Here is a 144,179-nt window from a genome sequence, read left to right on the forward strand (position 1 = left end):
CATGCATGCGCGTCGGGCAGGCATGTATGAAGACGGGTGCATGTGTATTTCCAAAATACGCGTTGTACAGTCAGTTGACCGAGCCGGGCGCACCCATTGGTTCTGGACTGTCATGGAGACGGATGCGGATTCAAAACTTGTACGAGTTGTGCACTGGAAATTCAGTTGGATACCTACAACGATGTTGCAATTCCTAGGGTTTTATGAAGGTGAAGACTTGAACGATGCGGAAGACGTGTACGAGTCATACATTTCCATGGATTGGCCAGATTCATAGAATGCAACTGTGTTGGACCTATCACTGGGGACACATGGCACAGAGTCTGCCTCTGCAGCACAGATATAAGGCTGGCTGGATACCAGGGAGCTCACTTGCTTGCACTACATGCTACTGGACCACATCCCTGCTACCACTGCTGCTGTCTCTGCATCCTCTGGCTCCTGCTATGGCACGTACTCTGGAGAGGGCCCCAGCCTTCACTGAGGAGGAGAACCAGGCCCTGCTGGATGGGCTCCTTCCACAGTACAGCAAGCTGTATGAGAAACCAGGGGAGCAGGTGTCCACTGCCTTCCTAATTATGCATATTGTCTGACTAGCAGTACTAGCAGTGTGTACACCAGTGGCTAGCATTCTCACTGAGTAACTTCATCCCCCAAAGTGTGTAGGTACATGTAATAAACAGGTGTTCTGCAGCTAAAGTGCATTTGTGCAAGCTTAAACTTCCCAGGCATTGTTAACATGTCAGACATGCAGGTTATTTGTCCTTTTCCATGGGTGCACTACCTGTGTCACTCATTTCCCTTTGTGATGATGACATGCATATCCAAATGTGTGCAGCACAAATATGGGGCATGTGTGTTAATGGACTTTTAACTTTGTCATCCTCACAGGTTGATGCCCACCAGAAGCAGGGGATATGGCTGACCATCGCCCGGGCAGTTCGTTTGGTGGCGGTCTACAAGCGCCGGTTCCGCAACTGCCAGAAGAGGTGGCAGGACCTTCGGGGCAGGACCCGGAGGATCGCAAGAGTCCAGCTGAAGCTGTCACCTCCTCGCAGGAGGGGCGGACATCGGACCCTGACCCCCCACATGCTCCGGATACTGGCGGTGGTCTTCCCGGACCTGGATAGGCAGCTGAAGGCCAGACAGCAGCAAGGAGGGGCTAAGTCCATGCCTAGTCTGTGTACTATGTCTGACATGCTAATTGCAGTCGTTTGGCCTGGTCACACTTCCACATTACGTAGGTCTTGTAGTCCAATAGTCCGGTCCCTCAATTGTATGATGCACCCTCGTCTGTTCCACAGGTGTGGCCCCTACAGTGTGTTACTTGTGTCACTAGGGCACTGTGTCCCTGCAGTCAGCTATGCTTCAGCTTCCGGACAGCATCTGTTCCCGTGACTCTGTTGTGTGTTTCATGGGTAGGTCAATAGTTTACCCAATGCCTGAGATCTGACATGTAATCTGTGTGTGCCCTTGATATGTGTTCCAATTGCTGGTCTGACTGGCCACATGTGGCTGGGGTATTTCAAACAAACCCATGCAGCAGGGGACTCCAATTTCTGGGCCTCAGGAGTATGCATATAAAGTATGTCACACTTGCTTAGCCACCTGACTACTGTCCAGGGCCAAAAACTGTTTCACGTAGACCTGGGCAGTCATGCCTACTCAAGGGCATTCAGAAACAATCTGTAATCCCACGCCTGTGTATCAATTTACAGGTTGTGCTTAGTGACATGGGCCTTCAGGTGTCTGCCTCTATGTCATTGTGGTGTGGCTTCCTGTTACGCGCAACTGGGGTGTTCATGAGTTTGAGGGTCAGCAGGACATCTGAGATGTGACTGGGAGAGACAAGACCTATGTGACATATAGGTGTGTGATCATTTGACAGCGCACAATGGTGTATGCAACTGTGCACTTCAGGCAGCTGGGTTACATGCACAGCAGACTGTGATGTGCTAATGTACAGGGAGTTGTGTTCGCAGAGACTCATATGTCTGATTTGCATGATGTGGGGTCTTCTGGGTCCTGGATATGTTGTTTGCAGGGGATGGGCAAGTGCACTTGTCAGCTGCAGAATTTGCTTTACCCCTGAGCTATGATTGTGACACAGTGTTGTCTGTTGTTGTCTGGATGCCCTGCCCCTGTGACAGGAGACAGTGTTGACTGACGTTCCAGGCATGCCAGTGCCATGGCATTTAACTTGCTATGAGTGATCCTGCATTGTGTTCAACTGTGCTACATGCAACCCAGTGTGGCACTGACTATCAGGACATGAGAACATCATAGTGTGTGTTGCTGGCATGCATCAAAACCATGTGAAATGAGTCTCTGCTCATCCCTTCATCCGGACCCCTGTACTGAGTCAGTGGCAAGAGATGTGCTGTGTGTATAGTGACATACTCCTACATGTTCACTTGCATGTCCAAAAAATGTGTGGGTGGTGCATGTCTGCACATTGGGGTATTAGCATCCAACATGCAACAGCCATATGGGTGCACGTCGAGGAGGGATATGTGTGCCAACGTAGATGGTGAGACAGACAATTGGCTTATTCTAAACAGTGTTGGCACTTTGAACAGTGTTCAGCTGATGATGCCAGGCCTTGCCCTGTGATGTGATGTACTCACTGTGGTGTGTGCAGTCACTGCAGGTGACTGATGTTGTTCTCTTTCTTCCTATTTCTATCCAGATACATCCACGGCCACAGGAGGGAATAGCTCCATGGACCAGGAGGAGCCACAGAGCCTGAGTGGGACAGAAGGAGAGGAGTAGGGGGGACCCAGTGGCACGGAGGGCGAGTGGAGCCACACCGAGGAGTCCTCAGCACCATCCACCCCAGCTGAGGGCCAGAGCAGCTCGGAGGATGACTCCCTTGTGGAGGCGGGTGTCAGCAGCCACCAAACACAATCTAGTGAGGATGTCCCCGCCACCGCCCCCACCACCACCATCACCGCCCTCCCATCGGCTCCCATCCCAGAGGTCCGTGGAGGCTCCTGTGTTCAGGAGCATGTCTCCTTTGTGCCAGACACCACACCCCCTCCCCCTGTGTCCCCTGCTGCCCTGAGTGAGGAATCTGTGGACTCCATGTAGACAGATCCATGTAGGGCAGACATCAATGCTGAGTGTCCTCCATGCACACACCAGTCTGTTGACGCAACTGGTGTCGTTCTTGGAGGGCATTTCATCTGGCATGTCTGCCTTACAGAGGACCAATCAGTCCGTGGCCTCCTCCCTGATGGCAGCAGTGTCCCTCCTCCAACAGTCCCGCACCCCTCCTACCCCTCCATCACCCACGATTCCTAGCACCCTACCGGTCCCAAGCGCACACACACACACCTGCACATTCTCACAAAGCCACAGACACGGGCAACACACAAACACACAAACACACAAACCAAGGTCTAGACGTGCACACAAGCAAGCGCAGGGGACTGATACCACACTCACAAGGGATGGTTTGCAGACACACCTACAGTCATCCACAACCACTCCGCAGTCCTCCGATACCTCTCCCTCCCAGCACCCTTCCCTTGCCTCACCTGCAACCCCATCTCCACAGAAGCTCTTCCTCTGTGACCTTGGCCTCTTCCCCACCAACCCAGCAGATCCAGATGACAAGGGTAAGAGGAAGCCCCCACACACAGAGGGGAGTGCCCCTCACACCCAGACACCCTCCCCCATGTGCAGTCAGACTGAGGCCCCCACCCGCAAGTCCCCCCGGAGCCGGAAGAGCAAGACCCCACCCCCGCCACTCAGCTCCACGACGAAGTCTCCGTCCTCCATCCCCCAGGCCACCACTCCAGAGGTTCCCCAGCCACACCCTGCCCCGGGTTCCCCCACCAACAGATGCACCATCCCCAAAATGCTGAGGCCCTCCCCCCCACCACTTGCTCTTCCACCCCCGGTCAGACGGTTAGTGCCACTGATGTGGGGACCGTGTCCCCCCCTCTGTCCTGCCGACCTCACCTGCACCCCATTCCGCTCCCATGGAGCTAGGCACTGCAGTGGAGTCCACAACCACCCCGTCTGACTTGGGCACTGCAGTGGGGACCCAAACCACTCCATCTGACCTGCCCACTGAAGTTGTGCCGGCACCCACCCCATCTGACTTGTGCCCCACAGTTGTGACTGCACCCACCACTTCAGTCAGCTCCACTGCAAATGCCAGTGACTCTCCTGCATCCACCACCCCTTCACTGCCTCTTTCTGCTGCGCCCTGATCCTGTCCCTGCGGTGCCTGGCCTGCCCCCATGTATGCCCCTCCAAGGGGATGTCCCCTGTCCTTAGCAGTGCAGGCATGCAACGTGTGACAGTTGTCACTTAAGTTAACTCCTTGTCATTTGATAATGGACTGGCCATTGCCTTTGTTTTGAACGGACGTTTAAATTTTCATCTGCTGAATAAAGCTTTTTTCTATATCCTTGTGAATTTGATTTAGCTGTACATTAGGTTGCTGATGTTTACCATGACCTTGCACCTGTAATGCTGGATTTGGATTTGGATTTGGATTTAGATGCGGATTTATAAAGCGCGTAGCTACCCTCGGGCGTCCCAGCGCTGTTTAGTCAGCCTATTGATCCGGCGGGAGGGGAGGAGGAATGGAGAGTTTATGGGAAGAGCCATGTTTTTAGTAACCTCCGAAAGGCAAGTAGGTTGTTTTCTCCTCGGATGGGGAGTGGGAGGGAATTCCACAGTTTTGGAGCATTGTAGGAGAACAGTCGCCCCCCGGAGCGGGCCTTTATTATTCTTGGGACGCTGGCCAGGGAGAGGGAGTCTGACCTGAGTTTTCTGTTAGACTGATGAGGTTTGATGAGGGATCTCAGGATCGGCGGGCCTCTCCCTTGCATAATTCTATGAAAAATGCATAGGGTCTTAAAGGTAATCCTTTCCTTAATAGGGAGCCAGTGTAGGTTTTTGAGGGCCGGTTTGGCGGAGCATCTGGCTGTGGTTCCGGTTAGGATTCTGGCAGCCGCATTTTGGGCGTGTTGAAGTCTGTTAATAACCGATGCCGGACCCCTAGGTAAAGGACGTTACCGTAATCAAGTCTGGAATTCACCAGCCCCTGTATAAGCAATTTCCTGGACTGGAAGGGGATTAAATGGAGGATCTTCCGTGCTGTTTGGATGAGACCGAAACATATGCCTGAGGTTTTTCTAGCCTGGGTTTTAAAATTGAGCTCTTGGTCCAACCAGATCCCAAGGCTCTTGACTTCTGATTTAGGGATAGGAGGTGATCCCATACTGTGTGGCCAGGAGAGGGAAGGAGGGAGTTTGCGAGGGTTTCCCAAGAGGAGGATCTCGGTCTTCTCTCCGTTCAATTTCAGGCGTGATTCGCACATCCAGTGGAAGATGTTCTCCAAACAGGCTGCTAGGTTACCGAGGCTTTTGCTCGATTGGTTAAGAGACACCACCAATTGGGTGTCATCGGCGTACATGACTGTTTTTATGCCGAATGGGGCTATAATGTCCTCCAGGGGGGCCATATATACGTTAAAAAGTGTGGCGCTCAGGGAGGAGCCCTGGGGGACTCCACACTGTAGTGGGAGAGCTCTGGATGTGACTGTGCCATCGGATACCTGAAAGGTTCTGCCTTTGATGAACGATTTGATCCAGGACAGGGCGGTGCCTGAGACTCCAACCAGGCTGAGCCGGTGAATGAGGGTGGTATGATCCACCGTGTCGAACGCGGCACTCAGATCGAGGAGGATCACTGCCACTGATCCTCCTGCGTCTATGATGGTTCTTGCCTCCTCGACCACAGCTAGTAGTGCGGTGTCTGTTCCTTGTCCAGGTCTAAACCCAGTCTGGGATTGACGGAGTAGATTATTGGTTTCCAAGAAGAGTGATAGTTGGTGATTAACAATTCGCTCAGCCACTTTGCTAATGGCCGGGAGGAGAGAAATGGGTCTATAATTGGATAGGTCCGTTGGGTCGAGGTGGGATTTTTTAAGAAGTGCCCTGACTGTAGCTTTCTTCCAGTTTGCTGGAACAGTGCCCAGTGCTAGGGAAGCGTTAATCAGGTCGGTGAGTGGAGGGGCCACAGTGGAAGCGACCAGTTTTAATTTACTCATAGGGGCTGGATCTGATGGAGCCCCGCTCTTCACGGATTGTAAGGTGGTCAGGAAGAGTTCTGTGGTGATCTGAGCGAATGTTTGGAGGCGTGGAGCATCTGCGTGAGGGGGGGGGGGGTAGAGGAAAGTTGGGTGGTGATGGGAGGAGGAAGGGTTTTAGGATATTATTAATTTTTGTTGCAAAGAACTCAACTAGCTGGTTACATCTCATGCCCGATGGGTCTGGTGTGGGTGAGGGGTCTGGGGTTTTAGTAAGGAGGCGCACGATGCGGTAAGTTTCTTTGGCAGAGTTAGCTGCGGCCAATATTTTTTTCTCGAAGAAGGTAGCCTGGGTGTTTTTTATACAGATTTTGTAGTGCTTCATGGCAGTCCTGTAATCATTTTTGCTTTCAGTCGCCCAGTCCTTTCTCCAAAGGCGCTCGAGCTTTTTGCACTTTTTCCTGAGTTGACGTAGTTCTTGAGTGAACCACGGAGATTTAGGAGTTTTCTTCTTGCTGGGGAGGGTTTTAACGGGCAGGATAGCATCAAGGGATTGATTGATCCAGTCGCATAGTTGAGCATCTGCTCTGGAAGGGTCTGGGTCCAGCGCTAGAGTGGTAGAGGCAAGTGTTTGTGCCCATGAGACCGTGTCCAGTTTTTGCCATGGGCGGGATGGTGCTTGGGGAGATAGACTTAGCGGCGTTTCAATTGAATGTTGAAGCTTAAAAGGGATTACAAAATGGTCCAATGGTGAATATTGAGATGTTTATGTGAGGTACTCCATGTGGTCCATGAGATATGTATCCTATTCTGGTCGGTATCCATGCCATCCTTTGCAGCTGGGTGTGTCATGATCAACAATTTGTGGACATCTCTGTGAACATTTCATTTGCATGGTCACATCTGTGGCTTGCACATATGATGTGCTTCCCATTGTCCAATTTGTCTATTTCCCTGACTTTGGGTGCATCGCCAATGGAATTACAGGAGCATCATTGGTGTAGGAGCAAATGGGTCCTCTGTGCAACTTGCTGGACATATGTGTTGAGTATGTACAGATGACTTAAGGGACACTCCCGTACCCAGGCTGTTGTGACCAGAGCCTTCATTGTGTGGTAACTGATGGCTGACTGACCAAGTGTTCTGCTGACATGACTGAGACGTGCTGTGACTATGTTTGCCACAGCTGAGCTTCCACAGGAGATGAGTCCCCTCAAGTAAGTGTGATGTTCCGTGACATAGCCTGGTCCCATGGCGTGTGTTGTGTGAGCATGTGTGTGTGTATCCACATCCCTTTTCATACACAGGCAGTGTTCCCTTGATATGTTCCTGTTGTTTATGCTTGCTGAGTGGTACTGTGTTCATCCCACAACTTTGCCATGGGCTACCAGATGTGTGATTGCATGACACACTACTGTTAATTGGTGTTTCATCATTGGGATTTGTCAGTTCTGAGTGGTGGTGATGTTGTCAGACGCAGGTGGGACACAGTCAGGTGTCCCCAAGGCACTTGTTTGTTCGTAATATCATGTAGTTGTCCCTAGGTGATACCTTTCAGTGATTGAGACATGTGTATGTGTGTGTGGCTGCTCCCACTTGTCCGGTTCAGGGCTGCAATGTTTGCAGGTGTCAGCATGTGTACCTTGTGGTTTGCCTTGGCTTCTGCATTGTCCTGGGACTGTGGCAGGTATTCTGGAGGTTACGTGAGCTTTGACATCATGGCCATGTACCGCATACTGTGCAGTATGTCTGTCATTCACCAGCGTTGTAAACTGTCCTTGTGTGATGATTCTGTGCACCTTAGTTCCTCCCAACATTCCTGTGTTTGTCATGGGTGCGTGTGCAATGTCACCTGTCCATGTGGGCTTCACAGATGCACATTGGTGCAGTTCAGGGTGTGTGGTGTTGAGGGTGGACTGATGTAAATGTTTGCATGGATTGGCCCCTAGCTCCCGTTTGTCCATGGATGATGGGCCATGCTGAGTGATTTGTGTTTGTGTAGATGCGATGTACGTTTGTGGCACAGGACACATGTCTGGGTTTCACAGTTTGTATGACATCTACCTTTGTCATCACAGTGGAGGTGTCATGCATGCTTGTGTCACCCCAATGTCTGGTCCCTGGGGGTAGTGCTGTTGTGTGTCAGTCTCTTGCTGTGTTAGTTTGTGTTCATTCCAGCTTGTGTCACATGTGTCTGTTGTGCTCCCTCTCATCTCACAATGCCTGATTGCCCACTAAGGGGGTCCCAATGATGGTTTACTTTTGTATGGCACTGTGTACACATCTGTGTCACTTTGGTTCAGCCCCCCTCATGTGTTGTGTAGTTGCCTGGGGATACTGAGTCACGCACACATGTTGTGTCAGATGTGCAGTGTGAAGTTGCCTGTTTCTGTTTGTGCATTTGCACCAGTGCATTGTTATTGCTGTTGTGGGCCATTGTCTGGATGTTGGTTTTGTGATTTACCCTGCTGTCCCTGTGAGTCATATCACATCATTCTGCACATTTATCCTGGTTGTTAGGTCCCATTGCTGGCATGGAATGGGAGTTTGTGACCTGACACCTACAGTCTACACAGGTTTTTTTGATTTGTGTGTCTATTTTTGAGATGTATGTATGCTTTTTGATGTTCACTTCTGCTTTTGTGTCATTGTACACTGTATGCATTGTCAGCCCCCATGTGTGGTGCTTGTCTGCACATGGCCGAGAGTATGTTATGTTTTCACAGCACTGTTAGCCTCACCACATCTCTGTGGGTATGGGACACAACCACTACTTTGCCCCAAAAGTGTTTCATGTGTTGGGACCAGGAATCATACATGCTGTTTGGCATTTGCAGCTTTGACCATGATGACACTTACCTTTTGGACACTGTGATGAGGGGGGGTTTAGACCCCATCACCACAATGCTCAACATTTGCTGCAGTTTGGGAGCACACACTTAAATTTTGTTCTACACAGTCAGGGGGTGTTATTTTTACATTGACACAGTGCTATAGTGATGCTTGCCTTGTGTAGGCCACACTCAGTTTTTGGTCACACATGTGATGGTAGTTACATTGTATGTTCGAAGTCATGATCACTGTTGTGGGCATTTGTCACAGACTACACACTGTTGTCATGATGTTAGGGGGCTGTATTTTGCTGACATACTTAATGTTGGTGTATGATGGATGTGTGGCGCATCACCAATCCTATGGGTGTGGGTGGCAGGGGTGATGGGCAACAGGTCCCCTATGAGTGGGGGTGGCAGTTGTGATGGGCAATAGGTCCCCTATGGGTGGGGGTGGCAGGAGTGATGGGCAACAGGTCCCCTATGAGTGGTGGTGGCAGGGGTGATGGGCAACATAAGCCCTATGGGTGGGGGTGGCAGGAGTGATGGGCAACAGGTCCCCTATGGGTGGGGGTGGCAGTAGTGCTGGGCAACAGGTCCCCTACGGGTGGGGGTGGCAGGAGTGATGGGCAAAAGGTCCACTATGAGTGGGGGTGGCAGGGGTGATGGGCAACCGGTCCCCTATGAGTGGGGGTGGCAGGGGTGATGGGCAACATAAGCCCTATGTGTGGTGGTGGCAGGAGTGATGGGCAACAGGTCACCTATGAGTGGGGGTGTCAGTTGTGATAGGCAACAGGTCCCCTATGGGTGGGGGTGGCAGTAGTGATGGGCAATAGGTCACCTATGAGTGGGGGTGGCAGGGGTGATGGGCAACAGGTCCCCTATGGGTGGGGGTGGCAGTAGTGCTGGCCAACAGGTCCCCTATGGGTGGGGGAGGCAGTAGTGATGGGCAACAGGTCCCCTATGAGTGGGGGTGGCAGGGGTGATGGGCAACATAAGCCCTATGTGTGGGGGTGGCAGGAGTGATGGGCAACAGGTCCCCTATGAGTGGGGGTGGCATTTGTGATGGGCAACAGGTCCCCTATGGGTGGGGATGGCAGTAGTGATGGGCAACAGGTCCCCTATGAGTGGGGGTGGCAGGGGTGATGGGTAACATAAGCCCTATGGGTGGGGGTGGCAGTAGTGATGGGCAACAGGTCCCCTATGAGTGAGGGTGGCAGGGGTGATGAGCAACATAAGCCCTATGGGTGGGGGTGGCAGGACTGATGGGCAACAGGTCCCCTATGAGTGGGGGTGGCAGTTGTGATGGGCAACAGGTCCCCTATGGATGGGGGTGGCAGTAGTGATGGGCAACAGGTCCCCTATGAGTGGGGGTGGCAGGGGTGATGGGCAACAGGTCCCCTATGGGTGGGGGTGGCAGTAGTGCTGGGCAACAGGTCCCCTATTGGTGGTGGTGGCAGGAGTGATGGGCAACAGGTCCACTATGAGTGGGGGTGGCAGGGGTGATGGGCACCAGGTCCCGTATGAGTGGGGGTGGCAGGGGTGATGGGCAACATAAGCCCTATGGGTGGGGATGGCAGTAGTGCTGGGCAACAGGTCCCCTATGAGTGGGGGTGGCAGGGGTGATGGGCAACATAAGCCCTATTGGTGGGGGTGGCAGGAGTGATGGACAACAGGTCCCCTATGAGTGGGGGTGGCAGTTGTGATAGGCAACAGGACCCCTATGGGTGGGGGTGGCAGTAGTGATGGGCAACAGGTCCTCTATGAGTGGGGGTGGCAGGGGTGATGGGCAACAGGTCCCCTATGGGTGGGTGTGGCAGTAGTGCTGGGCAACAGGTCCCCCATGGGTGGGTGTGGCAGGAGTGATTGACAAAAGGTCCCCTATGAGTGGGGGTGGCAGGGGTGATGGGCAACATAAGCCCTATGGGTGGGGGTGGCAGGAGTGTTGGGCAACAGGTCCCCTATGAGTGGGGGTGGCAGTTGTGATGGGCAACAGGTCCCCTATGGGTGGGGGTGGCAGTAGTGATAGGCAACAGGTCTCCTATGAGTGGGGGTGGCAGGGTTGATGGGCAACATATGCCTTATGGGTGGGGGTGGCAGAAGTGATGGGAAACAGGTCCCCTATGGGTGGGTGTGGCAGTAGTGCTGGGCAACAGGTCTCCCATGGGTGGGGGTGGCAGGAGTGATTGACAACAGGTCCCCTATGAGTGGGGGTGGCAGGGGTGATATGCAACATAAGCCCTATGGGTGGGGGTGGCAGTAGTGCTGGGCAACAGGTCCCCTATGAGTGGGGGTGGCAGTAGTGATGGGCAACAAGTCCACTATGAGTGGGGGTGGCAGGGGTGATGGGAAACATAAGCCCTATGGGTGGGGGTGGCAGGAGTGTTGGGCAACAGGTCCCCTATGAGTGGGGGTGGCAGTTGTGATGGGCAACAGGTCCCCTATGGGTGGGGGTGGCAGTAGTGATGGGCAACAAGTCCACTATGAGTGGGGGTGGCAGGGGTGATGGGAAACATAAGCCCTATGGGTGGGGGTGGCAGGAGTGTTGGGCAACAGGTCTCCTATGAGTGGGGGTGGCAGTTGTGATGGGCAACAGGTCCCCTATGGGTGGGGGTGGCAGTAGTGATAGGCAACAGGTCCCCTATGAGTGGGGGTGGCAGGGGTGATGGGCAACTTATGCCTTATGGGTGGGGGTGGCAGAAGTGATGGGCAACAGGTCCCCTATGAGTGGGGGTGGCAGTTGTGATGGGCAACAGGTCCCCTATGAGTGGGGGTGGCAGGGGTGATGAGTAACATAAGCCCTATGGGTGGGGGTGGCAGTAGTGATGGGCAACAGGTCCCCTATGAGTGGGGGTGGCAGGGGTGATGAGCAACATAAGCCCTATGGGTGGGGGTGGCAGGACTGATGGGTAACAGGTCCCCTGTGAGTGGGGGTGGCAGTTGTGATGGGCAACAGGTCCCCTATGGATGGGGGTTACAGTCGTGATGGGCAACAGGTCCCCTATGAGTGGGGGTAGCAGGGGTGATGGGCAACAGGTCCCCTATGGGTGGAGGTGGCCTTAGTGCTGGGCAACAGGTCCCCAATGGGTGGTGGTGGTAGGAGCGATGGGCAACAGGTCCATTATGAGTGGGGGTGGCAGGGGTGATGGGCAACAGGTCCCCTATGAGTGGGGGTGGCAGGGGTGATGGGCAACATAAGCCCTATGGGTGGGGGTGGCACTAGTGATGGGCAACAGGTCCCCTATGAGTGGGGGTGGCAGGGGTGATGGGCAACATAAGCCCTATGGGTGGGGGTGGCAGGAGTGATGGCCAACAGGTCCCCTATGAGTGGGGGTGGCAGTTGTGATAGGCAACATAAGCCCTATGAGTGGCGGTGGCTAAAGTGATGGACAACTGGTCCCCTATGAGTGGGGGTGGCAGTTGTGATAGGCAACAGGACCCCTATGGGTGGGGGTGGCAGTAGGGGCAACAGGTCCCCTATGAGTGGGGGTGGCAGGGGTGATGGGCAACAGGTCCCCTATGAGTGGGGGTGGCAGGGGTGATGGGCAACATAAGCCCTATGGGTGGGGGTGGCAGTAGTGATGGGCAACAGGTCCCCTATGAGTGGGGGTGGCAGGGGTGATGGGCAACATAAGCCCTATGGGTGGGGGTGGCAGGAGTGATGGACAACAGGTCCCCTATGAGTGGGGGTGGCAGTTGTGATAGGCAACAGGACCCCTATGGGTCGGGGTGGCAGTAGTGATGGGCAACAGGTCCCCTATGAGTGGGGGTGGCAGGAGTGATGGTCAACCGGTCCACTATGGGTGGGTGTGGCAGTAGTGCTGGGCAACAGGTCCCCTATGAGTGGGGGTGGCACGGGTGATGAGCAACATAAGCCCTATGGGTGGGGTGGTAGTGGTGCTGGCCATACAACCCCTATGGTGGCCTGTTGTTAGTGGCCAGGATGTGGATCCCCTGTGTGTGTGTGCCATTTTGCAGGCACATGTCGTTTGTTTGTGTGGTAGGTATCTGACTTACCGTCTGCGCCGTCCGCGTCTGTTCCTGATTCGGTCATGGATGTAGAGTACTGGTATGACCTGTGCGATGGCATTCATGATGTGTTCGTCTCGTACACGCTGCTTGTTGCTCTGTCTCGTACCCGTTGCAAGCTGGTCCGTCTCGTAGCCGTGGATTGAGTTGTGGCGCGAATCGTAGCTGATATGCTTCTTTTCCGGATACTGTGACGTGCCGTACGTGGCGACCTGTCCGGCACGTTGGAAGTACGCATCATACTTGTCAGGGCGGAAACTGCTATGGATACTGTTTCCGGGCGACTCGGTTCGACGTTAGGAGTTACAGCTTGGATGGAGAATGGAGCTTGTGTCACAGCCTACGTGTCGGTCGGGTTTTTGGCAGTTATGCGCATCGTACTTCATCAACAGGACGGACCGGCTCCGGGTACGGATCGGTCGCACGGTAAGGCTACGGACAGCTTTTGGAGAGCTGTCCGACCCGGATCGGAATCGACCCCTTAATGCAAGCAATTATTTCCACCCACCCTTTCGTTTTGGGGTCAATGTCTCTATTAAATTAATCACCAATTATTTGCTGTTCAATAATGAACTTATATGATATAGATTGTCTATAGTTTTGGAATTCTGATATTATAAGAGCACTGCAACCAATAGTTTTCTCTTTATTTCAATCCAGGTTTTCCATCTATCTTCTATAATAAAATCTATCACCAAGGTGAAACCCTGTGTCTCCCTTTTAGATACAAAGCTTTGTTCAATCAACTCCCTTGGACCCCAGATTTGCCAGACATGTAGCAGCATTAATATAGGGTTATTGAATAGTAACTATAAAAGTCCCTCTGTTTTTTAAGAAACCAATGTAAAGTCTTATAACAAGCTTCTTGTGGGATTTAACCAATCTGACCATCTGTATTATATTATATTCTTTTAAAACTTTTATCATGTGTTTGATGGCAGAAGTTAACTGATGATGGAACACGTATTAGTAAAACCAATAGGTTTGACTGGCCACCTACTTCTTGGATTTGTCAATGTTTGTTTTGTAATTATTTTTGTATAACTTTATTGTTTTAGGCCCTCATCATTATATTTAAAAAAAAAAGGCTCAAAGCAAAACAATTTATGGTCTCAGAACATACATTACCATAGTACTCCCTGGCACTAAAAGGAATAATTTGTGCATGGATGTGCTCTTTGTGAAATAGCAGAATGCTGTCACTCACGGTGAAGTTAACCACTGGGTTACGTGGGCTGACCCACAACCCCATGCAATAGTGGACAGATGTAAAAAGTGAATAAGGCAACATCAGGATCAAGAGGGCTAGCTGGGAGAACAGACTGCTCCTCTGTAGCACATCAGAAAGTACCTCCATTTGAATTCATGGCCTCTTGTAGTGTCCACACATTCCGTATTAACGAAGGAAACCTCAAAGTGTGGGACCAGCAGGCCAATGAACGGTCGTTTCCCTAGACCCTACAGGTTTAATATTATGGCCCCTGGAATGGAGCAAATCACATTTAAAGAGAACCCGTGGGCTATGAATTCTGTTTCCCTTGATGTTCTCCATTTTGTAGGCTGGTAAGATGGTTCGCCAAGCTAGGCGCTAATTGCTGACATCTGCTGTGATATGCATATCATAAGCTCAAATCCCAGCAATGCCAACTCAGCGTTCCATTCTTACAAAGACAGTAAAACAACACCATTAGACTCCATAGTAGTGCAAATCTGTTACAGCAGGGTACAGCCACAGAAAAAGCAAGTACTTATCATTACACATGGTTAAGAAGCCCCTTTGTAGAACCACGGAAAATGTGACGGATGGACGCACAGCCAGCTCTCTAGTATGGGTTTTCAGTTTTTTACAAAAAGCCTTGCGTTCCCCTTTCAAAAATAACAGTTCGGTTCACAGTCTTTACAAACCCCACGCCCCTGGATTATTCGTTCCCATTTATTTCACCTTCGTCTTGTTGTAAGTAATTGTTTTATGTTTTGGGGACATGAACATTTTCTGTGGGAGTGAAGGTATACTTGCTGATGATATCAGTGTCCACCTCTCTTGCAACACTCACAATTGACCTATTCTAAGTTGCTTTTTGGGTAATTTCAAAGCTTTATATATTCTATAGTAAAGCGACTTCAACAGAAAATACTGTATGCCTGCCATTGCAACTAAGATGGTAGCCAGATAAATGCAAGGTTAGAATCACAAAGTTAGATTTTTTTTGTGGTAAAATGTGATCAGTAATGTTAAGGAGTGTGCGGAGGGAGGGGTGATGGTGTGTGTGTGTGTGTGTGTGCGCGTGTGTGACAGCCCCAGTGTGATTTTGAGAAGTGGGCACAAGGGCTGTTCCAAGTTGCTTGTATATCTTCTTATATGCTATGCATAAAGGTTGCGTGACTTGTATCATTGTGTGTTGTGCATCTATTGGAAGGATATCACGTTAGGTTTGTATGAGCCAGCTAGTTGAATATAGTGTGAGGTGTGTTTTAGTCAGCAGAGTTGTGTGTACTGTGATACTTGGGATCGATCAGCTGCTTTGGTGTCAGCGTGGTGGCATATGTACGGTGTTCTGTGACATGCTATACAATAAGCTTGTGAGTAGTGATTGTTAGAACCGGCCTCATGGCCTGGCCATCCCTGACCCCTAGCCACACACCCTGACCCATGCACCTCATTTAGCCCCCGAGTACACGGCCTAGCCGGCCCTTCCTGCCAGAACCCACACACACCCGACCAGGACTTCCCCGTCCGTGCCCTCCATCTTCCCAGCACCACAGGGCCCACGTGCCCCCTTCATGCACCTAGGATGGCCGCCCGGCTCCAGCGCGACCCAGGCCTAGAGGCGCCGCCCCGGCTGGAGGACATCGCGCTCCCATGGAATGAGAGAGGGAGGAGCAGTTTCCATCGCACCTCTGACCTCCCCTTGGGAGATGGGTTTCGATCGGCCCTCCGGCCTCCTGAGGGCTGGCTCCACGCCTGCTGTGTGTCTGGGACTCCTCCCGACCCGGCCCTGAAAGGATCAAAGGACGACATGGCAGGAAACCCCAACAAGTGACCCCCAGGTGATAAGACCCATGCCCACACAGACTCCGGACATCAAAGAGGAGTTGACCTATAACAAGGGGTGCCCTGGGACTATCGGCAGATTCGATTCTGGAACTGTTAGATCTGGGGGTCTCTAGTTGGCAGGGTAGGTACCACTGTCCAAGTAGGGACCCTTGCTTCTAGTCAGGGAAAGGGGGATACACTGTTAAGATAACCCCTGCTCACCCTCTAGGTAGCTTGGCCTGAGCAGTCTAGGCTATCAAAGGCAATGTGTAAAGTATTTGTACCAACACTCACAGTAACACAGTGAAAACACCACAGATTTACTCCACACCAGTTTTAGAAAAATAAGGTATCTTTACAAAAAACTTCACAAGACCAAATACTACAGACAAACCAACATATAATTCAAAAAGGTTACTTTAAAGATAGTTCAGAGTTTGCAGAAAGTACTCCAGGATGTAAAAGTCAGTGTCCTGCACAATGCGACTCTCAACGCACAAAATGCGACACTTTCGTGCCCAACAGTACCTGTAGTTGCGATAAGGTTCCCAAAAGCTATAACAAGGAAGCTTGCAAAGGCGATGCGATACTCCTGAGATCCTGGGGAGGCTTTGCAGCAGCCCTGCTTCACGCAGCAGAGGTGGATGCGCCGGCTCCGATCTGTAAGGGGAGGATGCAATGACTTTGGCCTTCGTTGCGTAGGTTTCTTAGGGGGAAGCTTCACGCACAGGTTCGATGCGACACTCTTCGATGTGGTGCGATGCGTGGCGCAGCGTTGCCTTCCGGCGCCGCAACTCTCGATGCGCCACGGAACGGGACTCTGCGTCGACGCACGCAGCGACTGGAGACTTTCACGCACCGGCAGTGGTGCGGTCCGCAAACTGGTTCTGCGGCGACCCTCGCAATGCCAGGAATCTTCACGCTTCGGGACGATGCTCGACGCACTCGGCGATGCGGGGACCCTGCGTGTTGCGATGGTGCCGCGATGAAATTTTCCAGGCACTCTCGTTCTTGCGACACGCAATCGGATGATGCGTTGGGTACCAGTTGTTTCTTTTCACGCTTCTGCTTCCCAGCTCCCAAAACACAGCAAAACGACCTCCTGAGGCCCCAAGACTGGGCAAGGCAGGTCAGAACTCCCTCAGCAGAGTTCCAGGGGAGCTGGTGGTGAAGTCCTTTTGTTCCTGGGACTTCTTAACAGGGAGCCAGCTCTTCTCAGGCCCTTGGAGATCAGAATCAAAAGAAGGGGACACAGCAAAGTCCTTCCCCTCTCCTTGGCAGCAAAGCAAAACAGCAAGCAGGCAGTCTTCTCCTCTTCAGTCCTTTTCAGCTTTCTCCTTGGCAGAGGTTTCTTCTTAGTTCCAAAGTGATCTAAAGTTTTAGGTGTCTGGGGTCCTCTTCTTATACCCCTCCAAGCCTTTGTCTCTCTTTGTTCCAGTGGGGGGATTCCCCTGCTCAAACCGGTTCCTGGGTGTGCTCTGCTCTGGAGCACCTGGTTTCTTTCAGAGGGAGGGGCAGGGTCGTTAGACGCTCAGCAGGAGGTGGAGCCTTCTTTGTGCCAGCAGAGGCAGAGTCCTCAGCCTGGCCAGCAGGGGGTGGAGCCAGCTTTGTGTTGGCAGGGGCAGCCCTATTCAAACCCAGGGACTACTCCTCCCACCCATCTAAAGCAGATCTCCCTATTCACCCTGCTGGTGACTCATCCAGGCTCCTGGAGCCACCTAGCCCATCACATGACACCCTTCAGCCAACCAGCACACAGGCACACAGGAAGGTTAAACAGGAGAATAGCTACTTTCTAAAAAGTGCTATTCTCACACAGTGAATTTAAAAACCATCTTGCTAAAAAGATGTATAATTAAATTCTGAACACAGAGATACCAAACTTGGATTTTCTATCTTGCCCTTATGGGAAGATAGGCATGTAAACAGCCTTCCCCATTCTATCCTATGGGCAAGATAGCCTCTCAGCAGTGAAAAACGAAAATGGCTGTAATTCACTACCAGGGCATGTTACACACCTCAGTACATGCCCTACCTTTCAGATACACTGCACCCAGCCCAGGGGGGTACCTAGGGCCACCATAAGGATGCCTGACATGTACAGAAAGGGAAGGATAAGGCCTGGTCAGTGGGTACACTGGCCAGGTCGACATGGCAGTCCTGGACTGCACATAGGCACTGCAAGCAGGCCTAAGACATTATTTTAGCGCTACTCCTGTGGGTGGCACAATCAGTGCTGCAGCCCACTAGTAGCATTTGAATCACCAGCCCTGGCACACGCAGTGCACTTTACTAGGGGCTAACAGGTGAAACAAATATACCAATCATGGATAACCAATCAATATAACAATTTACCAAGGGAGCACTTGCACTTTGACACTGATCAGCAGTGGCAAAGTGCCCAAAGCATCTAAACCAGCGAAAACGAAATCCAGCATAGCATCAAAAACACAGGAGGTAGAGGCAAAAAGTCAGGGGTAACCACGCCACAGATGCCAGGTCTAACACGTGTCCCCTCCAGCTGAAAGTGGGGAGAACTACCCACCCTCTTGGGAGTTCTCATCACTAAGGCGGAAAAACCTGGACAGACCATCAGCGTTGGCGTGTTCTGTACCGGGGCGGTGTTCCACCGTAAAGTCCATCCCCTGTAGGGAAATGGACCACCTCAACAGTTTAGGATTCTCACCCCTCATCTGCATCAACCATCTGAGGGGCCTGTGGTCCATCTGAACCCGGAAGTGAGTCCCAAACAAGTAGGGTCTCAGCTTCTTCAGCGCCCAGACCACAGCAAAAGCTTCCCTTTCAATCGCACTCCACCTCTGTTCCCTGGGAAGTAGCCTCCTACTAATGAAAGCTACAGGTTGGTCCAAGTCCTCATCATTTAGTTGTGAGAGCACCGCTCCCACTCCATGCTCAGAAGCGTCTGTCTGCACTATGAATTCCTTGGAGAAGTCAGGCGCCTTGAGTACAGGTGCTGTACACATGGCCTCCTTCAGGGCATCAAAAGCTTCTTGGCAGGCACTGGTCCAAATCACTTTCTTCGGTAACTTCTTGGAAGTTAGTTCTGTCAAGGGAGCAACAATGGTGCCATACCCCTTGACAAAACGGCGATAGTACCCGGTGAGTCCTAAGAAGGCTCTCACCGCTGTCTGGGTTTTGGGGGGTTCCCAAGCCCGGATGGTATCTATCTTGGCTTGTAGGGGCGCCACCTGGCCGCTTCCTACCTGGTGCCCAAATACACCACCGAACCCTGCCCTATCTGGCACTTACTGGCCTTGATAGTGAGGCCTGCACTATGCAGAGCCTTCAACACTGCGCAGAGGTGTTGCAAGTGTTCTTCCCAAGTGGAGCTGAACACAGCAATGTCATCCAGATATGCGGCGCTGAATGGCTCCAGCCCGGACAGTACCTGGTTGACCAGTCTCTGGAATGTGGCAGGGGCGTTCTTCAACCCAAAGGGCATGACACGGAACTGGAAGTGCCCCTCTGGCGTTGAAAACGCAGACCTCTCCTTGGCCCCATCAGTTAAGGCAATCTGCCAGTACCCAGAAGTTAAATCAAACGTACTGAGGTAGTTGGCAGCTCCCAACCGATCCACGAGCTCATCAGCTCTGGGGATGGGGTGTGCGTCAGTCTTCGTGACAGCATTGAGCCCACGGTAGTCCACACAAAACCTAAGTTCTGGAGTGGCACCTGGCGCAGCAGCTTTCGGTACAAGTACCTCTGGGCTAGCCCAGGGGCTGCTGGAGGGCTCAATCACCCCTAGCTCCAACATCTTAGAAACCTCCTTCTTGATGCTGGCCCTGACCTTGTCAGCCACCCGGTAAAACTTCTGTTTCACAGGCATGCTATCTCCCGTGTCCACGTCATGGACACACCAGTTGGTGATACCGGGGGTCAGGGAGAACAGAGATGCAAACTGACCCAACACATGGCGAAAGTCCCTCTGCTGTTCTGGGGTCAGGGTGGGCGAGAGGACCACTCCATCCACTGACCCATCTTGCTCCTTAGCTGCCAGGAGGTCAGGAAGAGGATCGCTATCCTCCTCCATCCCTGCATCTGTAGCAAGTAGCATTGTTATCTCAGACCTCTCAAAATGGGGTTTGAGGCGGTTCACGTGTAGGACCCTCATGGGGTTCCTGGGAGATCGCAAGTTGACCAGGTAGGTCACCTCACTCTTGCGCTCCACCACCTCATATGGCCCAGTCCACTTGTCTTGGAGCGCGCAAGGCTCCACTGGCGCCATCACCCATACCATCTGCCCAGGTTGAAATTCCATCAGAGTGGTATGCTGGTCATACCACCTCTTCATCTCATCCTGGCTGGCTTCCAGGTTCGCCTGAGCGAGGGCCCGGAAGCGCTGTGTCTGGTTGCGGATGGCCAGCACATAGCTGAACACATCCTGGGGGGTTTTCCCAGGGGATTTCTCCCGACCCTCCTTCACCAGACTGAGAGGTCCTCTAACAGGGTGCCCGTACAAAAGCTCAAAGGGACTGAACCCTAGAGACTTTTGTGGTACCTCCCTGTAGGCAAATAATAGGCATGGCAAAAAGACGTCCCACTTCCGTCTCATGGGCTCTGTCAGCCCCATGATCATGCCCTTCAGGGTCCGGTTGAACCTTTCAACCAACCCATTTCCTTGAGGGTGGTAAGGAGTGGTGAACTTATAACTTACCCCACACTCCTCCCACAGAGACTTCATATACCTGGAGATGAAGTTGGTACCCCGGTCAGATACCACCTCTTTGGGGAAACCCACACAGGAAAAGATCCCCATCAACGCACGGCCCACCACCGGGGCTGTGGTTGTCCTGAGAGGGATAGCTTCCGGGTACCGGGTGGCATGATCCACCAGGACCAGGATGAACCTGTTGCCTAATGCGGTTCTGGGGTCCAGTGGCCCCACAATATCTATTCCCACCCGCTCAAAAGGGGTGCTCACTACCGGAAAAGGCTGGAGAGGGCCTTTGCATTTTCCTCCAGCCTTGCCACTTGCCTGGCAAGTCTGGCATGATTTACAAAAGGAAGCGACGTCCGTCTTCATCCCGGGCCAGTAAAAGTGGGTGGCAAGCCTTTGTCGGGTCTTCTCCTGCTCGAGATGTCCTGCAAGCGGCACGTCATGAGCCAGACCCAGTAGGAAGTCTCTGAACCCTGCGGGTACCACCAGGGTACGTGATCCACTGGGCTCAGCAAACCTAGGCTCACTATACAACAAGTCATTCTCCCAGTAGAGAAAGAAGTTCTTCGGATCAGCACCTGCTGCCTGGTCTGCAGCCTGGTGCCGCAGACCTTCAAGAGTAGGGCAAGTCTTCTGCGCACGGCAGAACTCCTCTCTGGAGGGACCACCCTCTTGCTGCCACTGGGTCAGCTCAGGTATGTCTCCCAGCTCAGCTACCTGTTCCCCTGTAGGCTCCAGGGCATCCCCCGTAGGTTCTGCTCCTTCCTGGACCGTGGGAACAGCGGGGGTGGACGCACCACGCCCCTTGCCCTTCCTCTTTCTGGCAGGGACCTGGGCCACTGTTTCAGGCTCCAGGTCTGCTTCACAACCCTGTCTGGCTGCCATGGACCGGGTGGTCACACAGACCCACTCAGGCAAACCCAACATCTCCAAATGAGCCTGGCGTTCCACCTCCTTCCACGGGGAACTCTCCAGGTCATTACCTAGCAGACAGTCTACCGGCATGGATTGACTCACAACAACTCTGAGAGGACCTGAGACCCCCCCCCACTCAAAGGGAACATGTACTACCTTGCAAAGGCGCACACAGTTGTCAGCTGACACTACTGGGTGAAGTACGTCTGGAATGATCAGCTCCTCAGGGACCCACTGACACCTGACCGTAGTCACACTGGCTCCAGTGTCCCTGAGAGCCTCCACCCTCCTCCCATTGATGGTCACCCACTGCCTGTACTTCTTAGTGTTTTCAGGGACAGGGGTTTCCTGGACCATCTCTGTGTCTCCTAAAGAGACAAGGGACATAACTGCTAATCCCTCCAAATCGCTAGAAATTAAATCCCCACCAAAAGCTACACTAGCTATACCCGGGGTTGGAGCACCAGTGGGTGCCTGGGATTTCTTGGGACACACAGGAGCTTTGTGACCCAATTCCTGACAGTGATAACACCTAATGGGACCCTTGTTATCCGACCTGCCCTTAGGGGGCCAGGTTGGTTTGGGTTTTGACTTGGGGGGCTGGGACTGGTTACCCTGGGAACTATTTTGGGGCCCTTGTGAGAACTCCTTTTGGTTACCCTTGTCCCCCCCACTCTTCTGCTGGGGACCCGGCCCACCTTTGGCAATGGTACCCACAATTCCTCTGTGGACCCTGGTACTGGTCCAGCGGTCCGCCTCCTTAGCTAGTTCAATGGGGTCCGTCAATTTGCTATCTAAAAGATGCTGGCGCAGCTCTGGAACACATAGACTACTCAAGTGCTCCCAACTAATTAAATGCAACAACCCCTTATAATCAGTTACCTTGCTGCCCTTCATCCAACCTTCCAGTGCCCGCGAGTACAGATTCACACACTCCATCCAAGTCTCAGACTCTTTCTTCTTGGAATTCCTAAACTGCAGTCTATACTGCTCTGGAGTAAGTCCATACCTGAGACATAGGGCCTCCTTCATATTGGGATAGGTCATGGTACCTGCTAATTCTAAGGGCTCTAGATCACTCCTCCCAGAAGCCTCAAAATGTTTCCACAGGCCCGCCCCCCAATGCTGTTCAGGCACACCATTCATCCTCAATGCAATTTCATACGAGGTGAACCAGGCATAGATATCCTCACTCCTGTTATAATTCTGCACTAAATCTTTGGGGATATATACTTTACCCCCCTGCACCGGCTGTGCGCTGCCACCATTTGAACCGGACTCCATCTGCTTGGCCTTGATGTCCAGCTCCTTCATGCTCAACTCATGAGCCAAAAGCAATTTTCTTTCCTCAAAAGCAAGGGCATTCTTTTTCTCCTCCTTTGCCATTTCCATTTTCATTTTTTCCATTTCATGGTCTCTCACCCTTTGATTCTCCTCCAACTCCTCTGGAGTGAGCCCCCTACTGGAATGGGAGCTGCCAGCCCTTGAGACTGGTCTGCCCACAGGCAGATCTTGGGGAACAAAACCATCCTCTTCATTTGCATCACTTTCCTCTTGGGCCTCCCACCAGGCCTTCAGGACTCCTTGTAGCACATCCTTTCTAGCTCCGCTTTTAAAAGAGCAACCACGGTCTTTGCAGAATTGCTTGAGCTCTATAACTCCGTACGAATACAAATCCGCAATGGAAAACTCCAATTCTGCCTTCTCACATGTTGCCACCTGAGACATGATGCTCTTGAAGAGTTACTCAAAAATAGAAATACAGTATGTGGTTGTCTATTGGTCTGCACTCCTAGTGATGTACACCAATTACTGTGGGTCAAGTACAAATACAAGTTCAATCCTCACCGCTGACCACCAATGTTAGATCTGGGGGTCTCTAGTTGGCAGGGTAGGTACCACTGTCCAAGTAGGGACCCTTGCTTCTAATCAGGGAAAGGGGGATACACTGTTAAGATAACCCCTGCTCACCCTCTAGGTAGCTTGGCCTGAGCAGTCTAGGCTATCAAAGGCAATGTGTAAAGTATTTGTACCAACACTCACAGTAACACAGTGAAAACACCACAGATTTACTCCACACCAGTTTTAGAAAAATAAGGTATCTTTACTAAAAACTTCACAATACCAAATACTACAGACAAACCAACATATAATTCAAAAAGGTTACTTTAAAGATAGTTCAGAGTTTGCAGAAAGTACTCCAGGATGTAAAAGTCAGTGTCCTGCACAATGCGACTCTCAACGCACAAAATGCGACACTTTCGTGCCCAACAGTACCTGTAGTTGCGATAAGGTTCCCAAAAGCTATAACAAGGAAGCTTGCAAAGGCGATGCGATACTCCTGAGATCCTGGGGAGGCTTTGCAGCAGCCCTGCTTCACGCAGCAGAGGTGGATGCGCCGGCTCCGATCTGTAAGGGGAGGATGCGATGACTTTGGCCATCGTTGCGTAGGTTTCTTAGGGGGAAGCTTCACGCACAGGTTCGATGCGACACTCTTTGATGTGGTGCGATACGTGGCGCAGCGTTGCCTTCCGGCGCCGCAACTCTCGATGCACCACGTAACGGGACTCTGCGTCGACGCACGCAGCGACTGGAGACTTTCACGCACCGGCAGTGGTGCGGTCCGCAAACTGGTTCTGCGACGACCCTCGCAATGCCAGGAATCTTCACGCTTCGGGACGATGCTCGACACACTCGGCGATGCGTGTTGCGATGGTGCCGGGATGAAATTTTCCACGCACTCTCGTTCTTGCGACACGCAATCAGATGATGCGTTGGGTACCAGTTGTTTCTTTTCACGCTTCTGCTTCCCAGCTCCCAAAACACAGCAAAACGACCTCCTGAGGCCCCAAGTCCTCTTCTTATACCCCTCCAAGCCTTTGTCTCTCTTTGTTCCAGTGGGGGGATTCCCCTGCTCAAACCGGTTCCTGGGTGTGCTCTGCTCTGGAGCACCTGGTTTCTTTCAGAGGGAGGGGCAGGGTCGTTAGACGCTCAGCAGGAGGTGGAGCCTTCTTTGTGCCAGCAGAGGCAGAGTCCTCAGCCTGGCCAGCAGGGGGTGGAGCCAGCTTTGTGTTGGCAGGGGCAGCCCTATTCAAACCCAGGGACTACTCCTCCCACCCATCTAAAGCAGATCTCCCTATTCACCCTGCTGGTGACTCATCCAGGCTCCTGGAGCCACCTAGCCCATCACATGACACCCTTCAGCCAACCAGCACACAGGCACACAGGAAGGTTAAACAGGAGAATAGCTACTTTCTAAAAAGTGCTATTCTCACACAGTGAATTTAAAAACCATCTTGCTAAAAAGATGTATAATTAAATTCTGAACACAGAGATACCAAACTTGGATTTTCTATCTTGCCCTTATGGGAAGATAGGCATGTAAACAGCCTTCCCCATTCTATCCTATGGGCAAGATAGCCTCTCAGCAGTGAAAAACGAAAATGGCTGTAATTCACTACCAGGGCATGTTACACACCTCAGTACATGCCCTACCTTTCAGATACACTGCACCCAGCCCAGGGGGGTACCTAGGGCCACCATAAGGATGCCTGACATGTACAGAAAGGGAAGGATAAGGCCTGGTCAGTGGGTACACTGGCCAGGTCGACATGGCAGTCCTGGACTGCACATAGGCACTGCAAGCAGGCCTAAGACATTATTTTAGCGCTACTCCTGTGGGTGGCACAATCAGTGCTGCAGCCCACTAGTAGCATTTGAATCACCAGCCCTGGCACACGCAGTGCACTTTACCAGGGGCTAACAGGTGAAACAAATATACCAATCATGGATAACCAATCAATATAACAATTTACCAAGGTAGCACTTGCACTTTGACACTGATCAGCAGTGGCAAAGTGCCCAAAGCATCTAAACCAGCAAAAACGAAATCCAGCATAGCATCAAAAACACAGGGGGTAGAGGCAAAAAGTCAGGGGTAACCACTCCAAAGATGCCAGGTCTAACAGGAACGACGAGAGCCCTGCTGACGTGGTCGCGGCTCCCGTGCAACTTTGGAACACCTGAGCCCTGCTGAGTGACTCGCGGCTCCCCTGAAGATCGTAAAACCTCCGACCTTGTGCTTGAGCCCTGCTGAGTGACTCGCGGCTCCCCTGAAGATCGTAAAACCTCCAACCTTGTGCTTGAGCCCTGCTGAGTGACTCGCGGCTCCCCTGAAGATCGTAAGACCTCCGACCTTGTACTTGAGCCCTGCTGAGTGACTCGCGGCTCCCCTGAAGATCGTAAGACCTCCGACCTTGTGCTTGAGCCCTGCTGAGTGACTCGCGGCTCCCCTGAAGATCGTAAGACCTCCGACCTTGTGCTTGAGCCCTGCTGAGTGACTCGCGGCTCCTAAAGACTCTCTCGTCCGGCTGGACCCCAATGACCACAGCGTATCCCCCAGTTCGAGGATTGTGAGCTGTGCGCCGGGTACGCCCCTGCATTGATCCGGATCCCCACAGACTGTCCCGCTACCCCCTATCCCTACCGAGACTCTTTGAGCCCGTGCTCTCTTTGTACATATCTACCGTGTTGATCATAATTGTCCTACGAAGCTGATTAGATAAAGATCTGTTCCCAAGAACATACAGTGTGGCGTCCCTTTGTCGTGTGGTGCAGTGTGTACGATCCTAGATACGAGACTCTTCCCCTGAGGAGTCCCCCGCCAGTGCCCGGCTACGATACCCCGAGGGTGGGTCTCAGGGAGGTCAGGTAACCTCCCTGTCTCCTCTGAGGTCGCCTTCTAACAGTGATGCTTGCTGTGGTGAGCTTATTTATACCCATTAGTTGCCTTTCTCTTGCTGTCTGCTTACCTCACATCTCTCTCCATCTCCCAATTAGGGGTGGGCGGAATTTGCGTAATCGCGTTACGCAAATCTCCGCGAAACGGTAAAAAATCTCCGCGAACATGCAGAAATTCCGCGAACACGCGGAATTGCTTGTTCGCGATGCTTTTTTCCTGTTCACAATCGCTGTTTGCATGCTCGGGGAGAAATATCTCGCAAACACGCCTTTTGAGAACGCGAACAAGCAAAAAATTTCGCGAAGTCGCGGAAAGCAGAATTTTGGGCAATTTCGCGTTCTCCGCGGACGCGAAATTACCCAAATTCCGCAAATTCCGCGAGCGGAACGGAATTTACCGCCCAGGCCTACTCCCAATCACAAACACTCTAAGCCAAAACATATACCGTCTCTTCAAACATTACCCCTACAGGAAGGCAGTGAATGAAAGGGTCTGATGCTCATTTTTTGAGAAATCATATCAGGCTTTGGGCAAACATTGCCATCATGGGTGAGAACTCATTCTACTCACTCATGGAACTAACTGAATCCCACATACACTGACATCTGATAAGCACTGGCACACATATTGTCCACTCATGGAACTGAGTGACATTGTGTCACACATCTTATTTACAAACACTAGAACCACCAATAATTTATGCATGGGCTGATGGAATAGTACCAGGCCTGACATGTGAAGACATCCGCTGGTTTAGTCCATTGCTTGCAGGCATCAGCCCTATGGAAGTCGATGTTATGGATATGTAGGTAGAGAGTACAAAGCATTTAACAACTACATAGATGAAGAGTTCAGGAATAAATCAACACAGAGATGGCAAACTCCTCACATATACACAGGGCTCTGACCCTGCTGGGTGGACATACTCCAGTTGGATAAATGCAAGATCTCAGGAGTGCCTCCCACCAAAGGTGCACGTTTTTTGGGATAATCTACAATCAACCACTTTGCCACACACAAAAGGTCCAAAAGAACTTCAACACGGCCTAATTCATATTAGTGTACTTAAATAAGATAAATGAGGAAATCGTATGACGATTAAGTATTATTATGTTACTATGTTCTTGCAGAAATGTGGGGAAATATTGTGAACAAAATTGTCCTAAATTTGTTTGACAAACAAAATAAACTCCTCTAGCTGTGTCCCTTGGTAGCATAGTATTAATGGTCGTTGTGGTGGGGCAGACAGTCATACTCTTAAGATGACAGAAAATTGTGGCCCAGCCCGATTAGTGAGTGAGTTATGGAAACAAAACATATCACTTAATAGAATTGAATTGAATTGAATTGAATTGAAGGGGCATTTATAAAGCGCATGGCTACCCTAGAGCATCCCAGCGCTGCAGCAACTCCCAGACCAAGTGGACAAAAATTACGGGAACAAAAAAGTTTTCAAGCGTCTGCGAAACAGAATGTAATTGGATTCAGATCGAATTGTCAATGGTAGGCCATTCTAAAGTTTTGCAGCATTGTAACCAAAACACCGTCCTCCACTACGCATTTGTTTAACAATTGGTACTAAGGCCAGGTGTTTATTTTCTGATCTCAAAGATCTAGTTGTGCAATAAAACTGAATAAGAGATCGGACAACTGGGGGTCCCTTGTTAGAAAGTGCCTTGTGAGCAATGCACAAGGCTTTGAAGTGGATCCTTTGGGGAACCGGCAGCCAGTGGAGTGATGCCAAAGAGGGTTTGGCAGAGATCCTCCTGGCAGAATTGGTAAGAAGTCGTGCTGCGCAGTTCTGAATACCTTGAAGTCTGTTAATGGCGACCACAGGGGCTCCCAGATATAAAACATTCGCGTAGTCCAGGCGTGATAAAATGAGCGCCTGGACCACTGTTCTCCTAACTATAGGGGGGAGAAAATGAAGAATCTTCCTCAACATTCTGAGCACTCCGAAGCAGCTAGCGGCTACCTTATTCGCTTGTTTCTTAAAGTTCAACTCATGGTCAATCCAAACTCCCAAGCTCTTAATTTGTGTTTTAGGAATCGGAGGGAGGCTGAGACAGTTAGGCCAGCAGGGGGCTATTGACGATGGGGGACAATTTCCAAGAAACATAAGTTCCGTCTTGTCCCCATTAAGTTTTAGATAAGTAGCATCCATCCATTTTGATACTTCTTTCAAACACAGCATAAGATTAGGAGCAGACTTATTTTCTTGGCTAAGTGATACTACTAATTGGGTATCATCTGCATACGTAACAATTTGAATTCCATGGGGAATTACCAGTTCGGCAAGGGGACTCATGTACACATTGAAAAGGGTGGGGCTCAGGGACAAGCCCTGAGGCACCCCACAGCCAAGAAGTAATGGTTCAGAAGCGACACTTCCATCGAAGACCACAAATGAGCGGTCCTCAAGGTAGGAGTGTAGCCATTTTAAAGCCAAACCAATGACACCAAGGCTCTCAATTCTTTGAATTAAAAGTTGATGGTTCACGGTATCGAAGGCTGCGCTGAGATCCAGTAGAATTAATGCAGCGCAGCCTCCATTATCCGTGATCCTTCTTAAACTTTCCGTCACAACTAACAGAGCTGTTTCCGTACTTTGTTGGGCTCTAAAGCCCGTCTGAGTTGGATGGAAGCAGTTGTTAGTTTCCAAGAAGGACGAGATCGTAGTGTTAACATACTTCTCTGCCAGTTTGCCAGTACCTGGCAGTAGTGAGATAGGGCGATAATTCGACAGTATCTCAGGGTCCAAATAGTTTTTTTTTAATAAGGCTCTGACCATAGCTTGTTAACTTAATAGAACTGTATTTTTAGATAATTGGAATGGGATCTCCATTGAAGAGGAGGAAGTGGCTAAGAACTAATAAAGCCTGCTGACGATCTTCTGCTCCAAGATTCTGATACATGTCTTTGATTTTCCTTCTATATTTTAGAATATTCTACCCTTAGTAGGTTGCAGGTTCTCATAGCATTATAACCCTTCTGCCTTTGGCTATAACGGTTGTCAAAGGTCCTATCCTGTGTTAATGGAATAGAACCTTTGACAACTGTTATAACCCTCACAAAAGGGCTATAATTCTCAGAATATGGGATCTTTTTCTTCTTTATCTTATTCAGCCCCTTTGTATTGGAATAAGCTTCTGCTCTACTTACGTCGTTGTACAAATCATTTTAAATTTAAGACAGAGCTGTTTGTGGCTTAGTAGTTTTTATTCTGTTTATGATGTGGGCTGCACCGAGATACCCCTCTTGGGGTGATTCTTGCGCTAAACACTGCACACTCCTTTACTTGTTCTCCCACATACTCTATATCGCATGCTCACTCAGTCTTGCAATCACTCTCACTCCCTACTCATTCACATATTTTGTCTTTTCATCAAGTAGAAATGTTTCTGTTTGATTTTAGCATGTCACTTCCCATTTCTACTACCTAAATTCATAGAAGATACAATTGACAATATATCATTCTACTGTCTTTGCATACGCTCTTGTGGCGTATTTATCAAAGAGTTGCACCGCCCTTGCAGCACGCAAGGCAGGCAAGTGCGACTCAACCACTAAATCGGATTTATCAAGCCACCCAAGCCCACAGTGTGTGGCCCAGCGTGGCTTGATAAAAATAGAGTAATGCAGTGCAAATCGCTATGTTGCATTACTTCGCCCCAGGGAAGCGTTCCATGGGTGGAGTGTGCATCTTCCCACGCATCCACCCATGGATTTTGGTGCATTCCCAGATGTACCAATACTGGCAGCCCTAGGAATGTGTGAAAATGCTACTCCTCCCCAGGTGAGGCATGACAGGAGAAATATCTTTATTTCTTCTCGGTTTTTCCTCTCTCTATGTGTGCTGCAGAATGCAGCACACATAGAGGAAAGTGCCTCACAGGATTGTTTTTGTCCAGGAAGGGTCTCGGCAGTGGCACTAGGCAGTCAAACGGTCACTAGCACAAGGAAAGGACAGGAATGTGCTGTAAAATGTTAAATATGGCGCATTCCTGTCCTTTGCCTTTCACATGGTGAAACAAGGTGGTTTGCTTCGCTGCTCTGCCTGAAAGTTTGATATATGTGGCCCTATGTTTTTTGCTAGGAACTACTACGTTTCTATCATTTCCATACCCAGAATAATCTGGCAAAAATGTACAAAGTTTTTTTTTGCGTTGGATTTGTATTACTTTTTTAGCGTAACTCAAATGGCCATTTACATTGTTTTTCAAAAAAGAAAAGTAACACAGCGCATTGCCCTGTCTTGTGTTACTTTGCGTCAGGGAGGTATTTCATGTGTGGTTCAAAGATATTTAGACATGGATTTGTGCCAAAGGCTGGATTAACGAGGGAAAACGTCTTTATTTCTCCTTATTATTTCCTCTTTGCATGTCTGCTGCACTCTGCATCACACCTACAAAGAATAGTTTTTGTGCAGGTAGATTGCCCTTCCTGCGCAAACACTATCCTACCACAATGCAGACACCCTTGCACTATGGTGCAAGGTTGAATGCATTTTAAAAAAATTTGTTTTGCAGATATATATAGCGCGAACTCGACCCGAAGGTATTGGAGTGCTTTACCTAAGCACCAGTTACTTTACACAAGGACACATTCATTTTTAGGTCTCGCCTGACCCAGCGCATGCGCTGGTCTGGCGAGACTTATTGAGAGGGCTCCAAAAAGTGCTACCAGGCCAGCCTAGAGCTACAGTGCATGTGCGCGGGCACGCGCGTCGCGCTTTACCGCGATTACTTTCACTTTCGCGGCCGCACGGCCGCTTGGCATAGCCAATAGGTCTCACTTTTGGGACCTTATAAGTATTTAGTAATGCAACTGTTGCATGGCTAAATACTTATAAGGTCCCAAAGGCGAGACCTATTGGCTATGCCAATGCTTGTTTTGGTAGGCATGGGGAGATTAAGGAATTTGCCCAGATCCACAGGATGTGAAGTTGACCCGAGGCTCGAAACTTGGTTTCCCGCTCCAAGGTCGGCAGTATAACCCTGAACCACATCCTCTCCTCTCCTCTGGCACTATGCAGCACAAAGTGTGCAAGTGGATGGAAAGAGCAGAATTGCACCATTTCTTTGAAGATATGGTGCACTTCTGCTCTCTCCAGATGATGCAACGCAGCACAGAAGCTTTGCTTGCTGCCATGAGCCACTTGTTAGTAAATCTGGCCCTCTATTTCTAGGCATTTTGCAAAACTCAGAGCTTAGGCATTTTTCCCAGTTTGTATTTAACTTAATTTCCTCTGCGGACAAACGTTTCCAAAATACAGAAATAACTGAGTGAGGCGACTCTGAAACAGATGTGACCTTTGGGAAATTAAGTCAGATCATACAAGTTGCAAGGGCAATGAAAAATTGTGATCGATTTGACAAGATTTAATGCTGTTTCCAGGAATTGCTCGTTGTGAATACATCATTGAATAATTTGAAGGTAAGGTAGATGAGCAGCGAAAGACTCCGCGTGGCGCGGGGATCAAATGTTTAATAAATCAGTCGGGCCAACAGTTATGAGACAGAACCTGTTGGGACAGTTTTGTAGGTTCCTCCATTTCGTACTACTCTTTGATTAAAAAGAAAAAAAAAAGAAAACCTCAGGGCCTCTGTATCCTTGCCCAACCTCTCCAATGGAAACTTTAAATTACGAAATCTAGACAATTTTTACTTCACTGGAGGAATTATTAGGACATCCTGTTACAGGGCGCCTATAAACTCACCAACATGGTGTCATAATTCACACAGCCCTCCTGGTAAAATGATCTGATATCCTTTCCAAGCACGGCTCTTCCTGTTTCTATCTGCTGAGGGAGTGATTCATGGTTTGTTTTATGGGTTTAGTTTCTCTGCTCCCTCCTCCCGCTCCCTCTGCAGTCCTTCTCGCCCAAGGAATGGTTGCCTGAGTAAACTTTCTATGGTTTTGCTTTTATGAACAAAATGCAGTTCGACTATATTCTATCTTTGCTATTGCAGGGCTCGTTGCATTGTCAGGTGCCTTCAAGTTGTAGTTTGGTAAATAGTATTGCTACCTTTTTCAGAGAACAATAATTGTCAGGAGTTCACGTTTTCACAGTTTGTGATTCGGGAATCGCCACGAGCTGGAATACTTGAATCAGATTTTGTATAAAATCCCATGTATTTATTTTAACATCATAATGTGGCCTCTGTGTACTTACGAATCTTTTATGAATAATTTAAACAGCTCTAAATATGTGCTTTAAGTATTTTTTTCTTGTAGCCACTTTTTTATGATTACAAGTTTAAAGAGAAGAATAAATGCTTTTGTTTATATTTTAAATATTCCCACCAGCCCTGACATGAAAATACCAGCTTTCAAGTCCTTGTTTGAAGAAGAAATGAAGTCAGGTAATTGTACTTCTGTGATTCTTTACAAGTTGTTCACTCTTTTAAGTTCAAAAGGTTTTTATTGGATAAGTAAAGGTGTCAATACATGAGAAAGAATACAAACATATCTTCAATTAGAGGAGAAAAGTAAAACATGGCAATGAAAATATACAATTAATCAGAGGATAACAGAAGTTTAAGGCTAAGTAACAAAAAGCAGCGCTGGTAATAATGAACGATAAAGTAGCTTATATGAAAAGAGTAGTACAAATGAAAAGCAGTGTCACTCAGGGAGGCTTAGAGACCTCTTGCTGGATGGGTGAAACATGAGAGGAACGTTTAGCACAGGTATCTAGATACAAAGTTACAGGAAGCCATAAATCATGTCGTTTAGCAGCCAAACTAAGGGGGTGCACAAAAGCAGTATCTAGCCTGTGATTGTAACAAACATTGTACCACCATGCTTTAAAAGAAATATTCGTAAAGTTTTTCCAGTTGACGGTGATTTGCTGGAAAGCAACAGCTAACAACAAGTCAACAATTTGCGTATTAAGATCAGTGTCATCCCAACAAGGAGAAAGGCTACCTAAAAAAATATTGACAAAAGAGAAGGGAGATGTAGTGCGGAATATGGCATTGATTTGGACCCAAACTAGTGTCCAGAAATTTTGCGTGAAAGTGCAAGAGAAAAGCATGTGGAAGAGAGTGGCCTTAGGAGCAGAACAGGACCAACAAAGATCCGGTGTAGAAGAGAATCTCTTATTCAACACCTGGGGAGAAAAGAGAAGCCTGTTGTATGTGAAAAAGAGAGTTTGTGTAAGAGAAGCAGCTCTAGATGTCTTGCGAAGTTTGGTCCATAATTTATCCCAAAGGGAGGTGGGCCAAGAAATGGCAAGGTCAGATTCCCACTGTTCCTCAACTTTGGACTTCGGCCTAGGTGTGAGAGTCGTATGAAATGAGTGGTATATTGAGGAGGCTGTAGGGTGAGTGCGCAAGAAGGAATGAAGCTGTGAGGTATGATTTGGAGGATGGGTATGCATGAGGGGGTTAGAGAGAAGAGCATAAGTGGACATGACTGCATTTTTAAGCAAAAGATACTTGCAGGCAAAAGAACGGGGGAGATGGAAGTGTTGGCTGAGAACGGAGAAGGATAAGAAATCAGAATTAGAGAAGAGTTGAGATACCCAGATTAAACCCCTCTGTCTCCAGGTTTTCCAATAAAAGGGCTTGCGATTGATGGTTATACTATTGTTGTGCCAGATAGTGGAATTGAGAAACTCTGCTATAGAGGAAGGGGGGCTTGGAGAGGTGGAAAGAAGCAACTTGGCGGTAAGCTTGTGGATAGGAATGGAGGAAAAGTGAGGCTTACGAGAGAATGAGAGGTATTCAGCACAAGTGAAAGGGGATAAAGAAAGTCGCTCAATGGTAACCCATAAGGGGGACGGCTCAGCAGGGTCCTGCAGCCAATGGGAAGCTTGCCGCAGAAGGAATGCTTTGTGGTAAGCGGGAAAATTCGGGAAATTAACTCCACCTTCGGATTTGGGGAGTTGCAATCTAAGCAGGGACATACGTGCTTTTTTGCCGGACCAAAGAAAGGAAGAGAGAATAGTGTTAATTTTCTTAAAGAACTTAGCAGGGATAGGAATTGGGATGTTGGAGATGGTGTAAAGGACTAACGGGGAGAGCATCATTTTAATCGTATCAAGACGACCCCACCAGGAAAGGTATAATGGGTGCCATCTGGAAGTGAGGTCGGATAATTTCTGGGTGCATTTATTGAGGCACAGCGAGACAGTGTCGGGGAGGGAGGGAGTAATGTGTAGACCTAGATATTTGATGTGTGAGGGGCTCCAAGTAAAATTGGATGCCATAAAGTCCGGTTTAAAAGTGAACTTAGTAAGGGGTAAAATCTCACATTTGTCATTGTTTAGCTTATAACCTGAAATCTGGGAGTAGTCATGAACTTCAGCTAGGAATGCGGGAATAGAAGTTGCGGGATTAGACATGAATAATAGAATATCGTCTGCGTAGGCAGCAAGTTTAATATTCGTGTGGGAGATTTGGAAACCATGTAAGTTGGGATTCTGGCGAAGCTTTGAAAGAAAAGGTTCCAGGGCCAAATTAAAAAGAAAAGGGGAAAGAGGGCATCCCTGACGAACACCCCTACCTAGATTGAAAAAAGAGGAAACTAGACCATTGGCGCAAACCGCCGCTCTAGGACTGGAATAAAGGAAGGAGATAAAGGAGATGAAATGTGGGCCAAATCCAAACCATTTAAGGGCGGAGAAGAGGAAAGTCCACTCCACTCTATCGAACGCTTTTTCTGCGTCTAGGGCAATGGCTGCTAGTGGGTGTTGGAACTGTGGGGATTTGGAGAGGACATTAAACAAAAGTCTGGTGTTATCTGTGATGAAGCGACCTTTAACGAAGCCAGATTGTTCAGGGCCTAGCAGTTCAGGAAGATAAGGGTCTAATCGAATGGCGAGAGATTTGGCATACAGTTTATAATCAATGTTGACCAAAGAAATTGGTCTGTAATTTTTACAATGCTGGGTGTCTTTGCCTACTTTGGGTATAATACAAATGTGGGCGTCTGAGAATGTACCTGAGGAAGAACCATTTAATATGAAGGAATCAATAAGGGAGTGGAGTCTGGGTAACAACAATTTGGAGAAATGCAGATAAAATTCAACTGTGAATCCGTCTGGCCCAGGGGCCTTATCCTTCTTGAGTGACTGAAGTGCTTTGAGTAATTCATCACCGGATATTGGTGATTCAAGGGCAGATAAATCAACAGGGAAATTGGAAGGTGGTTGGATGGTGGCAAAGAAAGTAGCAAGAGACTGAGCAGTGGGGTGCGTCTCAGAAGAATAGAGTTTGGAATAAAACTGGGAGAATTGCTCTAAAATGTCAACATCTGTATGCTTTAAAACAGAATTAGCATCATAGATAGATTCAATATTCAGTTTGTTTTGTTTAACTTTTAAATAGTTGGCTAAGATCTTCCCCGCCTTGTTTTTACCACCATAGAATTTTGAGCTGGATTTCAACAAATACAATGAAGCATCCTCAGTGGATTGTTTGTTAAACTGCATCTTAGCAGCAATGAGGGCGGTCAGATTTTCTTGCGAATGGGATGTATAGAATGAATGCTCTAACTTTTTAATCGTACAAAGGAGGTCACTGGTGCGTTTACGAGCAATCTTGCGTTTGGTAGCCACAAAGCTGATAATAAAACCTCTAGCTGCTGCTTTATAGGCGTCCCAAACAACGTGGTTAGGCACAGTGGGTGTGTCATTAATGGTGAAAAATTCTGTGGTGAAATCTACAAAGGAGGCGGAGAATTTGGGGTCGAGGAGTAAAGTGTTGTTAAAGCGCCATCTCTTTGGTCCAGTGGATTTGGGTAAAATGTCAATGTTTATCAAAACGGGGGCATGGTCAGAAAATAAGATGGGGCCTATATCAGCGTGGGTTAGGGATTGGGACAAATGGTGGGAAAGGAAAATATAGTCAATACGCGACTGGGAATGGTGAGTCGGGGAGTAGAAGGTGAATTCTTTAGAGGTAGGATTGCAGAGACGCCAAGCATCAATGAGTTTATGTTGGGATATCGCTTGAGCGAAAAGCTTGTGAGATTTATTAGGGACAAAAGGTACCTTGGAGTTTCTGTCTAAAAAAGGGTCAAAGGGAAGGTTACAATCACCAGCTAAAATAAAATTATCATCAATATATTCAGTGATACGGGAGGCCATTGCACGCCAAAAAATCTGATCACCACCAGTAGGGGCGTAGATATTAAGAAGGGAGAGAGGGGCGCCCTTTGAGGAGAGTTTGACGTACAACCATCTACCTTCAGGATCTGATTCAGAAGTCAGGAGCAAATGAGCAAAAGATTTACGAACTAATACAGCCACACCGTTTCTCTTACCATCACCCGGAGATGAGAATACAGCACCCACCCAACCTCTCTTAAGTTTAGCAGCCTCAACGTCAGACAAATGGGTTTCTTGTAAAAAGGCAATGTCTACATTCAATTTGGCTAAATGAGAGAGGATTTTTTGTCTCTTGATAGGAGAATGCAGACCTTTAACATTCCAGGAAACAATTCGAACTGACATTAAGGATTAATCAAAAAGTGGATCAATTGGAAGGTAGGACAGCAAGGAAATGTCTCGCAGCGAGTAAGGGCACAAGAGAAAAAGAGAGTAAGGTGAGAACTAACGTGATGGAACAGGGGTAGAAGAAAAAGTGAGAGAGGAACCAGGGAAGCCATAGAAATAGGAAAGAGCCAAGAAAATAGAAAGAATGATAAGAAGATACAGTAATTCTTAAAGATAGTGATGAGTAAGGTCCGAGGGAGAATCAAATAGGTAAAGGGAGATGAATACAAGCAAGAGAGCCAATATACAATGGGGAGAAGAAAGAATGGCGAAAGAGAAGTGGAGAAGAACCATGGAAGAGGTAATGACACCAATAAATCTGAAAACAACGAGGGGAAAGGTAAGATAAGAAAACATAGAACGTAAAAAAACATGATAAATAAGGAATGAAGAGTACTTACGAGGGGTAGCATGGGAAAAATACAATCAGGAACTGGGAACAAACGGAAACACATGTGGAGATGAGGGGAGGGAGGTAGGGCCAACTGGGAGAGGCAGGGCAATCGGGATGAGGGAGACGTCCAACCAGAGATAACACAACGGAACGCAAAACAATGATCTGTGAAGGAAGAAAAAGAACATGGTTAGAAACTCGAACACAACGAAGATAAGAAAGAAACATGTGACCAACTGAGGAACTAAAACAACACTATCAGACGATAAAATGAGAAATATAATCTTAACTAGAAGTCATACAATCTGAAGAACCTGCAAAAATGAAGGCATTAAAGCAGAACAAATTAGAGGATCAAATTGCAACTACAAAAACAAGTCATGGTGGGTGGGACGAGGGACCGGCTGTCTCCATGTCATGTTGACCACAAGAGTTCAGGAAGCTTCGAAGGCGCGCTGGATCCTCATATGTCGTAGTCTTGTTATTATGAGTGACCTTAAATAGACAAGGATGAAAAAGCCCATATCTGGCACCAATGGAGCGAAGGTCAGGTCTCATATCAAGGAAGGCCTTACGGCGGTTTGCAGTGGTCCTGGCATAATCCTGCGCAAAAAACAGAGTGGAGCCTGACCATGTGAGGCGAGGGGAGGCTTTGGCGGCTAAGAGGACTTTCAACAAGTCTGTGTACTCTAGAAAGTACATTATTACACCTCTAGGCTTCGTTGACGTGGAAGGAGAGGAGGAAGCTCGACCAAGCCTGTGGGCACGTTGGATATTTAGTGAGGTGTCTTCAGGTAGGTGAAGAAGCTTCGGGAGAAAGGACTTGAAAAAGCTGATGGGATCATTTCCCTCACAACCCTCCACCAAGCCGTAAATACGGAGATTGTTGCGCCTGTTGCGATTTTCAAGGTCCTCCACCTGCTTCTGAAGAGAGGAAATCTGCGTGTGCATGTGGGAGACCTTGGTCACAGAGTCCTGGAGAGAGGAGACATCACGCTCCACCGACGATACTCTCTCATCCATCGAAGCCCAATTGTCAGTGAGAATCTGCAACTTAGCATTAGTCTCTTCCATGTAAGGGCGCAAGGCCCGTATCTCTTCGAGAAGTAACTCCATAGAGATGGGCGAAGAGGACTTAGGAGGCGAAGGGGGGTCCTTTTTTAACCTCTTAGAGTTCGCTTTTGCTGAGGGTTGTGAAGGGGTGTCCGCAGTCGACGTCATCTCAGTTGAAGCTTCAGAATGGGCTAGTGCCGTGAATAACTTTGAATTTTTAATGAAATTACGCTTTTGAACTCTGCTGGAGCAATCCGCCATCAGCACGCCTATGGAGCGCGAGGTCTTAAGATATCCTATTGCCCGACTCAAAAAGGATCAGAAAGCAGATTGATACAGACACATGCCAGGCCGAAAAATTGGACTCATAGGTGTTGGAGAGTGGAGTCCTAAAGATGTCCGCCCTTCATGAGGAGAGATGAGAATTCCAGTCGAAACATGCAAGATGATCTCAACGTTCGACTAAAAAAGCTCCAAAGGACAAATTAATGTAGAGGCGTGCCAGACAAAAAACTGTAGACGTAAGTATCAAAGACTAAAGTCATAAAATGGCCGCCGTGCATGAGGAGAGCCAAAAATTCCAGTCAGAACCATGAAAAAGGCCACCCTTACATAAGAAAAATAAAGAAAAGTCACCTTAGAATAATGATCCGCCACATTTGTGCCTCAAAGGATGCTGGGGTCATTTGAGTGCGAACGAGGCATCCAGGAATCCCATGCGCGCTAGGACGCGCTGCTGAAGCGTTCGCGGGCAAAAATGAACAAAATGGCGGTCGCGGCCGTTGACAAGCCGCGACCGGAGGTAAAATGGGCTGTAAAGTCCAAAATAGCTGTGCCTTAGGAACGAAAGGGGAATGAAAGTGAGCCTGGCATCTTCCGGTGTAAGGGGCTTCCCTCCGTTACTGGAAACAGGTGCGCGAACCGCCGGTATCCTCCGGTTCGGACGGAGCCGTCACCCGAACGCCGCCATCTCCTACGGGCGCCTAGCCACGCCCCCCCAAGTTGTTCACTCTCTTCCACTTGTTTCTCTACTTCTGGGGAAGCTTATATCCACCTGTGCTGTCGCTACACAACCCCTTTCTAAAGTACCCTGCCCCTTCACAAACTTCCTGCCGGCTGATTGAGCAGGAAGTGGTCACCATCCTCCTGGCTATGGACCTGGGAGGACTCTGTGTTGTAGGGCCTGACTGTCCCTATGCCACGAGATCTCCTATCCTCCTTAAAGATAAACAAGATATATCTGATGTGACAAAATGTCCCTTTTTTGTCAGAAGGATGACACAAAATCTCCCCCACTTGAGGACAAAGACCTTCAGTGTCTTTCATGCGCCTGGTCTTTCCAACATAGGGGCATATCAACAAGGGATTTATCTCTGCTTTTTTGGCTTTAAAAGCCAAAAAAGCAGAGATAAAACTAGCACCCTATCAACAACAGGGTGCTAACACGCAAATTTGCATGTTAGCACCCTTTTACTCTACGCTTCCCCTTGCATCTCTAATGAGATGCAAAGGGGGCGTTCCAGAGTAAAATAATAGGAGAAATGTCGCTAAGCGACATTTCTCCTATTATCAAGAATGTCGCTAACCCTGTTAGAGACAAAAAAAGCAGCGCTAACCGCGGTTAACGCTGCTTTTTTACGTCTGCTAATTTTCAGACTTAGCCATGATATCCTATGGAAGGAGGATATCATGGCTAAGTTTTCCTGTCCCTATCAACAAGGTACGTGTGATTATCGCTGGGTTTCCAGCGATAATCACACGTTAGCCTGTTAGCGTGTAGATTTTTATCTCTATTGAGATAAGCGTTGCTAATAGCACGCTATCTCAGCGATAAAAATTCACGCTAGCCGGCGATAATTATCCTCACGCTAAGAGCGCTGAGCGATAATTATCGCCGGTTGTTGTTGATATGCCCCTTGGTGTACTTGAGTCAGTCGAGTTGCTCTTTTTGATGGGGATCATGTGATGTCAATGTTTCTGTGAGGCTCAACCTGAGGTGGCTCTTTGCAGTCTGTAGGTGGTGGTTGAATTGAGTAATCAGAATATAGTGTGCTGTTTTGTAACTGTTTTGTAACCCTGTCCTAATAAAATAGCCTTTTATGCCATATGGTGGTATGGCGTGTGATTATTTAACGATGAAGGGACCCAGGGAGTTTCGTAAAGATCAGGCCAGGGCAGGGGATAGATAGGGTTTAGGGGAAGAGGCGAGTGTTAGGCATAGTATAAAAGGAGTCAGGAGAGGCGGGTCTAGCCGACTCCTGAGCACCACTGGGTGATAGGAGAATAAAGCAGTACCTCCCACCCAACCTACATAAGTTGGAGAATTAGTGGGAGGACTGCATTGCGCAGCGAATGCCCTCATAGGATAGGTACCAGGGATGTAGGTGGCATTTGGGAGGGTGGGGAGTCACATGCAGGCGTATCCACCCCTCGGGGGGGAGGAAGGGAGCACAAGTGAAGGAAGGCGGTGTGTAGAATTCTTGGAATAGGAAAAAGAGGTTTAATTGGAGGATGTTAGGTAGGGGAAGTGAGAGAGAGATTGGGGTAAGGAAGGAGGTCAGTGAGTGAAAGTAGAAAGAATGAAGCAAGGTATTGGGCATGGGGTGAAAGTTTGGCGGGAAGTGTTCAGTGAAGAATGGAATGGTGTATTAGAGATGTTTTGATGTCATGTTAATGTGTTAAAGTTTGATTAACTGTTTTGCAACCCTGTTCTAATAAAATGGCCTTCTATGCTATATGGCGGTATGGTGTGTGATTATTTCACAATACCTTCTAGCAGATGAGGGACAAAAAAAGCATTTCTCGCAGAAAAACAATATTGACTAATCTGAGGAGTCAACAGAAACATTGCCAAAGTATACTGAAAATGTTTAGATAAGAGTAAAACAGTTTTTAAAATGGCATGAAAAAGCGGCAGGCAAGATGAAAGTGTCCCAATTACAAACAGAACAGTAAATCGGGGAAAAAAACCTTTCTTGATAAATACTTACCATATAGCGCTGGGTTGAATATTGCACAATTGTGCTTTTTTTTACATCCGCCCGCTGAATCTTTATTCACAGGTGAAGAAAGCAATCATATACAGCGAATAATACATGTGGAATTTTTACTGGGTGCGATATTCACCACGTGTTAAATATTGAATGCAGTATAAAAAGTGACTGTGCAGTCCACCAGGAAATCGTCATTTGTAGTGTGTCAGAGTCCTGCCCGCCCCTGTTCTCCTTCCATTAAATCTATACCAGTCAGAAACAAACAGCTACAAAGCCAAACCGCAGGCCAAAGAACACTTATATAAGTGGAGATCCACAGAAGCAAGGGGGTAGCCATATTGTGTGCTAGAACCAACCCCACACTCTGCTCACAGGATTCTTTGCTGTTCTTCCAGAACATCCTGGCTGATGCTTGCCTGCACACTGCAAACTTTGTGAATGTGTGAGTTTTGAGTGGATGTGGCGTTACGGCCTGCACTGCGACTTTGGAACATCCTGTGATTTTGGGCAAATCACTTCATCTCCCCGTGCTTCAAGACATATATGATTGTAACTGGTGCTCATGTAAAGGGCTCAAATATCTTCAGGTACCTGTCAATAAATTGCTCAAACTGTCCGTAATTTCTGCCCGATTTCCGTTATTGTTATGACAACGGACAGCATTTGTCTGCAATTTTACACTGGTTCTTTTTTCAGCTATCTGGAATATTATGGGCTGGCAGCTACGTGATGTAATTTGTGCTTCAAAACAAATGGGGGCTTGGGGGTGGCATTCAAAGAATGTCCACCCCGGGCAGCTTCGGGTGTGTGGTTTCGCCCAGGACCGAGCACGTGCAGGCAGGGCGCCTGCTTTAGAACGTGGCGTTTTCAAACGCCGCTTTCTAATTAATGCCAGTTGGGGGTCCAGGAGGCAGGTGGCGCGCTCGTTTTGTGCTGCCCCTATGGTTTTATTTGCGCTCTGGCAGGCTTTTAACAGGCTTTTACAATGGCTGAAGCAGGGAGGCGCTTAGAGTGTTGTGCCAAGCAGGGAGGGATGATTTATTGGCCCCTGGTGTTTTGAATCAAGCTTGGACTGGGTTAACCCTTAAGAGGAGGGCTTCCTCTGAAGGTGTGTCTGCTGCAGTTATTGCCTGCACATTGTCAGACAGCTCTCCTGAAGTGGTTCCTGAAGAAAAAATTAAACCTTTGAATAAATTATCAAGGGAGACTCCCCTGCTTACTTCCTTACAGCATTCAGCTCCTCCTGTTGTGGTGAAAGGCAGGGGGGGGGGCTCTCACACGCTCAGTGAGGGGTAGAGGGGCTAGGAAAACTGCTTTTCATGAAATTAAATGAATGAAATGAAAAGACTATTTATAGAGCGCGGTAGCTACCCTAAGGTGTCCTAGCGACCAAGCATGTAGGTGGAGGGCTAAGGGTTTAAACTGGTCTATTGAAAAGCAGGGTTTTTCGTTGCTTACGGAACCGCAGAAGGTTGGGCTCAGAACGAAGAGAGAGGGGAATGGAGTTCCATAGGATGACCGCGTTATAGGAGAAGGAGCGGCCTCCACGCCTGGTTTTCTTAATCCTGGGTACCGTGGCGAGGAAGGAGGAGGCTGACCTAAGCTGTCTGGTGGGTTTGTAGGGGGTAATAAGTGAGTGGTTAATATCCGCCCCGGTTTTCCAAAAGGCTCGATGGGCAATACATAGGGCCTTGAAGTCGATCCTCTCCATGACTGGGAGCCAATGGAGGTTCCTTAGGCCGGGTTTGACGGAGAGCCTCCGGGGTTTCAGGAGCAGGGTTCGTGCGGCGCAGTTTTGAAGAGTTTGGAGCTTGCGCAGGGTGGCTTGGGGGGGCCCTAGATAGAGAACATTCCCGAAATCCAGCCGAGACAGAATGAGACCCTGAACCATTATCTGTCGTGGTTGGGGTGGCAGTAGGGGGAGAATCTTACGGAGTAGACCAAAGCAGGTGGCGGACAGTTTGACTGCTTGATGATTAAAATTAAGGGACTTGTCCAGCCAGATACCAAGGCTCTTTATTTTGTCCTTAGGGGTGGGGGCAGGTCCGAGAGAGGTCGGCCATGATAGAGTGATGGGAAGCGGAGAGGGATTGCCTAAGAGCATCAATTCGGTTTTGTCTCCGTTGAGTTTGAGACATGATGAGGTCATCCATTTGGTCACCTCCACGAGGCAGTTCCTCAGGCTGTTTTGTGGGGTGGAGGATTGATTGGGAGCCCCCACTAGCTGAGTATCATCGGCGTAGGTGACGATTTTTATTCCAAAAGGGCGGACAATCTCAGCTAGGGGGCTCATGTATATATGAAACAGTGTAGGGCTTAAGGAGGAGCCCTGTGGCACTCCACAGTCGAGGGGTTTAACCGGGGAGGTAAAATCTCCCTCGAAGACCTGGAAGTAGCGGTCAGAGAGAAAGGATTTGTGCCAGTCCAGTGCAATCCCTGAGACTCCTAAATTGGCGAGCCGAAGTAAAAGGAAATTATGGCTTACAGTGTCGAAGGCCGCGCTTAGGTCGAGAAGGATGATTGCCGCGCATCCTTCCTGGTCCAAGATATTTTTGGCTTCCTCCGTTACTGCGACTAGGGCGGTTTCGGTCCCATGCATGGGCCGGAAACCAGTCTGGAAAGGGTCGAGTAGGTGGTTGGGTTCAAGGAATTTTGCCAGAATGGTATTGGCGTATTTTTCCAGAATTTTGCTCTTAAAGGGATATCCAAGATGTCTGAAGTTTTTGACACTGTTTATAATGAGGTGTTGGCGCCATCTAGTGGCGATGTTCAGTTATGCGATTCTGGCAATGTTATGAAGAAATTTTCTGGAAAACTGTCTGTGAGATGTGATATTCCTATCTTTAATACACACATTTTATTATCAACAGTTGAGAATTCCGTTTCTTGTGACCGGCCTCTTTCTCCTGTCATGTCTTCCGAGACCAGTAATTTATCAGCGAATGGTCCAAGTTTACCAAATGTTCCCATTGCAAGGGTTGAAGAGAATATTGCTCCTGTTGTGTCTTCTGATTTGACTGCTTTGGCTTTTCCTGTTAGGGAATTAAATAAGGCTGTTTGTTCTACATCTGCTGTTGGCGGAGCAGACGTTAGCTGCTTTAGGTCAGCGAGTGATGGGGGGAACATAAAGGCAGTCTTGCAGTGCCTGAACCTCACTTGTCTGCAAGTAGTGGCGGCTTGCAGGCCAACCCTGCGTCCAGATTGCAGAAGGGCATCAGGTGCAGCGAGTTTCCAGCGTCTTGCTCACCTTTTCACGCGGTGCCTGGTAATTTTCAAGGACCCCACCTGTCTGCAAGTAGTAGCGGCTTGCAGGCTGACACTTCTACAATGCTGCAAAAGGGCAGCAGGTGCAGCGGACAGCCAAGGAGTACGTTTCAAGCGTCTAGCTCGCCCTTTTCCATGCAGGATAAAGCTGTTGAAGAGATTTTTCCACATTCCTTACCTGATTATAGGCTCTCACAGTTTAAAAAAGCAGTGAACTGGAGGGTTTTCGATGGTGGTGTTGGGGATGGGGTTAGGCCTTCAGGTAGTGGTGTCACGCAGAGCTCTTATGATATTGATGATGACGACTTATCAGAACTGGAAGAGGGTGAGATCCCTAATCAAGAGAACCTTTCTGACTGTTTACCTTCCAAACAGGGGGGGCTTGTTAATCAGATTTCTCGAGCTGATCTTTTACAGACTCAAGAATCCGAAAGGAGTTGGAAGCGGCTATAGCGTTTTTCCAAGGCCTCGGAAGGAATACATACAAGGAAGCGCGCAGCTTTGGACAAGCCCCTTCAAACAGGTGGGCAAATTGGTGATGGTTGTTCTTTATTTAATGTTAAAAAACGTAAAGCAATCACAGTTCCTGAGTCAATCACAGGTGGTAAGGTCTGTTGTCATTGTGAATTTGCAAGTTTGCAGGAGCAGGTATCCCCTAAAACAGATACGGTTATAGATAAGGTGCCTGGCTCATTTTCTCAGGAAGAAAAGGATGCGAAAGAAAAAACTAAAGGTTTAAAGAGGTTGCCTTATATGGGGTTGTCCATGCCCTTTGGTTCACATTTAAGTAAGCATACTAAAGATAAGATTTGGAGGGGGAATTTGTAGATGTTTTTAAACTACTACATAGAGAGGTTCAATCTAAAGAAGGTTCCAAGGAGGAGGCATGGGAGATAGCGAGGAGACCCAGGGTTCCCACTAACATTGATTCCTGGACCTCAACCTATCTGATTTTTGCAAGCGTTTACTGTGAAAAGTTTCCGGACCGTTCGGTCTCACTTTTAAAATATGTGGATACTATTAGAAAGGCTCAGGCAGAATTTGGAGGCTTTGCATGGTTACACTATAACGAGGAGTTCCCAGCTTGTTTAGTGTTAGTTCCCGAAAAACCCTGAGGCGAGGTAGATAACAAGTTGTGGGTCCAGTGGATGTATCCCCAGAGGCCTCCTCCTGCATAGCATACCACCAGCGGATTGGCTGTTACCCCCGGCCCTTTCTTAATAGACCCACTTCGGGAGGGGTGGGGTCATGGGCTAGGAACACAGCTTATGCCACGGGTGCATGCTGGAATTTCAAGAGGGGCTTCTGTCAGAAGGATCCATGCAAATATAGGCACGAATGTTCAAAATGTGGCGGTAAGCATGCCGTGTTACAATGTTTTAGCGAACAAACCTCCAGCTTTTATACAGGTCAGGGCAGAGGAAGAGGCACCCCTGTCCAGCCTCCTTTCAAAGGCGGTTACGCCAATTGATATTCCCAACTTATGTAAGTGGCTTACATTTTACCCTCTCAGGGAGAAAGCTTTAAAATTGGAGTGAGGGTTTAAAGAAGGTTTCAAACTCTGTTATCAGGGTCCTAGGCAACATAGGTATGCGCAAAATTTAAATTCTGCAAAGCAATTCCCACAAGTTATTGCTAACAAGTTATACTCTGAAATTGCGGAAGGTAGGATAGCTGGCCCCTTCTTTTCTTGGCCCCTTCCCAATCTTATTGTTTCTCCTTTAGGAGTGGTTCCCAAGAAGACGCAGGGAGAATTTCGTATGATTCAACATCTTTCTTGGCCTCAAGGACTATCGGTAAACGATTTCATAGCCAAAGAGGATACTGTAGTGCAGTTTGCCTCAGTGGGTATAGCTCTAGATTTAGTTCAAAAGGCCGGCTCAGTAGCGGAGTTGGCAAAGTGTGATATAAAATCAGCTTTTAGGTTGCTTCCGGTACATCCCCAAGACTTCGAGTTACTGGGCATTCATTTTCAAGGACATTTCTTTGTTGACAAAGTGTTACCTATGGGATGCGCAGTCTCCTGTCAACTGTTTGAAGATTTGAGTTCTTTTTTTACAATGGCTGTTCTCATTCAGGTAAGGCTACATGCAAGTGTCGCATTATTTGGATGATTTTCTTTTTGTTGGTAAAAAGGGCTCACGTTTATGTGGTAAGGCCCTCCAATTTTTCCAAACTGTGATGCAGGAATTAGGTGTTTCGTTGGCGATAGAGAAAACAGAGGGACCAGAGACTTGTCTAATATTTCTAGGCATTGAAATTGCTACCGAAAAAATGGAAGCTAGGTTACCAAAGGTCAAAGTGCAAGAAATCGTGCAGTTACTAAATTATGCTAAGGCAGCACGAAAACGGACTCTATTTGAAATGCAACGGTTGTTTGGACATTTGAATTTTGCCTGCAGAGTAGTAAAAGCTGGGAGGTCGTTTTGCAGGAGATTGGGTTTTGCCATGGCTGGCGTGTCACTACCACATCACAGAGTCAGAGTATCTCTTCACTTGAGAGCGGATTTTGAGGTCTGGTTGATTTTCCTGGACAGTTTTAATGGTGTTCCTATTAGGTCCGTGGACGAACAATTTGTGTGGTCTTTACAGATATTTTCTGTTGCTTCAGGATCTAACAGTTTTGGACTTTTCTGGGATGGAAAATGGTGTGCTGAACCATGGCCTCCGCACTGGGTCATTGAGAAGCGCAGTATCGCATTTTTTGATTTTTTTTCCTTAATAGTAGCTTTGTCAGTCTGGGGTAAGTTCCTAGCTAACAAACCTGTGCTTTTCCATGTTGATAACAGGACCGTGGTTGATCTGGTCAGTGAGCAAGGGATAAACACCTGCTTCAGTTATTGCAGAAGTTCATGCTGAGTTGCTTAATGTTGAATATAACTTTTAGAGTGAAGCATATTCCTGGTATGGACAATAATATAGCAGATGTGTTATGTCGTTCCCAGTGGCAGAGATTCTGTGGTTTGGCACCCGCAGCAGATGCAGAAAAGACTCCAATACCTCAGCAGCTATGGCTGCTAGCGGATTGATGATTAGGATGTTGTTGGAGCACTCTCTGGCTATCAGCATTCGCTTAGCTTACAGTAGGGCATGGGGGGAATTTCTACAGTCAGGTCCGACTTGTCGTAACAATGATCATACAGGCTCTTTACTACGTAATGATGACATTCTGCGTTTTGTGCTGAGCAACATTGATAAGGGCATAGCGGCTGCCACCATTGCAGGAAAACTATCAGGAATATCTTTTTACGGAAAATGTTTATGGGGTTATGACCCGTCTTTGGGAGAGTTGGGTAGAAGAATTTTGTTAGGTTGGTCCAAGGTAAAGAAATGTGGGACAATACTGCGCAAGCCTATATATTTTAATTTGTTGGAAGGTAGTATAAAAACGTTGCCCACACTTTGCTATTCCAAGTTTGAAGTTGCGCTCTTTACACTTTGCATGTTATGGTTATTTTTTGGTGCCTTTAGAGTATCTGAACTTTTAGGAAAGCCATTTATTCAGGGTCTCAGATATTCAAATGTATCTACATCATCAGATTCACTAAGAATTCATTTAGAGTCATCCAAAACAGATCAAAGAGGTAAAGGGGCTACTGTGGTATTGCGGAAACTTAGCGGTCCGCTATGCCCATGGTTCGCCTGGTTGAAATTTCAAGAATTTCCTCATTATCCTAAGAGCAACTGCATTTTTCAACACCAGGATGGCTCTGAGCTGACTGCTTCTCAGCTTTTGGCGGTACTGAGGAAATCTTTGTTGGCATAGGGCTAAAACCGTTAGATTTTGGTACACATTCGTTTCGCATTGGAGCTGCTTCGGATGCCGCCATGAGGGGTTTCATTGGTCATCTAATTGTTGTTTGAAATATGTTAGAAATTTTAATGATTGTTAAACATCCATTTCGCTTTTGCTAATATGTATCTCTTTCTAGGTCCCCACATACCTTCATCACCATCCATGGCACATGTATGGATTGTAGGACACTCTTTCATCAGATGGGCAGCCAAACAAGCAGACAGCAGCCACTATGGTGCAAATTTAGGTTTTAGTTTTGAAGACACGGACATTTTATGGTTTGGTAAGAGTGGGATGAAGTGGGGTCAACTGTTACCCAGTTTAAATGAGTTGGCTTCCTCAAAGCCTTTACCCAAGGTGTTATTAATTCTATTGGGCGAAAATGATTTATTACAGTTGTCTGGCCTGAGGCTCCTTCTGGAGGTTAAAGCTGACTTAGCCAAAATAGTGCTTTCTTGGCCCAATACGAAAATTGTTTTTACTGCACTTGTACCAAGGCGGGTCTGGAGGGGCGCCGAGAAGTTTTCTGCCATCGACAGAGCCCAGCGTAAATTTAACAGAGAACTACGCCAGTTCTGCCTCATCAATGACATTTCATGGTTGGCACATGATGACATCAGTAAAGATGACTTTCAATTTTTCAGATCGGATGGGGTACATTTAACTTTCATTCCAAATGAATTGTACATTGTAAATATCAAAAATAAGTTATCTTATATTTTGGGACTGCGTCCATGGGGTTGCAGGTTTGCATAAGCGGCTTTCCTTCTTGTTTGGGGGACATATATGATATTAAAGAATTTCTGGTTATTTCCTACAATGATGATTCTATGATTTTTGGGGAAGTGCTGTAGCACGATATCTGATTATCATTCATTTCCAAACATTTAAACAAAAAAACAAAAAACAAAGGTGCGGACGGGGGGGGACAGGAAAAACACCTTTACAGGGTTTTTTTCTGGTGGCAGATTGGGACGGGATTAAGGCAGGTAGGAAGGGTTGGGGCAGGCAGAATAGCTTAGGACAGAAGGAAACAGAGATAAGGGGTTGGGGTAGAGGTTCCAGGTGGGGGAGAATTGAGGATCTATGTGGGGGAAAAATTCATGGGGGAAATCTCTTGGGGGATCGATATGGGGGAAAATTCATTGGGGGATCGATATGGGGGAAATTTCATTGGAGGATTGGTTTGGGGATTTTTCTTGGGGGACCATGGAGGGGTGGCGGGGATGGGGGATTTTTCATTGAAAGTCATTGATTGCATTATGATTATGTTTGATTTGTTGCTAAATAAAAGCGACCTTTTAACCCCCATCGGTCTGCGATGTGATTCATTGCCCGATATCAGAATGTGCTTCCAGAGCTGTGTCAAAGGTTTTTGAGGACTGAATGGACGAGAGGTCTTTTTAACACAACATAAAAACATTTTAAACATTTGGAAAAATCTAGCCTTTTGTTTGTACCGCTTTTCCCGGCATTTATTTTTATGGTTTTCCAATTTATTTTCTGCTCTCTTTTCCTCTCATGTAATTTGGCACTAAGATTTTTACGTACATAGATTTTCTTTTAATTTGAGCATGTTGATGTTTTAATTATTATTGTTTGCGGTAGACAGGTGCCCGGATTGATGAATGGATAGAGGAATAGAGGTATAGATAGATGGAATGATGGATTGTGGGCGTGAACGGAGAGAGTGCAAAGGGAGGATGGGATGGCTGAAGAGATAGTTGCATCGGTTGGGAGGATGGCTGGATGGCTGGATCGATTGATGTTGGTGAATGAATGGGGCAATAGATAAATGAATGGACCTGGGTGCTTGCGTGGATGGATGGGTACTTGGATGAATGGATCATGTTAAATGGATGGATCTTGGTGGATGGATGTGAATAATTGATGGGTAGATGGGCAGATGGATGGATCTTTATGGGTACAAGGATGGATGGACGGGTGATTGGATAATGGATGGATAGGTGCTTCAATGTATAATCTGTATAAATGGATAGATCTTGGTTTGTGGCTGGATTGGATGGATGGGCAGATGGGTGGAAGGATGGGTCTTGGTGGGTGCATGTATATGGATATACGGAAGGATGGATTGATGGGTGATTGGATGGATAGATCCGGGTGGATGACTGGATCTTGCTTGGATGAATAGATGGATGGGTAAATGGATAGATCTTGGATGGAGTGACAGACAGATAGCTGGACCAATGGATCTTGGTGGCTGCCAGGTTGAATGTACAGAAGGATGAATGGATTGGTGCTTAGACGTGCTGCAGCTTGTTGTATTATACAGAAGGTGAGGGCTTCTGGCTTGGACATTGTTATAAAGAAGCTGATGAAATGCGTATAAATAGCAGTAATGTCTGTGAGCAGCACCAAAAATAGTCTCAATGCCCTAGAGGCTGTCATTAATACACACAAACATGATCACTTGGTTCCTCATGATACAATCCAAGTGAGCAGCTGTCAATGATAAGGTAAAACTACAAGGCTACCACATTGTTAATGGGGGTTCTCGCCTAATTTGGCACAGTCAGTAAAAGCCACTTTCCTTCCCTGTAAAATGCTCTTGTACCCAACTCTCCATATAGGAAGGTAAACTTGATCTAAGGCCCTGTTGGCATTTCATGGCCAGAAAAGATGTTCTAAGAATCTGAAATTAGCAAAGAAGAAGTGAAAGACTTCGATAGACTGCATCATGCTAAAAATATCAGGTCCGGATTTAGAATTTCATTCTGACAGCCAGTGTTGCTCTCTTGAACATACAGCCCATGTAGATCTGTTGAATGCCTTCCTAGGGTAGGGTGTCCACATGTCAGCTAATTACACAAAATGTCTGCAAATTGAAGCTAATGCCCATTTTCTGTTATCTAACAAAGGATAGAACTTGACCATTTTTACCCAGTGTTCCATTTTCTAGTGAGCCAGTGAGAGTCACAAGATGTTAAGCAGCATTCTTATAGACTGTCTATAATTGATACTATACCGGACAACATTTGTCTATATTTTTAATGCTGCTTTTTGACGGCAAGTCATGTGGCATACTGCATTCTACAGTTGCCACCATTGACTGTGGCCACAGTATGTATGCTGACCTTGGACTGGCTGATACATCAGCCAGCCAATCATAGCTCTCTCAACACATCCTGGTCTCTGCTCAGTGGCTCTATAAGTGCACACTAATCATTACTCACTGGCTTCCAAGACTAGTTTTGGCCTATTAATGGCCTCTTTTCCTTGGTTGCACTTACATTTTTTTAATCTTTTATCTTCTAAGGAGCCAACTGACCTATGAGGCGACAACTGCATCTGGGCCCCAACCTAGTCCTACCCTGGCCAGATCAGCTGGCAAGTGACATGACTGACTCTGCCATACCTCCACAAGCACCAACACCAATGGCAAGAGTTTGTCAGGGTGTGCCACTCATTCAGATACTTTGGGTCATATGTAGGTGGGCTAATACCGGTCGGTAACGGCAGAAAATTGGTAAATTTCCAGTTATCGACCGGTATTTAGCCCTTTGCGATGTAGGAGGTTGGATTTAATGATTCGGTAATTTACCGATTCGTTATTTTAAGGAATCGGTAAATTACCGAATCCTTAAATCCTATGTAGGAAGCACTCAAGTGAGTGCATTTTTAGTTTAAGGATTGGTTATTTACCACCAACTACAAGTTGGTGGTAAATACCGAATACCTTTCCAAAAGCAATGTTGTGCTTTGTTAAAAGTGCCATGTGGCAGACATACATGCCCTTAGGCATGTATGTCAATGTGACACCCCAATGTGACACCCTGCCACCCTTGAATATGCTCCCCCTATTACCGATTCGGTATTTACCAAATCGGTAATAGTGAATGGCTCCCATTCATACCTATGGCCCATAGGAATGAATGGGAAGGTATTCCTTATTACCGATTCGGTAAATACCGAATCGGTAATAACGAATATTAACGAATCGGTAAAATTTACCGATAGTTTACCTACATTCTATTTACCGATTCTTAAATACCGAACCGGTAAAATTCGGTATTTAGGAATCGGTAAATAGAAATAACCTACATATGGCCCCTAGTCTTTTCACTTTCTGCCTTGTCTGCTGAGACCTTGCTCCAGTTGCTGGAAATGCCAGGTGCTTCAGAATTCCACCAAGTGGGTAATATGTGCGGCACAGTGAGGAGAGAATATATAGCATCCATTTTTCATGACATGGACTGGCTGCCAGTTGAGGGTCCATTTTAAGGCACTGACACTGATGCAAATATTGTCTATGGTTCAGCACCTGCTTGCTCATGAATAGACTAAAGATTTATAATACTACCTCAGGCAGTTAAAGTGACAGTTAAAAGCGATGATAATGATCTGCAGCTGGTGATAATAATTGTGTATCTACACCGACGAGATAAGGCTAAGGGGGGTAGCTTGCTGGTAGAGGAGATGAAAATGCAGCAATCAGAGGCGCAATCATCCAACCTTATAATAACTTTTATATTTATGTTTATTCAGTTCCAAAAGCATGGTAACATACAGAAAAATACACGCCTCGGAGGCATCAATCAGCAAGAAAACAACCCCCCCCCACCGCCGGCAAAGCAGATATAGTACAATAGTAGTTTGGTGAACCCAAAACAGAGCAGACATTCATGAGTGGCAAAGCATTAACACAGTCGAGAGGTGGAGTCCTAATCCAAGTGATGCAATGTCCAAGTATGAGGTAGCACATTTACAATTCAATCAATCAATAAAATACTTTATTTCGATTGAGTTTACAATCATAAAAAGTACATTTAAAGGATTACAACATTATAAAAATCAGTTTGCTCATTGGCTGCTTAAAAAGTGACGCATTTACAATTCAATTATTACAGGTCAGGATTAATCAGTAGATATACAGTTAGCGGGGTTCAGAAGTCCTTCAGGCGTGAAGCCACAGGTAGCTCCTCCGCATAAATCTCCAACTGGTCTCTATAGTAGAGTAGATCATGGATCCATTTTTTACCGTGGGAGTGGTTTTCGCCCCCCAGCATTGTGCTACAGCTCTTATAGCCAACAGAGTTGTGACCGCGACCAACCGTAATTTGCAGGGCTTTAAACACTGAACACTCCCAAGCAGGCAAACCTCTGGTACACAGCGCACAGGTTCCAGCACAACATCAGTAAGTATAGTCGTCACCTGGACCAAAATGCAAATATTGCTGCACACCGCCATGCCAGATGTAGAAAATCAGCATCTGCCTGCCCGCACCTCATGCAGCCCGCTGTCTCACACAACCCAAACCTACAAAGTTTCAGTGGGTTATAATATAACTGATGAATATACTTAAAATTAATTATCCGAAGGTTGTAGTTCGCAGTGAGACGGCCTGTTAACACACAGCAAACCTTCCATTGCTCAAGCGAGAGCGTAGATCCCAGAGCGGCATCCCATCCGAGATAAGAGGGGTGTTCACCCGGCTCCCGCACCCGCAGAGAGGCATTATATAGTTTGGTAATCAAACCTTTTCTCTCTGCTCCTGCTAGCACCGCCCGCAGCGCTAGCCGAGTTGTAGGTTTCCTCGGGAAATCTGGGTAGATAGCTCTAAATGCCTGCCTCACTCTGACATACACAAAACCCAGTATAAAGCCATAGTTCCGATCCCCTTGTACATCCTGTAGGGACCTAAACTGGCCGTGTTTATACAGATCACCCATAAGGCTGATCCCGACTGCCGCCAATTCCCTCAGCGCGGGCTTTTCCCTCACCGCCGAAAAATCAGGATGCGCAGCCAGTGGTAGCGTCGGGGCATATAGATAGGAAAGCTGAGATCTTTTGGCTAGAGTACTCCAGGCCCAAGCAGTACATTGTACAGGATGGATTTCAGTCCTGGGGCCACCCATACCCCCTTCGAGTCGCTGCCTGCAGTGGCATAGGAAGGACAGCATCTGCATCGATAGCAGTGTGAGGTAGAAACCGCTGTGGAAAGTGCCAGTAGTGTGCGAACTGCGCTTGAGCGCACAGATAGTACAACCACAGATCAGGAGCCTTAAAGCTTCCACGATCAAATGGCTGCACCAGAGTATCCCAACTGCATCTTGGTTTCTTACCTCCCCACACGAAAGTAAGTAATGTCGACTGAAGTGTCTTGAACAACATTATATTCAGCTTAATCAGAATATTAACAAAAAGATAAAGCAATTTGGGTAATATAGTTATTTTGATCACCGTAATGCGGTCTGCGAGCGAGAGATGTTCACGCGCCCATCGCTCTGCCTGCTCAGTGATCGCGTGGTCTCTGTGCAACCATACCCCCAAATATCTTACTGGATCCTGGTTCCACATCAGCGGAAAGTCAAGTGCAATCTCCCACGTGCCAGCCGTCAGTGGGAATACCTGTGACTTTGAGCAATTGATCCCTAAGCCGGAAAACCTCTCGAATTTGACGTACTCCCGAAGCAGCTCAGGCAGATAAGTAGCTGGCTCACGAACATACAGGAGCATGTCATCAGCATATAGAGAGACCCCAAGTCGTCTCTGCCGAAATCGCAAAGCAGCCGCCGCATGTCGCTGCCGCAGCTTACAAGCCAGAGGCTCCAGCACAAGCGAAAAGAGCATAGGAGACAAGGGGCACCCCTGACACGTGCCCCTCTTTATAGGGAAAGCCGCAGACACCCACCCATTTACACGCACCCGAGCTACTGAATCCGCATAGAGAACGTTAATCCATTGAAGAAAGAATTGGGGAAGGCCCATCCTGGTCAAGACCGTAAACATACATTCCCATTGGAGGGAATCAAAGGCCTTTACTGCGTCGAGCAGCACAGCCACTGCCTGAAAGTCTGGATCAAAATAATGAAGCGTGGAGAACACTGTTCATAAGTTGTGTGCTGTGGATCTAGCGGCCACAAAACCAGACTGGTCGGGGAGTACCAAGAGGGGAACCAGCGGTTGAAGTCTATTAGCTCTCATCTTTGCCAATATCTTGGCATCTATATTAATAATTGAGAGAGGCCTATAGGAATCGCACCTGTTGGCAGTCTTGTCGGGCTTTAAAAGGGTCACCAACAGAGCTTCTTTGAGGGTGGGCTGGAGTCTCTCCTCCTCGTATGCCTCCGCATATACCTCTAGAAGCCGAGGGGCGAGATCATCCGCATAAGCTTTATAAAACTGGCTGGGGAGCCCGTCAAGGCCAGCGGCCTTACATGTAGGAAGTGACATTATCGCTAATTTGACATTTTCAACATTAAAGGGCTGTGTGATATATTTCCTATGACCCTGCGAAAGCCACCCCAGTGCAACATCATCCAGATATGAGTGTATCTCCTCTGAGGGCACGAGCCCCTGTTTGCATAAAGCTTGGTGTAAAAGTTGAGGACAATTTCACTAATCTCAGGCGTTGTGTTCGGTGATGCACTCCAGGCTACGTGGTGCCGCCAGCTTTTGGGCTAACGAACGGCCAGGGTGTTTTCCCTCTCCGTAGTAATGATCCATATTACGTCTAGATAGGTGAAGTAATTCTTGGTCAACAGTCTCATTTTGTTCTGTGACAAGATCTCTAATTTCAGCTAACGCAGTAGGGGAGGGGTGCTTCTCATAGGCACGCTCAAGAGTGAAGATGTCAGTTGCTAATTTTTTTATTCTGCGTCAGATGTCCCGCAGCACCCCTGCTTGTGCGCCTAAACATGTACCGCTAATGGTCACCTTGAATGCCTCCCACAGCACTCCGGCACTCTCAACAGAACCCTGGTTCTCCCGGAAAAAATTACGAATGGCCTCCCCAATAGTCTGCCTGAAGTTAGGAACCGTTAGCGAAGCCTGCTGCAAGCGCCATGCAAATGGAGGCAGGTCGCATGTAGGTACCTGTAGCTCCAGGACCACAGGCATGTGATCGGAAAGCGTGCGAGCCATATGACTTACCTTCATCCACCAATGTACACACAACCTCAGAAACCAGCCAATAGTCTATACGAGAACAAGTCCCATGAACAGATGATATGAAGGTGCTCTCCTTTGCCCCAGGGTTTTGACGTCTCCAGACATCATGCAGATTACCCACATCTAGAATCCCCAGTAGGCGTCTCAGATGCCTGCTTGAGCCTCGCAACCCTACTGCCCACTCGATCCAGAGCCGCATCCAGACATACTTTGAAGTCGCCCCCCCCAGAGAATCTCGGCTGGAGGAAACCCTGAGATGCGGCGCCAAACATCTGAGAAGAAAGACGGGTCATCAATGTTTGGCCCATATACATTGACCAGTAACACACTCTTACCACCCAATTGACCATACACCATCGCCACTCACCCAGACTTGTCCGTTTCCGCGTGATTTACAGAGAATGGGACCCCTTTTTTGACGAGGATCAGCACCCCCCTGGAGTAAGTAGAGTAACAGGACGCAATTCACACACCCACCCAACATGCACCTACTTTTTGTTCCGAGACCTTGGTGAGATGCATCTCTTGAAGAAACGCCACTTGCACATCCATTCTATCCGAGTACGTTAGTGTGGTTCAAATTTTTTGGGGGTTGTTGAGCCCCCTCACATTCCAGGTCAGGCATTTCACTCTACCACACATGTAATCTACACATTGGCAAGCTATTAGAAATGCAATAGTACCGCACTCGAGTGCTCCATAGCTGGTATACCCCCTCTGGTGTGGATTCACTATAAAAGAACAGTGTCGGCTCAACCCTTCTAAGTCCATTCCCACCACCCCCCACCCACTTCAGCAACCCCAACTCACCATAGCCATCCCAAAAAATCATAACCCTTCCCCAACAGAGAACAAAGCAAAAGAGATGTATATGGGGTACACCCATTGGGGGCGTCCGAGTACTACTAGCCTCCCAACTAGTAGGAGGTGGCAGAGCAGGTATATTAATTTTGCCAGCAAGCAAACTGTACACTCCACAGCGCACATTTTGAGTGAGCCCACAGCGATAGAAAAATACTTTGGGCACGTAATCTGGCGAACCTATCTATAACTTGACAGTAATGAATGCCGTTTGTTGTCTTCATGACCTAGAGGGTGAAAGTACAATACAGCTGGTCTATTAATTATGCCAGCATGCCCACTCCCCACCATCCCAGCACGCAACATGACATGAGCCCACAACAGCCAAGAGGCAGATTATGCTAATCCAACATGCAGGTCTATAAACACTAAAAAGAAGAAGTGCATGTTACAGGCACAAAAAATAGGTGAAGTTCCAGTATTCAAATTATCTACGCATCCCTCTACTGCTCCTCGTTGTCGTGTGCAGCACTTGATATCTGCCTCCTACGTTTCAACTGTTTAGCGTGCTCCATTGCAGCCTTGGGAGTGGAAAAAATTCTGGAGTCGCCGTCCGGGCCTATGCGTAGGTGGGCAGGATATAACATTGCATGCGGGACCCCTTCTGCTTTCAAAAACTTTTTCACATCGCCAAATGCTCTTCTGGCCGCCTGCACAGCTACAGTAAAGTCCGGGAAAAAGGACAATGCGTTGTCCTGATGAACGATATTACCCCTGTCCTTAGTCATCCGCAAAATTGTGTCACGTCCCTATACTTTAATAGGCAAGCTATTATTGGACGGGGAGGGGCCCCCGGGACAGGCTTAGCAGCCAGAGAGCGGTGTGCCCACTCGACTATAAACATAGCGGAAAGCTGCTTGGCACCAAAGATTTCTTAAAGAGGTTTTCTATGAAAGTCTCCATTTTCCCAACATTGGTGGATTCTGGCAAACCAGTCAGTCTAATGTTGCGCCGAGACCGTGCTTCTAAATCCGAATTTTTTGCTTGGATGAGGGCCAATACTTTCTCCATATTGAGCGCCTTTCCTGTGACCTCACTCAGGCCATCCTCCGCTGCAGACACCAGCTGTTCCACCTCACCCATGCGAGTATTTTGTTTTTCCAGCTGTTTAGACATATGGTCTAGTCGGTGGTTCACTGCCGCCATCGTGCCCTTAATGGATTGAAGACTGCGTTGCATAGCTAGCAGCGTGGCCTCGAGTGAGAGAGAATTTTCATTCTGAGTGTCCGCCTCTAAGTCGGATGCTGCTTTCTGTAGCGTTTTTGACGATTTACGCGCCTCAAATGTAAGGCGATGCTGGGATTTATAAGTCTTCCTCATCTCCACAGCCCCTGGGTGCGCCACGTATACAGTTGGTGAGCAAATACTGTAGAGTGCAGGACGCACACCCTTAGCCAACCTATACTGACTTCCAGGCAGTATAGATCTGAGGAATCTGCAGCACGAAGCACCAGCCCCAGGGGCACTGCCACACCCACAGTTCCTTGCACGTCTTTACAGGTGGTATGTAGCAAGGCACGTACCCCACCACCCAGGAGGTACGTGTCATTCGCCCTGTAGCGGAGACCCTCTAAAAATCCCAGCACAGTAAAATTATGGGGACCCCCACTGTTCCGGGAGTATGTAGCAAAGCTGCGCCCACAGGACCTGCAGCAGAGACACTGGGCCCAGACACGCCGACCCCAGCACCAGAGCATGCAAGCTTGTCAATTACTCAGAGTTTACAGCAGTCACAGCATGCACTGATTACCCCGTGCTAGTACGTGTCACAGGGCAGTGTGTCGTGCTTCTAACAAGGCGTTCGTGCACCGATGCATGGGGGAGGGACACCGCAATGCACACCCTCCGCCACAGGTCAGCTTCACTGGACAGCAAACTTAGGGGCCTGTGGCAACCAACCGCATGCAGGCGGTAGACAGTAGATCCAGGGCGGGCAGACACGTGCAGAGGCCTCTTCACAGATGCGGGTCCACAGGCGAAGGTCGCGCAACAGCGGCGTATCACTCTGTAATGGTCAGATGCACAGTGCTCCCATACATCAAACTCCTAAGACCCTCAGCGCTCGAGACCCAGCGCCATTCGCAACACAGCCTCTCCCGGGCAAGGGAGGAACCTCCGCTCTCCGCACCCAACGGCACCCACCACAGCTTGCAGGCCATGGCCCGCACCCAGGTCTGCCTCCGCAGCCACCAGCCTGGGCCAAGCCACACCCCACTCACCACAGCCAGCGCCGGCAAGCGCTGTAGATGGCAGGCAGCTTCGTCCTCCGCTCAGCACGGCAGCGCCTGCACGTTCCTGGCCGCTGCGTCTTTCTTCCCTTGTTTCCTCGATGGGGCACCACATACGACAGCCGGAGCTCGGCCCTCCTCTCAGCAGCGTTCAGCTCCGGAGACTTCCCAATCGGCTAATGCCAGGCAGCTCGCCACTGAACACATCAGCCCCCATCAGCAGCGTGCAGGTACATCCGGCCGCAGGGGTGGCAGATAGTAGCAGCGAGGGTCACAGTTAGAGCCTTGTGGTTACCGCCATTTTGCAGTGGCGGCACCGGAACAAAACAGACTGCGAAATCTCTATTGCAGGGAGTTCCTGCCACCCAAACTGCCCTCAATATGTGTCAAAGGGCTTCACAACACTGTGCGGGCGCTGTACAGGGCACAGATGCAGCAACTGATAAGCGGATTCTAGTCGGATTGGCGCTCAGCCGAGCAGGGCCTCACTAGGGTGCGGCCATCTTGCCGTGCCCCCTCTAGCGCCCAACCTTATAATAACTGATGATTTTAATTTCCATTTGCTAGGAACAACAGAGGACGATAACTTTGTAACAAATCAGTCATTTACATGACACATCCCACCACATGTAGGAAATAAATGGGGAAAACAATTCAAGCCAGCCAAGAAACTACTGGGGGATTGGAAACACCTCCGCTTTCACGCATTAAAAGGCCGGTCACTGGAATGCCTCCCAGCAGCCATCTTTCACACAACAATAACAAGTACAACAATAGACTGCGCCTTTGTAACACTTCCTCTGTTTTGTAAAATCACTGCTTATCATCTAGGAGTAAAGGACAATAGTGATAATTTCCCACAAGAAATCACATTAATTGTGCAAGTTATATTGCCAATTCAGGCAGTAGAAGCACCCAATTCTATATATAGAGTAAACAACAGAAGAATTACATAAAAAAATATGCAACCAGAAAACCTGTTAGCTTTGGCAAAAAGCCTTCTGCAAGAACAGCATATGTCAGGATAAATGTGCTGGAAAAGCTTTACAAAAGAATTAGGGGAATTCCATTCAATCAAAGGAGAGCCGAGACCAAGACCAAAAGAAGGTTTTATGTCATAAGAGGTGTTCCGTCTCACAGAACGCGCAAAACAGGTTGCTCAAGAAAGCAATACATAAAGCTTTGTGGAAGCTTCGCCTTCATGGCCCGGACAACAACCTGCAAAGGGAACTGAGGCAACTTATAGCAGAACGAAAAAAGTTACATTGGTAAATAAAAAAAAAAGGCTGAAGAGACGCTTTGGGCCAACCTTCTATATGATGGGAAGAGTAACAACAGCACGTGATTTTGGAGCATGATTTATTTGCTCCAAATTCCACAGCGCATGGAGTAAGCTCTTATCTAACGGAAATGGCGTGGGCAAGCTTCCTCTTTGAACACTTCAACAGCAAGCCAAAAGTAGAAACCAGTGCAGGGCCCGTAGAAGAAGAGATAAGCAGCAATTCTGTAAAGTCCACAATTACGTTCTCACCACAGCAAATTATTAAGCAAATATCCAAATGAAGGCGAGAGGGAGCATCAAGCTCAAATGGCCTACCTCCAGTTTTATTCAAACTGGACCTGGATTGGTATTCAGACAAAATATAGAAATTTTAATATCGAGTTGGAAATATAGTCAGACAGACAGACAGAAATATCATCAGCAAAAATATCGTTGACAAGAATATCGATTTTAAGGTACGTAATAACGATGCTAGAAAAATAGAAAGTGTTAAAACCGATTACAAAAATATTTATGGGCCCAATTACGAGTTTGGCAGTCTGTTGACCGACCTGCCGGTGGTGGCAGATTGGCAGTGTTCCTCCACCCGCCCTATTACAAGTTGCAATGTATGGCTCAGTGAGCGCCAATGCTGTTCCACCAACACTGACCTCAGTGGAGCAGAAGTGCAAAGATGCTGTGGGAAGCAAAGCACACCATGAAAATCGCCAAGCCAATTACGACTTACCTCACAGCGGCACAAGCTCGGAAGAAGAAGTGCCACAGCAAAGGGGGCAGAAAGTAAGGGATATGAGGATGAAACTCACCTTTACTCATCAACACACATCCCCATGCTGCCATGAAGGCCATCGTACCCATCCTGCTACTGCTCTACTTGATGGATCACGTCCAAAACAGACCACGTAGCGGGCGCCATCTCCAGTAAGTCACACAAACACATTTTTCCATTGCCTCGCTTGCAAAACGAAGCGTCACCAAGACCTAGTCAATGGAGTAGAATTCCCCAAGTGTGTGAATCTCATACAGGCAGGTGCGTAGCACTGGGGAGGGTGCTTGGGCTGTAACCTGACCACCCAAAAACAATGTATGCTCAGTGAAATATCTGGGTCCAAATGCCTCCAGTCGGTCATTGTGAGATGTCAATCGCTTTTTGGCAGGAAAATGTACTGGACTACGGGTAATGCCACACTATATCGTCGCTTCCCTCCCAGTACACCAACCTATCACATACCTCCCTGTTTCCACTGACCTTTAGGTCTCCCTATGGCACCCTGATTGTCGTTTCATGTATCACAATCTGTAAGGTAGAAGTATTGTTGGAAATTCAAACCCCCCCCTAATTTCAATGGCCTAACATCGCCCCTGTCGACAGGGGCCCTGCATGTGATAGTATCTCAACAACATTCCCAATCAAAGCCGAAGGGTGCCCTCACAGCCCCAAACATAGCCACAACACATCCAACACAAACATATATGTGTCAGTCACTTATAACATGTGAAAGTGTTGGCTGCAGTAAGCAGCCATCCACACACCACAACCACGACATTTAAACTTTTAATGTTTCACACACATAACTTCACAACTAACACACCACTAAGCCAAGTCCACACTGAAAGTCACAAGTCCTGCACCTCACCAATACACTACACACCACCAAGTCAGAATGACATCAACATACCTATCATGAGGCATTGTAAACATTAACCAGAACAAGATCCCATAGTCACTATAGCCCGAGTACAATAGACAGGTCCCTCCCCCTGTCCTCAGTACAGACCAACCACCAGTATGGATGTGTCCTCAAACTCTGAACCACCTTCACAGCCACAAAGCAATGTCTGACTCACACACACAACCCACATCAAAGCCAATGTCACCTAAAGGGACAGCGAAGAAGCAGTGGCAAATACATCCAAGGGCACATCTGAAACACCTCATGCTGGATATCCATCCCACCATATAGCATATAAATATCAGAGTTGGGGACAGTGAGACACAGCACAAGTAGCACATGCCTAAAAACAACATTTGCACCTGACTTGGCGACTGAAGCGTATCAGGGACAACACATTTCATCACATCCTACCACCCCTGTATAGCCAATGGCCAGCAGCAAGTTAGGATAGCAAACACATCTACAACAGCTACATGAAGTAGCAAAAATGTACACACTCCCAAATGGACTCAACACATATAACAAACAGATCACAAGAACATCACTGGGAGATGCCCCAGCTACATTTGGCAGACATTGGTCACAGTGAAATACTTACCCAATGTAAACCCACACAATGAAATGTTTCAACCAGTAGGTATAGATCCCACACCTCAAGTTCATGAAAATGTCCCCTCGTCCATTACATCTCTGAACAGGTGCAAAGATCAAATCACAAATACCACTGATATAGGACCACCTATTCCTTCCTCAAAGGTACACTAATGTAGTAGAACCAACTGAAGTTATGCATCACATCAGATTGCATGATAAACAATGGCTGAACCAATGTACAATTCAATTTCCAAACTTTATTGTAACAAAATACCAAATCAGAGATAGGCCAATGGTCAGTCCAAATTGTAAATGTGGTCAGCAAATTGCTGCACCACTTAACTTGCCTATCATTACACTGCCAGGCAGACCTCCCCAGGAAGAGGCATCAGGTGGGCTGTCCAGGCACCTCAGAAATATAAATCAGGGAAGACTGGGGTCAGTATTGGGAAGAGCTGGCTCAACCACAGAAGGAGGGGCAGTGGTTGGAGCAGTGGGAAAGACAGGGTGAACCTCAGGGACTTCCACTGGAGCCTGGGAAGGGTGGATGAGAAGGGTTGGGCTTAGGGAGGTAGAGGTAGAGTCTGTCTGTGCCATGGGTGTACCTGTTGCTGGTTTCTGTGGGTCAGAAGGTGGGTGCGATTGGGCTGTGTCTCATGGTGGGTGCTCTGTGGGTATGTGTGTTGTGGTGCTGCTGACGGAGACAAGTGTCTGTTCGGTGGATACATGCATGGAAGTCTTTCTGCATTTTGGTTCTCCTTTAGTGCATGTGGATGTTGGTGTCTGCGTGTGCCTATGTTTGCATTTTTTTGGGACAGGTATGGGTAAAGGGAAGTGGGATGTGGAAGAGGCAGGTGGAGGGGTTGGAAGATGGCCTTGGTGGAAGGCTGCAATCTGTGAGGAGGACATTCCCCGAACAGATGTATATAGGGCAGACAAACTACTAGGAATGCCCTACAGAAACTCCAGTGTCTGTCATGACGTTGGAATGACCCTGGAGGGCACTCAGCAGTGGGGTCTGCCCTACAGAGATCTGCCTTAGGAGGGACATAGCCTCCTCACCCAGAGCAGCTGGGGGCATCGGGGATGGAGATGAGGTGCCTGGAGCAAATGAGACGTCACGCCCCTTACGGGAGTGGATGCGGACAACTTGGTGGGGAGCCACAAGGAGGGTGGATCTCGAATGGGAGGTGGTGGACAAGGGTGGTGTAGACACAGTTCCTGTGGGGTCCACCACAAAGCTGTCCCTGGAGCCTGACTCCACAGAAGATGAAGATGACGAGTCTTTATCCTCCAAGGCACGCCCCTCACCCTGCAAGACTGTGACTCAGCCATTGTCAGTCACTTGACTGGACCCACTCTGTCCAGCTGCCTCCCCAATGCCACCTGCACAGTCTGCTCTGCCTTGCTCAGTTGATGCCGAAGAGACTGTGTAAACAGGTGTGAGACTACTGGCCACAATCAACTCACTCACATTTCAACAATAACATCAGCAATTTGGCATACACAAGTGCACCTACATGGCCCACTACAATTTGTATGGGCACAAAGAGGCTATCAGGTGATTAACATAAATCCATTGTTACAGACCCCTACCAAAGCCAGGGACATCCCCAGTACACATTGATCTTTTGGCAACACTATCACCACATTCTTGCTCCACATCACTGTCCAGTTTTGCAAGGCCTAAAATGTACATCAACGCACAAGTTCTTCAAACAGAGGGACATCTGTGACCAACATAGAAGGCACATGACCCACCTCAGTGATTTGCACACTCTAAAATTAGGCCGCAACAGTGTACAAAAACCTACAGATAACCACACCACATTATCATGTCACATCCCACATGAATGTCAGCTTTATGTAAGCGCACCCTCTATATTGGACAGGTGTACCTCACATAACTACACACTACCACATCATTGGCATTGATGACCTTGATGTGGGACACAACTGTGACTCCACATTCCATGACAAATATAGCCCAACAGTATGCCAGTAGGACAACATTGTGACAATATTGGTCACACAAACTCACACATGTCACACACTGTTTTAGTGCACACAACTGCCCACATACCCACAAAATTGTAACATTGGCCTTTGCACATTGGCCAACACATGCTAAGGCTAATCACTGTACTCATCTACATACATGCACATGTGCTTATCATTGGGCATATACTTGACCATAAGAAAGCAAACTTAAAATCACAAGGTACACTTGCCATCATGTAAACAGCAATACACATGGCACTAGTGGGGATGCACATCTCACAATGTCACAATGTCAAACATAACCACTTACAAGCCCAAATCAGGAAATATGTCCGCTTCCACTGAACATTGTCAACCATGGCTCATGTTAGAACTTTCACTTGAAAAGGCCCACATCATTTGGGGAACAACTCTCCTTACACAAAGGATTAAAGTGTCCTTAGTGGGGCATCAGTCACACACAACTTCACACATGTGTAGGCATCATGCTACATCACCAACCCATGTGTCTGTTACACTCTGATGTCCCTTCATTAGCTCTGAATCCAGAACACAACACAAACGTCATGGGCAAAATGCATACACCTCTCACACCAACTATCCATGGTACAACACCTATCAGCCTCCAGATTTCAGTCACCCTCACCCTTTGTATAGAACATTCCACCTGTAAAGGAAGGAGCATGTATGAGCACAATGGCTGAACATGCACAGTAATCACCCCTTCCCGCTGCTATTGGGCTCTCGACTGCCCATCAAACTCCTGGTAGGCCACTGCCAGGACACTGTCAATCATCGGGGTCAGGGTCCGTTGCGGCCCCCTACAACATGAGGAGGACCTTCCCAGCTGGGTTTCTATGATCTTGCAGCAGCTCTGTCTAAAGTCCTCCCACCTCTTATGACAGTAGACGCTGCGCTGGTGATGGACTCCCAGCGCCCACACTGTCCAGACAATGGCTTTTCACAATGAATGCTTCTGATGGGTGTTGACCTGTACAGAGACAACACATAAAGCAAGACAAGGTCATTGCTTGCTGGCTGGTACAATAGTGGAATCACACACAACTATTGCTGACACCAAGCACAGGGATGTGGCAACTCATCACAGTCTAGACGTGTAGGCCTCTGAAGGAGCCAGGTTCCATCTTTTAGACTTACACTGGAACCCCTGGTCGATGGCTCTTCTTTGTCTGCTTGTAAGTGTGGAGGGGAGAGAAAACATTAGCCAGTTATACATTACTCTTGCCCATGATGCTAAAGAAACACAGACACCTAATCAATATTTTATTAGATTTATTATAAAGCCAATACAAGTTAGACATACAAACACAAGACAAGACAAATGTAAAGATACATGGGTACTAATACAAAACCAAATATACGAATGAAATTTAGGCGGTCAACATGTACAGAATGACCAATTCAAGAATCACCAGACAAATAATTATTGCCGATATCAAGAGCCCCCTTCATTGACGGTTCATAAACAAAAAGCATTAATCTGTCCCTACACTACTGCTAGCATGACATCCCTACTTAACATTTTCCCCAGGTAAGTACCCAGAAAGGTGTCAGCACGTGAAGTCTTCCTAAGAAGCACACTCATGTTGAATGGGTTGAGTAGCATTAATCTACAGCGCTTGTTCTAAGATGCTCTCTTCTCTCAAGGTATGGCAGAAGATGAAGCCATGGAATCTGTCCCTAACCCCAATACAAAAGTCGAAATTCACACCCCAAACACATCACATAACAGACTCATCTTTTTACCACACCTCCTTGTCGGTAACTTTCCATGAAGCAATGGTGTTCTCCAGCTCTTGCTTCATGACCTTTGTTCCCAGGCCTTCTCAGACGAGAAGGAACACCTCCTTCATTATCAGCGCCGCTGTTCAATGGCATCCTCTCCTCCATAGTTCTAGTTTCTAAAACAAAAGTGTTATTCTAACTAACAAGGACAAATTCTTCCACCTGCAACGGAAACGTGAAAAGGGAAAATTTCACAAGCACATGAATTCTAATAGCAACCTTTAACATGAGAGCGAACAAGGAGAAACGATAATTAGGCCTACCAGGCTCAGCCAACATAAGAACAGTACACAAGATTCAAAATATACACATATATGAGTCATTAATATCAGCACATTATATGAGCATAAATATTGGAACCAGTCATTAGTTATGAATACACTTTTACACGTTTAAAGTATAATCTAAATACGTACAACTGCAATGTTAATTCTTTGTCTTACAAGAAGAAAATACCTGTCACTTCACTTACACATTATTACAATACACAATCTAATAACCTAATGTTAATATAACAAGAGATTTAATGTGGATGCGACCTATCTGTGATTATAATGCACCCCTACAATTGAAAGAGCAAAATCACGCTCTATCAGCACCCCCTCTGATGACTAGTGTCATTATAATCATTATCATTTCCTTGTAGACCTAAACAGGAGTTGTAGCCAGTTTTCCCTGTCTGAACTTTTACAAGTTCTTGTGATTCTCGCAGTGAATGTCCTGCAGCCTCTCCATTCTCCTTTCTCTCTGCCTAAGAGAATTCTCAGCTTGTCTTGCTCTATGCCACTTATAAGCTCTAATGGCTCCCAATAAAAGAATGACACAGATCACAACTATTATCTTGGGCTTCAAGATATAACCAAGAAATCCCTTTCCAAGATTTGCAAACCAACTTCCAACATTCCCAAGTCATTTACCAACTTTATCCCAAATTCCCTCTGGAGCCAAGTCATGTATCTCATGGTGTATTTTGGTAATATTGTTTATATATATCCTCAGATCCTTACTATAGTCTGGGATATACGTACAACCCTGTTGAACCCTCATCATTTTACGAACTCTGCCTTCTTTTGCTAACAATAAGTCTAAAGTGAGACAGTTTCGCATGACGGTAGCCCTTATCAAGACCATCTCTCCATCCAAGAGTAATAAAGATAGAGCAGTATTCACTGACAACTTATCCACAATAGTTGATAACCTTCTAATCTTCACATCATTTATGACGACGCCCAGACTCAGTATCATTGCTCCAAACACATCTCCCACAATCTCTCTTGCACTTGTACCACACCTCTCTTGATGAGATTTTTTTCTCTTCCAACTGCCACAAGATATATCTTTATATCTTGGGAAATACAACAGCCACATAACATATGCCATACCAATTTAGTGGCAATCGAACATGCACATTCCTCACACACACAAAATACACATTTGGCACCACTTGCACCTTATCCTGCAAAGATTTCTTCACTGAGTCTTCAATCAGGAAAATGTGACCGCATACACTCTGTCCCACAAATATCTTATCATAATATGTTTGTACCTGTCTGATGCAAAGCTTCCATCAATGTTGTAAATCTAAATCTAGTGGACCATAACTTCCCCTTGCCTTATGGGCTAACTCCTTCTTAGTCCACTCAATTTTTGCCTCTCTACTGTTAGGTCTAAATAATGATTACCTATGCCTATTTTCTATCTCATCTACACATTTATTTTCTATATCAGTTAACATGCATGTCAAGTTATGTCTATTCACATAAGCTGTATCTAATGTGACAATAGGTACAAAATATTTTCCTATTCTCTCTTCTTGTTTGTAATAGTCATACTTATTCAAATGCTTGTAAACTGGAATTTCTAAAAGCACTAAATCGTAATTTGAGAAATTGCACTAATGTCCCCATAAAACATGCTAAGCAATATACTACAAGTGATACCATACTTCAGAGGCAAGTGGTGGTACTTAATACTCTCCTCTACTGATGTTGGCAATTGCATTCACACATAACAATCTCTCACATCCATCGTGTTCATGTACTTATAAAGCAGCTTTACATACGCATTCAACGTATATTCACCTTTAGACAAATCTATATGCAATAAGTGACTAGTTTGTTCTATCCTAGCACTGTCAGATCCTAATGTACCCTCCTTTGTGCTAGAAGTAGAAGGTTTGGATGTCCCTCATACTTCCACCCCATCAACTTCTGTTTCATGGGACTCTATAACGGATATAGTCATGACTATAGCTATAACTACGGTTACTCCTACTATGAGTGTTTTTTATTACAAACTTCTTTCTACGGTATAAATTTTCAGAATCCATTTTGGATCAAGTCCAGGCTGTGACTTGCTAGAGGATCAAAATAAAGTTTTTTCTCTGCCTCTCACTTGTTCATGTATAATGTCTTATAGCCATAGAATTCGTCCGAACTCAAATTATGATAGTTATTTACACAGTTCAGAGACTTCCTTAGCCCTCTTTCTTCTTCAATGGAAAAGTCCCTGATTTTATTCTTCTTCCACTCGGGCTAAGGTTATCTTCTTAGAGTAACACCTTTTTATTTACAATTCGATTTATATCATTTATGAGATCAGAACAAGTTCCTGAATGACACGCTGCAAAATTTCCATACGTAATGCTGCCATCTCTTGAGCTGATGGTTGATGCCAAAAAGGTGGAAATGAAAGCTCTTATAGAATCAGGTTCCGCAAGCCGCTCAGTCTCAGAGGATCTGGTACAGTCAGTGCCAGGACTCCATTTGCTTCTACTCGAGGGACCAACAGTTCAATTTTAATTATCAACGCTGAGGTTCCACGCCTCACTCGTCCAGATCACCGTCTCCCGGACCTCATGGTTCCCTGCATCTGAGATTAGATAAGTCCATTCCGGAGCAGCGTATCTCTGACACAGTTCTCTTGCTCTTTTCGATCTTCTCAAATTCCTTTGATTTTGCTCTGTATCTCTGTGTGCTGATTCTGATGTTTCAGATACTGGAGCAAGAGCTCTTTCAGATGCAAGTCTCAAGTTCTGCCTTTCCTGTCTCACCGGCCACGATTGTCTTTCAGCATCAGTTCTTCTCTGCAGCACTCAACCACTACTCACACCAGCCTCTCCAGCTGAGTCTGACGCTATACCACTCGCAACGTTACCTACTTCCTCAGAGTCTGTCCCAGGGTTTTGTGTTGCTTGACCCCCCTCAGCTCGACATGGTGTGTAACCAACCTCGTCAGGTACCCCCACAGCTTGGCTCACCCTCTCCGACGGCCTTGCAACCACAGCTGGATTTACTTAAGGGAGAGGAGATGTTTCTACTGAGGGTCCTGGAACTCCGGGGGTTGGGAGGCGTGAATCCAGTTTGGCAAGGCTCTGCACTTCACAGCAGTTGTTCAGCACCCAGATCACCTGATACGAACCTCTCCACCGTGCATCAAGGCAGTTCTTCTTCACGTGTTTGGGAACCAAGACCCAGTCCCCCGGACATAGGTCATGCAAGAGGTCCTTTGAGGTCAGTTCAGTTGTAGCTTCAACCTGGTGAGACACAGAACGAACGATATCAGCCAATCCTTTACAATAGTCAAGGATCAAATTATTGGTGATGTTTATCAATGCTGTGGATGGCACCACAGGCAAGCCTTCCCCATCAATATTTCATGAGGCAAGAGCCCTGTTCTATCTGGAATACTACACAAACTGATCAGCACCAAGGGTAACACATCAGGCCAATTCAAAGACGCCGAAGAGTACACTTTCGCCATCCTCATCTTGAGAGTCGTATTTATTTTCACCACCAAAGCAGACGATTCCGGTCTGTAACTACAGTGCAATCTCTGGTCAACTTGTAAGGCAATACACAATAGTTTCATGATCTCACTGTGGACATGTGTTCCTCTATCCGACTCCAATGAAGTTGGAAATCCGAACCTTTGTATTAGCTCTCTAAGCAATAACGTTGCAACTGTAAGACTATCACACCTCCTAGTTGGATAGGCCTCAACCCATCGTGAGAAGACACATACCACCACGAAAATGTATCTCAGTCCATTGCATCTCGGCATCTCAATGAAGTCAAGCTCCCAATGTGACTCAATGTAACCACTATTTTCTTTCCAGCATTCATCTGTTGACATGTAACAAACCAGTGACATACTGCTTCAGCCAACACACAAAACCTTGTATTGAACCATATTTGTCTAAACACGCTCACTATCACATCTCTCCCAATGTGAACTGCTCCATGAATCTGCCTTGCCATAGGACTCAACAAACAATCTGGTAACACTGCTCTACCACCTGTTGAAACCCAAATGCCATTATCTCTTTTCTCACAACCTGCTTTAATCCAACCAGTTTCTTCTTGATCTGACACTTCTCCCTGCAGAGGCTTGACCTCATCCCAAGTGTCCGCTATGGCTAGCATCATGCTGAGCTTGGTCCTTTCTGTGCTGTCTCCTGAGTAATCCCCATTGAAAATGCAAGCATTTACAGCACAAAAGCATGCAACTTCATCTGCGTATCGGTTACCCTTAGTAACGAAATATCCCCCTTCCCATGGCCAGCACATTTCACCACGGCCACTTTCTTTGGCTGCTGTAAAGCTACCAACAGTTGTATCACATATTCCCCATTCCTGAAGGGAGATTCTGATGACATTAAGAACCCCCTCTGTGACCATAGCTGTCAGAAGTCATGGACTATACCAAACCCATACTGGCTATCAGTATAGATGGCAATTCCTTTTTGATCAGAAACATGGCATGCACGTGTCAAGGCAATGATTTCAGATACTTGTGCGGAGTGTACTCCCTGTAAGCAAGCAGCTTCCACAACTCCAGAAGTTGCGCAGACAGCAAATGCTGCTCTCAGATTACCCTCATTGTCTCTTAAACATGAACCATCTACAAAAAGGACTTGATCTGATTCAGGCAGTGGTTCATCAACAATGTCGTGTCTTGGTTTGTTACAAAGTTCAGTCAAATCTAGACAGTCGTGGTCCTCACAATCTTCCCCTTCAACATTTGGAATAGACATCAAGGTAACAGAATTTAACATAGAACATATTTTCAAGGTAGCATTCTCCAAGACAAAGATAACCTGCTCATAACAGGTAAGCCTAATGTAAGTCAGGTACTGTGTTTTGGTTCTCATCAACAAGAGCTCAACTGAGTGTGGAACATAAACAGTAAGTGGATGACCCAACACAATGCTTTCACATCTTTCACTGCTGACACCAGTTGCAGCAACAGATCTAAGACATCCGGGCAACGCTGATGCTACAGGATATAATGTAGCTGAGAAGTAGGTCACTGGTCTACAGGCACCCCAATGTGTCTGGATGAGTACAGCTAGAGCACAACCCTCCCTCTCACAACAGAACAAGGAGAATGCTTTGTTGTAATCAGCCATTCCCAGAGCCAGAGCATGACACAGGCTCTCTCTCAGCTCCAAGAAGGCAACCAAACAGTTATCCCATGGTACCGGATCGCTCACTTCCTTTTGCCTCAGTCTTGGTAAAGGCTTCACCTTCAATGAAAAATTGGGAATCCACTGGCGATAGTAGCAGACCATTCCCAGAAACATCCGGACTTCCTTTTCAGTAGTAGGCAGATTCATTTGCATGATCGCCTCAATACGGTCTGGTGACACCTTTCTCGATACGATGACCCAAATACTGAACCTCAAGCAAACAGCACTGAAGTTTGCTCAGGGACACCTTGTGCCCATTTTCTGCCAAGTGATTTATCAGAGCAACGGTATCAATCCTACAAGCTTCCTCTATCTCTGAAGCAATCAGGAGATCATCAATATATTGCACAAGTACTGAACTCTGCAGCAGACCAAAACTCTCAAGGTTCTTTTTCAAGATCTGATTAAAGATAGATGGACTCTTAGTATACACTTGGGGTATACAATTCCATGTTAACACACGGTTTTCCAGCAGATGGTCTACCTCGAGGTGGAGAAAGGAGATCACTTGGAGAACCGACCACTTGAGTGATAAAAGACCCGATGATGATGCTATTCACATAACTAACAGAGCGAAGAATCAATATATACCGCACCGTATGTTTAACGTGAATTAGGGTCTTCACAACACAAGAACCCTAGACCCCGTCAAGAACAGGATATGTGAATTATTCACCTTTGATTTATGAACATTTTAGTTTTGAACAGGTTCACATCATATTTCTGGGCAAATGCGGTCAACTTCTCATGTGCTCGCCTTGCCTTACGAGTAATATCTTTCGCCACAAACAACAACTCATCCTGGACATATAGTTCTATCCTTTCCAAAGGCAAGTTCCCACTGATTATATTGTCTACTTTTGCTTTCAAACTCACTACATCTAACAATTTTGCCTTTATTGCAGCCTTGATCGTTCCCTGACTCGACACACTAGTCTGTCCTTCCCTTTTACTACTCTGACCCCTCCCTCGATCTTCCAACACTGTATTCTGTAAAACATGCTGATCTCCAGAAGCTTCCTGACTCGTTCCCATCTCCAGTATCCTTCCCATGGGTAGCTGGAGCTTCCCACATTCTCAAATCTGACTGGGGATTTGCCAAGGAACCTGACCATACCGTATTAGACCCACCACGCACCCTTGAAAGGTCTGCGGTTTCTGGCAATGAAGTACTAGCTTCCACAAGCACCAAAAATTGACCTTTCCCATCCATCATGACATTCCTCCCTGAATTGATTCTTTCTTCCTGTCCTGTCTGTTGCTGGCTACTGCTTTCCCCTAAATTAAGGGTCATACACAGAAACTACAGGTCCAATGCTGACCGGTACCGTAAGGGCTTCAGATAATCGTATGGCAGCGTTGACTCCACTTGTCTCAGTCCCTCCAAGCGCCGGCATCCCTGTTCCTTCTGCACCTGTTGAAATCTTTCCCACCACTCTTGCACTAGGGCCTTTCTGTGACGCTTCCATTCTTTTAATGCTCGCTGCAGCTGCCAGTTCTTGCCTTCCCTCCTCTGAATGTGGATTAAAGAGTGCAAGACGCTCTGCTAATAATTTGTCTTACAAGATGACATCGGTGTCACTTCCATCATCTCCATTCCCATTGCGAATCTCTCCTTCTCTCACTAGCAATGGGTACAGCCTTTCTCCCTCAATGGTGTCTACTCTCCACCTCTTCAACTGCGCGTCCCATCGTGCATCCTGATATGCCTTCATTTTCATCCGTCCCTGAGATTTTTCCCTGTTCTTTGTGTGAGTTGCTTGCATCCAAGCATCTAATGTCTCGAACTGTGTTGGTCTAGGTGGGGGTCGTAATGAAGACATCACTCCCCTCAACTGGTATAATACTTCTGATCGGAATGACCCATAACGAGGAAAAGCCAAATCTCCCTCCTTCTCAGTAATCTTATGCCAATTTTGAAGCCAGACTATATTATGGAGACCTACGTTTGTTGCCATAAATTGTGCCCCAGTGTCCTCGGACGGTGCTTCCTCACCCACTCGAGTCACCACACCTGTGTCTCCCCTGCACAAATCTCACAGTAGCCTAAAGCATCACATGATTAAGCCAAAATTATTTTCACTAATAAATTTCCTTGCTTCAGCTTCCTGATGACAACCAACCAATCCCAGCGTGGCGTTACACCAACTGATCTGTCACAGCACTGCACACTCTGGCGTCACCTTCTCCTCCTCACAGCGGTTCACCCTCCTTCACAATCTCACTGTACACATTCACTTTCTCAATCATTGAACTAAGTAACTGTCTGCCTTCCCAATGACTGGACAGTTACAATAAATCAAAAACAAGTAATTGTCTGCCTTAGTAAAAGATCAATAGAACTCAAACACTCAAGAACATTCATGCACCGTGACCCTCGACCTGCGCTGGCCACTCGAATCTCTGTAGTCTATCCCTGCGCACAAGGCTTTCCACACATGAATCTGACAAAACTACCCACACAAAGTTCCCTGTCTCAAGTGGGTTGTCAATAGTGCTCGACGATTTTCCAACAAACCAACGGCCAGACAACTACAACAAATCGGTGTTTCCTACACCTCAAGTATATCCTGGGATCTTAAGCTACTCTTGAGCCCGAGAAACCAAACTAAAACAAAACCTCTTGGACCGTGTGTGTTCGGCCATGTAAACCACGTTCACTTAACTGTCATCCCAGCTCCGCAAGACATTACACAATCAAATCATCACCACATTCTAACACACACTCATCTCTATTCATAGTCGCGCTAATAATCACAACTGTCCTCGCCGCACCATCACTCTTTGTCAGTCTCCGCCAATTCCGTCGTTCTCCGCTCTCGATCATTAGGCTCTATTTTGGGATTCTCTCCTTACTTCAAGAGGCAACCATCCTACTCTGCTTCCAACTGAAGAACCCGGGTGCCATGTTCTAGACCTTCTCTGGAACCCATTGTCGAGGCTGTTTGTTGCCTGCTTGTAAGTGTGGAGAGGAGAGAAAACATTAGCCAATTATACATTACTCTTGCCCTTGGTGCTATAGAAACACAGACTCCTAATCCAAATTTGAGTAGATTTATTAGAAAGAGAGGAAAATTTCGACATACAAACAACTCAAGATGAGAGCATAAAGATACATGGGCACTAATACAAAACATTATCTACAAATACAATTTAGGTGGAGCCACATGTAAAGAATGACCAATTCCAGAATCACCACACAAATAATTGTTGCCTACATCAAGAGCCCCCTAAATTGACGGTTCGTAAACAAAAGCATTAATTTGTCCCTACACTACTTAACATTTTCCCTAGGCAAGTCCCCAGAATGATGTCAGCACGTGAAGACTTCCTAGGAAGTGCACTCATGTTGAATGGGTCGAGTAGCATAAAGCTACAGACACGTTCTAAGATGCATTCTTCTCTCAAGGTATGGCAAAAAAGATGAATCCCCAGACTCTGTCACTAACCCTGAAACAAAAGTCGAAAATCATGACCCCAAAACACATTACAAGTCCTCCTCATCTCTTTACCACACCTCCTTGTAGGAAACTTTCCATGAAGCAACAGTGTTCTTCGGGTCTTGCTGCATGACCTTGGTTCCCAGGCCTTCTCAAATGATAAAAAAAACCTCCTTCATTATCAGCGCCACTGTTCAATGGCATTCTCTCTACCTATGTCTAGTTTCTAAAACAAAAGCATTATTCTAATTAACAAGGATGAATTCTTCCACCTGCAACAAAAACGTGAAAAGAGGAAAATTTATTTTTAGATTTATAAACGACCTCTATTTAGAGATTCACAGATTTTGCGTGATAATAGCATACTTTAAATAAATATTAACTCATGTGGTGTCCATATTAGGCAATGTTTTCTTAAAATTGGAATACCTTGTGAAAACTGTTTCTGCTCGACTTTTTTTTAACTGTAGAGACGAATTGTTAACATAAAATGTTTGCTTGTGCTACCTGGTTTGACATTCCTATTTTGCAGTATTATGTAACTACAAACCAAATACAAAACAACCAGATTTGCACTGTAGCAATGCCATGTCACATCATTTACGTATTCAAAATTCTGGTAAACATATTATGGGGCCGATTCCGATCCGGGTAGGAAAGCACTCCGACCGAGTCCGATCCGGAGTGTTTTTCGACCGAGCCGGACCCCTACAGTCCGAGCGAGTACGATGCGCACATATGCTGTCGGACTCGGTTCGGTCGGACTCCCATAGAAGTCAATGCGAGCCAGTTGTACGACGCGTACATGCGCTCCCATTGACTGAATGGGTACGTCTCGAACAAGTGCACCCCCTCAAGTGGGTACGCATCGGTGCCATCCGCGCCGTACATGCCTGTGTGGGGGAGTCCCATGTGTCTCCCCCTGTGTGAGAGTGTTACGGTTACGGGTGTCAGGGGGTCTGACGCGGACCCCCCAAGTCCGACTCCGGGAGCTTTTGCGAGCCGGACACTCCGGCTCGCACAGGCTGTCCGACGCATGCATCATACTGGCTCGGTCGTGAATCGTATCCATTGCACGCCACGGTTTGCTTACGACCGAGACGTATGGAGCGGTTCGGACCCGGAAACGACTCGGTCTGTGATTTTCATGTAGCTCGCATCGTACTGGCTCGCTCGTACAGGTGTACGAGTCGGGCGGAAAAGCCGCGTACGACTCGTAGTTTTTCCGGCCGTATCGCGTTCGGTGCCCTTCCGACCCGGATCGGAATCGGCCCCTATGTGCTAAGCAAACATTTCACTTTTGGTTTCTTTGATATTGAATTTCCCACTGTAAAGGTACACATATTTCTCTTTTCTTCTCATATACTAATATATTAAGATTACTATATCAAAAATCACATGTAAAATTATATTTTTGATTTTCACTGTTTTTGTCAATAGAACCCACCAGCAAATAATGAGGCTCTTACTGACACTGTTCAAATCAATGTAAGTAATCTATGTGTGTACTTATTCTTGACTGCTTTTTATTATGAGAAAACCAGTTCAGTATATGTTAGATACTTTGGTCTGAATTTGATAGAGGTAAAACATTTTTTTAATGTCGATTTGTCTATTGAAGCTTTTTCTCACTGTTAGTGTTTTCCTGCACCTTCCTAAAATTACTGAATTTGAGATCTATACTCTCATTAATCTTCCATCTCTTAACCATCACAATTTCATTCCAACATGTATTACCAAAGTGTTCTCCATTATTATGATATTAAAGGACTCTGTGTGATAATTCGTTTGTTTTAAATAAAATATTATATCAAGGTGCATACCAAGGCTTATTGCCCATCACCTCAGTCATCCGATTATATTGCCTCTTATTCTTCTTTATTCAGAAAATAGATCTTTTGTCCGACGCCCATGCATTCCTTCCCAAAGCTATAGAGATTAACATATTTAGATACTCTGTTACTTCCCTTCCAAATTGTGAAGAAAGTTCCGTAACTAAAATCTAACATGAAGAGTAGATGATATGTTTCTCATTTCTTAAATGTCATTTCAATTTTTTGTTTCTTTTAGCAAAAAGGAGACATTCCAAAGGTAGCAGAGCTCCCTTTGACAGGAAAAATTATAAGTATGGTTAGTAAAACCAGCATTGATGTTCATTTACGAAAAAATTAAGACTAACATCGCCATCACAGAATCAGTATGTTTTATCACAGAATAGAAGAACCAGAGGCATTCACTGTCGCTGTCCTAAAGAAAAGTAGCTCTAGGCCCCTAGTTGGGGTTCCTACCATCTAGATGCCCTTTACTTTTCTGAACAATAAATATTAGTGTAATTAGTGTACATAAACTGTTATTGTGAATGGACTTTGCTAATTAGGGACAATTGTTCCTCACTGTTATTTTTAGGCTGTCTACTGTTTCTTCTAATTTTCATGATGTGGTTAAGATATATTACTTTTGCATCAACCCTGCATGTCCACTCTAATCGATCTATGACACTTGTACACATATTTTACTATGGGTATAAATCTTCTTTACATGGAAGTTATTTTCATATTGACACAATTGTAATTTCTAGCAGGCATATGCCTTTACCCTACATCTAGGCTTTCTTGGAATGTATTTGCAATTTTTTTTACTTGGATTTCGAAATGTCGCCAAAGTGGCAACTGACTCTAGGATATTCTTAAAAGCCTAATTTTGAGTTCGTGATTTCATTATTGTTTCTTTTTCTAGATTTACAAACTTACCTCTTTTTAGAGATTCACAGAAAATGTATGATAATGGCAAATTTTACATAAATATTAAGTCATGTGGTGTTCATAATATTAGGCAATTTTTCTTAAAATTGAAATACCTTCTGAAAACAGTTTCTGCGTGAAGTTTTTTGAAATGTAGAGACAAATTATTAACAGAAAATGATTGCTTGTGCTACCTGGTTTGACATTCCTATTTTGCAGTATTATTTAACTACAAACCAAATACACAACAACCAGATTTGCACTGTAGCAATGCCATATCACATCACTTACGTATTCAAAAATATAGTAAACACAACATTATGCGCTAAGCACACATTTAACTTTTGGTTTATTTTCAACTGACTTTCCCACAGATAGGGTAAGATTGATTTATCAAAAAAAAATCATTCTTTCCAACACTTTCTATTCCCATGTAAAATATTTTTTGATTTTCACTGTTTTTGTCAATAGAACCTAACAGCAAATAATGTGGCTATTACTGACACTGTTCAAATCAATGTAGGTACGTTGATTTGTTTGCAATTGAATTTCCCACTGTAAGGGTACACATATTTCTCTTTTATTCTCGGGTGATAATATATTATGATTATTATATCAAAAATCAATCGCTGCTTCCAACATTTTGTATTCACATGTAAAATTATATTTTTGATTTTCACAGTTGTTTGTGAATAGAAACTACCAGACAATATTGTGGCTCTTTCTGACACTGTTCAAATCAATGTAAGTAATCTATGTATGTATTAATTCTTGAGTGCTGTGAAGTTCAGTATAAGTTAGTTACCTTGGTCTGAATTTGATAGAAGAAAAAAACAAATTATTTTTTAATGCTGATATTTCTATTGAAGCATCTTTTCACTTAGTTTTCCCTGCACCTGTATAAAATTACTGAACTTGCGGAATTTGAGCTCAATACCATCATTAATCTTCCATCTCTTACCCATCACAACTTCACCATTTTATCCCCAACATATATTACCAAAGTGTTCTCCATTCCTATGATGTTAAAGGACTATGTGTGCCTATTTGTTTTTATTAATACATTATTATATCAAGGTGCACAACAAGGATTATCACCCATCACCTCAGCCAACAGATTAGATTGACACTTACTCTTCCGTATTTGGAAAAAAGATCTTTTGTCCAACAACCATGCACTCCTTCCCAAAGCTAAAGTGATTAACATATTTAGCTGCTCTTGTTTTTCCCATCAAAACTTTGAAGTACGTTCTGTAACTTAAATCGAATATTAGGAGTAGATCCTATGTCTGCAATTTCTTAAATGTCACTTCAGTTGTTTGTTTATTTTAGCAAGAAAGAGATATTCCAAAGGCAGCAGCGCCTGAACCACCTTCGACAGGAAAAATTATTAATATGGTTAGCATAAATAGTATTGATGTTCATTTACGAAAAAATTAAGACTCACATACCATCACAGAATCAGTATGTTTTATCACAGAATAAAGAACCAGAGCCATTCATTGTCCCTGTCCTACAGAAGAGTAAACTAGTCCCCTAGTTGGAGTTTCTACCATCTAGATGTCCTTGACTTTTCTGAAGAATAAATATTAGTGTACATAAACTGTCACATATTGTGCATGGACTTTGCTAATTAGGGACAATTGTTCCTCACGTTTATCTTTAGGCTGTCTACTGTTTCTTCTAATTTTCATGATGTGGTTAAGATATATTACTTTTGCATCTGAGAGAGGGTAGATTTTATATCATAGGGGGCCCCAGGCCCGTTCTGTCCACACCTGAAGAATGAGACCCTTGTCCTTGCCCTGCCAGCCCAATTTGTAGGCCGTATTAAATTGACCAGCGGGTCCTGTGTTACTATATGACAAATACCCTGGGACATCCTTACCACTCAGCCAGCTTAAAACCCCTGTGTAGGCCCTTCTGTTCAATATGTAGGCCTCTTTGTTAAATTGACCATAGTTCTGCAATTTTCCTGTATAACAGGCTGAAGGCAGGTCTGACCCAAATCATATCCAGCTCCTCTTTCTGTGAGGCCTCCTGCTCCAAACTAAGAGCCCCCACCCTACCCGTGTCCCAAGTGCATTAGCGCAAAGTTCAACATCCCCCTGTTCTTTCGACATGCAGCAGACTGCTCTCTGGGCTGGTACATATTTTAAGAAAGTGGCCACTGCAGATGTGTCAAGCTAAAGAACACAGGAGATTTATACATGTATATATAGAATTCTTGTACAATACCCATTTTTCTGCTTGCACATGCAATTTACGGCAAGCGCCTTGCCTGAGATATGAACATTCACCTAGCTCACGTACCACAGTTACTGGATATGGCGTCACTATGTATGGTAAAATATTAGAACCATACCGTAAGTGACGAGGTAGACGTGGCGTGAGATGACGATACTGCAGGCACTTCTAACCGTCTTAAAGAGTATAAGAAGGGAGACCACAGAGACATCATTGGACTACCTCGCTGTCTGTATGTAGGTAACAGGCTGTGCAGGTTTTTCCCCAAGAGCTAAGAGCTCTTGTCTTCTCTTGCTTAAAATGTCTTGCTCTGCTTTGCTTGAAGTATCTTGTTCTATTTTACCTATATGAAATGTCATGTTGTGTTTATTCATTGTTCTCTTCACTTTTGCATGAAAAATATGTTGTATTGTAATTGCAGGATTGCTCACTCTTGGGTAAACGTGAATGTTCCTAGGTAAAAGTGCTGAGAACATTTTCCTTGAAGTAACTTATGTTTCCCATAATGCATTTATAAATGTGTCTTTGAGGTATAGTTTCTCTCTCTCTGGCAGTACAATAATTTAGATACAGAGAATACCAGCCAATCCATGTGACTATCTGGATTCTGTATTTTGTATTTGTATGCCTTTGTCTTGCAGTTTTTTGAAGTTGCACCTTCCAAATAAATCTGTTAAACTTTCAGCCTCGGTTTCCATGGCTCACATATCTGTTTCCTTCATTTTTAGAGCGAGCGTTCCCAGACACCCCGGCTCAAATTAAGGTGCCCCTTTTGTCCCTAACTCACTCCCTCGCTCACTCCGTGAAGGCTCCCGGGGGCTCTGTGCATAGCCCTCATGACCCTTAATAAATCTTCCCTCCAACACATCAATCCTGCCTATCCACTCCAATCCATCTATGACATATGTACAGATATTTGTCTATGGTCATAAATCTTCTTTCCATGGATGTTATTTTCATATTGACACAATTGTAATTTCTAGCACGCATATGCCTTCACCCTACATCTAGGCCTTTTTGGTATGTATTTGCAAATTTATGAACTTATTTTAAGAAATGTCAAGAGAGCGACAACTGACTCTAGGACTTTCAAATAGCCTCATTTTGAGTTTGGAACTTCATTATTGTTTCTTTTTCTAGATTTACACACTTACTTCTTTTTAGAGCTTCACAGAAAAAGTGTGATAATGACATACTTAAATAAATATTAACTCATGTGGTGTTCATAATATTAGGCAATGTTTTCCTAAGATTGGAATACCTTGTAAAAAATGTTTCTGCTAAACCTTTTTTGAAATGTAGAGACAAATTATTAACATAACATTTTTGCTTGTGCTACCTGGTTTGACATTCCTATTTTGCAGTATTATGTATCTACAATACAAATACAAAACAACCAGATTTGCGCTGTAGCAATGCCATATCACAACACTTATGTATTAAAAAATATGGCAAACACAACATTATGTGCTAAGCGCAAATTTAACTTTAGGTTTGTTTGCAACTGACTTCCCACAGATAGGTTACATATATTTCTCTTTTTGTCTAAGATAGTAAGATTGTTTTATCAAAAATCAATCATTGCTTCCAACACTTTCTATTACCATGTAAAATATGTTTTGATTTTCACTGTTTTTGTCAATATAACATACCAGCAAATAATGTGGCTCTTACTGACACTGTTCAAATCAATGTAAGTAATCTATGTGTGTATTTATTCTTAACTGCTTTTTAGTATATGTTAGTTACTTTGGTCTGAATTTGATAGAAGTATTTTGTTCTATGTTGATTTTTCTATTGAAGCTTTTTTTCACTGTTAGTGTTTTCCTGCACCTTCCTAAAATTACTGAATACGTGCAGAATTTGAGATCTATACCCTCATTAATCTTCCATCTCTTAACCATCACAATTTCACTATTTCATTCCAACATGTATTACCAAAGTGTTCTCCATTCTTATGATATTTAAGGACTCTGTATGATTATTTGTTTTTATTAATAAAATATTATATCAAGGTGCACACCAAGGCTTATTGCGCATCAGCTCAGTCATCAGATTATATTGCCACTTATTTGTCTTAATTCAGAAAATAGATCTTTTGTCCAACGACCATGAATTCCTCTGCAAAGCAATAGAGATTAACATATTTAGATACTCTGTTATTTTCCATACACATTTTGAATAAAGTTCTGTAACTAAAATCTAACATGAGCAGTAGACCATATGTTTCTCATTTCTTAAATGTCTTTTCAATTGTTTGTTTCTTTTAGCAAAAAGGAGACATTACAAAGGCAGCCGAACCAGAGTCACCTTCGACAGGAAAAATTATTAATATGGTTAGTAAAAACCAGCATTGATGTTCATTTACGAAAAAATTAAGACTAACATCGCCATTACAGAATCAGTATGTTTTATCACAGAATAGAAGAACCAGAGGCAATAAATGTCGCTGTCCTACAGAAAATTAACTCTAGGCCCCTAGTTGGGGTTCCTACCCTCTAGATGTCCTTTACTTTTCTGAAGAATAAATATTAGTGTACATAAAGTGTTACATATTGTGAATGGACTTGGCTTATTAGGGACAATTGTTCCTCACTGTTATCTTTAGGCTGTCTACTGTTTCTTCTAATTTTCAGGATGTGGTTAAGATATATTACTTTTGCATCAATCCTGCCTGTCCACTCTAATCCATCTATGACACTTGTACACGTATTTGTCTATGGTCATAAATCTTCCTAACATGGAAATTATTTTCATATTGACACAGTTGTAATTTCTAGCAGGCATATGCCTTTACCCTACATCTAGGCTTTTTTGGTATGTATTTGCAAATTTATGTACTTGTTTTAAGAATTGTCACATGAGCGACAACTGACTCTAGGACATTCAAATAGCCTCATTTTGAGTTCGGGATTTAATTATTGTTTCTTTTTCTAGATTTACACACTTACCTCCTTTTAGAGATTCACAGAAAATATGTGATAATGACATAATTAAATATATTAAATCATGTGGTGTTCATAATATTAGGCAATGTTTTCTTAAAATTGGAATGCCTTGTAAAAAGGGTTTCTTCACAACCTTTTTTGAAACGTAGAGACAAATTGTTAAAATTTAAATATTTTTGCTTGTGCTACCTGGTTTGACATTCCTATTTTGCAGTATTATGTAACTACAATCCAAATACACAACAACCAGATTTGCACTGTAGCAATGCCATATCACAACACTTATGTATTCCAAAATATTGCACACACATTATGTGCTAAGCACAAATGTAACTTTTGGTTTGTTTGCAACTGACTTTCCCACAGTTAGGGTACATATATTTCTCTTTTCATCAAAGATGCTAAGATAGTAAGATTGTTTTATCAAAAATCAATCATTGCTTCCAACACTTTCTATTCCCATGTAAAATATGTTTTGATTTTCACTGTTTTTGTCAATATAAGCTACCAGCAAATAATGTGGCTCTTACTCACACTGTTCAAATCAATGTAGGTAATCTATGTGTGTATTTATTCTTAACTGCTTTTTAGTATGAAAAAACAGTTTAGTATATGTTAGTTACTTTAGTGTGAATTTGATAGAAGTATTTTTTGTTGTTGATTTTTCTATTGAAGTTTTTTTTCACTGTTAGTGTTTTCCTGCACCTTCCTAAAATTACTGAATACTTGCAGAGTTTGAGATCTATACCCTCATTAATCTTCCTTCTCTTAACCCTCACAATTTCACAATTTCATTCCAACATGTATTATCAAAGTGTTCTCCATTCTTATGATATTTAAAGACTCTGTGTGAATATTTGTTTTTATTAATAAAACATTATATCAAGGTGCACACCAAGGCTTATTGCCCATCAGCTCAGTCATCTGATTATATTGCCACTTATTCTTCTTTTTTCAGAAAATAGATCTTTTGTCCAACGACCATGCATTCCTTCGCAAAGCAATAGAGATTAGCATATTTAGATACTGTTATTTCCCATCCAAATTGTGAAGAAAGTTCTGTAACTAAAATCTAACATGAGCAGTAGATCATATGTTTCTCATTTCTTAAATGTCATTTCAAGTGTTTGTTTCTTTTAGCAAAGAGGAGATATTCTAAAGGCAGCAGAGCCAGAGCCACCTTCGACAGGAACAATTACTAATATGGTTAGTAAAAAAATTAAGACTAACATCGCCATCACAGAATCAGTATGTTTTATCGCAGAATAGAAGAACCAGAGGCATTCACTGTCGCTGTCCTACAGAAAAGTAACTCTAGGCCCCTAGTTGGGGTTCCTACCATCTAGATGTCCTTTACTTTTCTGAAGAATAAATATTAGTGTACATAAACTGTTACATATTGTGAATGGACTTTGCTAATTAGGGACAATTGTTTCTCATTGTTATCTTTAGGCTGTCTACTGTTTCTTCTAATTTCATTACAACTTCACCATTTTATCCCCAACATATATTACCAAAGTGTTCTCCATTCCTATGATGTTTAAGGACTACGTGTGCCTATTTGTTTTTATTAATACATCATTATATCAAGGTGCACAACAAGGATTATCACCCATCACCTCAGCCAACAGATTAGATTGACACTTATTTTTCCGTATTTGGAAAATAGATCTTTTGTCCAACAACCATGCTTTCCTTCCCAAAGCTAAAGTGATTAACATATTTAGCTACTCTTGTTTTTCCCATCAAAACTTTGAAGTACGTTCTGTAACTTAAATTGAATATTAGGAATAGATCCTATGTCTGCAATTTCTTAAATGTCACTTCAGTTGTTTGTTTTTTTAGCAAGAAAGAGATATTCCAAAGGCAGCAGCGCCTGAACCACCTTCGACAGGATTTTTTTTTAATATGGTTAGTAAAAACAGTATTGATGTTCATTTACGAAAAAATTAAGACTCGCATACCATCACAGAATCAGTATTTTATATCACAGAATAAAGAACCAGAGCCATTCATTGTCCCTGTCCTACAGAAGAGTAAACTAGTCCCCTAGTTGGAGTTTCTACCATCTAGATGTCCTTGATTTTTCTGAAGAATAAATATTAGTGTACATAAACTGTCACATATTGTGCATGGACTTTGCTAATTAGGCACAATTGTTCCTCACGTTTATCTTTAGGCTGTCTACTGTTTCTTCTAATTTTCATGATGTGGTTAAGATATATTACTTTTGCATCTGAGAGAGGGTAGATTGTATATCATAGGGGGCCCCGGCCCGTTCTGTCCACACCTGAAGTATGAGACCCTTGTCCTTGCCCTGCCAGCCCAATTTGTAGGCCGTATTAAATTGACCAGAGGGTCCTGTGTTACTACATGACAAATACCCTGGGACATCCTTACCACTCAGCCAGCATAAAACCCCTGTGTAGGCCCTTCTGTTCAATATGTAGGCCTCTTTGTTAAATTGACCATAGTTCTGCCATTTTCTTGTATAACAGGCTGAAGGCAGGTCTGACCCAAATCATATCCAGCTCCTCTTTCTGTGAGGCCTCCTGCTCCAAACTAAGAGCCCCCACCCTACCCGTGTGCCAAGTGCATTAGCGCAAAGTTCAACATCCCCCTGTTCTTTCGACATGCAGCAGACTGCTTTCTGGGCTGGTACATATTTTAAGGAAGTGGCCACTGCAGTTGTGTCAAGCTAAAGAACACAGGAGATTTATACATGTATATATAGAATTCCTGTACAATACCCATTTTTCTGCTTGCACATGCAATTTACGGCAAGCGCCTTGCCTGAGATATGAACATTCACCTAGCTCACGTACCACAGTTACTGGATATGGCGTCACCATGTATGGTAAAATATTAGAACCATACCGTAAGTGACGAGGTAGACGTGGCGTGAGATGACGATACCGTAGGCACTTCTAACTGCCTTAAAGAGTATAAGAAGGGAGACCACAGAGACATCATTGGACTACCTCGCTGTCTGTATGTAGGTAACAGGCTGTGCAGGTTTTTCCCCAAGAGCTAAGAGCTCTTGTCTTCTCTTGCTTAAAATGTCTTGCTCTGCTTTGCTTGAAGTATCTTGTTCTATTTTACCTATATGAAATGTCATGTTGTGTTTATTCATTGTTCTCTTCACTTTTGCATGAAAAATATGTTGTATTGTAATTGCAGGATTGCTCACTCTTGGGTAAACGTGAATGTTCCTAGGTAAAAGTGCTGAGAACATTTTCCTTGAAGTAACTTATGTTTCCCATAATGCATTTATAAATGTGTCTTTGAGGTATAGTTTCTCTCTCTCTGGCAGTACAATAATTTAGATACAGAGAATACCAGCCAATCCATGTGACTATCTGGATTCTGTATTTTGTATTTTTATGCCTTTGTCTTGCAGTTTTTTGAAGTTGCACCTTCTAAATAGATCTGTTAAACTTTCAGCCTCGGTTTCCATGGCTCACATATCTGTTTCCTTCATTTTTAGAGCGAGTGTTCCCAGACACCCCGGCTCAAATTAAGGTGCCCCTTTTGTCCCTAACTCACTCCCTCGCTCACTCCGTGAAGGCTCCCGGGGGCTCTGTGCATAGCTCTCATGACCCTTAATAAATCTTCCCTCCAACACATCATTCCTGCCCATCCACTCCAATCCATCTATGACATGTGTACAGATATTTGTCTATGGTCATAAATCTTCTTTCCATGGATGTTATTTTCATATTGACACAATTGTAATTTCTAGCACGCATATGCCTTTACCCTACATCTAGGCTTTTTTGGTATGTATTTGCAAATTTATGAACTTGTTTTAAGAAATGTCAAGAGAGCGACAACTGACTCTAGGACTTTCAAATAGCCTCATTTTGAGTTTGGAATTTCATTATTGTTTCTTTTTCTAGATTTACACACTTACTTCTTTTTAGAGCTTCACAGAAAAAGAGTGATAATGGCATACTTAAATAAATATTAACTCATGTGGTGTTCATAATATTAGGCAATGTTTTCTTAAAATTGGAATACCTTGTAAAAACTGTTTCTGCAAAACTTTTTTTGAAATGTAGAGACAAATTATTAACATAACATTTTTGCTTGTGCTACCTGGTTTGACATTCCTATTTTGCAGTATTATGTATCTACAATCCAAATACAAAACAACCAGATTTGCACTGTAGCAATGCCATATCACAACACTTATGTATTAAAAAAGATGGCAAACACAACATTATGTGCTAAGCGCAAATTTAACTTTAGGTTTGTTTGCAACTGACTTCCCACAGATAGGTTAGATGTATTTCTCTTTGTGTCTAAGATAGTAAGATTGTTTTATCAAAAATCAATCATTGCTTCCAACACTTTCTATTACCATGCAAAATATTTTTTGATTTTCACTGTTTTTGTCAATAGAACCTACGAGCAAATAATGTGGCTCTTACTGACACTGTTCAAATCAATGTAAGTAATCTACGTGTGTATTTATTCTTGACTGCTTTTTATTATGAAAAAACTGTTCTGTATATGTTAGTTACTTTGGTCTGAATTTGATAGAAGTATTTTGTTCTATGTTGATTTTTCTATTGAAGCTTTTTTTCACTGTTAGTGTTTTCCTGCACCTTCCTAAAATTACTGAATACGTGCAGAATTTGAGATCTATACCATCATTAATCTTCCATCTCTTAACCATCACAATTTCACTATTTTATTCCAACATGTATTACCAAAGTGTTCTCCATTCTTATGATATTTAAGGACGCTGTATGATTATTTGTTTTTATTAATAAAATATTATATTAAGGTGCACAGCCTCATTTTGAGTTCGGGTTTAATTATTGTTTCTTTTTCTAGATTTACACACTTACCTCCTTTTAGAGATTCACAGAAAATATGTGATAATGACATAAATTAACTCATGTGGTGTTCATAATATTAGGCAATGTTTTCTTAAAATTGGAATGCCGTGTAAAAAGGGTTTCTTCACAACCTTTTTTGAAATGTAGAGACACATTGTTAAAATTTAAATATTTTTGCTTGTGCTACCTGGTGTGACATTCCTATTTTGCAGTATTATGTAACTACAATCCAAATACACAACAACCAGATTTGCACTGTAGCAATGCCATATCACAACACTTACGTATTCAAAATATGGCACACACATTATGTGCTAAGCACAAATTTAACTTTTGGTTTGTTTGCAACTGACTTTCCCACAGTTAGGGTACATATATTTCTCTTATCATCAAAGATGCTAAGATAGTAAGATTGTTTTATCAAAAATCAATCATTGCTTCCAACACTTTCTATTCCCATGTAAAATATGTTTTGATTTTCACTGTTTTTGTCAATATAACCTACCAGCAAATAATGTGGCTCTTACTGACACTGTTCAAATCAATGTAGGTAATCTATGTGTGTATTTATTCTTAACTGCTTTTTAGTATGAAAAAACAGTTTAGTATATGTTACTTAAATTGGTCTGAATTTGATAGAAGTATTTTTTGTTGTTGATTTTTCTATTGAAGCTTTTTTTTCACTGTTAGTGTTTTCCTGCACCTTCCTAAAATTACTGAATACTTGCAGAGTTTGAGATCTATACCCTCATTAATCTTCCTTCTCTTAACCCTCACAATTTCACTATTTCATTCCAACATGTATTATCAAAGTGTTCTCCATTCTTGTGATAATTAAAGACTCTGTATGATTATTGGTTTTTATTAATAAAATATTATATCAAGGTGCACACCAAGGCTTATTGCCCATCAGCTCAGTCATCAGATTATATTGCCACTTATTCTTCTTAATTCAGAAAATAGATCTTTTGTCCAACGACCATGAATTACTTTGCAAAGCAATAGAGATTAACATATTTAGATACTCTGTTATTTTCCATACAAATTTTGAATAAAGTTCTGTAACTAAAATCTAACATGAGCAGTAGACCATATATTTCTCATTTCTTAAATGTCTTTTCAATTGTTTGTTTCTTTTAGCAAAAAAGGAGACATTCCAAAGGCAGCCGATCCAGAGCCACCTTCGACAGGAAAAATTATTACTATGGTTAGTAAAAACCAGCATTGATGTTCATTTACGAACAAATTAAGACTAACATCGCCATTGCAGAATCAGAATGTTTTATCACTGAATAGAAGAACCATAGGCATTCACTCTCTCTGTCCTACAGAAAAGTAACTCTAGGCCCCTAGTTGGGGTCCCTACCATCTAGATGTCCTTTACTTTTCTGAAGAATAAATATTAGTGTACATAAACTGTTACATATCGTGAATGGACTTTGCTAATTAGGGACAATTGTTTCTCACTGTTATCTTTAGGCTGTCTACTGTTTCTTCTAATTTCATTACAACTTCACCATTTTATCCCCAACATATATTACCAAAGTGTTCTCCATTCCTATGATGTTTAAGGACTACGTGTGCCTATTTGTTTTTATTAATACATTATTATATCAAGGTGCACAACAAGGATTATCACCCATCACCTCAGCCAACAGATTAGATTGACACTTATTTTTCCGTATTTGGAAAATAGATCTTTTGTCCAATAACCATGCTTTCCTTTCCTAAGCTAAAGTGATTAACATATTTAGCTACTCTTGTTTTTCCCATCAAAACTTTGAAGTACTTTCTGTAACTTAAATCGAATATTAGGAATAGATCCTATGTCTGCAATTTCTTAAATGTCACTTCAGTTGTTTGTTTATTTTAGCAAGAAAGAGATATTCCAAAGGCAGCAGCGCCTGAACCACCTTCGACAGGAAAAATTATTAATATGGTTAGTAAAAACAGTATTGATGATCATTTACGAAAAACATTAAGACTCACATACCATCACAGAATCAGTATGTTTTATCACAGAATAAAGAACCAGAGCCATTCATTGTCCCTGTCCTACAGAAGAGTAAACTAGTCCCCTAGTTGGAGTTTCTACCATCTAGATGTCCTTGACTTTTCTGAAGAATAATTATTAGTGTACATAAACTGTCACATATTGTGCCTGGACTTTGCTAATTAGGGACAATTGTTCCTCACGTTTATCTTTAGGCTGTCTACTGTTTCTTCTAAATTTCATGATGTGGTTAAGATATATTACTTTTGCATCAATCTTACCTATCCACTCCAATCCATCTATGACATGTGTACAGATATTTGTCTATGGTCATAAATCTTCTTTCCATGGATGTTATTTTCATATTGACACAATTGTAATTTCTAGCATACATATGCCTTTACCCTACATCTAGGCTTTTTTGGTATGTATTTGCAAATTTATGAACTTGTTTTAAGAAATGTCACGAGAGCGACAACTGACTCCAGGACTTTCAAATAGCCTCATTTTGAGTTTGGAATTTCATTATTGTTTCTTTTTCTAGATTTACACACTTACCTCTTTTTAGAGCTTCACAGAAAAAGTGTGATAATGACATACTTAAATAAATATTAACTCATGTGGTGTTCATAATATTAGGCAATGTTTTCTTAAAATTGGAATACCTTGTAAAAACTGTTTCTGTACAACTTTTTTTGAAATGTAGAGACGAATTGTTAACATAACATTTTTGCTTGTGCTACCTGGTTTGACATTCCTATTTTGCAGTATTATGTATCTACAATCCAAATACACAACAACCAGATTTGCACTGTAGCAATGCCATATCACAACACTTATGTATTAAAACATATGGCAAACACAACATTATGTGCTAAGCGCAAATTTAACTTTTGGTTTGTTTGCAACTGACTTCCCAAAGATAGGTTACATATATTTCTCTTTTCGTCTAAGATAGTAAGATTGTTTTATCAAAAATCAATCATTGCTTCCAACACTTTCTATTACCATGTAAAATATTTTTTGATTTTCACTGTTTTTGTCAATAGAACCTACGAGCAAATAATGTGGCTCTTACTGACACTGTTCAAATCAATGTAAGTAATCTACGTGTGTATTTATTCTTGACTGCTTTTTATTATGAGAAAAACAGTTCTGTATATGTTGGTTACTTTGGTCTGAATTTGCTAGAAGTATTTTGTTTTATGTTGATTTTTCTATTGAAGCTTTTTTCACTGTTAGTGTTTTCCTGCACCTTCCTAAAATTACTGAATACGTGCAGAATTTGAGATCTATACCCTCATTAATCTTCCATCTCTTAACCATCACAATTTCACTATTTCATTCCAACATGTATTACCAAAGTGTTGATTTGATTTGATTTGATTTGATTTAAATTATTTCTAGAGCGCACGTATACCAGCGGTTTCTTAGCGCTAACTCTAACCGGATCCGGGGCTAATAGGCAGGGAGGGTTGATGGAGGATTATTCAAAAGACTTCGTGAAAAAATAAGTCTTGAGGTGTCTACGGAATTGTGAGTAAAGAGTAATGGTACGAAGTTCAAGGGGAAGGGAGTTCCAAAGGGTCGGGGCAAGGGTGGCAAATTTAGAACCTCCCCACTTCTTTCTCCGGAAGCGGGGGACGGTGAGGAGGGATTGGGAGGACGAGCGTAGTTCCCTGGTGGGAACGTATGGAGTAATCTCAGAAGAGATAAAGGCCGGAGCCAGGCCAAGTCGGGCCAAGAAGGTGATGGTGGCGAGTTTGAATTGGACTCTGGCTCGCACGGGGAGCCAGTGTAGAGATTTCAGAAGAGGGGTAGAGTGGTGAGATTTAGGAAGTTTGAAGGCCAGGCGGGCCGCCTGGTTCTGAATCTGCTGTAGGCGCCGCAAGCTATAAGCAGGAATGCCGGCATATAGAGCATTACCGTAATCCAGGCGGGACACCACCATGGCCAGAATTATAAGCTTGAGAGCAGAGAAAGTAAAGAAGCGAGACACTCTGCGTATAGTGTGCAGGGAAAGGAAAGAAGAAGATACCACAGAGCTAACCTGGGAGTGAAGGGTGAGTTGAGAGTTGATTTTTATGCCTAGGGTTTTAACAGAGGAGGAGGGTGCAGGAGAAGGGCCAAGAGAGGGAGGCCAGAAGAGGGAGGACCAGGGGCTGGATGAACCACCCGTCAAGACCAGCTCGGTCTTGTCGGGGTTGAGTTTGAGGTGGTTGTGGTTCATCCAATCCCTGATATGGAGCATGACAGATTGAAAGTTTAGAACAGAGGAGGGAGAAGAAGATAGGTTGAAAACAAGCTGGAGGTCATCCGCATAATTAAATACGGCGACCTCCATCTGTTGAAGGGAAAAGATAAGGGGGGCGACATACAGATTAAACAGGAGAGGGGAAAGGGAAGAGCCTTGGGGAACCCCGCACTGAACTTTCCGGACGTCCGCTGTAAAGTCACCCAGGCGAACGGCCTGGGTGCGGTCGCTCAGGAAGGAGGATAGCCAGACCAGGGCAGTCCCCCCGATTCCTGCCGCCTTGACACGGGATAACAAGATGGTGTGATCTACCGTATCAAAGGCGGCTGAGAGATCGAGGAGCACAAGGGCCTGGTGCTGGTTGGTGTCCATACCCTCCCTGAGGTTGTCCAGGACCGAGATGACAACGGACTCCGTAGAGTGTGCGGGGCGGAAGCCGGCCTGGCGGGGGGCAAGGGCTCCATGCGTCTCCACAAAGGAGCTCAGAGCGCAGGTGACATGGCGCTCGAGCACCTTGGCCAGAAATGGCAAGAGGGAGATGGGGCGGAAATTGGCAGGGACAGAAGGGTCTGCCCCGGGTTTTTTCAAAATAGGCACAATAACCGCCGACTTCAAGGGGTAGGGAACTACGCCTTGAGCAAGAGAGCTGTTGAGGAGGTGAAGGGGGGGGGTCTGGGCAGGTAACAAAAATATGGCGGAGAATGTGGGCCGGGCAGGGGTCAAGAGGAGAGCCAGACTTGACCAAAGGCACTAAGGAGGTCAGACATTCTCTAGTGATAGGGGGGAGGGTGGTGAGTTCACCCTTGGGAGGGGGACATTGGGGGTCCACAAAGGAGGGAGAAGGGGGGGGAATGTTGGCCTTGATGGTAGCAATTTTATGAATAAAATAGTTATTAAGGGAAAGACAGAGTTCTTCGGACGGGGCGGGCTTGAGGGTTGTTCTGTCCGAGAGCGCCAGGCTGTGGACGATTGTAAATATCTCCTTTGACTGGTTTTCCGCGGCTAAGATTTTGGAGGAGAAGTATGATGTTTTGGCCTCCAAGATGTCTATTTTATACTGGGTAAGAATGTTGGTATACTCCAGTTTTAGCGTGGGGCAATAGCTTCTCCTCCATGCCCGTTCAGCGCGACGTACTTTTAGTTTAGTGGCCTTAAGCTCGACGTTAAACCATCGGTTGGCGTCCTTCTCACGTTTGGAGGTGATGCGTTTGAGCGGGGCAATGGAGTCGCGGCCAGAGGAAAGCCATTGATCTATGGCATCCACCTGGGAGAGGGTGGAGAGGCCGTGCAGGGGAGGGAGGGAGGAACTGAGAAGGGAGGAGAGATTTTCTGGGTTAACTCGGCCCCACGATCGAACTCAGGTGTTTTTGGGGCGGGGGGGCTTAGTTGGGGGATGGATAGGAAGGGAAAAAGAAATCAAGTGGTGATCAGACCATGAGCAAGGCGAGATGGAAAGAGATTCCACAGGGCAGTTCAGGGACCAGATCTGGTCAAGTATGTGACCTTTGATGTGAGTGGGTGAGTGAACGTAGGATGTAAAGTTAAGGGATTGGAGGGTTTCGGAGAATTCCTTAGAGGACGCACATTCAGCGGGGTCGGATGGCCAGAAATTGAAATCGCCAAGAAGCAGAATGGAGGAGTTATTAATTGTGATAGTGGCCAAGACTTCCAGGAAATCAGAGAGAAACTGTAGAGGAGATTGAGGAGAACGATAAGTGAGAAAGCAGGTCAGAGGAGGAGAGGTAGAGGTGGTGCGAATCACCAGAAATTCGGAGGTCGCAATGTCAGGCAGGGATAGACTTTGGAAAAGTAGATCGACACGTGCGATGACCGCTACGCCGCCCCCGGCTTCGCCAGGACGGCGATCCGCCCTGAGGGCATAGTAAGTGGCCGGTAAGGTGGATAATAGGGCAGGGAGGGAGTCATCGCAGAACCAGGTCTCCGTTAGGAAAAGAAGATCTGGGGCATGAAGATCCAACAGGACCGCAAGCTCATGCGCATGGGCGACAGCGGACCGGGTGTTAAGATAGAAGGCCGTAAGAGCTTTAGGGGTTGACGTAGGAACTGTGCGGCAGGGCGAGAGGGGGGGCCAACTGTGGGAGGAGGGATGGAAAGGGAGAAAGTGGGGGGAAGACCAAGGAAAGAGATGCGAGAGCGTGTGGAGGCCATAATGGGCCAGGGTCCCTGGAGGCTGCGCAGTTGGTCCGGGGAGTAGGTGATACGCGGGGCAGAGTGACATGCCCCTAGCCCCGGCCAGTCGCGGACGGGCGCAGACGGGCTTGCCTTAAGCGCGCCTTCGGCGCGCAATCGTCGCGCCCGCTGCGCTCGTCCGCTGCGCTTCCTCCCAAGACACATGATTTATGCTAAATGGTCGGGGCGTTGAAGGGGGTGTGGCCAACCGACGGGGCGTGTCACGTGGCACACCTCGCCCTCGAGAATGGCGACCAGGATGAGGTGGTTCGTTGCAGCGTCAGCGCGCTGTTTGAGGAAATGCCAGAGAGTGCGAGTATGCTGGGTAAGTTAAGAACAAAGTATCACACAAAATAATTAAAAAGCAAAGTATCCACGCTCCCGGCTTTTCGCCTCAGGAGTCCTGCGTTAGTGTCGCGCTGTGAGAGCTGCGCGCACTATATATAGGTCTGGTAAGGGGGCGTGGCCAACCGAGGGGGCGTGTCACGTGGCACACCTCGCCCTCGAGAATGGCGACCAGGATGAGGTGGTTCGTTGCAGCGTCAGCGCGCTGTTTGAGGAAATGCCAGAGAGTGCGAGTATGCTGGGTAAGTTAAGAACAAAGTATCACACAAAATAATTAAAAAGCAAAGTATCCACGCTCCCGGCTTTTCGCCTCAGGAGTCCTGCGTTAGTGTCGCGCTGTGAGAGCTGCGCGCACTATATATAGGTCTGGTAAGGGGGCGTGGCCAACCGAGGGGGCGTGTCACGTGGCACACCTCGCCCTCGAGAATGGCGACCAGGATGAGGTGGTTCGTTGCAGCGTCAGCGCGCTGTTTGAGGAAATGCCAGAGAGTGCGAGTATGCTGGGTAAGTTAAGAACAAAGTATCACACAAAATAATTAAAAAGCAAAGTATCCACGCTCCCGGCTTTTCGCCTCAGGAGTCCTGCGTTAGTGTCGCGCTGTGAGAGCTGCGCGCACTATATATAGGTCTGGTAAGGGGGCGTGGCCAACCGAGGGGGCGTGTCACGTGGCACACCTCGCCCTCGAGAATGGCGACCAGGATGAGGTGGTTCGTTGCAGCGTCAGCACGCTGTTTGAGGAAATGCCAGAGAGTGCGAGTATGCTGGGTAAGTTAAGAACAAAGTATCACACAAAATAATTAAAAAGCAAAGTATCCACGCTCCCGGCTTTTCGCCTCAGGAGTCCTGCGTTAGTGTCGCGCTGTGAGAGCTGCGCGCACTATATATAGGTCTGGTAAGGGGGCGTGGCCAACCGAGGGGGCGTGTCACGTGGCACACCTCGCCCTCGAGAATGGCGACCAGGATGAGGTGGTTCGTAGCAGCGTCAGCGCGCTGTTTGAGGAAATGCCAGAGAGTGCGAGTATGCTGGGTAAGTTAAGAACAAAGTATCACACAAAATAATTAAAAAGCAAAGTATCCACGCTCCCGGCTTTTCGCCTCAGGAGTCCTGCGTTAGTGTCGCGCTGTGAGAGCTGCGCGCACTATATATAGGTCTGGTAAGGGGGCGTGGCCAACCGAGGGGGCGTGTCACGTGGCACACCTCGCCCTCGAGAATGGCGACCAGGATGAGGTGGTTCGTTGCAGCGTCAGCGCGCTGTTAGAGGAAATGCCAGAGAATGCGAGTATGCTGGGTAAGTTAAGAACAAAGTATCACACAAAATAATTAAAAAGCAAAGTATCCACGCTCCCGGCTTTTCGCCTCAGGAGTCCTGCGTTAGTGTTGCGCTGTGAGAGCTGCGCGCACTATATATAGGTCTGGTAAGGGGGCGTGGCCAACCGAGGGGGCGTGTCACGTGGCACACCTCGCCCTCGAGAATGGCGACCAGGATGAGGTGGTTCGTTGCAGCGTCAGCGCGCTGTTTGAGGAAATGCCAGAGAGTGCGAGTATGCTGGGTAAGTTAAGAACAAAGTATCACACATAATAATTAAAAAGCAAAATATCCACGCTCCCGGCTTTTCGCCTCAGGAGTCCTGCGTTAGTGTCGCGCTGTGAGAGCTGCGCGCACTATATATAGGTCTGGTAAGGGGGCGTGGCCAACAGAGGGGGCATGTCACGTGGCACACCTCGCCCTCGAGAATGGCGACCAGGATGAGGTGGTTCGTTGCAGCGTCAGCGCGCTGTTTGAGGAAATGCCAGAGAGTGCGAGTATGCTGGGTAAGTTAAGAACAAAGTATCACACAAAATAATTAAAAAGCAAAGTATCCACGCTCCCGGCTTTTCGCCTCAGGAGTCCTGCGTTAGTCTCCATTCTTATGATATTTAAGGACTCTGTATGATTATTGTTTTTTTTTATAAAATATTTTATCAAGGTGCACACCAAGGCTTATTGCCCATCAGCTCAGTCTTCAGATTATATTGCCACTTATTCTTCTTAATTCAGAAAATAGATCTTTTGTCCAACGACCATGAATTCCTTTGCAAAGCAATAGAGATTAACATATTTAGATACTCTGTTATTTTCCATACAAATTTTGAATAAAGTTCTGTAACTAAAATCTAACATGAGCAGTAGACCATATGTTTCTCATTTCTTAAATGTCTTTGCAATTGTTTGTTTCTTTTAGCAAAAAGGAGACATTCCAAAGGCAGCCGAGCCCGAGCCACCTTCGACAGGATAAATTATTACTATGGTTAGTAAAAACCAGCATTGATGTTCATTTACGAACAAATTAAGACTAACATCGCCATTACAGAATCAGTATGTTTTATCACTGAATAGCAGAACCAGAGGCATTCACTGTCTCTGTCCTACAGAAAAGTAACTCTAGGCCCCTAGCTGGGGTTCCTACCCTCTAGATGCCCTTTACTTTTCTGAAGAATAAATATTAGTGTACCTAAACTGTTACATATTGTGAATGGACTTTGCTAATTAGGGACAATTGTTCCTCACTGTTATCTTTAGGCTGTCTACTGTTTCTTCTAATTTTCATGATGTGGTTAAGATATATTACTTTTGCATCAATCCTGCCTGTCCACTCCAATCCATCTATGACACTTGTACACGTATTTGTCTATGGTCATAAATCTTCCTAACATGGAAGTTATTTTCATATTGACACAGTTGTAATTTGTAGCCAGCATATGCCTTTACCCTACATCTAGGCTTTTTTGGTATGTATTTGCAAATTTATGAACTTGTTTTAAGAATTGTCACGTGAGCGACAACTGACTCTAGGACATTCAAATAGCCTCATTTTGAGTTCGGGATTTAATTATTGTTTCTTTTTCTAGTTTTACACACTTACCTCCTTTTCGAGATTCACAGGAAATATGTGATAATGACATAATGAAATAAATTAACTAATGTGGTGTTCATAATATTAGGCAATGTTTTCTTAAAATAGGAATGCCTTGTAAAAAGGGTTTCAGCACAACCTTTTTTGAAATAAAGAGACAAATTGTTAAAATTTAAATATTTTTGCTTGTGCTACCTGTTTTGACATTCCTATTTTGCAGTATTATGTAACTACAATCCAAAAACACAACAACCAGATTTGCACTGTAGCAATGCCATATCACAACACTTATGTATTCCAAAATATGGCAAACACAACATTATGTGCTAAGCACAAATTTAACTTTTGGTTTGTTTGCAACTGACTCTCCCACAGTTAGGATACATATATTTCTCTTTTCATCAAAGATGCTAAGATAGTAAGATTGTTTTATCAAAAATCAATCATTGCTTCCAACACTTTCTATTCCCATGTAAAATATGTTTTGGTTTTCACTGTTTTTGTCAATATAACCTACCAGCAAATAATGTGGCTCTGTTGACACTGTTCAAATCAATGTAGGTAATCTATGTGTGTATTTATTCTTAACTGCTTTTTAGTATGAAAAAACAGTTTCGTATATGTTAGTTACTTTGGTCTGAATTTGATAGAAGTATTTTTTGTTGTTGATTTTTCTATTGAATCTTTTTTTTACTGTTAGTCTTTTCCTACACCTTCCTAAAATTACTGAAAACTTGCAGTGTTTGAGATCTATACCCTCATGAATCTTCCTTCTCTTAACCCTCACAATTTCACTATTTCATTCCAACATGTATTATCAAAGTGTTCTCCATTCTTATGATATTTAAAGACTCTGTGTGAATATTGGTTTTTATTAATAAAATAATATATCAAGGTGCACACCAAGGCTTATTTCCCATCAGCTCAGTCATCAGATTATATTGCCACTTATTCTTCTTTTTTCAGAAAATAGATCTTTTGTCCAACGACCATGCATTCCTTCACAAAGCAATAGAGATTAACATATTCAGATACTATTATTTCCCATTCAAATTTTGAAGAAAGTTCTGTAACTAAAATCTAACATGAGCAGTAGATCATATGTTTCTCATTTCTTAAATGTCATTTCAATTGTTTGTTTCTTTTAGCAAAAAGGAGACATTCCAAAGGCAGCAGAGCCAGAGCCACCTTCGACAGGAACAATTACTAATATGGTTAGTAAAAAACATTAAGACTAACATCGCCATCACAGAATCAGTATGTTTTATCGCAGAATAGAAGAACCAGAGGCATTCACTGTCGCTGTCCTACAGAAAAGGAACTCTAGGCCCCTAGTTGGGGTTCCTACCATCTAGATGTCCTTTACTTTTCTGAAGAATAAATATTAGTGTACATAAACTGTTACATATTGTGAATGGACTTTGCTAATTAGGGACAATTGTTTCTCACTGTTATCTTTAGGCTGTCTACTGTTTCTTCTAATTTCATTACAACTTCACCATTTTATCCCCAACAGATATTACCAAAGTGTTCTCCATTCCTATGATGTTTAAGGACTACGTGTGCCTATTTGTTTTTATTAATACATTATTATATCAAGGTGCACAACAAGGATTATCACCCATCACCTCAGCCAATAGATTAGATTGACACTTATTTTTTCCGTATTTGGAAAATAGATCTTTTGTCCATCAACCATGCTTTCCTTCCCAAAGCTAAAGTGATTAACATATTTAGCTACTCTTGTTTTTCCCATCAAAACTTTGAAGTACGTTCTGTAACTTAACCCCTTGTGTGCCACGCCCTTTCCCCGCCCTGTGCCGGCCGTTACATTAGCGGGCGGGGTTCATGACGAGCTGGACTCGTCATGGGCACAGCGCAACCGCGGCCCATGACGAGTCCAGCTCGTCATGGGCACACAAGGGGTTAAATCGAATATTAGGAATAGATCCCATGTCTGCAATTTCTTAAATGTCACTTCAGTTGTTTGTTTATTTTAGCATGAAAGAGATATTCCAAAGGCAGCAGCGCCTGAACCACCTTCGACAGGATTTTTTTTTAATATGGTTAGTAAAAACAGTATTGATGTTCATTTACAAAAAAATTAAGACTCACATACCATCACAGAATCAGTATGTTTTATCACAGAATAAAGAACCAGAGCCATTCATTGTCCCTGTCCTACAGAAGAGTAAACTAGTCCCCTAGTTGGAGTTTCTACCATCTAGATGTCCTTGACTTTTCTGAAGAATAATTATTAGTGTACATAAACTGTCACATATTGTGCATGGACTTTGCTAATTAGGGACAATTGTTCCTCACGTTTATCTTTAGGCTGTCTACTGTTTCTTCTAATTTTCATGATGTGGTTAAGATATATTACTTTTGCATCAATCTTGCCTATCCACTCCAATCCATCTATGACATGTGTACAGATATTTGTCTATGGTCATAAATATTCTTTCCATGGATGTTATTTTCATATTGACACAATTGTAATTTCTAGCACGCATATGCCTTTACCCTACATCTAGGCTTTTTTGGTATGTATTTGCAAATTTATGAACTTGTTTTAAGAAATGTCACGAGAGCGACAACTGACTCTAGGACGTTCAAATAGCCTCATTTTGAGTTTGGAATTTCATTATTGTTTCTTTTTCTAGATTTACACACTTACCTCTTTTTAGAGCTTCACAGAAAAAGTGTGATAATGACATACTTAAATAAATATTAACTCATGTGGTGTTCATAATATTAGGCAATGTTTTCTTAAAATTGGAATACCTTGTAAAAACTGTTTCTGCACAACCTTTTTTGAAATGTAGAGACAAATTGTTAACATAACATTTTTGCTTGTGGTACCTGGTTTGACATTCCTATTTTGCAGTATTATGTATCCACAATCCAAATACACAACAACCAGATTTGCACTGTAGCAATGCCATATCACAACACTTATGTATTCAAAAATATGGCAAACACAACATTATGTGCTAAGCGAAAATTTTACTTTTGGTTTGTTTGCAACTGACTTCCCACAGATAGGTTACATATATTTCTCTTTTCGTCTAAGATAGTAAGATTGTTTTATCAAAAATCAATCATTGCTTCCAACACTTTCTATTACCATGTAAAATATTTTTTGATTTTCACTGTTTTTGTCAATAGAACCTACGAGCAAATAATGTGGCTCTTACTGACACTGTTCAAATCAATGTAAGTAATCTACGTGTGTATTTATTCTTGACTGCTTTTTATTATGAAAAAAACAGTTCTGTATATGTTGGTTACTTTGGTCTGAATTTGCTAGAAGTATTTTGTTTTAAGTTGATTTTTCTATTGAAGCTTTTTTTCACTGTTAGTGTTTTCCTGCACCTTCCTAAAATTACTGAATACGTGCAGAATTTGAGATCTATACCCTCATTAATCTTCCATCTCTTAACCATCACAATTTCACTATTTCATTCCAACATGTATTACCAAAGTGTTCTCCATTCTTATGATATTTAAGGACTCTGTATGATTACTGTTTTTTATTAATAAAATATTATATCAAGGTGCACACCAAGGCTTATTGCCCATCAGCTCATTCATCAGATTAAATTGCCACTTATTCTTCTTAATTCAGAAAATAGATCTTTTGTCCAACGACCACAAATTCCTTTGCAAAGCAATAGAGATTAACATATTTAGATACTGTTATTTTCCATACAAATTTTGAATAAAGTTCTGTAACTAAAATCTAACATGAGCAGTAGAGCATATGTTTCTCATTTCTTAAATGTCTTTTCAATTGTTTGTTTCTTTTAGCAAAAAGGAGACATTCCAAAGGCAGCCGACCAAGAGCCACCTTCGACAGGAAAAATTATTACTATGGTTAGTAAAAACCAGCATTGATGTTCATTTACGAACAAATTAAGACTAACATCGCCATTACAGAATCAGTATGTTTTATCACTGAATAGAAGAACCAGAGGCATTCACTGTCTCTGTCCTACAGAAAAGTAACTCTAGGCCCCTAGTTGGGGTTCCTACCCTCTAGATGTCCTTTACTTTTCTGAAGAATAAATATTAGTGTACATAAACTGTTACATATTGTGAATGGACTTTGCTAATTAGGGACAATTGTTCCTCACTGTTATCTTTAGGCTGTCTACTGTTTCTTCTAATTTTCATGATGTGGTTAAGATATATTACTTTTGCATCAATCCTGCCTGTCCAATCTAATCCATCTATGACACTTGTACACGTATTTGTCTATGGTCATAAATCTTCCTAACATGGAAATTATTTTCATATTGACACAGTTGTAATTTCTAGCAGGCATATGCCTTTACCCTACATCTAGGCTTTTTTGGTATGTATTTGCAAATTTATGAACTTGTTTTAAGAATTGTCACGTGAGCGACAACTGACTCTAGGACATTCAAATAGCCTCATTTTGAGTTCGGGATTTAATTATTGTTTCTTTTTCTAGTTTTACACACTTACCTCCTTTTAGAGATTCACAGAAAATATGTGATAATGACATAATGAAATAAATTAACTCATGTGGTGTTCATAATATTAGCCAATGTTTTCTTAAAATAGGAATGCCTTGTAAAAAGGGTTTCAGCACAACCTTTTTTGAAATGTAGAGACAAATTGTTAACATTTAAATATTTTTGCTTGTGCTACCTGGTTTGACATTCCTACTTTGCAGTATTATGTAACTACAATCCAAATACACAACAACCAGATTTGCACTGTAGCAATGCCATATTACAACACTTATGTATTCCAAAATATGGCACACACATTATGTGCTAAGCACAAATTTAACTTTTGGTTTGTTTGCAACTGACTTTCCCACAGTTAGGGTACATATATTTCTCTTTTCATCAAAGATGCTAAGATAGTAAGATTGTTTTATCAAAAATCAATCATTGCTTCCAACACTTTCTATTCCCATGTAAAATATGTTTTGATTTTCACTGTTTTTGTCAATATAACCTACCAGCAAATAATGTGGCTCTTACTGACACTGTTCAAATCAATGTAGGTAATCTATGTGTGTATTTATTCTTAACTGCTTTTTAGTATGAAAAAACAGTTTCGTATATGTTAGTTACTTTGGTCTGAATTTGATAGAAGTATTTTTTGTTGATGATTTTTCTATTGAATCTTTTTTTTACTGTTAGTCTTTTCCTGCACCTTCCTAAAATTACTGAATACTTGCAGTGTTTGAGATCTATACCCTCATTAATCTTCCTTCTCTTAATCCTCGCAATTTCACTATTTCATTCCAACATGTATTATCAAAGTGTTCTCCATTCTTATGATATTTAAATACTCTGTGTGAATATTAATTTTTTATTAATAAAACATTATATCAAGGTGCACACCAAGGCTTATTGCCCATCAGCTCAGTCATCTGATTATATTGCCACTTATTCTTCTTTTTTCAGAAAATAGATCTTTTGTCCAACGACCATGCATTCCTTCACAAAGCAATAGAGATTAACATATTTAGATACTGTTATTTCCCATTCAAATTTTGAAGAAAGTTCTGTAACTAAAATCTAACATGAGCAGTAGATCATATGTTTCTCATTTCTTAAATGTCATTTCAATTGTTTGTTTCTTTTAGCAAAAAGGAGACATTCCAAAGGCAGCAGAGCCAACTTCGACAGGAACAATTACTAATATGGTTAGTAAAAAAATTAAGACTAACATCGCCATCACAGAATCAGTATGTTTTATCGCAGAATAGAAGAACCAGAGGCATTCACTGTTGCTGTCCTACAGAAAAGTAACTCTATGCCCCTAGTTGGGGTTCCTACCCTCTAGATGTCCTTTACTTTTCTGAAGAATAAATATTAGTGTACATAAACTGTTACATATCGTGAATGCACTTTGCTAATTAGGGACAATTGTTCCTCACTGTTATCTTTAGGCTGTCTACTGTTTCTTCTAATTTTCATGATGCGGTTAAGATATATTACTTTTGCATCAATCCTGCCTGTCCACTCTAATCCATCTATGACACTTGTACACGTATTTGTCTATGGTCATAAATCTTCCTAACATGGAAATTATTTTCATATTGACACAGTTGTAATTTCTAGCAGGCATATCCCTTTACCCTACATCTAGGCTTTTTAGGTCGAGGACTATCGGTCTGCCGAAAGGCAGAACCGGAAGTCGGAGATTTAATGACTTGGAGAAGAGGGGCTTGAACCCGCCCCTCTTCTCCCCTGTTCTCCATTGGCTGGCCTCGTAAATGCTGGCCAGCCATTGGAGAAGAGGTCAGTCATTCAGATTAGGCCCCGTCCTTTTCGGATCGGGGGGCGTGTTTTTTGCGAGAAGTCTCAGGGAGGAGACAACAGCAAAACACGCCCCCGAATCCGAAAAGGACGCTGCCTCGGAGAAAGGCGGTGGTGTGCCTTTTGCTCTTTGCATTCAAAGGGGGCCGGAGGGCTTCCTCGCACGCTGCGGATTCGCCCTCCGCGCTGCTCATTTCCCCGTCTTTCCCATCCATGGAGGGGAAAGGGGTGGGGGGCATGCTGTGTTGGCCCCATATGTCCCCGGCCCCTTGTCTGTGTGCAAACACTCTGATCTATGTGTGCAATCCTCCCCGGGAAGCGGTGGAACACGAGCCTCTCCGGATTAACTATTCATGCGCCGATCAATCCCGCGTCCAGCTCTGCGGGGTGCTATCAATGGCCGGGCCCGCTCCTGCCCCGGACTTCGCGGCTTAAACTGTATTCACGTGCAGAATAAAAGGCGGATGAATATTTCAGTGGCAGCTATAAAGCGCCCAGTAAACGTGGCTGTTTACCGAGGCCCCCGGGTCAGGGCCAGGGCAGGTAGAGGGTGGATTACACACGGGCTCCGAGCCGCAAGCATGCGAGGACATGTGGAAGGAAGCACTGAAGGCTGCAAGTGGCCGCCAACAAAAAGCTGCTCAGCTATTCGAGCGTCGCGTCTGCCATTTTCCTGGTCCGAGTCCAGAGATTGGAATATTGTATTCTTTACTTCCCCGGATGACCAGGACCCCCTATTTGCAAAGGGTATCCTGTCCGCGCGCGGGCGCGTGCCTAGACTAGCCGGGCGGCTGGGGGCGATATGTAATTATTCCTCACTTTTTGATTATTCAAGGCCAGGGCAGGACTCATTGTGACCGACTCTTGCAGGGGCCGCATGGTCATATGAACCCGCAGATCGACAGAGGGCCTTCCTGGACAATAGAAGCCCTCCGACCGACCCCGCGGCACGGCAGTGACACGACGTGTGGCTTTAATTAGAGTTTTCACTTGTAATTTTAGCAGCAGTCCCTGTGCTTACTGCCAGGACCCATCGTGCTGGCTGCAGCCTGCTGCCGCACGGACTCTAAACAAATGCATACTTAAATATTTATTACCCGTGCTCGGTATATGAACACAGCGACCCCGTGTAAAGGAAAGATAGCCTGGCTTTACAGCCGAATTCTTTTACAGCACTTGGAAGGAAAGAGAGCCTGCGAACATCTCAATGTGTGCAAACACGTCGCAGACATGTATGTGTGTGGAAGGAGTGTCGTGGTAAAACTATAGCGACGAACGTCTCAATGCACTAATCCATGCACGTACATACCTACCGACTATCACGCAGGCTGATTTTCAAAAGTGCTATAAATATAATGTGTTGGAGTCACTGGAAACAGTCAACCCCCTATTCAGATATATGACGCTTTTCACATTTCCTGTGGTTTTAGGCACCTCACTGAACAGTGACATCCACGTGCCAGTCACCAAGGGCACCGGAAGATAAACAGTGGATATCCACTTTCCCCAGCACGCCTACTCTCACACCACCACCAACGCCTGGTGAACCAATGACTATATACACCTCGCTGTGCCATGACGAGCGAGCCCGGCGCCGGGCAGCCTGCCGGAGACAGGGCCGTGACTGGCCAGACGCCTGTATTTATAGATATGAGTTTGAAGAGCCCGTCCATTTTCCAGGTGGGAAGCTGATAAAGGCTTACTCTTGTGTCGAAACCTCCAACTCCAACTCCAGCTCTGGCTGTCCTGATGATATCGTGGTCACTAAAACTGAGAGCAAGAAAGTTGTGAAAGGTTGTATTGTACATCTGTCTAGACAGTGCTGTAACATCGGCCGTCGCCATACCTTGCCCCTGAGGTCCTGATTCTTTCAAAATTAGTTTGGAGGGTCCAGTCCAGGTTGCAGTTCTCTCTGGTGCCATAAAAAGCTAAGTGCCAATAGAAATGACAATGCCATTTATTTAGGGATACAAAAATAATAAAAAAATGAGCAATACCAATAGCTCTACCTATAATATTGCCGAGACCATTGCATTGTAAATGCTTGTTTGGTATGTATTTGCAAATTTATGAACTTGTTTTAAGAATTGTCACGTGAGCGACAACTGACTCTAGGACATTCAAATAGCCTCATTTTGAGTTCGGGATTTAAATATTGTTTCTTTTTCTAGTTTTACACACTTACCTCCTTTTAGAGATTCACAGAAAATATGTGATAATGACATAATGAAATAAATTAACTCATGTGGTGTTCATAATAGTAGGCAATGTTTTCTTAAAATAGGAATGCCTTGTAAAAAGGGTTTCAGCACAACCTTTTTTGAAATGTAGAGACAAATTGTTAAAATTTAAATATTTTTGCTTGTGCTACCTGGTTTGACATTCCTATTTTCAGTATTATGTAACTACAATCCAAATACACAACCAGATTTGCACTGTAGCAATGCCATATCACAACACTTATGTATTCCGAAATAGGGCAAACACAATATTATGTGCTAAGCACAAATTTAACTTTTGGTTTGTTTGCAACTGACTTTCCCACAGTTAGGGTACATATATTTCTCTTTTCATCAAAGATGCTAAGATAGTAAGATTGTTTTATCAAAAATCAATCATTGCTTCCAACACTTTCTGATCCCATGTAAAATATGTTTTGATTTTCACTGTTTTTGTCAATATAACCTATCAGCAAATAATGTGGCTCTTACTGACACTGTTCAAATCAATGTAGGGAATCTATGTGTGTATTTATGTTAGTTACTTTGGTCTGAATTTGATAGAAGTATTTTTTGTTGTTGATTTTTCTATTGAAGCTTTTTTTCATTGTTAGTGTTTTCCTGCACCTTCCTAAATTTACTGAATACTTGCAGAGTTTGAGATCTATACCCTCATTAATCTTCCTCCTCTTAACCCTCACAATTTCACTATTTCATTCCAACATGTATTATAAAAGTGTTCTCCATTCTTATATTTAAAGACTCTGTATGATTAGTGGTTTTTATTAATAAAATATTATATCAAGGTGCACACCAAGGCTTATTGCCCATCAGCTCAGTCATCAGATTATATTGCCACTTATTCTTCTTAATTCAGAAAATAGATCTTTTGTCCAACAACCATGAATTACTTTGCAAAGCAATAGAAATTAACATACTTAGATACTCTGTTATTTTCCATACAAATTTTGAATAATGTTCTGTTACTAAAATCTAACATGAGCAGTAGACCATATGTTTCTCATTTCTTAAATGTCTTTTCAATTGTTTGTTTCTTTTAGCAAAAAGGAGACATTCCAAAGGCAGCCGAGCCAGAGCCACCTTCGACAGGAAAAATTATTACTATGGTTAGTAAAAACCAGCATTGATGTTCATTTACGAACAAATTAAAACTAACATCGCCATTACAGAATCAGTATGTTTTATCACTGAATAGAAGAACCAGAGGCATTCATTGTCTCTGTCCTACAGAAAAGTAACTCTAGGCCCCTAGTTGGGGTTCCTACCCTCTAGATGTCCTTTACCTTAGTGAAGAATAAATATTAGTGTACATAAACTGTTACATATTGTGAATGGACTTTGCTAATTAGGGACAATTGTTCCTCACTGTTATCTTTAGGCTGTCTACTGTTTCTTCAAATTTTCATTATGTGGTTAAGAAATATTACTTTTGCATCAATCCTGCCTCTCAGTATTTTACGGGGTTCCGTTTCAAATGCTGTCTTCATCTGTGCAGGGGATACGTGTGCCCTACCTGCCCTACCTGCTTTCTTATCGCTCCTGGGGCCCTGACGCTGCGTGTCTCCCCTGCTGCCGCTACTTGCCATCGTGCGGCCATCGCAGGGGGAGACTACAGCTCCCAGCTTGCTTTGCGGTCCACCAGCTGAGGAGAATCATCGCGCCCGGAGGCGCTTATGAGACGGAGGCTCCCTCGGTGCAGCGGGTTCCGTTTCAAACGCTGTCTTCATCTGTGCAGGGGATACGTGTGACCTACCTGCCCTACCTGCTTTCTTGCCGCTCCTGGGGCCCTGACGCTGCGTGTCTCCCCTGCTGCCGCTACTTGCCATCGTGCGGCCATCGCAGGGGGAGACTACAGCTCCCAGCTTGCTTTGCAGTCCACCAGCTGATGAGAATCATCGCGCCCGGAGGCGCTTAGGAGACGGAGGCTCCCTCCGCGTCGCGGGATGCGCGCGGGCGGCGCCGGGCTAAGCCCGGGCAAAGGGCGGGCTGTCTGTGGCCGTCAGGGTCCAGAAGAGGCTGGGCTGGGCCACCCCCCTTGTCCTAAGGTAAGGTTGGGGAGGAGTTCATGGCCGACGTCTGATTCCATTCCCACTCATTGACTGTGCCGAACTGATTTTCTAAGGATCACGTTAGATATCGCTGACACTGGCCCCTCCTACTGTTGTGATCTGTGTAGATTCGGCGGTCAGCTCTTGGGGGGGGCGTCGCTGATGGTCTCCCTGTTGTTTCGTCGCTCCATCGTGCGGTCAGAGTTAATAGCTCCCTGATAGGCATTGTGGGCACATCTATTCCCTCGCTCTGATCGCACCCGGAGGCACTTATTTTGGTTGAGCTGCTCCTCTCACGCCCGGGAGAAAGGAGAAGGGCGGGGCTGCCCGTTGTCTGTTGCAGCTTGGTCAGACCACGGCTACCCCCTGACTATTGCGTTACTTAAGTACGCTTTGGACACAGCAATAAGATTGTTTTTTGTAATTGGTGATTATTGTTTGGGACTTTACTTAACAAGTAACTGTAAGGCTTATACACTGCTTGGTAGTATTACTTGAGGTGTTTTGTTATATAGCTTTGAGAGTTAAAAAGGATACCATTGAGTACACTAATGACTAAAAACAAATCAACCATGGATAATTACTTAGTAAAGGTGGTGAGTAAGATCAATAATGATAGAAGAAAATCACTGGGCCGGGAGAGTTTCCCGGAATTATCTTCTCCCACCTTTGATGATAGCAGTAGTCCAAATGTTGTTGCACCTCTTGTTACTGACGTTTTATTAGTGGTGACTCCCGTACAAACGGTTGTAGATCAGGATGCATTAGATCAGAATCCACCAGATGATTCCACGGTCGCTCCAGTAGTACGCTCTCCTGCTAAGAGAGCGGTAAGGAAGTGTAGGAAAACGCAGTTTAAGCGGGGGGTGTACAACACAAGCTATTATCTGAACCAGTACAGAGAAGTACTATTGGCCATAAGGAGACTATGACTAACAATTGTGGCACTAATATAGATATGAATTCAGATTTTTTGACTCGTATAGCAAAGCTACTTGAAGCTAAACTAGAAGTTGTTGTTAAGCCACTTGTAGACAAGATAGATTCATTGACAGCTGAAGTGACTAGACTGGGTGGCCTCTTATCCAAAATAACCAATGATCAGAGTACATTACAGAGGGAGATAGTGGAACAACGTGAAAAAGTCGCACAGATGCCGTTGATAGAGAGAGTAAATACATCCAATCCCAGGGAGATAAGCCAAACGGTCGACAACATTACTCCGACTAAAGTGGCTGCAACTAGTGCAGTGCGGCCCTCAGTCCCAGTGAGAAAAATACGCTCCATTAACTTACCTCCAGAGTGTGAGCCCTATGTTGTCGTTCTCTCAAATGTTCCACCCCTAGACTCTTCATAACCTAATTCACGAAATGAATCACATGACTCACTTAAACGAAAAACAATTTCCTGGTTGAACAAAAATTGTAGGTTTCCTACAAATTATGCGGACCAGATATTATTGACTAGACGGGTTTCTTGGATTGGTAATGCTAGGAAAACCTGTAGAGGTGAATGCATAATTATAAATTTTAGACATCCCCAACATGTTGCGACTGTGTTACTTAGAGCGGCATCGCTGGCACTGGGGGAGAATAGTGTGGGTGTGCACCCTTTGGGGTATTTCTATAGTCATCTAGCTAGGGCCCCCCAGGCTAACACTACAAGTAGGCCCCAGAATCCCAACAGATGCCCAATCTTCCAGATTCCTACTAATAACAGATATCTGGCACTGAGTACTCTGGATCAGAATGATTGACTCCTGTCGGTTGGCAATTTTGATTTAGAGGTAACTGCTGATACTCAGGCTGGGAAGTTGAATTTGAGTATTGTAGAGTTGGAACAACTACGGATGGAGGCTCCCACACTATCCTACGATGTTAGATCTAAATCTGCCTTGACTCTTAAAGCTGTGGTAACTGATGAGCTCCCAAATATTATAGGAGCTAGCAATGCTAATCTGGGTGAGGCTGGACAGTGTTGCATTAGGAGCACCGAGACAGAGGGAACTAATATTGCAAAATTTCCAGTTGATGGAATAAATACCTCAATTAGCCCTGTAGATGTTGCAGCTAGGCATGGTAGATCGGTAAATGCATCTTCACCTTGCCCAGAAGAAAATTTACCTGTTAGATTAACATCATGGAATATAGCAGGTATAGCTAGGAACCTACGGGATGCAGCTTGGTGCTCCTATATCGAGGAGTATGACATCATTCTTCTTGAGGAGACTTGGGCCGCAGAAATGCCGCATAGGCTAGGGTACAAAACATTCTGTTGTGGCGCAATCCCATCAGTAAGAGGGAGAGCGTCAGGGGGATTGGTGATTTGGGTAAGGGTTACTCTAGAAATAGACGTTACCCAACTGTCGATTTCTTCTCTCGATTTACTGGGATTCAAAATGGTGACTAGGGGAAAAGGAATCATATATCTAATAAATATATATAATAGACCACACTCATCTAATAAGGAATCCAAGGTGGTAGAGCTTTTGGATTATTTTTTAGATACACTAGGACCAAATGCACAGGTAGTAGTTGGAGGGGATTTTAATTGTAAATATGAACCAGTGTCGGGCCTGGACAACTTATTTGATGAGCAGGATTTTGCAAATAATGTCCTGTCTCTGGATTCCACTGGTTCAGCTAAAAGCTCTATAGCTGCTATCCAGATTCTACAGCTGTCCGTGACCCATGATTTAAGGGCATGTAATGGCCGTTTTCAGTCCGACAGACCATCGGCTCCAACATTTTGTAAAGGCAACTGTAGGTCACATATAGACTTTATATTGGTCTCTCTGAACCTATGGTATTTAATAATTGACTTTAAAATAGATCATAGGACAGAGAGTGACCATCTTCCACTTCAACTATGGTTAGACCCTGAGCCTTTTATATCTGACATAGCTGGAGAAGCAATATTAAGTAGCTCCCTTGGGGAACCCCAGGTAACAAATAATAGGCGTGCTCTAAAATGGCCTTTTATCCTGGCTAAGGAAGAGACGATGCTAAAAATGTATAATACATTTGCTGATACCATTGAAGCATGCCAGATGCCCCTATTGGGCACCCAGGGTGTTTTAGATCTGCACTATAAATTGGTAGATGCGCTAACTCCTCATTTGAGTAAAATTTACAAAAAGGACAAGAACCGAAAAGAAAACCATTTAGAGTTAGTTAATCAATGGTATAATAAGGAATGTCGCACAGCTAAGTCCCATTTGATCCAGGCTGTCAGATCAAAGAACCCTCAGGGTATAAGTGATAGCAGACAGGCATATAATAAAACACTGACCCAAGCAAAAAAAGATTGGGATGATGCCTTATGGGATGATCTTTTAAATGCAGCTAAATCGAGAGATCAGGGCGCTTTTTGGAATTTAATTTCAAAGGGAAATAAAAAGGGCAGATCACCCAGTGATATTTACTTAGATGAAAAAACATGGTGCGACCATTTTTCTAAACTTTATGCTAACGACAATGAGGGGTCGCCCATAGGGGATCAAGAGATTATTTTAGCATTGAGTATTGCTCCCTTGCGATTTAGCTTAGAGGAGACTATTGAGGTATTACAGGCCGTCAAAATGGGCAAAGCCCCAGGTCCTGATAAGATCCCCGGTTATTTATTGAAGCACGATGTGGAAGTCTGGGGGCCCTATATACATTTTTGATGTAATTCTATAGTGGCCGGAACGCCAATCCCCGAAACCTGGAAAGGGGCTGAAATTGTAACAATTTTTAAGAAAGGTGATCGTTATGATCCGGGCAATTACCGTCCCATAAGTTTAATAGATCTTTTACAAAAGGTTTTTGCCAGACATATTTTAAATCGACTTTTAGAATGGATAGAGGGGACTCAGATATTAACTAAATACCAGGCAGGGTTCAGATTAAAAACCAGCACGGTTGATCAAGTATTTAGGTTCACGTGCATTTGCTGGAAATACATTAACATAAGGAAAGGCAGTTTGTACGTGGCATTTATTGACTTGAGGGCCGCCTTTGACCTCGTTCCACGTAATTTGTTGTGGTCCAATCTTAAGAATATGGCGGTCCCTGGTGAGTTACTTAAAGAACTCATTAGATTACATACAGGGAATTACGCCAAAGTCAGATGGGGGAAGGGCGGTAAAATTTCAAAGGCCAGACCTGTAGGACGGGGTGTGCGTCAAGGCTGTGTGCTGGTGCCTACACTCTTCTCCTTATATGTTAATGATATACCTACCTATCTAAGGGACTGTGATCATGACTCCCCGAAGCTAGGAGATGAGGCGATCACGGCATTACTTTTTGCCGATGATACGATTCTCATCTCACAGACTCCAAAGGGTTTACAAAATGTAGTGAATTCCTTTAATAGCTACTGTGTAGGGAAGGGGTTAGAAATAAATTCATCCAAAACAAAATATATGTCCATAAATCCTCAGAAGTCCTTTAGGAAGAACTTGGCCTTAAATAATCAAAAACTAGAGTACGTGGGGAGTTTTACTTATCTAGGAATTATGCTGGATAGTACGCTTTCTTGGAAGGGGCAGCTGGAAAAAAGTAAATTATCCTTAAAACAAAATTCGATGCCTATTTTAAAAGTGCACGGCAGTAGTCATTCTAAAGCTATTACGCCGGCACTTGAAATATTTAAGGCGAAGGCCCAATCAGCGGCACTTTATGGTGCTGAGATATGGGGGCATTCCTGTAAAAGCAACTTTGAGAAGGAAGAAAATTATTTTATACGTACGTTGCTTAAAATACCAATCAGAAACCCCCTAGTACCAGTGTTCCTGGATATTAATCTTAAAAGGACAGATTATCAAGCTATATTAAGGCCACTACTGTATTGGGTTAGGTTATGGACAACCCCGGAGTTGAGTGATTATAGGAGTGGATTGATAGAAATAACCCAGATCGATGGGTATAAGAAAATTGCATGGTTAAAGCACATTTTTCAGTGGTACAACAGGCTGGGGCTCTCCCAGCTATGGGAAGAACCTCAGAATATGACGCCGCCCCTTAAAAAGCTCGTAAAGTCTACTTTCTGGTCTTATGTCAATGGTGAATTATTTCATAGCTCAACGATTGGCACATTGTCTCAGAAATTTCTGACTATAAAGGATATCCCTGAATTTGAACAATTCATGGATGAGATAGGACCACCCCTAGCAAAAACATTATATCTGCAATTTAGATATGGGGTCCTACAGATTACCGCAAACACTTGCAGCTGGGGGGGTAAAAATGACAGTGGGTTGTGTACCCTCTGCTCTCAAAAAGCAAAAGAAGATGACGTCCATCTATTGTTCTTCTGCCCAGTCTATAAAAAATCTAGGGACCGTTGGATCAAACCCTTATGTAAAAACATGGGGGTTAGGTCCTACAAAGAGGCAGAACGTATACTCAAGTCAAATAGCTCGCAACTGGTAGTGTTTTGTATAAGTAGGTTTTTATTCAATGTTTACCTCATTAGGAAACAGATCGGTTGTAAGTTGTAATGTACCGTTGCGGTCCGTACTTTTTCTTAGCCCTGTATGGTTAATATAAAATGCACTGATTCCTTCTTTTTAATGTGTTTTTAGAAAAAAAGTTTTAAAATCTGGCTTTTTAAATTAAATTATAATGTATTTTTTCGATTTTTAATGCAGGAATTGCAAAATCGATGAGGTAGATTAATTGTTTGTTCGCCCCATTGTATTTATTAACTTGAACATTTGGTCTGTGTATTTGTATACAATTGTTGGAAATGTCTTTTTTATGTACTTCTTGCTTTTATGGCTATATCAGCCGAAATAAAGCTTAAACAAACAAACAAACAAATAATGTGGCTCTTACTGACACTGTTCAAATCAATGTAAGTAATCTATGTGTGTTTACTACTGAGAATCGATTTTTCTGCCCATTTTGACTATTCACTGTTTATTTGCCGACTCGCTGATATTGTTGTTTATTTGCCGACTTGGTGATATAGTTTGTCATGCCTTTCTCTTAAGATTCCTACCTTCGTCGAGGTCTGTCCTTGGCCCTCTACTCCTTGCGGCGCTCGTGTTCCGCTTTCCCCTTTGCCTTCGTTTCCCGGCTCTCCAATTTACGGAGACCGGCGCAGGACCCCCCCCCCCCCCCCCCGAGCCGCTTCGTCTCTCGCGCGCGTGTCTCCGTCCTCGGGGACAGCTCACCGGCATTAGAGGAAGATACCCTGGCAACGCGCGTGTCACGCAGACGCGTTGCCAGGGACTTTTCCTCAAACTATGTTCTACTTCCCCTTACAACCAGCTGATCCGACGCTCGAGCCCTCTGTCGGTTGCTCGCGTCCTACAATCAGCTGGTAATTCTTTGAAAAGCTTACAGGAACACCCCAATTACCGCCCCTCTCTTCTAGCTACATATTTCTGGCGATTTCCTTATCTCTCTCCACAAAAAATTATATATAAAAAAGGATTTTGAGGCACCACTTTAAAAAAATCCCTTACTGAATTTTCTCTCTCCACCCAAAAAAATAAAGGGAAATTTGAGCCATCACTCAAAAAAAAAAAAAAGAAAAAAAAAGAGAGAGTAGAAAGGGGTGCCATTCTTTTACTTACCTTAAAAAAAAAGTGACGGTGCTTCTTATTCCTTAACTTAAAGCACAGATAATGTCTGACATAGACTCTGATGACTCCAGCGTACCTATCCCCAGTATGGATAACCAGGCCTTTAAGAGCATCATCCATAATGAGATGAGATATTGCATGCTGGAAACCTTATCTACGGTTATGCCACCCAAAAGATCACTCCCTATCTGGGTGGATGAATCCAGCGAGATCCCAACTAACCTTTCTGACGATCTCATTGAAATAAGGGGGAAAAGACTCAAAAAGAATAAAAATACTAACTATACTACCCCCAAGAGCACTTCAGGAGTTCAAAACTTCTCTAATTTAACGGGAGGTCACCGCACCTCAGTTACATCGGGTGTCCTTAGCGGCACAACTTATAAAGGTGTCCTCAGCGGCACACAATTTATGGGTGTCCATAGCGGCACAAACTATCCTAGTGTTCAACGTAAATTTTTACAAGATGATGATGACTCACTACACGATGATGGCTCTGAGCCTTTTGACGAATACGTCATGGACTTAGACAATGATGCCGAAGACTTTTACGATAATTCCTTAGATGAGGATCTTCCATCTACGTCCAAAGACGTTATTCTAGACCCCTCAGGGGAAGAGATGTTCTCTCCCCTCAACATAAAACACCCTCGTAGCTCTGAATGGTACCCACAAGAGCATGTCAGCCAATTCATTAAAAATGGCTTAGAAACAATTTGGAGAGAGATACCCATAACCTACTCAGAGCAGAATGCTCTAGACCCTGTATAAATGATAAAGTATGTCAGACTCCCAATCTCGATCCAGAGCTTATTAAATACCTTTTCAAACTCGGGAGGGATCCGAGAAAAGGAATGGAAAGGTCCCTTAAAGGTTGCCAGGATCGCGTGCTCGATATTCTGGGTCCCCTGGCAAGGATCATTGACTCAGCAGAAGACAGCCATATCAACGGCACACCCCTAGAAACCGAAGCAATTAGAGGTTGGTCTCAGAGGGCCTTGATCCTCCTGGCCAACGCAAACGCAAGCCTGAACTCTGAGAGAAGAAGAGTGGTCCTCACTAAAATCAGTCCAAAATCAGCGACCTCGCTGACAAAGAACCCTCCGTCAATCCTAAGGGTTTGCTTTTCGGAGAGGATCTCATCAAGACGCTAGGCAAGTATGTCATGACCTTTACAGCCTTGGACACGGCACACCTAAACATGAGAAGGGTCTTCAACAATAACCTTTTTGGCAGGGCCGGAAGAAGGGGCATCTCTTCCGGCCGCTTCAACCGTAGGCCCTATCCAAAATCTAGAGGATTTGGCAGAGGCTATCAACCCTCCAATACCCCTCAATTCTACCCTCAAAGAGGAAGAAGCGCACGCTCCAGAGGATTCAGAGCAAGAGGAATCTCCAACGACAACAACTCCTAGAGTGAGTACAACTTTACTTTCTCCCCCCCACACTTTCCCCGAAGGTCGGGGGCAGACTAAAATATTTCTTTAAGAACTGGGAATTGATTACTCAAGACCCTTGGATCCTAAATACTGTGAAAGGGTTTACAATAGATTTTATTCAGACCCCGATTCAATCTTATTTGCCCAGAGACATTCCTCTCTCCCTAGACCAGGAGAAAATAATAGAAGAAGAGATACACTCGATGCTTTAGAAGGGCGCAATTTTAGAAGTTCCTATGGAAATGCTAACCTTTTTAAGCACTCTGTTCCTCGTCAAGAAAAAGGACAAGGTTTGGAGACCTGTCATAAATTTAAGGGAACTCACCATGTTCCTTGTCTACAGACATTTCAAGATGGAAGGCATCCATCTTCTGAGAGACCTTCTTCTGAAAGGCGACTGGCTAGTCAAGTTAGACCTAAAAGACGCTTACTTCACCATCCCTATGGCCCAAGATCACCAACCCTTTCTCCAATTTATGTGGAAGAACCATCTTTTCCAGTTCCAAGCACTCCCTTTTGGTCTCTCCTCAGCCCCCTGGTGTTTGAACAAGGTGATGAGATCAATCGCTTCCTCCCTAAGGGAAAAGGGCATTAGTTTAATTATATACCTGGACGACATCCTCATCCTTTCCCAGGACCCCTCTCAACTCATTCGGGACTTGAAATTTGTAATAGACCTTCTCGAGAACCTAGGCTTCATTATAAACAGAGAGAAATCGATGTTATCTCCCTCAAGATCCCTGGAGATCCTAGCCTTCACCATAGATACCATAAACTATCTTCTCCTTCTCCCACCAAACAAAATTTCCAAGATCAGGAAAGAGATAAGACACGTCCTGAAACAAGACAGCTTATCCCTAAGAGATCTCGCCAGACTTCTCGATCTCCTTTCCTCTTCTATTCAAGCTATCTTTCCGGGCCCTCTGAATTACCGAGCCCTACAAAGAGTAAAAGGGAAAGTTTAAGATCAGGGCTTTGGTACGGAGATCTCATTTCTCTTGACCGGGAAACCATATTGGAATTCACCTGGTGGCTAGAAAACCTGGACGCCTGGAATGGCAGGGCAATCTTTGGTTCTGCACCAGAGTTTATTCTGGAATCAGACGTGTGCCTTCATGGCTGGGGAGCATGTCTCCTAGACCAGAACACCGGCGGAGTTTGGTCTCAAGAAGAATCCTCTCACCATATAAATTACCTAGAACTCACTGCCGGTCTCTATGCTATGATGAGCTTCAAACATTCTCTTCAGGGCAGATCAGTCATTCTAAAGATGGACAATATGTCCGCGGTCGCTTATGAAATCGTCTGGGAGGCACGAAATCTGTGGATCTCTCGAATTTAGCCGAAAAGCTTTGGATGTTCTGCCTGGAACACAAGATCACCCTCAAAGCCGAATATCTTCCAGGAAAAACCAATATTTGTGCAGATTGGAATTCGAGGTTCCTCTTAGACCGCAGCCACTGGAAACTAAATGTCTCCGTATTCAATTCCCTCAACAATATTTGGGGTCCTTTTCATATAGATCTCTTTGCGAGCAGGCTAAGTTTCCAATTGAAGAACTACTTCAGCTGGATGCCCGACCCGGGTGCTCTAGCGGTGAACGCCTTCCTTCAGTGTTGGAAGGGGAGCAACACATACGCCTTTCCCCCCTTCTCAATGATCCAGAGAGTTCTTCAGAAGGTGAGAAATCAACAATGCTCCATAGTCATAATTACCCCCTTCTGGCCGTCTCAAGCATGGTTCCCCACTGTCTTGGAACTGGCTTACGACCTTCCCTTCCTAATTCCTTCCCTACCGGACCTTCTTACAGACGCAGACGGACTAATTCACCCACTAGTACAGGCAGGGACTTTGAGCCTTCTTGACTGGAGAGTGTCAGGAGATCCACTCTACTCTCAAAACTTTCGTCATCTGCTGCAATTCTCCTCGGAGAATCTTGGGCCCCCGGTACACATTACAGATATAACAGCATATGGAAATCATGGTCACGACGGTGCATGGAATGGAACCTGGATCCCGTGGAAGCACCTATCGTTGACATAGTTAACTTTCTTGTCGAACAATTCGATCGAGGCCTTAGCTATAGATCTATTAACTGTTACAGGTCTGCTATCTCCGCAGGTCATGCTTTTGTCAATGGTAAGACGGTTGGTAAGAACGCCATCATCTGTAGAGTCCTCAAAAGCATCAGACTCAGGAGACCTCCTAAACCCAGATACCAGTCTTTCTGGGACGTTAATCTAATTCTTGATCTCTTTTCTAGCTGGCCCGATAACATTCACCTTAATAGGAAAAATCTCTCTATCAAGCTGGCCACACTGCTTTGCCTAATTTCCTGTCGCAGAGTTTCTGACATTAAAAGCCCTCGAAATTTCATTTAGGTCCTGTAACATGTTTGGAGTCAAGTTCGAGCTTTTTGAAAGAACTAAGACTATGTCCGATTCCATTTTCTATCCACGCTTCGATTTATACAAAAAACTTTGCGTAGTTGACTGTATGAAAGAATATGACCGCAGAATGAATCCTCTTCGCCCTCCTGGTGTTAACCAATTACTTATCTCCTTTGTTAAACCACACAAAGCCATTACCTCTACTTGGGGTCAAAATAGTTATGAACTTAGCTGGCATTGACTTGAAGTTGTTCCAAGCTCATTCAATCAGAGGCGCTATGGCCAGCAAATCCTTTTGGTCTGGCGGTAAGTTGGATGATATTCTAAAGGCCGCCGACTGGTCTAATGCTAGTACTTTTGCTCAGCATTACTGTAAACCAATTGGTCATATGTCCGTTGTTGTGTTACATGGCTACCAACATGCATAATGGTAGCCTCCGATCTTGTAATGAAATTGCGATTCTCCTATTAACATGACTAGAGAATCTGGATTTCATTAAAGACTCGGAGGCTAACATTATCCCTCCCACCCTTTCCCCTGAAAGTTTATTAAATACTTACAGTTCACTTATATGTTATCCTTATATCCATTATTAAATTTGTTTCTTATCATATTTTAAGGTTATTCATTCTTGCTTTTTGACTGCTTTTATCATTGTACCTAACTCACCTATTTGTTCTATCATTGCAGGAACATTTTCCCTAAATTACACTGTTTATCTCAAGTAACCTTTTACTTCTTGCCTTCCACTTTGAGAAAATGTATTTACTTACTTTTTTCCTTTTTTTCAGATGATCTCTAATGATCTGATGCCGTCCTTGATCGCTCTCTCCGTTCTTCATATTCTTCGTTTGCTGATGATTTAACTGACTGTTTGGACTTTGTTCATCGTTATAAGACTTCTTCAACTTTACAAGACCTTTCCTGTTTTACGCCACATTCAAAAGAGGCTGTTTCTTATGAGCTCATGCCTTTTATTTGTTTTGAATGTTCTATTCTGGAATACTTATCTTTATGATGTGTGCTGCTTCTTGGAGATGCATTAAAAGTTATATGCATAATGTTAGCCTCCGAGTCTTTAATGAAATCCAGATTCTCTAGTCATGTTAATTAGAGAATCGCAATTTTCATGATGTGGTTAAGATATATTACTTTTGCATCAATCCTGCCTGTCCACTCTAATCCATCTATGCTACTTGTACACATATTTGTCTATGGTCATAAATCTTCTTTACATGGAAGTTATTTTCATAATGACACAATTGTAATTTCTAGCACGCATATGCCTTTACCCTACATCTAGGCTTTTTTGGTATGTATTTGCAAATGTATGAACTTGTTTTAAGCAATGTCACGAGAGCGACAACTGACTCTAGGACATTCAAATAGCCTCATTTTGAGTTCGGGATTTCATTATTGTTTCTTTTTCTAGATGTACACACTTACCTCTTTTTAGTCATTCACAGAAAATATGTGATAATGACATAATTAAATAAATTAACTCATGTGGTGTTCATAATATTAGGCAATGTTTTCTTAAAATTGGAATACCTTGTAAAAACTGTTTCTGTACGACTTTTTTTTTAAATGTAGAGATGTAGGGCCCGATTCACAGAACTAATTTAAGACAAAATCCTAAACTTACTACCATTTTCGTATTCACAGAAGGCACTTACTCATTTTGGTATTCACAGAAGACACTTACTCACTTCGGTATTCACAGAAGTTAGGAGTCCTAACTCTAGGACTCCTAAATGCCTTCTGGGAATACCGAAAGTCTAAAAATTAGGATTTTTCTCTGTTTAGGAGTCCTAAAGTTAGGACTCCTAACTTTACTACTACTAAACTGAGAAAAATCCGAATTTTAAGGCTTTCATTATTCACAGAAGGCATTTAGGAGTCCTAAAGTTAGGTGTCCTAAGTTTACTACTACTAAATTGAGAAAAATCCTAATTTTTAGACTTTCGGTATTCACAGAAGGCATTTAGGAGTCCTAAAGTTAAAAGTCCTAACTATACTACTACTAAACTGAGAAAAATCCTAATTTTAAGACTTTCGGTATTCACAGAAGGCATTTATGAGTCCTAAAGTTAGGAGTCCTAACTATACTACTACTAAACTGAGAAAAATCCTAATTTTAAGACTTTCGGTATTCACAGAAGGCATTTAGGAGTCCTAAAGTTAGGACTCCTAACTTCTGTGAATGCCGTAATGAGTAAGTGCCTTCTGTGAATACCAAAATGAGTAAGTGTCTTCTGTGAATACCAAAATGGTAGTAAGTTTAGGATTTTGTCTTAAGCTAGTTCTGTGAATCGGGCCCGAATTGTTAACATACAACTTTTGCTTGTGCTACCTGGTTTGACATTCCTATTTTGCAGTATTATGTAACTACAATCCAAATACACAACAACCAGATTTGCACTATAGCAATGCATATCACAACACTGATGTATTAAAAAATATGGCAAACACAGCATTATGTGCTAATTACACATTTAACTTTTGGTTTGTTTGCAACTGACTTTCCCACAGATAGGGTACATATATTTCTCTTTTCGTAAAAGATGCTAAGATAGTAAGTTTGTTTTATCAAAAATCAATCATTCCTTCCAACACTTTCTATTCCCATGTAAAATATTTTTTAATTTTCACAGTTTTTGTCAATAGAACCTAACAGCAAATAATGTGGCTCTTACTGACACTGTTCAAATCAATGTAGGTAATCTGCGTGTGTATTTATTCTTGACTGCTTTTTATTATGAGCAAAACAATTCAGTATCTGTTAGTTTTAAGCAATGTCACGAGAGCGACAACTGACTCTAGGACATTCAAATAGCCTCATTTTGAGTTCGGGATTTCATTATTGTTTCTTTTTCTAGATGTACACACTTACCTCTTTTTAGTCATTCACAGAAAATATGTGATAATGACATAATTAAATAAATTAACTCATGTGGTGTTCATAATATTAGGCAATGTTTTCTTAAAATTGGAATACCTTGTAAAAACTGTTTCTGTACGACTTTTTTTTTAAATGTAGAGATGTAGGGCCCGATTCACAGAACTAATTTAAGACAAAATCCTAAACTTACTACCATTTTCGTATTCACAGAAGGCACTTACTCATTTTGGTATTCACAGAAGACACTTACTCACTTCGGTATTCACAGAAGTTAGGAGTCCTAACTCTAGGACTCCTAAATGCCTTCTGGGAATACCGAAAGTCTAAAAATTAGGATTTTTCTCTGTTTAGGAGTCCTAAAGTTAGGACTCCTAACTTTACTACTACTAAACTGAGAAAAATCCGAATTTTAAGGCTTTCATTATTCACAGAAGGCATTTAGGAGTCCTAAAGTTAGGAGTCCTAAGTTTACTACTACTAAATTGAGAAAAATCCTAATTTTTAGACTTTCGGTATTCACAGAAGGCATTTAGGAGTCCTAAAGTTAAAAGTCCTAACTATACTACTACTAAACTGAGAAAAATCCTAATTTTAAGGCTTTCGGTATTCACAGAAGGCATTTAGGAGTCCTAAAGTTAGGAGTCGTAACTTTACTACTACTAAATTGAGAAAAATCCTAATTTTAAGACTTTCGGTATTCACAGAAGGCATTTATGAGTCCTAAAGTTAGGAGTCCTAACTATACTACTACTAAACTGAGAAAAATCCTAATAGAGTCCTAAAGTTAGGACTCCTAACTTCTGTGAATGCCGTAATGAGTAAGTGCCTTCTGTGAATACCAAAATGAGTAAGTGTCTTCTGTGAATACCAAAATGGTAGTAAGTTTAGGATTTTGTCTTAAGCTAGTTCTGTGAATCGGGCCCGAATTGTTAACATACAACTTTTGCTTGTGCTACCTGGTTTGACATTCCTATTTTGCAGTATTATGTAACTACAATCCAAATACACAACAACCAGATTTGCACTATAGCAATGCATATCACAACACTGATGTATTAAAAAATATGGCAAACACAGCATTATGTGCTAATTACACATTTAACTTTTGGTTTGTTTGCAACTGACTTTCCCACAGATAGGGTACATATATTTCTCTTTTCGTAAAAGATGCTAAGATAGTAAGTTTGTTTTATCAAAAATCAATCATTCCTTCCAACACTTTCTATTCCCATGTAAAATATTTTTTAATTTTCACAGTTTTTGTCAATAGAACCTAACAGCAAATAATGTGGCTCTTACTGACACTGTTCAAATCAATGTAGGTAATCTGCGTGTGTATTTATTCTTGACTGCTTTTTATTATGAGCAAAACAATTCAGTATCTGTTAGTTACTTTGGTCTGAATTTGATAGAAGTATTTTGTTTTATGTTGATTTTTCTATTGAAGCTTTTTTTCACTGTTAGTGTTTTCCTGCACCTTCCTAAAATTACTGAATACTTGCAGAATTTGAGATCTATACCCTCATTAATCTTCCATCTCTTAACCATCGCAATTTCACTATTTTATTACAACATGTATTACCAAAGTCTTCTTCATTCTTATGATTTTTAAAGACTCTGTGTGATTATTTGTTTTTATTAATAAAATATTATATCAAGGTGCACACCAAGGCTTATTGCCCATCAGCTCAGTCATCAGATTATATTGCCACTTCTTCTTCTTTATTCAGAAAATAGATCTTTTGTCCAACGACCATGCATTCTTTCGCAAAGCAATAGAGATTAACATATTTAGATACTCTGTTATTTCCCATCCGAATTTTGAAGAAAGGTCTGTAACTAAAATCTAGTAGATCATATGTTTCTCATTTCTTAAATGTCATTTCAATTGTTTGTTTATTTTAGCAAAAAGGAGACATTCCAAAGGCAGCAGAGTCCGAGCCACCTTCGACAGGAAAAATTATTAATATGGTTAGTAAAAACCAGCATTGATGTTGATTTACGTAAAAAATAAGACTAACAACGCCATCACAGAATCAGTACGTTTTATTTATTTATTTATTTATTTAGCGATTTGTATAGCGCCTGGTGACCCAAGGGCATCCCCGCACTGTAAGAAGGTTGTTATCCATTGAGGGAAGGGAAGGGAGGAGGGACATTTATTTCGGGAATAGGTGCGTTTTCAGTTTTTTGCGAAAAACCAGGTAACTGGATTCCAGTCTGAGGGTGCGTGGGAGGGAGTTCCATCCCGTGGCCGCTTGAACCGAGAATCGTCGTCCTCCTGTGCGTGTCCTTTTGAATTTGGGGATGTAGGCTAAGTGCTCATTCTCCGAACGGAGGGATCTGGATGCTTTGTAGGGGGTGACCAAGCTGCTGAGGATCGCAGGGCCAGATCCGTTGATCAGTTTGTGTGTCGTGCACATGGCTTTGAATTCCACCCTTTGGCGCACAGGGAGCCAGTGCAGGGCCTTGAGGGCTGGTTTTGCTGACACTCTTGAGGGAAGGTTCATGAGCAGACATGCCGCAGCGTTCTGTGTCCGCTGCAGTCTCGTCAAGGTGGCCTCTGGGGCTCCCAGGTAGACCATATTGCTATAATCCAGACGGGACAATACTAGTCCCTGGATAAGGAGTTTCCTGGAAGCAGGTGGTAGTAAGGGGAGAATCTTACGGGTAGTGCGCATGAGCCCAAAACAGGTGCCCGCAGTTTTGGCCGCTTGCGTCTTCATGGTGAGCTCAGGTTCGAGCCATACTCCAAGGGTCTTGATTTCACGCTTCGGGGAGGGGATTTCTCCGAACACGTCAGGCCAGACTGTTGGGGGAATGGTCGCCCATTGTTTTCCCAGGAGCATCACTTCAGTCTTAGACCCATTTAATTTTAATGATGAGTCACTCATCCAGCTGTGGATTTGTGTGAGACAGTTAGCCAGGTTCTCTGGGTGGTCGACTAGTTGGGATAAGGAGACGACCAGTTGAGTGTCATCAGCGTAGCTTACCATTTTTATGTCAAATGGTGTCACCACGTCTTCAAGAGGGGCCATATATGCATTAAAAAGCGTCGGGCTCAGGGAAGATCCCTGAGGGACCCCGCTTGTGAGGGGGAGGGTGGATGAGTGGTAATTGCCGTCCCATACCTGGAACGTGCGTCCGGTGAGGAAGGATTCTATCCAGCTGAGTGCCGTCCCGGTGATCCATGCTGCCGCGAGTCGATGGAGAAGGACACGATGGTTGACTGTGTCGAAGGCTGCGCTGAGATCCAGGAGGATCACTGCCACTGACCCTCCTGAATCCAGTATGCGCCTTGCCTCCTCGATGACGGCGAGGAGGGCAGTATCTGTGCCATGACCCGGACGAAATCCAGTTTGGGATTCCCGTAGGACGTTGTTTGTTTCAAAGAACTGGGACAATTGTCCGTTGACCAGTTTCTCAGCTACCTTGCTGATTGCCGGGAGGAGTGATATTGGTCGGTAGTTTGCCATATCTGCTGGATCGAGCTGAGGTTTTTTAAGGAGTGCTTTTACCACCGCGCTCTTCCAGCTGGCAGGAACAGATCCCTGGGCAAGTGAGCTGTAAATGAGCTCCATGACCGTGGGGACGATGACAGGGGCCACGGTTTTGAGGAATCTAATGGGAGCCGGATCCAGAGGTGATCCGCTTCTCATTTTGGTCATGGTTCGTTCTACCTCTACGCATGTTACTGGCCTGAATGTCGCAAGTTGAGGGCGGGGATTACTTTCGGTCTGGCTGGGAGGTGGAGGATTGTCCAAATGGCTGGCGGGACCAGGAGAGGGGAGGGAAGCTAGATTACGGGCGATTTTGTCGTCTAAATAGGTGGCTAGATCATTACTTCGGTCCACAGGGGGGGAACTGGAGGAAGGAGAGTTAGGTACTTTAAGCAGCTCCTTTACAATTAGGAAGGATTCCCTGGCCGAATTGGAGGATTCTGTTATCCGCGTGTCATAATGGGAAGCTTTAGCGTGCCTGATGGCATCTTTGTAGAGTCTGACTGTATTATGGTATGCTTCCTTGCTGGTGTGCTGCCAGTCTTTCCTCCAAAGCCGTTCGGCTCTTTTACAGTTTTTACGGAGTAGTCGGAGGTCCGAGGTATACCACGGGGCGGACCCGGGTTTTCCGTTTTTGTCCTCCCTGGTTCTTAGTGGGAGTACGGAGTCCAGGGAGGTGGTGATCCACTCTCTGAAATTACTGTTGGCGACAGCCGGGTCTTCTGCGTGTGCAGGGATGGTGTTTTTAAGATTCCTTTCCCATTCTTCGGTGGGAAGTCTGGACCAGGTCCTGTCCCTGATGTAAGTAGGCGGTTTTTGAGGTTTCCTGAAAGATCCTGGTAGTAGGAAGGAGACTAAGAAATGGTCTGTCCAGGGTAAGGGAGAGGCCTCCTTCACTTGCATCGAAGGGGTGCTAGTGAACACCGGGTCCAGCAGGTGACCCTTAGTATGAGTGGCTCCAGAATTAAGGAGGTGGATGTCAAGTGCTGCCAGATCGGAGATCAGGTCAGCTGCTGCCGGGTCGGTGGGGTCATCAAGATGGATGTTTAGATCCCCTACGATCAGGAAATTTGATATGGAGTGGGCCTGGGTCGCTACAGTGTCCAGGAGAGAGCTAGCGAAAGGGCCTGGATGCCCGGGAGGGCGGTAAACAAGGACTCCTGTCAGTGAGTTGGTCGGGTCTAGCTTGATTGTAAATTGCAGGCTTTCAGAGTCAGGGATCTGCGCATCACCGGATTTGCAGTGAAGGTAGTCCCGGTGAATGATGGCAACACCACCACCTCGGCCTAAGGGGCGGGGTAGGGACTGAATGAGGAAGCCCGGTGGGGTAGCTAGCACCATGTCTGACTCCGAATGTGGGGCGAGCCAGGTTTCCGTGAGGAAGAGGATGTCAATCTCCTGGTCTTCTATAAGGTGGTTAATCTGCGTCGCGTGTTTAGGGAGCGATCGGCAGTTTAACGATGCCAGTTTCAGGGCAGCGGGCTTGTGAGGTTTTATAGGTAGTTTGAGCTGGACTGGCTTGCAGAGGGAACAGCGGATGAAAGGTCCATTTAGGTCATGAATGCATTCACAGGGGGAGGTGGGGGGTCTGAGGCTTAGTAGCTCCCGACGTGAGTAGCTTACCTTAGGGGCAGCTGTATCCGGCAGGGATTGTGGCCCTAGGCCCGGTCGTGCGCGGACGGGCGCAGACGGGCTTACCTTAGGCGCGCCTTCGGCGTGCAAACGGCGCTCCCGCTGCGCTCGTCCGCTGCGCTGGTATGACCGGCACATTTGTAATTGGTGATAAGGGCGTGGCCTCGCAGTGGGCGTGGCTTCCGCGTTCTGACCGCGCTGGCGGTGTGGGCGTTTCCCAGCAACAGCGCTGGGGTCGCTGTGTCAGGGGAGGGCTAGGAGGGCTGTGAGAGCGCTAATAACTCAGCGTTTCAGTGCAGGTGAGCTCCGTGATATTTTTAAAATCAAACACACGAAAGAAATACAATTTTTAAAATCAATTGTGGGCACAGTCCTCCGGCTTCCGCCTCAGAGGATATCAAAACAAACAGTAATGCGACGCGCTTGATTTCAGCGTTTTGTAGTCAAGGGGGCGTGGCCTCGCAGTGGGCGTGGCTTCCGCGTTCTGACCGCGCTGGCGGTGTGGGCGTTTCCCAGCAACAGCGCTGGGGTCACTGTGTCAGGGGAGAGCTAGGAGGGCTGTGAGAGCGCTAATAACTCAGCGTTTCAGTGCAGGTGAGCTCCGTGATATTTTTAAAATCAAACACACGAAAGAAATACAATTTTTAAAATCAATTGTGGGCACAGTCCTCCGGCTTCCGCCTCAGAGGATATCAAAACAAACAGTAATGCGACGCTCTTGATTTCAGCGTTTTGTAGTCAAGGGGGCGTGGCCTCGCAGTGGGCGTGGCTTCCGCGTTCTGACCGCGCTGGCGGTGTGGGCGTTTCCCAGCAACAGCGCTGGGGTCGCTGTGTCAGGGGAGGGCTAGGAGGGCTGTGAGAGCGCTAATAACTCAGCGTTTCAGTGCAGGTGAGCTCCGTGATATTTTTAAAATCAAACACACGAAAGAAATACAATTTTTAAAATCAATTGTGGGCACAGTCCTCCGGCTTCCGCCTCAGAGGATATCAAAACAAACAGTTTTATCACAGAATAGAAGAGCCAGAGGCATTCACTTTCGCTGTCCTATAGAAAAGTAACTCTAGGCCCCTAGTTGGGGTTCCTACCATGTAGATGTCCTTGATTTTTCTGAAGAATAAATATTAGTGTACATAAACTGTTACATACTGTGAGTGGACTTTGCTAATTAGGGACAATTGTTCCTCGCTTTTATCTTTAGGCTGTCTACTGTTTCTTCTAATGTTCATGATATTAGGCAATGTTTTCTTAAAATTGGAATACCATGTGAAAACTGTTTATGTGGGACTTTTTAGAAATTTAGAGATAGATTGTGAACACTAAATGCAAGTGATCTATGTGTATTTATTTTTGACTTCTTTTTGCTATAAGAAAAATAGTTCGATATATGTTAGTTACTTTGGTCTGAATTTGATAGGGGTAAAATTAATTAATCAATTAATTATTTTTTAATGTTAATTTTTCTGTTTAAGCTTTTTTTCACTGTTAGGGCCCGACTACGATCCTGTCAGGAAGGCCTTCCCAGAGTCATCCATAGCCTTACCTTCGGACCGACTCGTCCCAGGAGCCGGCTCATCCAAATGACGAAGTACAATGTGCAAAACCCTTCAATATCTGAACGATACGCTTCGATTCCGGCTCCATTTTCCCAACGAAAAGGCTCCATAAACACTGAATGGAGTCGTACGGAGGCATTTCCCGGTCAGATTCCGACTGGCCAAGTACGATGTGTACCTTCTATGTCGCCACTTCCAGCACATCAGAGCATCTGGAAGAGTAGTATTTCAGCTCCGATTTGTGCTACAACACGATCCCTGCGAACAAGATGGTGCAGCCATGTATCCACCGTTGCCCACCCTATAGGGGGTAGATGCTTAACACTCCCACCATTGTCCACCCAGAGGGGGGTGCATGCCTATCACTCCCACCATTGTCTACCCTTTAGGTGGGTAGATGCCTAAGACTACCAGCGTTGTCCACCCCATAGGGGAGTGGATGCCTAACTCTCCCACCATTGCCTAACCCATAGGGGGGTGGATGTTATGTTACTGTAATTTATATAGCGCAACAGCTGCCCAGCAAAGGGGCGTCCCGGCGCTGACAGCAGAACAATTAACACAGAGGTAGAGGCAGGTTACACGGTGGGAAACAGGTATGTTTTAATGGCCTTCCTGAAAGCCAAGTAGTTAGTGTGGCTTCGAATGTGAATGGGCAGCAAATTCCAGAGGTGGGCTGCCCTTCTGCGGAAGGAACGGCCTCCTGCTCGCACTCTCTGAAACTTTGGAACCCTCACCCGGTGCTGGCCTAATGAGCGGAGCTGACGTGTGGGGATGTAGGGGGTAACTAAGTTGGCCAGGATACTGGGGGTGTCGAGTTTTAGGGCTTTGAAAGTGATGAAGAGGTCCTTAAATTCAATTCTCCTAGCCACTGGCAACCAGTGTAGCCGGTGGATGGTGGCTGGTGGCTGACACTGGGCAGGTCCTCCGCAGGCCAATCAGAGATCTGGCTGCTGCGTTCTGGGCCCGTTGGAGCCACGCAATCTCAGCCTTATTTGCCCCTAAATACAGAGAGCAGGCATAATCTAATCTGGACATTATAGATACCTGAATGATGGTCTGGCGGGTTGGTGGGTCAAAAAAGCCCTATAGGGGTCTGAGCCCCCGTAGAAGCCCAAAACAAGTCCCTGCTACCTGTTTGGTTTGGACTTGGTAGCTGAGGGATGAGTCCAATCATACCCCCACATTTTTGACGGCCTGCTTGGGAGGGGGGGTGCTACCTAGGCTTTCTCGCCACCAAACCATGGTCCTTCCCCACCAACAACACCTCAGATTTGCTGGCATTCAGCTGGGGGCAGTTGGCGGTCACACCTTTGTCCACCCTATAGGGGGGTGGTTGCCTAACACTACCAGCATTGTCATGGCAAATTTGTGTTTTGTGTGCAAACCCCCAGCAATGTTTACACAAAAAGTGGTATGGGGGCTAACACCCCCAGCACTGTAGTGACAAATTGGGGCTTGTGGGGCTCAACCCCCCAGCATGGTACAGCAATTAGGGGGTTGGGGGGCTAGCCCCCTCAGCACTGTAGTGACAAATTGTGGCTTGTGAGGCTCAACCACCCCAGCATGGACCAGAAATTAGGGGGTTGGGGGCTTACCCACCCAGCACTGTATTGACAAATTGGGGCTTGTGGGGCTTAATCCCCCAGCATGTTCCAGCAATTAGGGGATTTGGGGGCTAGCCCCCAGCACTGTAGTGACAAATTGGGGGATGGGACAAAACACCTGTAGCAATGTTGAGGCAAACATTGTTTGGGAGGGCTATATACCCTCAGCTATGTGCAGCCAATCAATGCTTTGGGGGGCTAACACTCCCAGAAGTGTGTAATTGGACAATGTGCCATGTTACCATAAAAAATGCATCAACACACACATTTGGGGTACAAGCAGCGGAAAATGTAAAGGATTCAATCCCAAAGTCCATATTTGATAAGATCCAGTCCCACATTATGGCAGCAACGCAAACTGCTAAACCTAAGGAATGTGCAGAGTGGAGATGTAGGACGCCCAGGGCCAGTAGAGAAAGAAACAAAACACACCATCCACTCAATGCCCTTCAAAGACAGTTGAAATACACGGAGGAAGGTGCACAAAGACAACCCACCAGCCACCCAGTGCAGAACAAACACAACATGTGTGTGGACGTTGGCTTAGCCTGGGCCGACACACAACACAGGGGCTGAACTCCACTGAGCCATATGTGTGTTGAGTCCAATCAGGAAGTATTCTATATAGGGCTGGGATTGTCAATGTGGGCAATCTGGCATTGGTTGATGAGCGGGTGCACCAGAGTCACATGCGTGCCAAGCAAAGGGGACCACAGTTCCCTCCAGGCCACATCACTGTGGTGCCTGTATCCTGTCTGCTAATCTGCTGTGATGCAAATTGTGGAAGGGAGAACAGAAAAACACACAAGATGATGGACGGAATGTTGCACATTGGCAAAACATTCACCCCCAGTCACAGATCTGGGTTTAATCCATCGTTATTTTGCTCACCACGCCACCCCAGTTCAGACATGGCCATGTGCAAATCAGTCTTGACCCTGTGCCTCATGGGAACAGTCCAGCCCGAACTGCCAAGCCATGTCTTCCCTGGACCGGAATCAAGCATCCTAGGACCGGTTTCTGGCTATCAGCCGTCATCAGCCAGGATAGCTTGACTCCAGTGGCGTAGTGAGCACGGGACCCACGTCTGGGCATACCCTTCCCACATAGGGTGAACAGCAAAACACTCAAGATGATGGACGGAATGTTGCACATTGGCAAAACATTCACCCCCAGTCACAGATCTGGGTTTAATCCATCGTTATTTTGCTCACCACGCCACCCCAGTTCAGACATGGCCATATGCAAATCAGTCTTGACCCTGTGCCTCATGGGAACAGTCCAGCCCGAACTGCCAAGCCATGTCTTCCCTGGACCGGAATCAAGCATCCTAGGACCGGTTTCTGGCTATCAGCCGTCATCAGCCAGGATAGCTTGACTCCAGTGGCGTAGTGAGCACGGGACCCACGTCTGGGCATACCCTTCCCACATAGGGTGAACAGCAAAACACTCAAGATGATGGACGGAATGTTGCACATTGGCAAAACATTCACCCCCAGTCACAGATCTGGGTTTAATCCATCGTTATTTTGCTCACCACGCCACCCCAGTTCAGACATGGCCATATGCAAATCAGTCTTGACCCTGTGCCTCATGGGAACAGTCCAGCCCGAACTGCCAAGCCATGTCTTCCCCGGACCGGAATCAAGTATCCTAGGACCGGTTTCTGGCTATCAGCCGTCATCAGCCAGGATAGCTTGACTCCAGTGGCGTAGTGAGCACGGGACCCACGTCTGGGCATACCCTTCCCACATAGGGTGAACAGCAAAACACACAAGATGATGGACGGAATGTTGCACATTGGCAAAACATTCACCCCCAGTCACAGATCTGGGTTTAATCCATCGTTATTTTGCTCACCACGCCACCCCAGTTCAGACATGGCCATATGCAAATCAGTCTTGACCCTGTGCCTCATGGGAACAGTCCAGCCCGAACTGCCAAGCCATGTCTTACCTGGACCGGAATCAAGCATCCTAGGACCGGTTTCTGGCTATCAGCCATCATCAGCCAGGATAGCTTGACTCCAGTGGCGTAGTGAGCACGGGACCCACGTCTGGGCATACCCTTCACACATAGGGTGAACAGCAAAACACACAAGATGATGGACGGAATGTTGCACATTGGCAAAACATTCACCCCCAGTCACAGATCTGGGTTTAATCCATCGTTATTTTGCTCACCACGCCACCCCAGTTCAGACATGGCCATATGCAAATCAGTCTTGACCCTGTGCCTCATGGGAACAGTCCAGCCCGAACTGCCAAGCCATGTCTTCCCTGGACCGGAATCAAGCATCCTAGGACCGGTTTCTGGCTATCAGCCGTCATCAGCCAGGATAGCTTGACTCCAGTGGCGTAGTGAGCACAGGACCCACGTCTGGGCATACCCTTCCCACATAGGGTGAACAGCAAAACACACAAGATGATGGACGGAATGTTGCACATTGGCAAAACATTCACCCCCAGTCACAGGTCTGGGTTTAATCCATCGTTATTTTGCTCACCACGCCACCCCAGTTCAGACATGGCCATATACAAATCAGGCTTGACCCTGTGCCTCATGGGAACAGTCCAGCCCGAACTGCCAAGCCATGTCTTCCCTGGACCGGAATCAAGCATCCTAGGACCGGTTTCTGGCTATCAGCCGTCATCAGCCAGGATAGCTTGACTCCAGTGGCGTAGTGAGCACGGGACCCACGTCTGGGCATACCCTTCCCACATAGGGTGAACAGCAAAACACACAAGATGATGGACGGAATGTTGCACATTGGCAAAACATTCACCCCCAGTCACAGATCTGGATTTAATCCATCGTTATTTTGCTCACCACACCACCCCAGTTCAGACATGGCCATATGCAAATCAGTCTTGACCCTGTGCCTCATGGGAACAGTCCAGCCCAAACTGCCAAGCCATGTCTTCCCTGGACCGGAATCAAGCATCCTAAGACCGGTTTCTGGCTATCAGCCGTCATCAGCCAGGATAGCTTGACTCCAGTGGCGTAGTGAGCACGGGACCCACGTCTGGGCGTACCCTTCCCACATAGGGTGAACAGCAAAACACACAAGATGATGGACGGAATGTTGCACATTGGCAAAACATTCACCCCCAGTCACAGATCTGGGTTTAATCCATCGTTATTTTGCTCACCACGCCACCCCAGTTCAGACATGGCCAAATGCAAATCAGTCTTGACCCTGTGCCTCATGGGAACAGTCCAGCCCGAACTGTCAAGCCATGTCTTCCCTGGACCGGAATCAAGCATCCTAGGACCGGTTTCTGGCTATCAGCCGTCATCAGCCAGGATAGCTTGACTCCAGTGGCGTAGTGAGCACGGGACCCACGTCTGGGCATACCCTTCCCACATAGGGTGAACAGCAAAACACACAAGATGATGGACGGAATGTTGCACATTGGCAAAACATTCACCCCCAGTCACAGATCTGGGTTTAATCCATCGTTATTTTGCTCACCACGCCACCCCAGTTCAGACATGGCCATATGCAAATCAGTCTTGACCCTGTGCCTCATGGGAACTGTCCAGCCCGAACTGCCAAGCCATGTCTTCCCTGGACCGGAATCAAGCATCCTAGGACCGGTTTCTGGCTATCAGCCCTCATCAGCCAGGATAGCTTGACTCCAGTGGCGTAGTGAGCACAGGAACCACGTCTGGGCATACCCTTCCCACATAGGGTGAACAGCAAAACACACAAGATGATGGACGGAATGTTGCACATTGGCAAAACATTCACCCCCAGTCACAGATCTGGGTTTAATCCATCGTTACTTTGCTCACCACGCCACCCCAGTTCAGACATGGCCATATGCAAATCAGTCTTGACCCTGTGCCTCATGGGAACAGTCCAGCCCGAACTGCCAAGCCATGTCTTCCCTGGACCGGAATCAAGCATCCTAGGACAGGTTTCTGGCTATCAGCCGTCATCAGCCAGGATAGCTTGACTCCAGTGGCGTAGTGAGCACGGGACCCACGACTAGGCATACCCTTCCCACATAGGGTGAACAGCAAAACACACAAGATGATGGACGGAATGTTGCACATTGGCAAAACATTCACCCCCAGTCACAGATCTGGATTTAATCCATCGTTATTTTGCTCACCACGCCACCCCAGTTCAGACATGGCCATATGCAAATCAGTCTTGACCCTGTGCCTCATGGGAACAGTCCAGCCTGAACTGCCAAGCCATGTCTTCCCTGGACAGGAATCAAGCATCCTAGGACCGGTTTCTGGCTATCAGCCGTCATCAGCCAGGATAGCTTGACTCCAGTGGCGTAGTGAGCACGGGACCCACGTCTGGGCATACCCTTCCCACATAGGGTGAACAGCAAAACACACAAGATGATGGACGGAATGTTGCACATTGGCAAAACATTCACCCCCAGTCACAGATCTGGGTTTAATCCATCGTTATTTTGCTCACCACGCCACATCAGTTCAGACATGGCCATATGCAAATCAGTCTTGACCCTGTGCCTCATGGGAACAGTCCAGCCCGAACTACCAAGCCATGTCTTCCCTGGACCGGAATCAAGCATCCTATGACCGGTTTCTGGCTATCAGCCGTCATCAGCCAGGATAGCTTGACTCCAGTGGCGTAGTGAGCACGGGACCCACGTCTGGGCATACCCTTCCCACATAGGGTGAACAGCAAAACACACAAGATGATGGACGGAATGTTGCACATTGGCAAAACATTCACCCCCAGTCACAGATCTGGATTTAATCCATCGTTATTTTGCTCACCACACCACCCCAGTTCAGACATGGCCATATGCAAATCAGTCTTGACCCTGTGCCTCATGGGAACAGTCCAGCCCAAACTGCCAAGCCATGTCTTCCCTGGACCCGAATCAAGCATCCTAAGACCGGTTTCTGGCTATCAGCCGTCATCAGCCAGGATAGCTTGACTCCAGTGGCGTAGTGAGCACGGGACCCACGTCTGGGCATACCCTTCCCACATAGGGTGAACAGCAAAACACACAAGATGATGGACGGAATGTTGCACATTGGCAAAACATTCACCCCCAGTCACAGATCTGGGTTTAATCCATCGTTATTTTGCTCACCACGCCACCCCAGTTCAGACATGGCCAAATGCAAATCAGTCTTGACCCTGTGCCTCATGGGAACAGTCCAGCCCGAACTGTCAAGCCATGTCTTCCCTGGACCGGAATCAAGCATCCTAGGACCGGTTTCTGGCTATCAGCCGTCATCAGCCAGGATAGCTTGACTCCAGTGGCATAGTGAGCACGGGACCCACGTCTGGGCATACCCTTCCCACATAGGGTGAACAGCAAAACACACAAGATGATGGACGGAATGTTGCACATTGGCAAAACATTCACCCCCAGTCACAGATCTGGGTTTAATCCATCGTTATTTTGCTCACCACGCCACCCCAGTTCAGACATGGCCATATGCAAATCAGTCTTGACCCTGTGCCTCATGGGAACAGTCCAGCCCGAACTACCAAGCCATGTCTTCCCTGGACCGGAATCAAGCATCCTAGGACCGGTTTCTGGCTATCAGCCCTCATCAGCCAGGATAGCTTGACTCCAGTGGCGTAGTGAGCACAGGACCCACGTCTGGGCATACCCTTCCCACATAGGGTGAACAGCAAAACACACAAGATGATGGACGGAATGTTGCACATTGGCAAAACATCCACCCCCAGTCACAGATCTGGGTTTAATCCATCGTTACTTTGCTCACCACGCCACCCCAGTTCAGACATGGCCATATGCAAATCAGTCTTGACCCTGTGCCTCATGGGAACAGTCCAGCCCGAACTGCCAAGCCATGTCTTCCCTGGACCGGAATCAAGCATCCTAGGACAGGTTTCTGGCTATCAGCCGTCATCAGCCAGGATAGCTTGACTCCAGTGGCGTAGTGAGCACGGGACCCACGACTAGGCATACCCTTCCCACATAGGGTGAACAGCAAAACACACAAGATGATGGACGGAATGTTGCACATTGGCAAAACATTCACCCCCAGTCACAGATCTGGATTTAATCCATCGTTATTTTGCTCACCACGCCACCCCAGTTCAGACATGGCCATATGCAAATCAGTCTTGACCCTGTGCCTCATGGGAACAGTCCAGCCTGAACTGCCAAGCCATGTCTTCCCTGGACAGGAATCAAGCATCCTAGGACCGGTTTCTGGCTATCAGCCGTCATCAGCCAGGATAGCTTGACTCCAGTGGCGTAGTGAGCACGGGACCCACGTCTGGGCATACCCTTCCCACATAGGGTGAACAGCAAAACACACAAGATGATGGACGGAATGTTGCACATTGGCAAAACATTCACCCCCAGTCACAGATCTGGGTTTAATCCATCGTTATTTTGCTCACCACGCCACATCAGTTCAGACATGGCCATATGCAAATCAGTCATGACCCTGTGCCTCATGGGAACAGTCCAGCCCGAACTACCAAGCCATGTCTTCCCTGGACCGGAATCAAGCATCCTATGACCGGTTTCTGGCTATCAGCCGTCATCAGCCAGGATAGCTTGACTCCTGAATCACATCCCCGCATGGCAAGCGCTCACATATAGACACTGCAGACACTCCATGTCCCCTGCACAAGAAATGACAAATAACTGAAGTCAAACCCCACACCCCCTGACACCACCTCAAATAGACCTGCTGCCATCACATAGGAGTCTACACTCTATGCATACATACAATACACCAGTCTTCATCACCTATACCCTAGTGTGTGCCAGCTCAGCACATGCAAAATCAACCTTGATAAACACACCTGCAGCTACGCTGCACCAAAAAATGTACTATTACCCCCTGTGTGCCAATGAAGAGCATTGATGTGACACAGGCTCCAGTGGCATCTGGCTGACAGATGGGCACACTACAACCCTGGGCACCCACACTCCACTCTGCTCAACACATGTTGCACAGGGCCAAACAACATACATCACTGCACCACTAGGCCAGCTTGGTGTGACCGGGTACAGCATCATACTGAAAAGGACAAAATTATTGGTCCAGCATAATTCAGGACCCACACAAGATATTTATGCCCAATTACATGAGGGGTGTGGGTGAAGACATGAAGTCAAAGCACACACAGACAAAACCCTTAATCAAAATGATGTAGCCAGACAAAAGCTGGTTGGCACTACTCACAATAGGTTGACAAAGCACTGGACTGTTCAGATCACAGGAACCTTGCTAAACAGGAACATCTGCAGGGACTTGAGTCTTTCGAGGCAACTGGGTCTGAAGACTGAGATTCCTGCTCACATCACACACACCACAGGCTCAGGAAATGTCACAGATAAACACACTACCATGGGGGGAATTTCCTACAGTGGAAGTCCACCTGTGGCAAGCTTGTTCTTGGTAGGGGTCTACCATGTCAGAAGGAGACTCAGACATGTCTCCGACACTTCCAAGTCACATCATACTTTAGTAACATCAGCCTGTGCACATGGGTGTGTCCAAAGTCACCACTTCATACTCAAACTTCTTGTGTACCCAGTTGTTCTGGTGAGACAGCTGACGTGTTGCACATCACAGCCCTATACTGCATGGTCATACTAGACAGTTGCACTCTGAAAGACTTGCATAATGTCTACAAATGTCAGCACGACCCATCTGCAAAAGTGTAATTTGGCAAATTCATGTCAACCTCATGGCACAAAATAATGTGGATGATGACATCCTGTAAATGTAGACAATGAGGACTCGGATACATACTGTAATAGGTCACACACTCCATGGACCATATGCAGTCCATGACATCATTGTATACCCACACCAAGATTTGCACATTAATGACAGTTGACTTATGACTAAGGGAGCTACGCAAAGTGAAGTTCGCACTACGCGAGCTACGCGTAGCACTTCGCGAACTGCGTAGTAACATGTTCGCACTGTGCAAGATGTTGTTTTCAATGATTGCACAGTGCGGACAAGCAACCGGCACTGTGCAATCATTGAAAATGGCATCTTGCACAGTGCGAGCTGTAGTTTTCTGCTGCTCGAGTAGATTTTTACTCGAGCGGCAGCTTTCTCAACGCGAACTGGTAGTTTCTCATCGCGAGCGGTCGCGAGCATACGCGACCCCTCGCAATGAGAAACCTGACCTCCTCGCGTTGGGAATCTCGCCGGGAGGTTTATTTTCCATGCTCGCGATCGCGAACAAGGAAAAAGTCTCGCCAGGATGTCATTTTGCTTGCTCGCGGTCGCCAACTTGACGTTGAGGACCGCGAGCAAGCAAAAAATGACCGCAGCACTACGCAACACTACGCTACGCGTGTTCGCACTGTGCTACGTGCAGTTCGCGTAGTGCGAAGTAGCGCGAACTTCGCAAACTACGCGAGCGTAGCGTAGTGCTTCGCCCAGGCCTACTTATGACCACGTTGGGGGACACAGAAAGCAACAGTGAAAAGAACCTAACATGCTTTATTCTGCATGAAACAAATATGAATAATTCAAATCCAACAAAGGGCCAAGGGCCAGTCCATTATGTAGAGTCCAGGAGGGGGTCAGGGCTAATCACCTTCCTATGCTTACCTGCACTTTAACCGCAAGAGGACACTTCCCATGGCAGGGGCATCTATGTGGGCATGCCAGGCACCAAAGGGACAGGATTAGGGGGGACTGGTTTGGGTTTCGGGAGGGATGGGATCCGGGGTTGTGTTTGGGTCCACGGTAGTGGACTGGCCAGATTGAGGGGGGATCCACTGCACTGGCAGGAACAGACCACGAGGGGCTGTTGGAGGGGAAGTGCTTGTGAGAGGGGGAGGGCTTGACCTTCTCGGTGATAGTGTTAACGGTGGGTGGGGAAAACAGGGATGGGGTCTCATGTGTGCCCTCTGTGAGGGGGGCCTGGGACCGGGAGGAAGTACACTTTGCGGGGGAAGTGTGGGTTGGTGGTGGTGTTTTGAATTTGGAAGACCGGGCGGACATACGAGTGAGGGGCTCTGGGGTCTTCCTCTTAGGGGAGGATGTGCGGGCAGGTGTGGATCTCAGCTCTGGCTTGGGGGTTTCCTCTTCTGCTTGCGAGTGTGGACAGATGGCTTAGTGGGGAAGAGGACAAGGTCACAGAGGAAGAGCCGCTGGGAAGAGGAGGGTTGCAGGACAGTCAAGGGTAGGGGTTGTGGAGGCAGAGGGAGCTGTGGAATGCGGAGTGGCTGTGGATGCATGTATGTCTTTTTTGGCCTCTCCCCAGTGTGTGTGCTGTCAGTCAAGTGTGTGAATTTGTGTGTTTTTGGACTTTTGTTTGGGGGTTTGTGTGCTGCATGTGTCTGTTGCTGTGTGTGCACATGCCTGTTTCAGTGTGCTTGGGTCAGGTAGGGTAGTGGGAACTGTGGATGGGGCAGAGGATGGAGGGGTGAGTGACTGCTGGATGAGGGACACTGCTGCTGTCAGTGAGGAGACAAGGGCCTAATTAGATCTCTGAAGGGCTGACATGTGCGATGAAATTCCCTCCATGTATGACACCAATTGTGTCAAAAGACTGGTATGTTAATGGAGGACATTCAGCATGGATGTCTGCCCCACATGGATCTGCTTCAACAAATCCATGGCCTCCACACTCAGGGCAGCAGTGGAGACAGTTGCAGGGGATGCGGTGCCTGGCATGAAGGAGACATGCGCCCTAACATGGGAGCGGCCACGGACACTGAATGGGAGCAGCTGTGAGGGTGGAGTTGAGGTGGTGGTGGTAGGGACAGACTCCGATCTTGTGTGATCCAATCTGGGCTCACCCACCACCACAAGGGAATCATCACTGGAGTGGTCTTCTGATGTTGTAGAAGTCTCCGGCCTGCCCTCAGTGTGGCTCCCCTCACCCTCCATGCCACTGGGTCCCTCCTCTTCCTCCACACTGGACCCAGTATGGCTAGCTGCTTCCCCTTGGTCCGTGGAACTGCCTCCTCCAGTAGCCGGTGCTGATGCTGTGAACAAGGATGACAAAGAGATTCACATGAGTCATCTACATAGACATGACACATAAGTATAATTACAACACATCACAGAGCAAGCATATACATCATTTTGACGGCAGTTTTCTAATAATTACACATATGGGAACATGGCACATGCCAGTCTGCCAGTTAACTATGGTTCCCAGACACATAATGTCATGTGCAACATTGGTTAGATCAATGTCAAATACCACAACCACTATGTCAACTACTACTGTATGTAGCAGGTGCTTTGATCTGTAATGCTCCTGACGGTCTTGTGTCATTACATACCGGTCTCATCTCCTGCATTGGAGTCTTGAAATAACACTGCAAATGGGATGCACACGTTTCCATTGTGAAATGGTGACCGCCCTGCAATCACCAGTCATCATGATGTGCACCTTTGTCTCTGACGTAACTGGTCAAATGGTCAGCATGCAGTACACCAAACTTCCATAGTCATAACATGACTAATTTCACATAGATAACAGTGATTGTGTGAATTTGTCCGGTGTCTTAGGTCCACTGCTTTCAGGTCAGACATCTGAATCTGACTTTAGATACCCAAGGTTGTAGGCCTGGCCAGGTTGAGACTTAAATGGCCCACTGTCTTGTCTCAGCTGTTAGGGAGATTACTGAGGATGTTATGCACATTGTATCCAGCTCACCAGTTACAAATGTGATACATTTTCAACACACTTCAAAGTCCAAAGACTGCATCCTCACAATGCTTCATGTGACACACTATGCCACTGGCCTGTCTGGCTGCACCGTCTGTACGGACTCTTGGTCCTGGACCTGTACATCTCAAGGTAACAATCAGCATCGTGTCCCAATCCTGTCCATACTGCTTCAAGCCACATATGTAGGTGTCAAGTATGCATTTCCCTTACGTATTATACACAATTTGAACACTTTGACAGGCTCACATTGCTCTAGTTCGCCATCAAAGTATGTGAACTAACAAATATGTTTACATACACATTTTACATTTCTCAAGCTGAAAGTAATGCAGCATACATATGGATGTTCAAGCCACCAGTATGCACAGTCAAGGGATGATGCACACATGTCAACTGTTGTGTATGTGAGACAAAAGACATACATTTGATATGTTGCCAGGTTTCCAACAGTAATTTATAAGAACAGTGGTCCTTGGTAAAGCACCAATGTAAACGAGCAATCAATATAGACTAGAATCAGTACTATATTACTACTGTCCAGCCGGACAGTGAAATGTAATGTATAACAAAATTAAAGATCTGAAAAGAACAAATAGAGTGGGACACAATCCTGTGTCCTACACATTACAAAACACTATGGGGCCGATTCCGATTCCGGTCACAAAACGTACCGACCGACAGGGACCCGGACTGGAGACCGACTGACACGGACCAGCGCCGTACGACCCATGCAGTACGATGCAACACGTGTGAATTACAACCGACATGTACGGAATACAAGCCGTACGAGCGAGCCGTAGGGAAAAGTGATCCGGCCGGAAAACCGACGCGAGTTTCACTGACCGAAACGAACCCGGAATGAACCCGACCGACACGTACCCGCGATGTCCGACCCGCGCAGTATGATGCAATGCGTGTAAAACCAGACCGACTCGCACGGAGCCCAAGCCGCATGACCGACATGCACAGAAAACCGGGCCCACAAATAATAGAGATCTCCGCGACCAACGCGTATGAAACACAGAAGATAGTCAGCGTGAACGAGGCGGAGAATCCCGCACGAGCCAACATCAGCGTCCGTCTCGGTCAGAAGAACGTCTCCTTCATGCGTAGAAAACCCAAAGGAAAAAAGAGAAAAAAAAGACCAAACAAGCAATGACAAAGTCAATAAATATCACCAGAAAAAAAACTGGTAAGGTAAGGTAAGGTAAGTTTATTATGCATAGTTAATTAAAACCAGTGCAAACATATTACAAAAATGTAAAATAGCATAAAAGTGTGTTCATTATAATCATAATTTTTAAAAGCGTACAGTAAAAGACCCAGAGTAATTGTCCAGCAGCATTTTTTCCCTGATGCAGGGCAGCATGTTCCTTAGCGTCCTAATGACCTTCTACTTGTTATATGTGTAGTTGTTCCCGGTTTTGGTGAGTTTTAACAGTTTGTGCTCGGTCATCGCAAGGAACTTAACATATCTGCAGTTCAGTTTCTTATTTGCAGGGTTCATACAGGCAAGCACTGCTTGCCTTCTAGTGCTAGTCAATAACTGCTTGAACTGGTCCTTTAGGAGGTGTTGGCAGGCTAGCCAGAGCTCTTCACAGAGGCAAGTCAGGCGGAGAATATCGCCCTTTTCTTGGTTACAGAGCGGACAAGCTTCTTGGCCTTTGCTCCTGAGCCATGGTGGAAGATGCTCTCTACTCGGCAAGACCCCTAATCTGAGTTTCAAAAACCGCAGTTTTATGGCCTTAGGATAGCCCTGACTGAAGTATGATTGTGGTGTCAGGGTTTTGTATGAGTTTAAGGTCATCCATGCGTGGTTTCTTTTTGTGAATGCGGCCTTGTCCTTTAATAAGGAAAGAGATTTTACGTTTTTCCAGACCAGTTTTTTAAACGTATTGTGCCCAAGTTGCATATCCCAAATCGCAAATTGGTTGGTGACCCCCAGGGCTGCCTTCAAATAAGATCTTGCTTGAGATTCGTCCCTGCTTTGGATGTCTTGCCATAGCAGCGAATTTAGGGTGTTAGCCGTGGCCGAGCGGAGTTTGTGGCAGCAGATGATGTAGGCTCCCTGTCTGGCAAAGTCTTGTTTTAGCAAACCAAACTCCAGCCTTATTTGGGCAGGCGAAGTGTAGTGCGGGAGCGAAAACATTATTCTGTAGTCTTTTGTTTGGGTTGTGTCCAGAATCTTAGAGTCTTTTCCTCGTAGTGCCTCACTGCCATAGCAGATGGAAGGGAGTAGTTTAGCCTGAATAACCTTCAAGTAAGGAGTCAAAATTGGCCCCGTCAGATGGTTGGCTAAGTTTTTCAATGTGACAGCAATGCAAATCCCCCTCCTTTTTGTTTCTTGTTTATGCTGTGCAAATTTACCATCTCTGTCGAAGATGACTCCAAGGTATTTATACTCAGACGCCGGCTCTATTTTTTGACCACCTAGGGCCCATGTCTTCTGATGTTTGTTCTTGGTGTTGATTGACATGGTTCGGGTCTTACTCAGGTTTATTTTTAGATTGTTCTCCGTTGCGTAGCTATGCATTTGGATCAGAAGCTGCTGGAGGCCGATGTAGGTGTGGCTGAGTAGTACGACGTCATCCGCGTACAGAAGATTACTCAGAGATTTTCCTCCCAGCCTCGGGGAATGGGAGTTGCATGTTTTGAGTAGACTTGGTAGGTCAGCCATGTACAGATTAAACAATATTGGGGCAAGCACACACCCTTGCTTGAGGCCTTTGGTGGTACAAACCTTAGATGATAAGTGTGTGCCGCCTCCTAGCTTCACTTGCACCCAAGTGTCAGAGTGGAGAAGCTTCAGCATGTTGAGCGTCGGCTGTGGTATGCTCCATTGCGCCAATTTCCCCCAAAGTCTGCCTCTCTCGATGTTGTCAAATGCTGCACTGAAGTCGATGTAGCACAGGTGCAGCGGAAGTTTTTTAGTTTTTGCACCATCTATGATTAGGGAGATAGCCAGAATGTTGGTTGATGTTCCTGTGTTTTTCCGGAAACCGGTCTGGTTCAGTGGAATGATCTGGTTTGCTTCCGCCCATTGCACAATCTTTTCTAGGATGGTTCCCGCAAATTATTTTGCCTCATCATCAAGGAGGGCGACTAGGCGATCGTTGTTGGGGTCCATTTTGTTGCCTTTTTTGTATATAGGGACGATCGTCGACCCTTTCCAAGATTCTGGGATTCTATTTAGGAGTCTGACTTCCGAGAATATCGGTTGCAGAATGGTTGCCCATTCTGTGTTTTTTTCCTTAAATAGGGCTGGCGGGATACCATTGAGTCCTGGCGCGCCTTCTTTCCTGCCCTTACAAATCTGCTTTTTTATTAC

The sequence above is a fragment of the Triturus cristatus genome, chromosome 5_2, assembly GCF_964204655.1.
Source record: "Triturus cristatus chromosome 5_2, aTriCri1.1, whole genome shotgun sequence".
Lineage (NCBI taxonomy): Eukaryota > Metazoa > Chordata > Amphibia > Caudata > Salamandridae > Triturus > Triturus cristatus.